Source organism: Mastacembelus armatus, chromosome 11 (genome assembly GCF_900324485.2).
Source record: "Mastacembelus armatus chromosome 11, fMasArm1.2, whole genome shotgun sequence".
NCBI lineage: Eukaryota > Metazoa > Chordata > Actinopteri > Synbranchiformes > Mastacembelidae > Mastacembelus > Mastacembelus armatus.
The window spans coordinates 22,507,560-22,643,585 of NC_046643.1; the positions used below are offsets into that span (position 1 = coordinate 22,507,560).

A 136,026-nucleotide genomic window follows, 5' to 3' on the forward strand; every position below is an offset into this window, starting at 1 on the left:
AACCACGTTGCTACACCTGAGGCTGACGTCACTACTTTTGCAGGTATTTCTTGGTCATAAACGTTCGACCCGAAAGTGGCGCTGGAGGAAACTTGAGCAGCGTTTTTGAGGCTGCGTTGCTGAATGTGTGTGTTCAGTTGCAGGTTCTGTGTCACGTGGAAATTTAAATTGGCCTGATGGTCCATAATCTGCAGGTGTGAGTCACCACAGGTGAGAGCTGACAGAGGACACACTGTGCTCCAGGTGTGTGCGCTGAACCAACGTCCTGGGGGGGGGGGGGGAGTCACACCTGTGCAGGTGATTGACAGCAGCAGCAGGTGAGTGAGAACCGGTCCAACGTCTCTCCCACTGTTTAACATTTAGGTTTTCCAGGAGTCTGCAGTGAAACTGAATATGTGGAAACTAGTTGGACTGAGTCAGCTGGAACATGAAGCTCATCCTGAGACTCCGCGCTGTTTTCTGTGAGTAAAGGTTTTTCTGTTCTAGCACCTTTATGGACCGGTCTGGTTCCACGTCTTAGTCTGCTCTTAGCAATGTGTCCACAGCAGCTGTGTGTGTGTGTGTGTGTGTGTGTGTGTGTGTGTGGGAAAAGTGTTTCCACATGATTTTTGCTTCATTAACTCTCTGTTGGTGCATCAGTGCAGTCAGGTTGACTGAGACAAACCCAGTGGGAAATTTAAAGTCGGCTCCTATGTGACGCTTTATTCTGAAACATCAGGTCAGAAACCTGCTGTTGATAAAAGTCTTTGCATCTCTTTGTTTCTTTATTTACTTTATTTACTGTCACTCATTGTTCGAAACCCAGACAATAAGCAGCAGTGATCAATACTGAAAATAATCAGTCGGTTTGCTGGAACGTGATAATAAGATGAATGAAACAAGAGGAAATAGCATCAGTTCTGTTTGTGCACAAACAGGATTAAATCAGTTTCCGTTTCCAATGAGCTCAGTTATTAAACCGTCATGTGTTTCTTCACAGTGAGAATCATTAGAAAATCTATTTTCTGTCTGTTCTGCATTTTTGTATTTGTCTTTGGTTTAACACTGAGGAGGCTGGATGGATTTGAGGAAACTATGGGGCTGTGGTTTACAGGATAACTACAGGATAGTTTTTAAAGGCTTTAACGAAATGTTTCCTCTGCTTCCCCCTTTGTTTTGTCTTAACGTCTGACGGACTCAAAGCTCCACATGTCCTGCTGGATGTAAAACACTTGTTGTTTGTGTTTTTCAGTGTTAACATGTTTCTGCTGCAGCCTGAACACCAGAGCAGGTAAACGTGCACACAGAGGTTTGAAACTTCACCCTGTGCCCTCAGCTCCTCATCTGCTCTGCTGTGTTTTTCAGAGGTGACGCTGACCTGTGACCTGGACAACTACAAACACGCCCTGAACTGCGGTAGGACGCCTCCCGGCCTCCGCCATGTTTGACCACAGGGAATCACCACGTTTCTTAGTGTGTTTGCAAAAGCTGTGAACTCCTCACCCCCACAGAACAGACCTCTCAGCCCCGTGGGTCAGGACCCGAGGGTCAGGACCCGAGGGTCAGGACCTGTGGGTCAGTACCCGTGAGTCAGGGGATGGTTTTCGGTCTCTGTGCAGGTTTTGTGGTCTCTTTGAGTCTCTTTGTTCAAACTGTTTCTGTCCTCAGAGGTGGAAGTAAAACGTCAGATGCATTTTTAGACACGTTGTCTACAAAGACTCATGTCTGCTGTGTTTGCAGATGTCGGTGTGATCGTTGTGCACAATGTGACAGTGAGCCACAGGGAGTCAGAGGCTTGTGTCCACGGAGTCCCTCCAGACCACCTGAACCCTCCTGTCTGCTCCTCCACCCCCGTCCTCAATAGCATCAGGAACAGGTGACCAGCAGGGTGCAGAGCTGGGCTGTCTGACCCTGAACTGTCAGGGGTTAGTACTAGACCTAGACCAGCAGGTCCAGGGCACAGACGGGGTTTTATGGCTACAAGGCTCCAGGGAATAATGGGAGACGAGCTGGCCCTGAAGAAAACAAATAGGAGAGTAATAATGGACCAGGTCAAGCTGCTGGAGTTGAGGGACAGACCAGGGGGACAGGAAATGGCTTCAAAATAAGGGTCTAAAAGACGGTTCACAAACCAGTCAAATCAGTCTAAATAAACAAGTGCTGCCTCACCTCAGAACAGAATTAACAACATTTACTGCAAAGTCCAAAGTAGAACCTGTTAGTGACACCAGAGCTTTATTTTGAAATTGGAGACATGACTGTGTTTCCTTTATCTCCTGCTTCAAACCTGAGCTGCTGCAGTTTTTCAGTGTGAGTCACAGTCACAGTGTCAGAGAAACAAAACTAACGAGACTGGAGATTTAGACTTTAACAAGAAACAGGAGGTTTGTGTTGACGGACACGCTGACCTGCAGCTACGACATTAAATATGTTTCCTAACAAAACAGTTGATTTCATCATGGTATGTGTAAGTGTGACGGACTAATAATAGAGAAATCACCTGATGACTCTCAGTCGGGGTCTGAAGCGCCTCAGGTCCTTTTAAATACGCGTCAGTGTCGTTTATTGACTGAAGGAGCAAACCTGATAAAATAAAAGTGTCGTTATGTGTCAGGTGCAACGGTCAGCACACGTGTGAGCTGAGGATGGATGTGTGTCATACAGCCTCTCCCTGTTTGACCAGGTGTGTTTGGATGAAGACCACGTACACCTGTGCAGTCGGCAGTAGGTATCTGTGTGTGTGTGTGTGTGTGTGTGTGTGTGTTATTGACAGCAGATTGAGAGAGATGAGAGAAAATATTGAAGGAAGTAGTGAACCTTGTTTTCTTTCAGAGATCTATCATGTGTGTCAGAAAGACAAAGCTCTGCTTTACTGTGGTGAGTGTTTCCTTTTCCTACAGGCTCAGTTCATTTGGCTCCATGTGTTTCCTGTTCGGACTGTAAATACAAACCAGTGATACAAACAAACCAGATAAAACAGATGGACAATGACGAATTAATGCGTCGATATGTCATGAGGTGCAACAAGCGTGTGTGTGTGTGTGTGTGTGTGTGTGTGTGTGTGTGTTCAGGATCTCAGGTGATCAAGGTGCTCATGGCGAACTACGGTCGGGGCAGCATGGAGGTGTGTAAGTACACCCCCCCCTACAAACACCCGGCCAGCACCAGCTGTTCCCAGCCCACCGCTCTGCCTCTGATGGCCAACAGGTGAGTCCATCCCACCTGTGGACACGCCCATAGCTGTGACATCACAGTTTCACTTGAACCTTGTTTCTCCTCCACTTTAACCCTTTCAGTCCTGATGTGAGAAATACTGAATAAAAAAAATATTTTTTTTAATGTTTTAATAGAAAACAAAAATCTAATGAAATTTTAAAATGCACAGAAAAATCTCAACCATATTTACGTTTGTTAGATAATATAATATATAATTTAAAATACCTTGATATAGACATGCATATCATCAGTAGATTGACAATATTTCTAATAATTTATTTTGTGTGTTTATGTCTCTGTCTCCCACTTTGCTCAGAAATAACTTCATAGTTAAAATGTTTAGTTTCCACAAGTATCATCGTCTTATTTTATGATCAAACTGCTCGTTTCTCTCCAGATGTGATGGAAAACACAAATGTTCCATCGTGGCCTCTAACCTGATCTTCTCCAACCCTTGTCCTGGGACGCAGAAATACCTGGAGTACTCCTACACCTGTGTACCTCCTGGTACCTGAACCTGAAACTAACAGGAAGCAGAAGATGAAAAACTCATCAGCATAATAAACACTGAGTAAACCTGTGCCAGCTGTGTTTCATCAGGTCGTCACACTGCAGGAAAACCAACAAGTACTTATTAAGTAAATAAAGTACTTTATGTACTTAATAAGGATTAAGTACATAAAGTACTTTACTCCTCACTCCTTCACTAAAGTATTTTCTTTTGCTTTTCTCACTGTTTTGCACAAACCGGTTGAGGAAAGAATCAATAATCATGAGGTGCAGCCTTATCGTGTCTCCTCGGGACCAGGAGCTACGGGTTAGTTATCAGGTGCCAGGGCTCCGTCGTCATGGTAACAAACCATATGTAGGAGGTGCATGGTGTTTGATGACGGACTGAGTACTATTACTTTACTTCTTGCCATTTCGCGATTAGTGCCTGAGGGGTGTAGTCAGAGGCAGAGTTGACCCGGTTTCTCTGGTCCACATCTCAAAGTGTCCCTGGCTGAACCCGGTGGTCATCCAGTCGGTGTGTGTCAGTGTGTGGGTGTGTGTGTGTGTGTGAATGTGTAATGACCATTTACCAAGAGCCAGTGATCAGCAGCTGGGGGACTGAAGCTCGTCCACGTCATTTGTAGCTACATGACGTATTGATCGGTGGCCTCATCAATGAATGATAAAAGAGCTTCAGGGCGTTTGAGTTGCTGAAGACAAAACTCTTCGTCTGATCCTGGACACCGTCAGATCAGGACGTTTGTTTTATGAGTCGTACCAGAAACACAGCAGGAAGTCCGTTTAGGACTGTGGGTCTGCTGTGTTGAGGATTTCAGTTGTGTTGATTATTTTAGTCGCACACACAGAGACAGCAGTCTCACTCCCCCAGTGAGGAGAGCAGAAGTACAAAGCAGCGTAGTACTGATGGAAATACTGCAGTTAAAGTACTTCAAAGTACCTGGAAACACTGTTGAAACATCAGTGTGATATTTGTTTGTGTGATATTTTGTGTGGATGAAAACATCACTCCCCTTTTCCCCTCACAAAGAGGGTCCACAGGTGAGTCAGCTCAGGCCTGGCAGCTGCGGTGGTTTTGGGTCTCTGTGGTGGTTTTGGGACTCAGTGGTGGTTTTGGGACTCTCTGGTGGTTTGGGGACTCTGGTGGTTTTGGTGTCTGTGGTGGTTTTGGGTCTCTTGTCCTTTTGGTCATAAGGTGAAGATGGTAATTTTGAGCTGGTGTTGCAGACCATTCTGGTGTTTGGTGGGTCCGGTTTGGGTCTGGGTCCCTGAGCCGGCTCATGGCAGGATTTGTTAAAGGTCTGGGACATTTCATGTGCAGTTGCCATTTAATTAAAGGATTAAACTCAGTCTAAGTCGTCGTCAGCTCGGCTGCTGCTGCAGTTTGAGGCTGTTGTTAACGTTCCCATTAAAGCCTAATGTTTCCTCCACGGCGATAATCATCAGAATAAAACCACCAACAACCGTCCTGTGAAACACTTTCCCTCCGCTGTATTTTCATCCCATTTTTACTGGGAGATTATTTTCTTATCCTGTATGATGCTTTTATTTCCTGCACTGCTGAGGATTTAAAGCTTTCACAGTGAATTGGTTTAATTAGGATTTGGCAGAGACGGGACCGAACAGGAAAATTAGACGAAGAAACTGAGAGAAAGGAGAAAGGAGGGTTTTATTTTCCTGTTGCTGCAGGTTTGGATGTTGTAATAACCATAAACCAACAGAATTAGTTTTGTCTGCATTACGACTGTCGATTATCAGACGTCTCATAAAGCTGCCAGGACACAAAATACAGGAAAACTACAAATCATTAGTCAGAATATTATTATTACAGGTTAAAGGTCAAACGTTGGCTCACGTCTGAAATAAAACTTCAATTCAGTCTATTAACATGTAAATGATTTGAATGCTGAATGTGGATGTTTCAGTTTTGCAGATGCTGATGGTTTTTTGGTGTGTGGACCCTCCACAGCTGCACAGATGCAAAAATAAATGTGTGTTATCATGAAAACCTGGAGCTCTAGTCTGTTAAAGCTGAAACACGTTGGACACTCTTTGTCTCCACAGCAGCTTCATGTCTAAACTCGACTGTGGTGTGTTGCTGCCCTCTGCTGGTTGGAGTTTGTAGCTCCATCTCATATTTTCTGGTAAAATCTTAAGAGTAACTGCAGCTTCAAAGAAACTTAATGCAGTAAAATCTGTACAACTGAAACACTAAAGTGCAGGTTCCTCAAACCTGAAGTTGAGGTACTTCAACAGTTGTTGAGCTAACGTACTTAGCAGAATTAAAAGTACTGGTATTTGTAAAATGTACCATCTTACACTGAGAGAAAACAAATCTGTGTGTCAGAGGAAGGAAAACCTTGTGACCGTCTGGAGTTTCAGACGTTTCTGCTGCTTCAGGAGCTTCACCAAGAATTTTCCAAAGATTTAGGCTACAGGATGTGATGGCAGGAGAATCAGTGTTGTTATATTCTGACATGAGGTTTAGATTTCCTGCAGCAACAGAATTACAGATCTATGAAGATCTCGTCCTCATGTTTCAGAAACCACAGCACTTCTTCTTCAAAGTGCTCCAGTGAAATCAAAGACCAATCATTAAATGGGTCAATGAGTGATGCACAAAGCTAACAGTGTTGTTATGAAATCCTGCAAACACAGCAAAGTCTGACATCCAGTCTGAACCAGTAGGAATATACTGGCTTTCCTAATTCTGGACAAAAAGTGGAAAGTCAGGCAAACAGGACCTTTTATGTAAATAATGGAAAAACCCAGCAGGTCACTCCTCTGCCCAGAGCAGCTCCTATAAAAGCTGCACGACTCTGTGGGACTTTCAGAGAAGCCGACATCATGAATCGGTGGTTCGTCAGTCAGGTCCTGGTCACGGTGCTGTTTCTGGGCTGCTCGGCTCTGACTCCTGAAGAATGCAAACCTTTGGTCACACCTGTGTCTCTGGTCAACATGGTAAAGTCCACTCTGACTCCTGTCCTCCTGTCTTTGTTTGTGAGGGTTAGGACTGATGCATTAACTCAGTTTGGGCTTCTCATGCATTAATATAAACACGTGTGTGTGTGTGTGTGTGTGTGTGTGTGTGTGTCTGTGTGTGTGTTTGCAGATGCACGGTAAGATGAACTTCATCATGGGTTACACCAATAACGAAATATACAACAGCATGATGAAATGGACCGACAGCAGCTGGTTGAAGATCACCCCGTCACCGTCCAACCCCAATCATCTGGTGATGCATGAGGAGAACAGGATGTGAGTGGATGACACACAACGTTACCTGTACAAACACACAACATTACCAATACAAATACACACAACGTTACCTGTACAAATACACGACGTTACCTGTACAAACACACGATGTTACCTGTACAAATACACAACATTACCAATACAAATACACACAACGTTACCTGTACAAATACACGACGTTACCTGTACAAACACACGACGTTACCTGTACAAATACACAACATTACCAATACAAATACACACAACGTTACCTGTACAAATACACGACGTTACCCGTACAAACAGATCCATCCATGGTTTCATAAGGGGCCAGACTTATGACCCGAGCACACTATCAACTCTGTCTGTTTCCAGAAATGGAACATGCTTTGCTTCGGCGTTCAACGGCACTATTGAAGGCGACACTACAACAGCAGCACGTAAGTTGTCAATACAAAAGCTGCAGGCTGACTTTAATTAATCAGACATTTAATTCATGTGTAGAAAACTGACTTTGTTTCTGTCCTCAGTTGGTAACATGAGCTCATCGCTGCATCTGCTGCCGAGCTGCGACGGCTGTTTGGTCCTCAGCAGCAACATCACCGTCAGAAACCTCAACAAACTCCTTCAAGTGATGAACATGACCGGCACTGTCGAAGAGGGGGAGGTCACCTCTCATGGCTTTTACCTGATGAGTAGGAAGGCACCAGTCAGTCAGACAAAATAACCCACTTTAGGGCCAACACTCTCATTCACTTTTGTTTTCTGGCTTCCAGGCAGAGAGCCGACCGTGAAGGACTCAGACCTCAAACACTTCCAGCAGCAGGCGAGCTGCTTCGGCTACTCCGGAGAGCCACCGTTTCACTACGACGGAAAGAGCGGTGCTTCACTTTTACAGCTTTCTGTTAAAACAGTGAAATCCAGATGTGCCATATCAGACGGCTGATTTCTGTGTCTGTTATTCTGTCCACAGAGTTCTGTAAGGAGGGCGAAGGACACATGTTTCCATTAATCTGAGGCCAAACCACCAACGGCAGATTTTTCTAACTGACGTGAGGAAGAAAATAAAAAGAAAGATTTAAAAATCAAACGTTTAGTTTGTGCTTTTTATTCTGGATTGTCCATCTCTTGAAAAGGTGCAATGGAGGTTTTCAGTTTGAAGTGGCAGGAGAGACGTGTTCATGTTTCATTCAGGATCACAGTGATCCAGTGAGACTTCACACTGCAAAATGCTATGAACTATTTCAGATCTTTTCATGGGGACACTCAGTGAATTCATCATGAAACTACATCTAAATAATGTTAGTGACAGTTTTTGTCCACAGAGTGAAGCAAAACGAGCACAAGGACTCTGCCTTTACAAACAACAGCAAAGTTTACACAAGGCTCAGTGGTAAAAACCTAAAAAACCTTTATCAGTGTTTACTAGCAGGACACTTTTCATATTGCCATATGCACAGTGAAAACGATTTAGACCTTTGCACGTCTCCCTTACGAAAGAATAAAAATAAGTAAAGATAATAATAAAACACAGCATATGCAGATTTTAACCCTGTGTCTGAGCAGCAGGCATCATGGGAAACAGCCAGATTCTGATTTATTAATTCCAGGGGACACTCGGCATTAAAAGAGAGAGAGAGGTTGTATCATAATAATAACTTCCAACTTCAGGATAAGGATCCAAACATATTACAAAGTTAGTTAGTCTAGTGAAGAACTCAAGACAGAAGAAAAGCAAAGTAGCAGCCAGTTATTTTCTGTTTCCATCAGTAGCTTCCTGTTTACTGGTTTTGACTTGACGTATTGTGACTTTTAATTTTTCCATCCTCTTCTTTTAATTTTCTTACCTAGAAATAAAGCAAAGCTGAAAATAAACACTGGCAGAGTTGAATCCCAGTTTCAGTCAGTTCAGTGACACACTGGGCACACACACTTTGGACCAGGGGAGTGGCTGTTTGAAATCCACCCCTTCCCTGCTCTCAGTCTGCTGACGGACCACAGAGCAAGTGTGTTGGGTTTTTGTCTCAGAGCAGGATGTGTTGGGCTGTGAAGCGAGCGGTGCTGCTCCTGCTGGTGGCGGGGGCAATGGGCTCCAACACAGCGCCGGACGGTGAAGAATGTGACCATGTGAAGACCAGACTGCCAACCAAAGACCTGCACAAGGTGAGTCTGATCCTGCTGTTGGGCCTTAAATCAGACCCCTTCTAGAAGCTCTTCAGATTTTTCATTCAGGCACACGAGTACTCAGTTTGCCAACTTTATTGTTGTCTGTTTTCAAATGTCTGACTCACCTCTGTACCTCCTCCTATAGATTTTCGGAGACTGGGTTCTGGTCTGGTCCGTCTGTGACTACCAGCAAGGCTGGGACCTGTTGCCAAACGTCTCCAGTTCCCACGTCGAGCTCCGACTCCTCCCTGACAACAAAACCATTATGTTAAATGAGAGGAACTTGTACCTGTGAGTGCTTCTATTACTGGTTATTTAAACTGGTTTTCATGTAAACGCACATTATTTAGTTATCTGGATTCATCTTCTAACAGGACATACCAAATATTAAACAAAAAGTATATTGATGATATATTGATAAGCATATTGATGATATTGAACCCGTAAAGCAGGCAGATGCTGTTGGGTCCTCAGTGTGCGTTAACAAAAAGAGCCCAGTCATCACAGTCAAGCTCAAACATCAGATCAAAGCAGTTGTGTGTCTGTGCTGTGTTGTCTAACCGGTTTGTGTCGTGTCACTGTCAGCGATAAGTCATGTTCTAACTACATCCTCAACATGTCGATGCCCTCTGACCCCTCCGACACTCAGCACCCCCCACTGCAGAGCCACGCCGCCAGTGAGTCGCAGTAACACTTCTACACAAACACAGACACAAACACAGACACACACTGCAGAGCCATGTATGTATAGTATCAGTAAAATATAACGTACTAAAAGTAAAATATTTTGCCAGTGACTAACCTAGTGTGCACCATGAAGTAGATGTACACAATATTGTAGTAAAGTCTAGAATATCAAAATATCAGTATCATGTTTTTCTGACTGATGCTGCAGTTTTATTCTTTCTGGTATTGTTTTGGTGTTGTAGCACAGGCAACACTGATGTGTGTGTTTGTCTGGTGTGTGTGTTTTCTGTACGCTATGTGTGTGTGTGTGTGTTAGCTGTGGAGAGAGACGGAGTTGTTCAGCCGTTCAATTACTCCTCTGAGATGGATTTCTATGAGACCTGCTCCGACTGTCTGCTGCTGATCTACAGGAGCAGCCTGGGCCGCTTCCTGCTGAGCTACAGTAAACACACAACTTCACACACACGTTCAGATATCAGAATCAGCTCTGTAGGGCTTTGACTCTGGTACAGCAGCTCTCGGTGTCCTTCAGAGTCAACCAGAGCTTAAATAAGAATAAGAGAGCTTAAGTTGTGCAATCTCAGCGTTGTGTGTGTTTTTTATCAGGGAGAGAAGGGCACCATTCCGACGCTGAGCAGCTGAGAGCAGCCCATGATGCCCACAGGAAACAGGCCGAGTGTCTGGGACTCCCTCACGACAAGCCGTTCAGCTACGACGGAGCTGCAGGTCAGTGACGTCTCGAACTTTGTGACACAAATTTGTAAAAAATCCTCATGGATGTATTTCCTCCATGGCAACAAAACTCACTATTTCTCCATGTGCTTTTGTCTCCCAACAGATTTTTGTCATAAGAAATCTTCCCCATGAGCGAAGCCGAAAGTCCTGAGTGAAACACACGTCACAAAAAAATAAACACTAAAACCTGAATATGTGTGTGGGGTTTTTATCAATTATCAAACCAGATTTGGTACTTTTTCACTTAATGATTTACAAATTACAAATAACCAACAACGGGCAGCACAGTGGATTAGTGGTCAGCACTGTTGCCTCACAGCAAGAAGGTTCCTGGTTTGAAACCCATCAGGGGCCTTTCTGTGTGGAGTCTGCATGTTCTCCCTGTGCTTGTGTGGGTTTTCTCCAGGTCCTCTGGTTTCCTCCCACAGTCCAAAAACATGTATGTCAGGTTGATTGGTGACTCTAAATTGCCCATAGCAGTGAGTGTGAGTGTGTGAGGTTGTTTGTCTCTATGTGGCCCTGTGATGGACTGGGGACCTGTCCAGGGTGGACCCCTGCCTTCCACCCAGAGAGAGCTGGGATAGGCTCCAGCAGATCCCTGGGATCCTGGTTAGGACTAAGGGGGTCTAGATGATGGATGGATGGATGGATGGATGGATGGATGGATGGATGGATGGATGGATGGATAACCAACAACAGGGGTAAATGGTGCTAATACGTTATTACCAGTAGTCACAGGGGCTGTTTCTCTGCGTTATCAGTACTTAGTATTGTGCTGAGGAATAATATGGGTTTACTCATATTTTGAAGGCAGCACTGTTACTGTTTTGTGTTGGCACATCAGTATATTGACTTGAGTGAATGTTCTGAATGCATGAAATTGAAAAGTGGAAATAAATAAGATAACACAAACTGACTATCAATACTGAGTGAAGCTAACTATCATAAGTAACATGCTGTAAATGATCTCTGTGTTCAGGAGCCTTGAAGTGTTGAAAGTCATGGCACTAGCAGGAGACGGTTTGTGTCTCTGTCCAAAGAATTTCATATATTCCATGTCGGCGTCATCATCTCTCTAAAGAACTACACCTGGGTCGTTGTCAGCTTCAACGCTTACATGTTAAAATTGCAGAAAAATATTCCATAAACAAAAAACTAAACTAAAATATCTTCATTAACTTCATTTTGACTAAAACCAGCAACAAACCATCCATCCATCCATCCATCTTCTATACCCGCTTTTCCTGTTCAGGGTCACGGGGATCCGCTGGAGCCTATCCCAGCTCTCTCTCGGGTGGAAGGCAGGGGTACACCCTAGACAGGTCACCAGTCTGTCGCAGGGCCACATATAGACACACAAAGACAGACAGCAACAAACCAATCAAAAAAAATCAAATGTCCAAAATTAAATAATTAAATAATTAAATCAGGAGCTAAAGTTAACACAAGCGGGATGGTGTCTGGGAATGAGCCACTGTCTTTTGTGTGTAGGTCCCAGCAGGTAAAGTCAGAGACACGAGCTCTACACTGAAGGACGCTGAGCCACTTGACTGCTCAGGTGTGTTCAGGTGTCATTAGCAGACCGACAGGACTGGACTGATCCCGTTTGCTTTGACATTTCAACACCATCTTGCAGAGTCAGCTGGCAGAGTGTTTCTGCACAGATGCAGCTCTGGTAAGTTTGGTCTATGTTCAAGCTGCACAGCCCTCCCATGCACTGTACTCTATATAAATATGTATTTAAATTATAGCTTGTATCAAATTTTATTAAGGTACGTAATTTTTTAAAATTATTTTAAGACGCAACAAGAGCAATAATTACTAAGAGTAAAAATCCAGCTTTTTTAGACAAGATAAACTTTATTCATCCCCAAAGGAAGTTCAGGTAGTGTTGATAATCAGTCCAGGTGTCCTGTCCTATAAATGCAGATATTGATTACCGTTCATTCTTTCTCATCAATGCATCAGGACACACCGTCCAATGTTGTGGCTGAGGTGACGTAACGCTGCGATGGACTGCGGCGGCGCATGCGCCGTAAACGTAAGAAGACGCTGTGTCGTCACTTCCTCCATATCTTTCCAACATGGAGTCGTGCGGGCTGAAGCTGAACTTCTGGGAGAACGGACCAAAGCCGGGACAGTTTTATTCTCTCCCAGGCGGCAGCGGCAGCAGCACCGGGACGGGCCCAGCATGCGGGCCGGTTAGACACACACTGTGAGTGACCCGCTCCGGCACAACCGGAGCCGTTTACCGTTAGTTTAACACGAAGCCCCGGTCTGGGTTTCGGTTCGCAGTGCTGTATCATCATGGAGCTAATGCTGCTAAGCTAACATCGGTGAAACGCTCACACAGCGCAGTGCAGATAGTTTTCAATAATCACTGATAATCGATTATCTGTATCGGTCGATGTACAGATGTAAACGTCGTTTTGTTCTGCGCTTTGCTGACTGGCTGTTAGCTGTGTTAGCTAGCTACCCGTTCCCGCTGTTTAAACAATACTGTGCTATTTCCTTTATAACAATTAACTCTGTTAAATAAGACTTTTAACTCCCGAGTCACTCACCGAGTTATTTCCTGTAGAAACGCTGTTTTGAGGTGATGACTCCTGTAGATCTGTTTGTGTTTACGCTTCTATACTTTAAACCGCTGAACTGTGTTTATGCTAATGTTGACCGTTTTAAAGCCAGAACATGGTCTCTAGTATTTTATGTCATCTCAGTATTGATCTGTGATCAGTCTTCAGTGGTTTAGAGTCTCACTTGAAGGAAAGAGTGCAGCTATAACGTATTTATGAAATACAACAAGGATTGGTTCATTAATTCATTTGCTTCACTACGTCACTTCTCAGGTATTTTAATGTTACTTTGGTATTTTCATAGTCACTAACTAACTAATATAAAAGTTTCAAACATCTGCTGCTTCCAGATTCTTTAACGTGATGAATTCTTTGTCATATTTGGCAGATGTGTATTTTTATTCATATAGCACAGGTACAACAGCTGTGGCTGCTCAAGGTGCTTTAGGTGCTTGTGTGGTGTTGGGATGCTGGTCAGTAGCATAAGCATTTGAAATACTTCACCTTTTGCTGTGACAGTTTTTAGAAAAAATTGTGAACTAAGAATAAAATCAGAAGACTGATGATGGAAGTAGCTGTCAGCTGCAGCCCTGAAATATAAAATTAGGTTTCTAAAGATTCATCTAAATTATAATTAGTGATTTCTGCCACATTACAGTGTGTTTATCAGAGACGCCCTGCCAATGAGGGAAATAACCCCCTATCCCTCCCTACAGTAACCCAATGGTAACTGGGACATCAGTCCTGGGTGTGAAGTTCACTGGCGGCGTCATCATCGCGGCGGACATGTTGGGCTCGTATGGTTCTCTGGCTCGATTCAGAAACATCTCCCGCCTCATGAAGGTGACTGTCACCGCCAACATCAGCTGATCGTAGCTGAACGTAAACCTGTAGCGCTGTCGGATTTATATCATGGGACCTAAGATGGTAAACATATGCTTCTGTTTCAGGTGAATGACACCACCATCCTTGGAGCTTCAGGAGACTATGCGGACTATCAGTATCTCAAACAGGTCATCGAACAGATGGTGTAAGCTGCTGATCTGACACAGACATAATACAACACCTGAATAGCTTCACAGAAATTTAGTTTTTCTCTGGTTTGATTTCAGCTGCTTAAAAACAAGGCCCCAAAAAGACAATAAATTTAATTTACAGAGGTCTTGAATCTCTGTCTTGCTCGTTATAGACAGTAATATTAGTTATAACCCTTCGCTATCAAAAGACTGCTCCTCTTCTTATTTTTTTACTTCCCTCATTCTTTGACAACACTGTCAAATAGGTATTAAAATTTATTTTCTCTGGTATTAAAAACATGATTTGAATAGAATTTGTTGAACCCTTGTCTTGCCTCACATCAAGAAGGTTCCTGGTTCTAAACCCATCAGGGGCCTTTCTGTGTGGAGTCTGCATGTTCTCCCTGTGCTTGTGTGGGTTTTCTCCAGGTACTCTGGTTTCCTCCCACAGTCCAAAAACATGTATGTCAGGTTGATTGGTGACTCTAAATTGCCCATAGGAGTGAGTGTGAGTGTGTGAGGTTGTTTGTCTCTATGTGGCCCTGTGATGGACTGGGGACCTGTCCAGGGTGGACCCCTGCCTTTCACCCAAAGAGAGCTGGGATAGGCTCCAGCAGGTCCCTGGGACCCTGGTTAGGAATAAGCTGGTATAGATGATGGATGGAATCCTTGTTTTATGTGTGTGTCAGTATCGACGAGGAGCTGCTGGGTGACGGTCACAGCTACAGTCCCAAGGCTGTCCACTCCTGGTTGACCAGAGTGATGTACAACCGTCGCAGCAGGATGAATCCTCTGTGGAACACTGTGGTCATTGGTGGTTTCTACAATGGAGAGAGGTGAGCATCAGGGATGGTTATGCTTTATTTGTCTACTGTCTTTGCTGACTAGTCTAGTTAATAGGGTGTCTCAGACTAGTACTGGGTGAGCTGTGATTACCTACCATCTTGCTCCTATCTTTTAGTTTCCTCGGTTACGTGGACAAGCTGGGGGTGGCCTATGAGGCTCCCACAGTGGCTACTGGCTTTGGAGCGTACCTGGCTCAGGTGAGTGTTTGTTTTTGTAGACTAAAGCTGGATCCACACTGTGGTGAACTCTTCATTGCACTGACACAAAACACCGGGCTCCATCAACCTCGTAATACAGAGACCAATGATTTCATTTTTGAAGAATATAGGCTGGAGTATGAGTGCAGTATTATACACCATATAATACTATAATCATGATTGGATTAAAAGAGCTCTGTGTCTCTCTAGCCACTGATGAGGGAGGTGCTGGAGAACAAGGTAGAAATCACCAAGCAGGAGGCACGGGACCTGGTGGAGCGCTGCCTCAAAGTGCTGTACTACAGAGATGCTCGTTCCTACAACAGGGTGAGTCCAATTTAGCTCTCCGTCCTGAGTCTGCAGTCTCCGGTGCTTTAATTCGCCTTGCTGCACTGTTGTAACGGTGTTTCCAATGACTTCATATTGATCAGGACAGCTGATGTGACCTGATAGTTTATTTGCATGTGATGAATGTGTTTTTATTTTAGCATGAGATCGCCATAGTAACAGAAGAAGGTGTAGAGATCATTGGTCCTTTGTCTTCTGAAACCAACTGGGACATCGCTCACATGGTCAGGTAGGGTCAAAGGTCATGAGAGCAATAATATAATGAAATAGTTACCATATTTATATGTATTACATTCTCTGTTGATACAAAGCATGTCAGGATGTGTTGTTAGACTTAAAAATTTGTAATTCTGCTTTTCAGACAGTACAGGTTCATTTGAATCAGTCTGAACAGTACAGGTTTGATTTTTCTGGTATGACTGTTCGCTTTGTTTCTCTGCAGTGGGTTTGAATGAAGACGAGATGCAACTGATGAAGCGACTTCTCTGCTGCAGCAAACGCTACAGCAGCTCACGTGCAACTTATCTATCCCAGTTTAGTAGTTATTTTTCTCCTCATGTCTGTTGTCACTTTTGTATAATGAAAAAGTAAATGTGATAAAGAAAAAAACTCTTGCTTTTCTAGTTTTATTTGTGTTTTCTAAAATATGGTCACCATTTCCAGCTGGAAATTGCTGCATTTGTTTTCACTTTCTTGAAAGAAATATTTAAATTAGTGCTCAGTAAACATGTTGCACTAAATGTGACCCACAGTTTAACAATAAATATTCAGTGTTTTGCTTGTTTCAAGTATAGACATGTTCATAACAATACAAATATTGCTTTTACAAGTTTTTATAATACGTTGCAGTCAGGTTCTTTGTCACAACCTATTTGGTCAAATCAGAGCAACGAAATCCAGTATGAATATTTTATTTTTGACAGAATGCCGTCCAAGAGATTGACCTCTTCTACTGAATTCAGTCTTTTATGATTGTGTAACTTTTAAAGACTTGACATTGTCTCTAAAATGCACAATATTAATTCTTTATACGTTTATTGATTTTGAAATTATTTTCAGTTTCTCTATCTAAAAAGGCGGGCGTTGCTGGGCAGATTTCGCAAAATAAATTCATCTGTTTTGTAACTGGGCAGACCAGGAAAACTTCGCCAATCAGAATATTAACTCTCTGAAAAATATTTCTGCTCGACGAATGGAATTTCACCCAATTCTGGTATCCGGGTAGATTTGTGACAGCACACCAATCGGAATAGACGTTGGCATTGTAGTCAGGCAGACATAACGAAGTCGGCCAATCACAAAAAAATCTGAAAGGGGATTTTTGCTGTATCTTGGCTCAGGTACTTTCTTTTTCTTTTTTAAAATAATTACTCTAATGGGACTCTCCGAACAGATCATACATTAATTACAGAATAATTTAACTCTTGTTGGGAATTTATTTTGTAATTAAAAGTATCGTGTAAAATAATGTTTAAGGGGTGTTTCAGTGCTTGGAAGCTAATGGTATCCGATAGCAACTAGCTAGGCTAGTTAGCTAGCATGTTGCGGTTAGCAGCGAGTCCAGTTAGCCGAGTCGGAGCGCGGCAAATATCCGCGTCGGTCCAACTAACGTCCTTTCGTCCGGGAGAAGCGGGGTTCTGTTTCTGACACGTGTGTCCGGGCTGCTTGTAATAAATCCAGCTAACGTGTCGCAGGGGCGCCGCGTCAGTCGGCTAACGCAGAGGGCGTCCGCTAGCCTGCTAGCTCGGTGGTAACATGTTGAGCTAAAGGCAGCACATGACCAGCGGAGCTACGCCCGCTGTCGGCGCCGCAGTCGGACATGACACCGGGGGCACGGCTGTCACGTTTCGGCGGATGGCACATCTGCAGCTCCAGCTAACGGTAGCCGCTGTGAGAAGCGAGTATGGCCGGCGGTGGGCTGGGCTGTGCTCCAGCTGCAGCAGTAACGTTGATCAGCACCGGGGCAGCCGGCGGGCCTTTTATATCGGCTGTCGGCGCGGAACCGGGTTGACATCTGAGCCGAACCGTGTCGTGTGATGTTAACAATCGGTAGGTGTGCAGGTGCTGTGTGCCAGCGGTCACCTGACGAGTCTTAAGCATTAAATTCAACAAAAGGCCTTAGGTTTTTAAAAAGTCTTGTTAGAGGAAAAGTAGTTAGGCTGTTGGTCACAGGCTCATCGCCTCATAATGTCTCAGCTTTAGCAAAAACACACGTTAACAAATTATTTATTCATTTTTTAATTAATCGATCCATCGATTTTCTGCAGGTTATATAAGTCCGTCGTTTTTCATCAGTGATGGTGAAGCAGGTATTGAACTGCACTTTGTATTATAAGAGAACTGTATGCATGTGTTTACAGATATTCTCGAATAACTGGTCAGTTTGCATCAAAGTTCTGCAACTGCGGAATAATTTAAACTTTATGTTAGTTCTTTGATAAGTCCTCAAAATATAAGAATATAATAAAAACGAGCTTCGCCTTCTCTAAGTCTCAAAGATATTCAGACTATTGACAGAAGAGTCAGTCCCTCCTGGTTTCCAGCCACGTCTCAGTGAAGGTGTTTGCTCAGTCATCGCTGTGTTATCATGATTACGTGTCCAAAGTAAAGCAAGTATTTTTATTTACAGATGGTGGTGCTCAGCACTGGTTAGTTGGTCCAGATGTCGGAGGACCAGCGGCACCGGCGGGGGGAGGGGGGTCTGGAGGCTGGAGAGGGCGACACTGAGCCCAGCATGCTGCTGCAGAAGCTCAAGAGCAACATCTCGTGAGTTGACTCCACCGTGACACAGTCATGGGTCTATAAAGGTCTTGAAACACTGATTAGTGTTTAAGTTCCTGATCCTCCTGACGCTCTGACTTTTGATGCGGAGTTCTTGTCAGCTCCTGTTACACTGATCATGCCTGAATGACCAGGTTTCCAGGTGGTTTCTGATTGGTGTGTTCTCTGTTTTGCAGAAAGAGTGTTCAGACCAAAGTGGATCAGATCCTGGTAAGATCCATGCTCCGAGTCTTCATGTGCGGTGGGGTCTGTTGGGTCTGAAGATTGTCTGTATGAATTTCACCTCAATGTTCAGGTGTGATTGGTTCTTTTCTGCTTTAACAGCAAGACGTTCAGCGCTTCTCCGACAATGACAAGCTGTACCTGTACCTCCAGCTGCCCTCTGGACCCAGCTCTGGAGACAAGAGGTCGGACTTGTTGATGTCAAACACATGTTGTAGATGGTATGGATTTTAACAGAAAAAACAAAGGCGTGTTCTTTGCTGACTTTTGTTGTGTGTGTAGTGGTGGTGACTCGGGTTCATTCAACACAGCCGACCAGCTTCACACCTGTAACTGGATCCGCAGTCACCTGGAGGAGCACTCAGATACCTGCCTACCCAAACAGGACGTCTATGAGACATACAAGTCAGGAAACACACACGAAAATTGCTGCAGTAGCTGTATATATAGTACTTGTGGTCTCTGACTGTCCCCGTCCTTGTTCTCCAGGAGATATTGTGAGAACCTGCAGCATCGTCCTCTGAGCGCAGCCAACTTTGGGAAGATCATCAGAGACATTTTCCCCAACATCAAGGCACGGCGGTTGGGGGGCAGAGGACAGTCCAAATATCCTTTCGCCTGCTGGACAGGCACTGTTTTCCCACACAGATCTGATTTTTATGTACGTGTGTAGCTGAGTCAGTGTGTGTCTGCATGTTGCTGTGATCTGGTGCTGACATGCTGTGTGGTTCTGTGAGTGTTGAGTTCCCTAACCTGCTCGACCGATACGTACTGTTACAGCGGCATCAGGAGGAAGACGGTTCTCAACATGCCTCTGCTGCCTAACCTAGACCTGAAGAATGACCCGGTACACACACTACTGCTTTCACCACTACTTGACTAGTGATTGGAGTAGTTGACTGCTAAGATTTAGTAAACGTCACCAGGTTTACACTAGTTAATGTGTAAAACAATACTTGTATTAAAGCCATAGAGTGGGATGTTTTGTACAGTTTGCTTCAGCCAAATGTCTGAACCATGTTCCCTTTGGATAATCCAAATAAACTGTTTCTGTCAGGATTATTGCAGGTCTGGAAAAGTCTTAAAGCATTCAAAGTCTCATATATCTACTTCCAAATGTCTTGACGTTCTGTAAATAACAGAATTTAAAATGCTTTGTCAGCTTTGCAAATGTTTTTTTAGCAGAACATGTTAAAGCTTAAGCATGTACATGCTGTTTTGAGTGACACTGCCTTCTCGTTGTTCTCAGGCGGAGCTGACCGAACTGGTCCAGACCTACAAACAGGAAGTGACGGAGGCGGCGTGTGAGCTGATCTGTGATTGGGCACAGAAGATCCTGAAGCGTTCGTTTGACACGGTGGTGGAGATTGCTCGCTACCTGATCCAGGAGCACATCGTCAACCCCCGCTGCAGCCAGGCCGAGCTGGTCACCTCCGCCGCACTCGCAGGTCTGAGCCTGTTTCAGCATGTCTTCAGTTATGTTTCATCATATTCAGTTCACTCTTCAGTAATGAGCTCATCTAGTCATTTGTTATTTTCTGCTTTCACCATATATAGATATGTTGCTGTGATCATATATATATATAGATACTGATCGATCGATATAGACAGTAAAATCTTTATGTCATTGTTTAGAGCAGGGACTTTCTCAGGAGCCGTAAAGTTGCATTCATGGTGCTCTGCAGTGTTTTTCACATCACATGACTTAATATAAACTAAACTCTATTTGTTCGTCTGTGTGTGTGCGTGTGTGTGTGTGTGTGTGCGTGCGTGCGTGTGCGTGTGCACTCGCAGGAGGTCCAGCCAAACCCCACAAGGTCATCAAGAAAACTCCGGTCATCTCTAAAGCTGAGAGTGACGGAGCTGCAGATCTGAAGGTGCTGACACGTTTCTCAGTACAGTCTCAGCCGTCTGTCACTGCTGCTCACCACTTCCTGTCTGTCCACAGAAGGATCTTGGGGACTCTTCGTCCTCATCTTCGCTGAAGCCGCCATCTGGAGACAAAGCAGCAACTGCCAAACCTTCCTCCCTGGACGCTCCTCCTCCTTCCTCCTCTGCTTCCTCCTCTCTGCGTCCTGCGGTAGGTCGACGCCTGCAGGTGTCTGTACCAGTGTTCACCTCTTTGTTATGAGTCATTCTGTGTCTTGTTTTTCTTCTTGGTGCTGAAGTTACTTTTGGACCAGTCAGTTAGTTTGTCCTGTTTTTTTTTACTTTTTTACTTGTGATGTGATGTGATGAAGGTGGAGGCGTTCATGAAGCAGTTACCCAGAATCCTCCCTCGGAGCTCAATCCCTGATAAGACCCAGCTCTCCGTCCGGTCTTCTCCGCCCTCACTGGCTCCCAAGGACGCCACAGGTATTGGCGGGGCGTCAGGACCTGGAGGTCCGACTGCTGCTGCCGCTGCCAGCGGGGGTGGGGTGAAGGTCATCGCCATGGCGACACTTCCCCAGCAGCAGGGTGGCCCCGTCCCGGTGATGATCCTGCCACAGGGCTGTCTGTCCTACGATAGGGAGGTTGCCCCGCCTCCGCCACCACCTCCTCCTCCACCGCAGCAGCTCCATGCCCCGGCAGCCCCTACTTCTGTGGTCCAGAAGGTACGGGGGAACGCAAACAAGCGCCCCCTAGAGGTGGTGACATCAGGCAGCAGTGCAGCAGGTGTGTCCAGTGGCTCTGCCACCAACGCTCCTCCAGTGAAACGGAAACGTGGACGACCGAGAAAACCTCGACCTGAAGACAGCCTGCCCGCCCCTCCCGCTGCTCTTCCTCCTCAGCCTGCACCTCCTGCCTCGTCCACCCACCCTCCCATCATCACTTCCCTGACTGGTGGCGTCATCCAGAAAGCTTCTTCCTCCTCCTCCTCCTCCTCCTCCTCACAGCAGGTGCTGGTGATCCCTGACCAGCCGGGGCTGGTTCTGGGTCAGCTTCCAACAGTGTCGGACCCAGCTCACCAACTGGTGGAGCACCATAAAGTGGTGGTGCAATGTCAGGCGGGTGGGACAGCGGAGCCGGACCACCACAGCCGGCCACTGCTGCTGCTTCAGAGTCCAGGGAACTCCAGCTGGGAGCTGGCGGCGTCAGGACGGACCCCGATGGTGGAGGTGATCCAGAAAGCTCCGAGACCAAGCAATAACAACAGCAGCACCAACCCTCCACCTGCAGCGCACCTACATCCTCTTCCCCTCCCCATGCTGAACGAGGAGCAGGGAGAGGTGGAGATCACGCTAACACCAGTGGAGCTGCACGTTAACCCGCCACTTCCTCCCTCAACCTCCACCTCTTCTTTAGCTGCTCCCGCCCCCTCTCCCTCCGTCTCCTCCATCACAGTGGCCAGCAGTGAGGAGGAGGGCGGAGGAGAGAGCAGCAGCACCTCCTCAAAGAGAGAGGGACTCTAGTTCTCATCGCTCTGCTTTCTCCTTTCTGTCACCCTCCTCCATCACTCAGCCTTTACCTCTCCTCTTTCCTACTGGTGGAAATCCCAGACTGGCAGCAGCTGAGAGCCAGTCAGTGAGGATAAATGAAGCCAACACCTGACACGCTGTCCTTCCGTTGGTTCCCTTTGCACTTGTAAACAGACTGAACACTGTTCAAAACCTGTGATTCTTTAACTGCATGTGTGTCTGTCTGTGTGTCACCTGTGGCTGAACGGCTCCTCAGCTGGCCGAGCCTGAAATTTTCTTCCTCTCTTCCCTGCTTCCTTCCTTACTTGCCTCCTTGTGTCCTTGCTCTCTAAACTTCCCTTTTTCTGTGCTGGGATGTGGTCGTCTGCTGCGTGGCTTCCACTGCTTCATTTATACAAACAGGACAAATAGAAGAAAAGACTGATGTAACTAAAGAGTGAGGAAGCAAAAGGGACGAGCAGGATGAGCAGGGCACATGTTTTTAGTATTGAGTCAGGCCTCAGCTGGAGTTCAGCCTGAAGATGGTAGATACAGTGGGTACTACGGGTCAGAGCCTTTTGAAGGTTCTTTGTGCTAAAAATGAAAAAATGACCTCTGTAACAGAGCTCGGCCTCGATTCGCCTTCAGTCCACGTAGAACTAAACAGGTCTGAGGACGGGGCGCTGGAAGAGGTTCCCTCAGCTGCAGGAAGAGAAGTTGTTTTCAGGCTAGAAAAGTTTAGTAGGTGGAAAAGTTGTGTGGAGGTGAGGACAACGTGCAGCAGCAGAGAAAAAATGAACGTGAATGGAAGCTGAGCTTTGTTGTCTGTTTTAAACAGCTTTGGTGAGTTGTGTTTTTACCTGTGTTGCTTTAGTAGATGTTTCTGAGTGTTTTGTGTGTGTGAAACAGAAGATTTGAAGGCACTCATTGTTACCCATCACCCAAAAATACTGTGTCAAACAAGGTATTTTAAAATATTTATTATCTAGATCATTTATCAGAAACACCAGCGGACCAACAACGATGAAGTTGCATCATTTGGTCTTGGGCTCATTTTATTTACGGAAATGATTAGTAGGGCTGGGTGGCTCCTGATTCATTGCAGCTTATCAGTTGACTTCAAGACAGTTAATCGCCAACTATTTTCATTATCGATGGATAGTTTAAGCAAATTTTATGCAAAAAAATCAAAGAAAAGCAGCAAATTCTAACATTTAAAATGCCAAAACAAGCTCATTTTTTGAATTTTCTTGGTATCACACTTGTTGCGATGTTTATACTGTGTTTCTTGTCATACCGCCCTCCCCTAAAGAAGTGAAATGGCTTTTAAGGGATAAAACGGGTGAAATAATCAACTATAAATCAGAAACTGATGTAGGGAATGAATAAATCAAAATAAATCCAGTGTCAGTCAGTCCTGAGCTGTGAAACCCAGCCCTAATGATCACAGCAAGGGCCAGTGTGTTTATAAGACTTTAGGTTTTTATGCTCCCCCTGCTTCGGTCAGCCCAGCAGAACTCGCTGCGTTAAAGAAAAGTAAAGTCGTTTATCGTGGTGTGCTTGGTGTGATTTCGCTGCCTCTGAGAGGAACACAAGTAAAAGTTTGTGAAAAAGGCGTCAGCTCAGGCACAAAGAGCAAAGCACAAAGTTACCTGTCACGTAGGACAAAAAAAGAGTACACAATGCAGTAAAATGGTGTGTTGGTGATGGATATTTGCGTAAGATTTGCCTCAGTAGCCCTGAAGTGTCAGTTTACATGATTAGCCTCCTAGCCAGCTTAGCAGTTTTTTGCCATGCACCCTTTGCACTAACTCCTGATCACCACTGAAGCACTGTCTGGATCCGCAATGTGACATAACCACATCTGAAGAGATGTTGTCTTTTGTCATCGACGAAAACAAAACAACTTTTGTTCCAAACTGATCTGCAAAGTAAAATGCAGTGACGTCTTATTTAGTTTGACCTGAAGAAATTCACTTTAATGTCACATACGATAAAAAAACATCGTCAATTATAAGAATTGTTGCCTTTGAATTTGGGTCAATCTATTAATTGATTGAAGTAACTAATTATTTCAGCTGTGAAAATACACATTAAGTTCTGTTTCTAGCATCAACCAGGAATATTTTAAAAGCTGGAGAGTTTGATGTAAACTCAGCCAACAGTCTAAATGATTTGTTCTTTGCATGAGTTGGTTATTTCACATTGCTGACATTTGTTTTCCACCTCTGCCAAACTGCCTCTCGCCCGTGTCAGGGCGTCTTCTTCATCGCTGGTGCTACAAACGGCGGGACCGGCGTCGCCGTCGGCCCTCAGCCGTCGCTGTTTTCCACCCGGGAGTCACAGATTTGTGCAAAACAACAAATCGTTTTGTCGACGTTGGCATATTGAGGAGTGAGTACAGGTGTGTTTGTGTCTGTGTGTGTGTGTGTGTGTGTCTGTGTGTGTCCGTGTGTGTCCGTGTTTTCCCTCCATCCTGTGACAACGAGTGCTTCAGGTCAGTTAAAGGGACGCCGACAGATTCTGACTGTTAAATTGTGTGTTGGAAAAGTGTGTCCTTTGCCATAAAGCAGAGCTCAGCCCGTCCTCTCGATGCTCCGCCGCTACGTCTAATTTATGGTTAGATGAGCACTAATGACGACAGTGTCATTTGTAAAGTGAAGTGCCAATGTATAAAATTCTGTCCATCTAATGGACACACGCCTTGACTAAATGATCTCGGCCTCCCTTTAACCGCCGGGCCTCAGCCCTTTCAGACACAACTGAAAAATGAGAAATTGCACTGTTACAAACAAGAGAAAGTCCTTGTATGTTTATTGTTGATATGAGGAAATGCCTCAAGTATTTACGAGCGATGTAACGTTCTGCTTTATGCTTGCACTCAGCTAGAGATTGACGTCAACGTCATTTTTTAATGGAAGAGTTGGATCAGAATAATAATAATCCTATTTAAAGAGATCACTAGAGAGTTTAGTACGGACTAAGGAAATACCGTCTCTTATAATAAGGACAGACAGGACAGACTTGGTTTAAAGCAACATTTCACTTGAATTAGGGGCCACTTGTCGCTTCAAATGAACAAAGTCCAGAATCAGACCCGACTTTAGACTCGAGAAAACCTGGAACGACGACTTTGCTGACACATGAATTCACATGATTTGAATGTAGATCTGTTTGGTTTACAGTGAATATAATTTGACTCAGTCCAAATGCAGCCTCCATCAGTCTTCACTTAGAACATGAGTCAGGACCTGACGGTCTTTGCCCAGGACGAATTGATCTTTTCTTGAGATTTGTTGGTCTTGACTTAGGACTTTGAAAGGGACTTGTTCCTGATATGGGATTTTTTCGAATTCCTACTTTGGTGGTTTTGGGTGCTGTTGGATGGTACAACAGCCAGTGCGAGCTTGACTCAGGACTTGGAACTGTTTTTGACTAAGGTTCCACTCAGGATTTGGTTTTAGACTTGATGGTCTTGACCTGGGATTAGGTGTGAGATTTGGACTTGGCCCCTTATCAAGTGAAATGTTGCTTTTCGCGTCTTGTTGGGATCTGCTGTCAATGTAAAAGGTTCAGAGTGAAGGTGACACACCAGCTGTGTTCCCTCTGCAGGACCTGCTGGGCTAAACTGGGCAAACTGGAAATATGAAATAAGATTGGACAGGAAGAGTTGTGACATGGATGGAAAAGGTTCAGCTGGTGATGGATGAAACTTCAGTTAGGATCACTAACTTGGCCAACTGGAAATAAAACATGTCCTGTGGTTTGAAAGTTTGGAAATTGACTTCAAGTGGGGTTTGGCGAACAGAACTGGCCTGACTGGGCTAACTGAACATGAGGCTTTCCATGCAGAACCTACATGAATGTTTGGGAAAAACCTTGAAGTCCATCTGGGGAAATGATTAGGAGAAAGTCCATGAGAGCAATAAGCCCCAGTTTGGATCTTTAACTGGATGTACTGGGCCTGTGGGACATGTAGAGCTTCCCCTGGAATCTGTGCAAGTATTTATGAGCAGCCTGGAAGATTCTCAGGACTCTTGAGAGTCAAGATCTGAACAGACTCTTGGAAATGGACCATAGGAAGTCAGAGACAGCAGGACCACATCCTAGGCTGATGTGGAGCTCCTTTCTGGATCTGGGTGAAACATTTAGGAAAAGTCTGAATGTTAAGCAGCACTGTGGGGATCTGGATTGAATATAGTTTGGAACAAGCGAGAGGAGGCAGCAAGTGTCCAGTTTGGCCCAGATCGGCCCTGCACTGGGAACCCGGGTTGGCAGTGGGGGTGGTTGTTGGACTCTTTCACTGTGGAGCCCTGTTGCTCAAAAAAACTAAACCAGAAACGGGTCAGATAATCAAAGATACAAGGATCGGGATTCGGGTAGCAGCATGTTGACCAGGCAGGGTCTGACTTGGTGACTCGGTGTCTCTGATGTCATTTCCTGTACTGCATCTGGTTTTCTCCTCCCCTGTCGAGTTGCAGGGGAACTAAACCCGTAACACTGGAAGATATCTATCTTCAGTATTCGGTTTGAGAGTCACCTGAGAAACTGAATCTGCCCTTGAATGTGTCCTGACGTCACGTGAAAGTCCAGTTAATCAGGTTCCCCATACAAACCAGTTCACAGCTTGATGCAGGAACTATCATGTGACCAGTCATGTGACCCCAATGACCTGAAGCCTACAAAGTGCAGTAAACTCAGTTTTAATTTATTGTCACACATGAACTGGATTAGTGATGCAGAAGAAGTGTGACGAGTGGACTGAAGGTGACGAGACGTTTGTGTGACCGAGTCAGATCCTGGTCAGAGGCTGCAGTTAATGTGATGATGATGATGATGATGATGGTGATGGTGATGGTGATGGTTATGCCCAGTGTAAACTAAAAGTAGCTCTGTTTTTCAGAAACCCACGCAGAGTTTTTGCAGCTGAATTCAGCGAAATATTTTTTCTTTTTCAGCTGAGGAACTCTGGGTAGTGTAGTCCTCAGCAACCTCCAGATCAGTTTGGAGTTCTGGTCCAGTTTGATGTGCAGAGCAACATCAGAGCTTCATGCTGCCATTTCTTTTCCAATCGGTTTATTTTGCCATAAATATTTTTACTAAATCCAGTTTTTCTTATATTAATTTATCTTCTTGGTTTTGTCTGTTTTGGTATTTCATACAGTTGTACAGCTTGTTGATGTGCAGATTGTATTATTATTATTATTATTATTATTATTATTGCTGTGAAAATCTTTAAAAAGTTGCTTTGTGGAAGACGCTTCCTGCATGTTTTTCCTGTGTCTGTTTTTGTATGTTACTAACTTTAAAAGTTTAGAGAAAACGTTTGTTTTTCCTTTCCTGGAGGCCGATGGCATTTGAGGATTTGTTTTATTTTGCACTTTACCCCTGGAGGTCATAATTAAAGGAGGGAGGTCGACATCGATCTAATCGTGGAAAAAGAACCTTCCCTCGTTTTCCTTTTGGTTTAGAAACCACAAAAAATTAGTGAAATGCGTTTTTATTTTACCTGTGAGTTTTAGCTCCAGCCCCTGTTTGTGTTTTGTTTGTTTGTTGTGAAGAGAACCAGAAAGTGATGGAGGACAGACTCAGAACATTAATGTGAATCTATTTTCCTACACTGACTGGAATAAAAGACGAGACGATCACTGGCAGAAAACAGTCCGCTCTTTCATTTCTTCCTGTTTTTCCCTTTTGTGTCTTTTTCTTTGCTTCTGTCCATATGTTCCTTTTGCTTCCTCTCCTTTCTCTGACCTTTTGTTCCTTTTCCATTTCTTCCTCTTTTCCAGTTTTTTGTTCCTTGTTACTAATTTCTCTTTTCTGTTTTCCCATTTTGTTTTCTTTTTGCTTTATTTCCATTTCCTTTTTTATTTCTTCCATTCACGATTCTTTTTCTTCTTTCTTCTCTTTTCTGTTTCTGTTTTCTTCTTCTTTAGGCTCCTGTTGGTTTTTCTCTTGGTGCCCAGGAGGCGCTGTCCTCCCCAACTTCATGTTGCGACTGAAGTTTCTGATCTACTGATTTTCAGATTTCCATCGGTTTGTCAGACAAATAACAGATACTTTCATGGTTAATTGATCCTAAATCAATCAATAAATCAAATGATTTATAAAACAGCAAATGAGACTGAACAGTTTGAAATCTAGAATAATAAAATATGTTTAATAGCAGTCGCTCATTAGATCTTTGAGGTGTTTAAATCAGTCCTGAAAGCAACAGGTGGCTCTGCTGAATTTAATATTTGTAATAAATATGTACAGCTAGGACCGATAAAATATGAAAAGATGAAAATATCTACAAAATATAATAAAGACAAGAATTAAAAGAACTTGTGATGTAGTGTAACAAAATAAAGTGCTAATAAAATATTAAAATAACTAAAATAAAAATAATATTTAATCTGGGTCATAAAAATAATAAACCAGCTGAATAAAGTGACAGAATGTTAAAGTCAATCAGTTGAAGGAATCTGGGGGTGGACAGACGATGTTTTGGTCTAAACGGAAACAACCTCCAACCGGAACTCAGGTGACCCGGTTTTTACAATAAAAGCTTTGCTATGCACTCTGGGGAAATGTAGTTGTAAATGTTAAATTCATTCTGATAAAGAAAATGAGATTTTATTGTGTTCATTTGTCAAGTTATGTAATATTTTACTTCATTTCCAAATATTTTCTGTATGTCCACAGTTTCAGATGTGGGAATGCAAATAATGATAATTTTTATTATCAATAATTCACAATTTTATGATTCTTTATTTTTTAAACATAAAAATTAATTAATGACCATCGCAATTTTAAATATCTAGAAATGCCCAAAATTAGTAGAATACAACAAACAAAACAGAAAGAAGCTCCCATGTGACAAACTGGAGTCTCTGCATTATTTGTACTTAAAAACAAATCAACCAATAAATTGACTCGACTCACTTCTTATGATAATTGTTGCTAATTAACTTAAAAAATCTAATTTAAAAACAAAGAAAACGTCCGTTACGCAAAAAACCACCCGTGCTTTTATTGTGCAAACAGCACCGGAAGTGTGGGCCGCGTGTAAATGTTGCCGCTTGACGGAAGTTGCGTCACTGCTCCGTTTTAAAGCAGAGTCGATCCGACCCGAGCCAGGCCACAAAATCCGGGAGCAGATGGAGCACTTTAGAGCCTGAAAACCAGGACTAAGACCGGGACAAAAACCTGGACTGCGTAGCTGGATTCACCACGGAAATTCCCGGGACCAAATCCGGATCAGCCCCGAGTTCCGGAGCGTAGAAAGCGGAGCGAAGCTGCTTCATAACCGGGTACGGTTCCTCTGTTTGCTTCTGCTTTTCTGGTGTTCGTGGCTGTTTGACCCGCTTCAGTTCGCCTTCAGTCGCGTTTGCTGGTCCGGGGTTCCGGCGGTGGCTCCCGGGGCTGCGGGCCTGCTGCAGCCCGGGTCTCCTCCTCCTGCTCCGGTTTGTTTTCATCAGAGGGAGCCGCCGCCCCTGGTGCCCCCACGGTGTCTCCGTAACATCTCTAACGTTTCCGGTATCTCCAATATCTCTAATATCTCTGCACACCTCCGCGGCGTCTCTCACACGCACGTGATGCTCGTGCTCGTGCCGGTCCGCTTTGTTTTTAGCTCTTTTCGTGTCCACGGACGGGTCCTGAGAAAACGGAGCCCTGGGCACAAAGAGTCCGGGCCCCCACGACCCCCCAACACACAGACCAAAGTTTAATGTGAGCAAACTTCCGTTAAGCTTCATGAATAATTAGACAATGTTGTAGTTTTATCATCTGGTACGTTTGAAGCATAGAGGAGCTTCACTGTGTGTGTGTGTGTGTGTGTGTGTGTGTGTGTGTGTGTGTGTGTGTGTGTCTGTGTGTGATAAATTTTACACTTTGCCCTGAACTGCCCACGTCACACTCCTCCATCGGTCCGTGCTGATGATGCGTTCACTGTTTTTGTGCAAACTAAATATTTTCTGACTTGACAAAAACGCTGCTGTCATTTTTGAGAGGGAACTGAGAATCTGAGGTTTCTGACTGTCGGATAAAACGGTGAACAATAAAATAATTAGTGGATTAACTGGTGAAAATAACTGCTCCATAATTATTAACCAAGTTTATACCTGCAGTCACGATATTCAGAGGCTTTTATTTTGTGTTGTCTGCTGTTTTCTCTGATAAGCTATAGTTTCTACAAACTGTTTCTGCTCAGAGATTAATTAACGTCTGGAAGCAGAATGAAAACAGGAGAAAGTGGATTCAGCTGACAAGCGGCTGAGATCAGGTTTTGTCAGACGCTCTGGTGTTTCCGTCGGAGCCGAGGCCAGGATGAGAGACCTGAAGCAGGTCGACCCTTCAGCTGAGAGTTTATTCAATAACTGGCTGAATAACCGTGACAGGGAGATGCTGTTGCTGACCCTGATCCCGATCACTAACCCATAACTGTTGTCAAACGAGACAGAGCTCAGGCTGCCTCCTTTAACAGTAAACAGAACTCAGAGTGTGTGTGTGTGTGTGTGTGTGTGTGTGTGTGTGTGTTTGAAGCCACCCACGCCTGGACGATCCAGAGACCTCACATCTGGAAACCATCACACACTCTCTGCTGTGATTACATCATCATTCCCTGCTTCTTTTCATGTCTGTCAGATGATGCGCTGGTGATGTCACCAGGAGCCAGGAGTCATGTGACAGGAGCTTCAAATGAAGTTTAAGTTCAGAAACACTTCTGGACTCGATCTGTTGCTGATAAACTGCAGCAACGAACTTCCTGTTGACAAACACCTGGACGCACCTGTGCCGTCACATGGGTCTTTGTTGTAGCTTCTTCCCAGTTCGAGCAGTGAAATAATCAAACTGTCATCTGCAGAACGTGAGATCAAAAAGGTTTTTAGGAAAACCCCAGTAAGGGAACAGGAAGTGCCGAGGGCGCCCTGTGGTTGGAGCTTTCAGCGTGATGACAGGTGGCGTGCAGGCGGGAGGACGTTACATAACAGACTGAGGCGTGTGGGGGAGCAGCTCTGATGCTGCAGCCTGTGCAACATTTACTGTTTCCTCAGCGGCTGAGGATGAAACTGTCGGACACAACAACGTGTGTGTGAACGGGGTGTAAAGCCGCCATCACACTGCTGATACGTCAGTGAAGTTATTCTTTGTCTCAGCTGGAGGAACCTTTGACCCTGAGAAAGTCCCAGAGCTTTAGGTAGAAAAGCCCCTTTTATTCTCTGAGTTCTCTCATGTTTTCTGTTCTTCTGTTTTGTAAGGTTCCACGTTTTGTTTTTTATGTTTGGTTCCATCTGGAAACTCAAAGGTCCTGATTTATGAGTTTGCAGCAGGATGAGTCCGCACCTGAGTCCGAACCTGAGGTCTGTGCTGGAAGTCTAGGCCCGGCACGCTGGTGAGGGCGAGTGGGAATCTCAGGGTCTTGTTGAGGAGAATAAAATGCAGCATGAGGTGTAAAGGCAAATTGGTGCGGGATCCGTGGCGGTGCCAGGTCGACCCAGAATACGCCGGAGAGACGAGATATGTCGTGTCACGCGCTGTGGCCCCTCATAAGTGGACGGGAGATTTAAGGTTTTCTGTTTTTGTTTTTTTCAGGTCTGCTCTTCCAGAATGGCCGACACCAAGGTCTCTGCCTCTCCGGCTGTTGGGCCACTCCACCATAGCCCCTCCCACTCTGTCCCGCCACCTCCACCATCGTCCTCCCCCACCACTTTCTCCTGCCCCTCCTCCCCCTCCAGTGCTTCCTCTTCCTCCTGCTCTGACAGCTCCTCAGACTGCCCCAACCACCACCACCACCACCACTACCACCCCCGCCCCCAGCTGCACCTGCCCCCACCCCCCCACAGCGAGCAGCCCTCCTCCCCCAGCGCCAGTCCACGTAGTTCCAGCCCCAGCGGGAGCATTGGAAGCACCGGCAGCCTCGGAAGCAGCAGCGCTAGTGAGGGCATCGGCAGCAGCGGCATGTCGAGCGGTGGTGACCCTCGAGGACCGAGCCCCCCGTTGGACGTCATCTCAGAGGACGCCATGGAGATGGACCTGGGAGTAGACCAAGGTAACTGGGACAGGGTCACTGTAACAAGACAAACTGGTCTTTATAGGTTTCCAGGTTGCCTGGAAAGTAACTGTCAGTTCTGATAGCAAACTGAACATTTCAGGGTTCTGGACTGTTGTTCAGACAAAACCGTGCATTAGCGGACCACCTGTGCTCTGAAAATTCCTTTTGCTCACATCTCACTGGAACTAATTACGTCATGACTTTTAGCAGTTACAGTCCGTAAGTATCACTGCAGTTTTTTGCACAGGGTTTTCCAAAGTCCACGTAGGCTTCGGTCCAGGGTTGGTGCTGTGTGTAGAGGTGACCCCAACTGTATCTGGTTGGTAAAAGACCATCTCTGAAATTTCGGCCCTTCCACTCAAGCTCAGTCCCTAAAACTAGATTTGCAGTCCAGGCCAAAAGCCTGCACCATTTACAAACCTGCTCTACAGGTTTTACTGTCCATGTGGCCTATGCTCTCCCACACTGCCCCATGTTACCGGGGGGGCTGGACCAGCTCGGTCTTCAGCTTCAATAATGTACAAGTTATAGTGAAGCGAGAACAGGAACTTGATTTCAGACAACATAACGTGAAATTGTTGCTTTAGGCTGACAGCCGTCCACGGGTCAAAGTGAACCCTAATCTCCAAAATGTGCCAGAGCCACAAAGGACACAAGTGTAATTTGACTATACCTTTAATGTGGCCTTGCAGTTCTGGTCTTGGAGGCCCTACAGCAGCACAGCCCCTGTGGTCACGGACATGAAAACCATCCACCATCACACGGTGGTGAATCTCTGAGGGTCATTTTTAAAACCTGCTACAAATTTTGGCAGCATATTTACAAAACCAGTAGGCTGACAGTTACTGTAGTGGTCTGACCCTAGAAATATGAAGCAGCATTTGCCATGAATGACATTTTTGGCTCCAGCACTGGTAGGGTTAAAGAAAACCAGGTCAGATTGTGCTGTTTATAATGATGAAGGGGGCAGAACCCGATAGTGGTTGCCGTCAGTCTAACCTCACAGTTTTCTGCTTCCAGTGATTGACCCGGAGGTAGCTCTGAAGGCCTGCCAGGAAGTTCTCCTTAAGGTGAAGCTGCAGAACAGAGATGTGCCTGATCAGCAACTTGACAACAAACAACAGAACAATCAACAAGAACAAAACCAGGACACAGATTTCACAGAGTGCTCCAGTCCACGGCGGCACATCAGCCCAGACACTGGCTCCATCAAAGAGGAAGATGAGGAGGAGGAGGAACAGGGGAATTCTGGGGAAATGGGGCAAAAACAAGGTGGTACTTCTCAGCAAGGCCCTCCTCCTTCATCCTGTCCTGAGTCGTCGTCATCACATAAACAGTCATGGCTGCTGCGTCTCTTTGAGTCCAAGTTGTTTGACGTCTCCATGGCGATCTCCTACCTGTACAAGTCGAAGGAGCCGGGGGTGCAGGCGTACATCGGTAACCGCCTCTTCAGCTTCCCCGACAGTGAGGTGGACTTCTACCTGCCGCAGCTGCTCAACATGTATGTGCACATGGACACGGAGGTGGGAGACGCCATCAGACCTTACCTGGTGAGTCCTCAGACACCTGGGCTGGTTCTGATGCTTTGATGCTCATGTGACGCTTGTTAGCCAGCCACTTTAGTGCTCACCCAGATATTTACTTTTCTCATTTGGGGCTGAGGTCAGCAGGAACACACACTGTTAAAAATCATTGTTAGTGTTGGTCCTGTTTACCTGAACAGGTACCGACAGCCCATAGCTCCATGGGAAACGTGGCTGCTTGCAGCTTGTCAGGTGTGGTATCTGAGAATTGATCAGACATACAAAGCTTTTCATGTGAAACTGAGGAACTAGTCGGCTGATTACTGAAGTTGAAGTCCATGTTCTGCTTGGTGAAGCATCAAGCAGTGACGGTGCATAACTCAGGGGACTCCTCCGTACTCCTTCGGTCTGATAATGGCTGCACAACAATTCCTACAAATGTTGTTTTATTGTATTTTGCAGGAAAATATGTGAATTCTTTCCAAAAAGCTCCAGATTTAGTTTGCGTCTGTATGATCCTGTGTGAAACGTGTGATCTGTCCTCCTGTCTCTCAGATCCACCGCTGCGGGGGCAGCATAACCTTCTCTCTGCTGTCGGCCTGGCTGTTGGGCGCCTACTCCTCCGACATGCATATCTCCACTCAGCGCCACTCCAGAGGCACCAAACTCCGAAAACTCATCCTGTCTGATGAACTCAAACCTTCGGCTTCTGCGTCCGACGCTCCCCGAGCAGCTTCGGCTTCTGTTTCCGAAAGTCCGGTGTCATCGCCGTCCCACCGCCGCTGTCACCGCAGGCACAACAGCAGCAACCTGGAAGCCTCCACCTCCCCGTCCCGCCCGTCCATTGGCTCCTCCCCGGACAGCCCTCGACCCGGGGAGGTGTTTGTGTCCCCCTCCAGGAGGACCCACCAGAGGTCCAAGTCTGACGCCACTGTGGTGAACGGCGGGGCCTGCGCCGGTCTTCGACGCACAGGGAGTAATCCGAAGGTGGAGGCGGTTCACGAGGAGGTGAGGAGCGGTTTCTCTTTATTGATGAAGGGGGAGGTGTGTGATTATTCCAGTTAGAAGCTGGTCCATTTTTATTTATACACAAACTAATAACCAGCAGTTGGTTTGTTTCACTCAAATGAAGCAGACAAGAAATAACCATTTTTCACACTCATTAAAATCAGTTGCTGCCAGTGAAACATTCATTCGTGATCATTAATCAGCTCCCTTTTGTTCACTGATCTTATCCCATCATGCTTTGTTTCTCCTGGTCTTCATACATCGGGTCTCTGTCACAGATTTAGTTTCATGTGAGGGACATGAAATGACATGCTGCTCAGGTCCTGTGTCACATGGAACCAGTTCATGTGCTTCGTTTAGAAGGAAATTATTGGCCAGCGTGACCCCGGACGCTAAGGTCTGTCGGTCGATCCAGCACTTTGTCCGGACCGAAGCAGCAGCAGCTGTTGGTTGGATTGTGGTGAATGAGAATAACTGCTGGTCCTGTGCTTTGGTTTATACGAAGCCTGTCTGGCGACATTCAGGAGAAAAACATATTCTGTGCCTGTTATTTCTTTTCTTCTTCACTCCTGCATCACCGCCAGACTTACAAGCCCATCACACGTGGAACACGAATTATGCGTTTCCTGCTGAATGTCACCAAACATCTGCAGAACCTGTGAGCGTCACTGCCACGGTCGTGTGGTGTATTAGCAGCAGAGGCACTAATGGCAGGTGGTTGTCTGCTCGGCTACGTCTGGTGTCCACGTACAGAGAGTTCGACAGATTCAGAAAGTGAGTGAGGTGAAAGCAGCAGGTGACGGGTGGTGGCTGATGATCTAACAGAATCAAATCCTCAGCTCTGCCCGTCACATTGGACTGCTGCTGTCGCTAGTTGTTCTGGTTTGTTGTGATTCAGCAGCTGTGACATGAGGACTGGCTGGTTCTGAGTTTGTGAGTCTGGGGAGGATTGTTTTTATGAAAAGAAACAAGGAGCGATCTCATCAGACAGCCAGAGTTTACTTTAGGTCTGAGTCTCCGCTGGCCAGGATCCAGACCCTTTTTTCGTTTCATCATCCGAAAAACAGACAATAAAAAAGTGAGAGAGGGACAGAGGGTGGAGGAGCGAGACCAGATCAAACCTGCTCTCTTCCTGTTTGGACTCTGCTGATGTTTGGTCATAGTTTCCACTTACTTTTATATTTTAAAGGAGAGGACCACCCAGTGGAAAAACTAAAGCACCACAGTAAATCTGCAGCAGAAATCTGATGAACTTCTGACCCCTGGTAAAGAAAATGTGTGTAAGCTGAAAAAGAAAAGCTGCAGTTTTCCTTTTGACCCAGCAGAACTTTAGAGAAACATGATAAATGGATAAGATCAGTTTTCTGCAGGTTTCACCCAAAATCTTTGAAGGCCACAAAGACGTTTCTGGTTTGACACCAATAAATTTAAAACCTCCCAGATCACAGTCTACAGTCTGAACCGAGTCCTCCAGGTATCAAAGAACCGTGGGGACAGAAGCTCTCAGAAGTGAACCACAGCGTACAAGTCCAGAACCACATTGAAGTAGGATAGTGGTTTTGGTCTGGTAGGGCCTGGTGCTGGTAGTTTTGAGACTGGTGGTTCAGGGTCTGAACAGTGAAGAGAAGTTTAAAGATGGTGAAACAAAAACCTGCTGTGGACAGAAAACAGAGACAATATCTGAGTCCTCCTCGTCATGGAGGAGGAGGGTTTCTATGGTGACAGGAGGAGGCGGAGGGTGGTTGCCATGGAGAGAGGAGATGGGGAGGAGGGAGGATGTGTTTGTTTACAGCCAAATAGAGCAGACAGCTGATTCCTGGAATATCTAAAAGACAAAGTCTGAACTAAAACCAGAAGTAGCAGGTACAGATCAGTTTGTGATTGATTTGAAATAGTTGATAAATTATATGTGGATGGATTTTGAATTCAAAGGGCTGGAGAAAACACCAATTGTGGAAATTGTGTTGCCTTGTAAATGTTTTGGAAAAGGGGGTTAAAAGCCATTAAATGTGTTTCAGGAGCTGGTTTTATCTCGGCAGCAGTCCGGTCTTAGGGCATTTGTTTTCTGTCTCATCTTTAATCAGGCAATAACATCTGCAGCTGAAACAAAGTTTGGAGTGAGTGTGGACAACCCGAGAGAGGAGGAGGAGATGCTGCTTCATCTCCTTCTTCCTGTGTAAAGCTCTAGTCAGTCGGCTCCTGGGGTTTTCAGTTCCTGCCTGTTAGTCTCTGATGGGTTGATTCTAAATTTAAAACTGCAGCTTTCAGGAAAGACTCGTGTTTATAAAAGTCATTTGTCCTTTAGCTTGTGAACCCGTCGGACTCCGAGCTGGCTGTAGACTCTGGTTTCGTTTTAGGGAATTCGTCCTGTAGAATCTGGGTCGTGTAAACATCTGTAACCGTCTCTCCTGAAACGTTTCCATGTGTCGGCCGGCAGAGCTGACCTCAGACCTGCTTCTGGTGGGGGAAGAGAAACAGGATTAAACCACATGACGCTGAAACAGCAGCTCAGTCATGTGATGACAAGAATTCAGGAGAGAAACACGTTTTTCATGAGTTGCTGCAGAAAATGTGTTGAGTCTGACCAGGTCTGAAGTGTCAGGGATTTAAAAACAGTCCGATATTTCTTTCCTCTGAACCTGAACACAGTGAAGACCAGCTCAGAAACAAAGATCACGAGTCCTCAAGGTTTTGGATGATGTTGGTTAGTGTCACATCTGGTCTGCAGTTACCAAGCTTTCTAGGCCATATATAAGTATATTCAAGTATTTATCAAAAGACCAGAGAATGAAAAATAATCTCTCCAGAATCATTTTGTGGTTTTGAGCCTAAAAGTCTTTATTGTGTTGGGGAATAGATGCAGCAGATCAGAACTGGCTCTGAATGCGTTTCCTGTAAAAACAAAATAAAAATCAGACATTTGAGCAGCTAAAAGATTTTCACTGACATGATGAATTTATTTCTAAAGTAGAGGCCAAATTAATTTTCCTCCAGTCAAAAGGAAAACCACGTAAGCAGCTTCAGGTCAAACTTTATAATCTGCCATTAAGTTCTGTGGTTTGGCTCTCTGGTAGGTCTACTTCTTTGTTGGTGCTTCAATATTGTTTTCAACTCAATCACACGTGTAAACGGTGCCATCTAGTGGCCGCACTCGAGAGCTGGACTTTAAGCTGCAGGACTGGTCAGATAACTGTACTTAGTCCAGTATTTTCTACTAGTATCAGTGTTGAGGAAATGGATGAAATGTCAGGTGTGTTTGTGAATGTGTTTCCAGCCCGAGAGGCTCCGTCCTCAGCGCGAGTTTGTGAAGTCTCTGTTCTGCATCGGGAAGCGTTTGGCCACACTGCCCACCAAAGAGCAGAAGACCCAGCGGCTGATCTCAGAGCTGTCACTGCTCAACCACAAGCTGCCGGCCCGAGTGTGGCTGCCCACGGCCGAACACCAGCACCACGTCTGCAGGATCCCTCACACCCAGGCCGTGGTCCTCAACTCCAAAGACAAGGTCAGTCCTGACTCGCTAAACACACTGAAATCCTTGTGCCTTAAAGGAGCAGTGACACTTTTAGTGAAGTCCTGGTTCTTCAGGTTGTCCAGCTCATAGGTAGATCCAGGAAGTGCCAGCCTAGCTTAGCACAGAGGCTGAAGATGGGGGAAGTGTCAGCCTAGCTTAGCAGAGGCTGAAGATGGGGGGAAGTGTCAGCCTAGCTTAGCACAGAGGCTGAAGGTGGGGGAACTGTCAGCCTAGCTTAGCACAGAGGCTGAAGGTGGGGGAAGTGTCAGCCTAGCTTAGCACAGAGGCTGAAGGTGGGGGAAGTGTCAGCCTAGCTTAGCACAGAGGCTGAAGGTGGGGGAAGTGTCAGCCTAGCTTAGCACAGAGGCTGAAGATGGGGGGGAAGTGTCAGCCTAGCTTAGCACAGAGGCTGAAGGTGGGGGAAGTGTCAGCCTAGCTTAGCACAGAGGCTGAAGGTGGGGGAAGTGTCAGCCTAGCTTAGCACAGAGGCTGAAGGTGGGGGAAGTGTCAGCCTAGCTTAGCACAGAGGCTGAAGGTGGGGGAATTGTCAGCCTAGCTTAGCACAGAGGCTGAAGGTGGGGGAAGTGTCAGCCTAGCTTAGCACAGAGGCTGAAGGTGGGGGAATTGTCAGCCTAGCTTAGCACAGAGGCTGAAGACAGGGGGAATTGTCAGCCTAGCTTAGCACAGAGGCTGAAGGTGGGGGAAGTGTCAGCCTAGCTTAGCACAGAGGCTGAAGGTGGGGGAATTGTCAGCCTAGCTTAGCACAGAGGCTGAAGGTGGGGAAGTGTCAGCCTAGCTTAGCACAGAGGCTGAAGGTGGGGGAAGTGTCAGCCTAGCTTAGCACAGAGGCTGAAGGTGGGGGAAGTGTCAGCCTAGCTTAGCACAGAGGCTGAAGGTGGGGGAAGTGTCAGCCTAGCTTAGCACAGAGGCTGAAGGTGGGGGAAGTGTCAGCCTAGCTTAGCACAGAGGCTGAAGACAGGGGGAATTGTCAGCCTAGCTTAGCACAGAGACTGAAGACGGGGGGAAGTGTCAGCCTAGCTTAGCACAGAGGCTGAAGGTGGGGGAAGTGTCAGCCTAGCTTAGCACAGAGGCTGAAGGTGGGGGAAGTGTCAGCCTAGCTTAGCACAGAGGCTGAAGACGGGGGGAATTGTCAGCCTAGCTTAGCACAGAGACTGAAGACGGGGGGAAGTGTCAGCCTAGCTTAGCACAGAGGCTGAAGCGGGGGGGAAGTGGTAGCCTAGCTTAGCACAGAGGCTGAAGATGGGGGAAGTGTCAGCCTAGCTTAGCACAGAGACTGAAGACGGGGGGAAGTGTTAGCCTAGCTTAGCACAGAGGCTGAAGCGGGGGGGAAGTGGTAGCCTAGCTTAGCACAGAGGCTGAAGACGGGGGGAAGTGTCAGCCTAGCTTAGCACAGAGGCTGAAGACGGGGGGAAGTGTCAGCCTAGCTTAGCACAGAGGCTGAAGACGGGGGGAAGTGTTAGCCTAGCAGCATCAAAACAGTAAAAATCCACAGGATAAAGTCTTTACTGTCACTGAATTTATTAGTAAATATATTCTCAGAACACATCTCGGCAGGTACACCAACCGACTCTTCTTCCTCCTCAGGCTCCGTACATCATCTACGTGGAGGTTCTGGACTGTGAGAGCTTCGAGACATCTCCCGTTCCAGTTCGGATCCCGGAGACCAGGATCCGTTCAGCTCGCTCTGCAGAGAACCTGGACTGTGGCGTCGCTAACGCTAACGGGATGACATCAGAACACAGAGCAGGAAGCTTCTCCACCGTCCCGAACTACGACAACGACGACGAGGCGTGGGCCACTGATGATATCGGACAGCTGCAGGTGGAGGTGAGGACAATCTACGGGTCACATGGTCTTCAGTAAAATCTAATGAATGCAGCTGCAATACTGATTGATTGATTGATTGATCAGAACAGAGGCAGCTCCATGTTAATAACAGTCTTAACTGAGGCAAATTTACGTTTCTAAATATCAGTTTAGTGTCTAACAGCCTAAATATAACTCATCTTAAAAAAGGTAATAAAATCTTATGCTGTTCATTTGGTGGGAACTGGATCCAGTTGATGAAATTCTTTTCCAGTGAGTCGTTTTATTTTGTCGAGGTGTGTGTGCATTTTTAAAACGGTGTGTTACGTTCTCAGGTCAGTGCTGTCATTCATGTGATCACTCTTGTCTGTGCGAGTTGCAGACGGAGGCTCAGACCAGCAGCAGCGATAACATCAGTCAGTTTTCAGTCGACAGCATCACGAGTCTGGAGAGCAAAGAGCCGGTGTTCATCGCCGCCGGAGACATCAGGTACACACACACACACACACACACACCACAATCATTAATGAGCATTTACTTCAGGACTGTTGGATCAGACTGGTCAGTCTGACACAGGGGTTCCTAATAAACTGACCACTGTGTATGTGCAACATGATATGAGACTTGACAGTTTTTCCTTTTTAACAGAATTTTTATTTATCATCAGAATAGGTCCCAACCTAGTGCAGCCCCTGAAAACAATCCTGTGTTCAGATTTTAAAAACCTCCTCTGTGCTGCCTCTGGTTTTCAAAAATCTTCCTGTGCGACGTGAGTCGTGTGTCCGACTGTTGAGAGCTGACACGTCCTGTGTTTGCTTTCAGGCGCCGTCTGTCGGAGAACCTCGCTCACACTCCGACCACATTCAGGAGGGACCCGGAGGACCCGTCGGCCGTGGCCCTCAAAGAACCCTGGGAGGAGAAAGTCAGGTCAGCGCCGAAGCCACAGAAGGGTGTTTGTCGGCGGCCGCTTCCTCCTGCTGTAGTAACTTTGACTTTGTGTGTCCAGGCGGATCAGGGAGGGCTCTCCTTACGGCCACCTGCCCAACTGGAGGTTACTGTCGGTCATCGTGAAGTGTGGGGACGACCTGAGACAGGAGCTGCTGGCCTATCAGGTCCTGCGACAGCTGCAGGTACAGATGTGTTGGCCTGGTGAGACTTTTCTAACTATCCCTCCCCTTCCAGCTTCTGATTGGCTGAACACACCTGATCCAGGTAATCAGCAGTGGGCGGGGCAGTGGCTCTGGAGGAACCTGTCTAATGAGAAACACATAAGATGAAGTGCACTCACACCAGATTAAAGAAACCCTGCTGCTGAGGTGTCTGATATAATAATACTGTGACACCTTTGTCCACATTTCACCTGGAACCCAAGTCTTCAATCCCATCAGCAGTTTTTCATTTAATTAAAGACATTTGACAGTTTGTGTCCGAACCGCACTGAGGCCTGTGTCACTGTGGCGTTTGGGACGACCCTGTTTTTCCTTTGACTCGTTCTCTTGTCGTGACTCTGATCTCCGTCCCCAGTCGATCTGGCAGCAGGAGAGAGTTCCTCTGTGGATCAAACCGTACAAAATCCTGGTGATGTCTTCAGACAGCGGGATGATCGAGCCGGTCCTCAACGCCGTCTCTCTGCACCAGGTAAGCAAGGCATGATGGGACATACAGTACAATAAGCTTCAGTAAATGAGGATGTTGATCTGGAATCACCTCAGGTGTCTGCAACAGAATTCCCACCAGGAAAAACTCAAAAACTCTCAAGTCCAAGATCCAGTTGCTGCTAAACATCATTTTAATTTCAGATATCCAAAATGAAAAACCTGTTCCTGTAATTTTCAACAATACATCTCACTTTTGCTGTAAGTGTGAGATTCTAGTAAACAAGTGCCTTTTTTAATATTTTGTTAAGAAACAAATACACTGAACTAAAAAACACACTGACCTTTTCGTCCAGATGTCGGATCGTTTCCCAGGTTGCACAGGGACGGTTCACTGATGTTGTTTTGTGTCTTCCAGGTGCGTAAACAGAGTCAGCTGTCTCTGCTCGACTACTTCCTGCAGGAGCACGGCAGCTTCACCACCGAGGCCTTCCTCACCGCGCAGAGGAACTTTGTCCAGAGCTGCGCTGGGTACAGCCTCATCTGTTACCTGCTGCAGGTCAAAGACAGGTGAGACACGTTTGGACAGTCCAGCTAAACGTCCAGAAAACTACGTGTCTTTGGGATTTAATGCTTTTCATTGTGCAGACTGAAGAATTAACCCACATTAGACTGAAAGCCCGTTTACACCTGTGACACGTCTAATTTTCTTACTTAAGGAAGCTCAGCTAACTCCCCATACCCTCCACCTCCAGCCTTTGAGCTAAGCTAAACCCAAACCGTCCCTCTCTGTCCTCTGCAGACATAATGGGAACATCCTGCTGGACTCTGAAGGTCACATCATCCACATCGACTTTGGTTTCATCCTCTCCAGCTCTCCTCGTAACCTCGGCTTTGAGACGTCCGCCTTCAAGCTCACGTCAGAGTTTGTCGATGTGAGTCAACCATGTATTGGTGTTTCTGGTGAAATAATTTGGTTTGAATGAACTGCCAGTGTCCAAAGGACAAAACAGGTGCTGGGTCTAGGCATCTGGGACCAGGTCCACCTCACTCCAGCTGATGAGTTCATTCAAAATGTCTGCAATTGAATGTTTTCAACATGTGGTTCAAACAAAGTAAAAATCCGTTGTGTTCTGAAAGGATCTGTCTGGTCTTTCAGGTGATGGGGGGTCTGGACGGGGACATGTTCATCTACTATAAAATGCTGATGCTTCAGGGTTTGATCGCTGCCAGGAAACACATGGAGAAGGTGCTGCAGATAGTGGAGATCATGCAACAAGGTAACACTCACCGATCTTCATGGCGTCCTCCTCCTCATGGGTCCGTTAACCAAGCGTCATTCAGAAACCAGGTTTGAGTTAATGTCATTCAGTTGCTGATTATCCCTGGATTTTCTTTCTGTCCTCCAGGTTCCCACCTTCCCTGTTTCCACGGCTCCAGCACCATCCGCGGCCTGAAGGAGCGTTTCCACATGTCTCTGACTGAGGAGCAGCTGCAGCTGTTGGTGGAGCAGCTGGTGGACGGATCCATGCGCTCCATCACCACCAAACTCTACGACTCCTTCCAGTACGTCACCAACGGCATCATGTGACCAGAGACGGCACAGGAAACCAACACGGATGCCTTCAGACGCTGTTTAAATTTTTACCAGCCGACTCCGACTGAATCCTACAGGAACGTCTTCAAAGCGCTCGCTGGAATCAGTGGGAACAGGATTCACTGCTCATCGTCCAGCTCATCTGCTTTTATCGTGTCCATGGCCCGCAGTGATGAATCGATTCTCCTGGACAGATGAGTGGGTCCAAGACAGACTTGTCAGATTTCACTGATGGTCTTGGATCTAGGGACCTTCACCAACCTGGATCAGGGAGGCTCAGAGACTGGACTCCTGGTTTATTGGGTTGCTGCCTGAGGAAATGTCAAAACCCAGACTTGCGCTGAACCAGCACATACTCAGCTTCTATAAGAAGAAGAGAAGAAACATGAAACACTACACATGAAACCGACTGTGGGGTTTCATCGATTCTGGGAATAGTTTTGAAGGTAAACTGCTGCTGAATCGATTTCCTGAAATGAATTTACAATATTTACTAATATTCTTTTGTATTTAAAAACCTCCAGCTTGGTAGACGTACATTAACGCAACATTCCCAGTTTTTCAGCTAATTATGACTTGATTTCATAATTATGAGAGAATTTTATATAGAAAATTGCCAAAACTTATCAGAGAGAAGTGGATGGAAGACTCCGAGTTATCTTGGATTTATATCCCAAATTTTAACAGTTTTTAATAAGAAAATGTAAAAAAAAAAAGATTTACAGATGTTACATGTTACAGATTAAATAATTACAGGATCTTTTTTGTATTTTCCAGTGGAGATTTACTGCATTTTTAAAAAACATTGAACTTACTCATCATATTAACGAGAACATATCTGCCTGCTCATTGAAGAAAATTAAACGGTGCAAAAAAAGATCCTGTAACTATGACGTTTGGTGACACAATAACTCTCATAATTATGATCGTTTCTTAAATCAAGTCATAATTTCAAGATCCCCACTCCTGATTGAAGTAGAACGTGTTGGGTGGACGCAGTGGGCCTCCTGTAGAGAAAAGCTTGTAATGCAAAAAAAAAAAAATAACACAACTGATAGTGACAGTCTCAGTAGTTAGTCCAATATTTTATACTTTTAGGATGTTAAGTCCACAGAATTGTAGACCACTAAATGAATCATCAGCACAGACTCGACTGAAACGGCAGCAGGGCGTCTGCCTGTGGTGTCTCCTGTTCGGTTGTGTAGAGTTTAGCTGTTCTTAAAGAACATAATGAAGAGAAAACACTAACAGACAAAGCACAACGTGGACTTTTCTCTGGATCTGTTGTTTAGAAAGAGGGAAAACTGACTGAAATATCACTTTTACTTTGAAAAGGTGTCTGACACCTGTTTATCTTCTGACATAAGAGTTTTGATTGTTTTCACCAGACACTGATCACAACTGGATTTGACTCTGGGAAAGTGAAACACTTAGGAACAAAGAAATTTGCTTCACGTGTTTTTTCATCGGTTGTTAAATTTCCATTAGTCTGTTGGTTTTTTTATAAACACAGGCTTAACTTTTTCTTTTCTCGTGAAGAGAGTCCATAGAATATTCCTCGTTTAATAATATTTTGCTGCCCTTTTTAAATTATCAGCTATTAAGAACTTTAAAAAGTTTTATGATTATTTTTTACAAACAAAACAACTCGGGAAACTAGAAATTTGACCAGTGTCTGGTGAAAGAAAAGTCATTATGTCGGTTGTCACTGAATAATCGTATTTTCCTGGAGTTAATTTCGGTGCCACTGATTTTCTGTCTAGATATTCACCACATAACACGAAGACAACGCTAATGATAAAACTACAGTGTTGAATTAAAACAGTTTCACAGAAAGATCACGCTAAGATGGTTCCTGCAAGAACCATCCCTGTTCCACTAACTGAACATCTGCTGGACTGACGTTACTTTGTCTGTTAGCGACTAAAGACACATTCCTGTGATTAACCTGGGATGAGAGTGATGTGTTTCTGTGTTTATCAGAAAGTTTAGTTTTCTTTAAGAGGAGATCAATAATGATCAGCTTCCTAAATATGTGAACGTTTTCTGTACCAGTCCACTAAAAGGAACGTGTGTCAGACAGATGTGTTCTCAGTACTGACGAGGCTTTCGTCTGTACTTTAACGATGCTGAAATAATGTGCTAACACTTTGCTATGGCTTTATTCCAGTGTACGAGCATATTGTTTGTACAGCGTATTCACACGTATCAGTGAAACTGTTCCTCTAAACACACCTGCAGACACAAATGTGAGCTAGAAGACCAGAGACTAGTCTGCAAGGCCACGAGCTATTACTAATCCCTGCTTTTGCATCCTGCGTTTATATCCGAGCTGTATTTTGACACAACACAGGAAAACTGAATATAAAAGGCTACTAGTCACATTAACTAGCCTGCTACCTGTCTCACTTCTGTTCTGCTACAAGACTAGAACAAAACCGAAGAGCTAAAAGTAAAATTACACTCAAGTGTGGACAAAAACTAGTCGTAGTTAAGACGAATATACAAACAAAGCATTTGAACAACTGAAGCTGGAACCAGTTTGACATTTTTACTCAGAAAATGACTGAAACTGATCAAATCAGTTACCAGTTATTTGTGCTGTTCAACTAATCAATACATTTGGATGTTTCAGCTGTAAATTAAACACTTCACTAACTTCTTTTTCCTTAAAATTATTAATAGGGCAGGCTTTGTGTTATTGTACCATCAAACATGTATTTAAGGTGTTTGATGGTACAATAACAATCAAAAGTCTGACAGAAGCAGAGCAGCGACTCGTTAGTGACAACAATTAGCACATCCACTATTTCAGTTCTGACTCTTTGCTTTTTTAAGTTTTAACGTTTTACTTTTGGTTTTTGTAAATTTGTTCTTAAGTTTGTCAACAAACATTTTGTTTTTCTGTTTGTAGCCTGGAGAAAATTTTCAGTTTCACTGGAATGAAGCAGATGTTTTGTGTTACGGTCTGTAATTGATATCTCTGGTTGTTTTGAGGTTTTTTTTAAACCACTATTGAAGAAGCACAGATTTGTTATTGTAAAAAGCAACACCATGTTATCTTGTGCTAACGTTAGCCTGTTACTCTGTACGCGGCTGTAATCAAGTTTACCAGCAACTTAAACAGCAAATACTCTGTCTTGGTCTTTGTTTTCTGCATTTGTGAATATGTATGTATGTAACTGAGCTAAGTTTCCTGTAAGACACGCAGAAGGTACAAACTCATCAATGCAACGGGGGACGAAGGCGTCGGGGTCTCGGACCCGAGAAGTGCTTTTACATCGACCGCTTTAGGGGCGAGTTTCAAGACCTAATGTCCTCTCCTCTATCAGTCAGGACAGAGAAAGTATTTATATTTTCAAGTTATTCTAGTCACATTTGATATCTAATGATGTATTTATGACAACTAAATTTAAAAAACGTAAAGTGTTTTCACGTAAATTAATTAAATTAAAAGTGAAACTTGGCTTCAGTATGAAGTAAAACTTCTCCAATTGTTGATTTTCTGAGTGAAGTCTGGAGAGGACACCACTGCAGACTGAAGAAACTCGTCCCTGCTACTAAAAACCTTTCATTGCCTTCTTTCCATCAGCTCTAAACAGTCAAGAATTTCAATGTGAAAAACTCTTTAAGTGCATTTATCCTGAATTAAAAAGTTTTCTGTCATTTGTAAAGGATTCTCATTTTATTTGGCACTAAACATTTAACCTTCGTTTTTAGTTTCATACCTTTTATTAACAGCGTCATCAGGTGATATTGATTCAGTTTATATTAAATTTATCATCTATAAATCACGAAATGCATATTTATAAAATATAATGCAAAAACCATCTGAGCAGCCAGTCAGTCTCATAATTCACATATATTTTACTAATATTATGAATAATTAAATATTTTTCTGTGATAATAAATAAAACTCCAGCTACAAATGTCAATTTAGTTTCTCTTCTTGTGAGAGAATCTTACAGATCTCAAATATTAGATGGTTTTCATAACTGAAATGTAAATCACGTAATTTAAAGGACTTTAATTATTAGATAAATGTCAGAGCTTAATGTCATAATCACAAAATCTAAAAGTCATAAATTACATTTTATTAAAAAAGTAATGGTCCTCTGCAAATCTCCATTGTTCTATGAACTTTTACTACATTTGTGTCTCTTAACTACAAGAACAATTTGATTAGTTGGGAGATTTTTGTCTGACAAACATCTTTAATTTGACAATAATTAAAAAGTAAAAGGTTCCTTTGCTACATACTGTTTGTTAAGTTTGTGTATTTTTTCTCTCCAATTATTTCTGAATTAGAGCTGATATCATCCTCTTCAGGTCGGACGTTTTAAGGTTCAGCCTCCTCAGAGAGTAAATCTGTGACCATCGGGTTTTTGGGGTTGGAGCTGGAAAAGTTTTGAAATGTTTAAGGACTTTTAAAGTTACGCTTTAATGTGACGCTTAGTAAATGAATCAATTAACTGATTTAGAGGAAATTGATCAAGTATTTTTAATTGATGCCAAACATTCACTGGTTTTAGCTGCTACTCCTGTCCTTTGCTAGAAACCTGCTGCAACCTGCTTTTGATTTTCACTGTTGTCATTTTTGTTGTATATAATCATCAAAGAGCGTAAAACCATCTAATTTTGTCTTAAAAATGTTGTGTTCTGACAGATTTACCTGAAAAAGTTGGTTTCACAGTCCCTGATCTGGTCCAGGTGAGTGCCCCCCTTTCATCAGGTGTGAAAACAGTTTCCAGCCTGAAAAGATGGAAATCAGACGTAAATCTGATGCCAGAATGAAGAAAATATGTCAGATTGTGTATCTTTACCTTTGGTAGAAGTCTCCACTCAGCACTCACAGGTGCGGTGGCTCAGACCGACTGGATCCTGCCCCAGTGACTTAATAAATCCTCACGTCAGCACATATGAGACAGACACTGTGTGTTTGGACGTTAAGCCAAGAGAAAATATTTGTGACCAAAAATCACAAATAATCGAGTCGACACCAGAGAGTTTGATTAAGATTGTGTTTTACTGACAGTTGGACATCAGGACAAATTAAACACAGAGCTTCAACAGAGAGCACAGCAGCTGTCAAAGCAAAACCAAAGATAAATAACGGACAACAACAGAAAATACTGGCAACACCCGACGCCCCGAAAGGCATGATGGGAAAGTGCTGGCAGCGCCATGATTAAAGAACATGTTCATGACTCAGATTAAAACGTTTACTCTTTAATCAAAGTGGCTTAAATAAGCCCAGAAGGGACCAGAAACTGGTCCTGGTTTCTGTTGGTCAGGAACAATCAATCAGCAGCAGGAATATTACGGATTTAGCCTAAAGATTAATTTCAGTTTAGCTTTAAAATCCAAACAGGACCAGAAGGACAGTGTGAACCGAGCCAGAACGTTTATCTCCTCAGGTTTGTTCCTACAGCAGATTTAAAACCTACAGACGCCTGTTAACACCAGGAAAAACAAAAACAGGAATGACATGAGAAGCCATCAGTCAAAACTACAACACTAACCCAACATTTCAACTTGTTAGATAAAATTACACTGTAATCACACACATGAGGTAATTACTCACTTTTTGAGACAAACGTCTGACAAAGTCAGAAAAATTAGGTAAAAAAAAAAAATCTGACTTAAATCAAGTTCATCAAATTACTTCAAATGTTTTTATTGTTTTCTCTGGCAGGTTCGGGTTTCCGTACAAGTCAAAAAACGAAACAAGATCGGTGCAGACGAAGTCCGAGTCTCAAATGAATCACATGCAGCAGCTTCACAGCTTTCGAGGTTACGCACTAACCAACATTAAAACATTCAGAACTTATTGTCTGCATGAATCAAAGCTCTAAAATCTGTGCTGGACGTTTCATGTGGACTTTATCTGCACTGGAGCTGATTATTGATCGGAGTCACGTAACAGTCTAATGTCCATGTCACATTCAGATGGATTAGGGTTCACGACATGTAGGAACATAGCACTTCTGGTCCTGTGGGACTTTTTACAGACTTGGTCTGTGCAATTCAAGTTTCCACATAAGATTAAAAATTATTTTCTAAATGATTTTTTAAATATTTGTAATTATTCAACTTAAAATATTTTAGTAGTACTCAACTGGAGTAATAGTAACATCTTCTGGTGAGTCATCAATGGTTAATAAATCATTTATTAAAGCTTTACAGATCAGTTTTAAGCATAGATCTGATAATGTCTGGGCTGTCAGGCTGTGACCTCTGACCCCCTGCCAAACAGCTGCAGAGCATCTGGAAATCAATCCATGTTGTATAGTCTGGATTCGTAAGTAAAATTGCTTGGATTTAACCGGGGACTAAGCAGGAACTGACTAAAGTGTCATTACGTTGTTAAAAGACAGAAGCTGTCGGTGTTTGTGCAGGAATCCTTCTCCTCTGCAGGGGTTTCTCTCTTTAGCGACAAAGACGCTGCCGATCATTTCTGTCTCCTTCACGCTCCATTATGTTTTGGTGCGGCCGCAGTGTGTTTGCACACACTTTGTTTTACTGTTTAACTGGCACAGCCACTAATTATCTTCACACTGATCATCCGATTAACGATTTGTTTAATTAATTTTACACCTCTACACACAACAACATCATTGATGGTTTGCGACTGATCTGCAAGGCATCAGTAAACAATCTTCTTCATAAATACGAGCCACGTGGATCAGACAGTGGTACCTGCGTTTGCCACCAGACTAGTTCACAACCTTTCCAGATCCTGTCACCTGCTGGACAAAGCACTGGGGTTTGGCGTCGAGCTGACAGAGTTCCCCCCCGCTGCAGACCCAGCCAGCTTGGGGAGTTTGGTGCCGTTACAGATGATATTGATGATGATCAAGAGTCTATAGCAGGACGCAGTCCGAGTCCTTCTCTCTTCTTCTGCCTTGTTGTGACCCCTGACCTCTGACCTGGGAACATCAACGAAACACATCATGAGGCCAAACCCTCTTCTGGTCCAAACCACTGCTACACATTTTAGTCCTATATGTCAGAATGGTTAGATCCCAAGACTCTGGAGTGAACAACAGGCCCCAAACATATTTCACAGTGAGGGGGGGGACAGTCCACTCCCCAGCCTTAGGATCTAACAGAAACCAGTGGCAGAGTGTGCCCTGCAGCTCACCTGTTCAGCCTGTCACTAACGTTCAACATTTAAACATGAGCTCTAAGCAGAAGACACGTAAACAGTCACACCGTGAGCTCCAGCTGTGTGGAAGCATGAAGGGAACATTTCCATCATCACATGGAAAAGCTACTTAGAAATCATCATCAGAAACGTTTGATTAAAACTAACGTACGTTTCTGCTACAGAGCATCAAAAATACACGACCAATTAATTCGTCAAACTACTGGACGACATCACCCGCCGCTCGCTCCACACACACCCAGCTGACACAGGTGTGTTACCTGTTGTCCTGTCTGCTGTGACGCCTGTTGCTGCAGTTGCTGCTGTTGCTGATATTCCTCCTGTTGCAGCTGTCGGGCCAACTCCAAGTCGCTGAGGGGCCCCGGGGTGCCGCCCTGCTGCTGCTGCAGGGACACCGCCACCAGGTAGTCCTGAGAGACAACAGGACCAATCAGGGACATGGTCAGTCGATGGTCTCTGCTGCGTGTCTCACCTGGTCTGTCCCACTGTCTTACCTGGTCAATCTGCCTCTGCTGCTCCTGGGTGGAGGTGGGCAGGGTGGAGGTGGGTGGAGCTCTCTGAGGAGGATGACAGAGTCTGAAGTCAGAGTCACAGAAGTTTCCATCGCCCTCCACGTTATGAAGAGACTCCCAGACCAAACCCTCCTCCTGCAGGAAGCCCTGATCTGTCACCAGCAGGTACAGGTGACCCTGTGGGACGAGGGAAAACTTTATTACCAACAGGTACATCGACAGTGAGGGGGAGGAGACAACTTGTGAGGACATGGTGTCCAGTCTTCACAGAGCTGGTTTAGGTTCAGGTTGATGTGTTATGTCTCCACCTTGTGTTTGATCATGGTACTGAAGTGGTTGTTTCTGAAGAACACAGATATCTCTCCCTCCTTGGCCGTCGTGTTCAGTTCACACAGACCATGATACGACAACTGGGTCGCTGTCGACTCCAGGAACTGTTCCGCCACCAGACCTGCACAGGTAAACACAACTGACGCAGGAGCATTTCCAGATACGTACACACACGGACACGTTGAAGAGCATCTTCTGATGAATTTAATCATGTAGTCAAACTAATAGATTTTCTATTAGGTCTTAATTACTCCACTGATCTGTACTTCACATTATCGTTTAGTTGGTTGAAAAATCTTAAACATTTTGTCACAGAGCTTGTTTTTTAAAATCATATTTACTTTTCTTGAGCCTTGTTTTTGTTGTTGACATGAAAACTGACATAGATGAGACATTCAGGATGATTCAGCAAATGTCTGAACAGTCATTGTCCTGCAGCTATCTACAGACTGTGTGTGGGTGTTGGCATGTTTGTCAGGAGTGAGGACAGTTTGTACAGTCTGTCCGAGGGTTAAGACACAGAATAAATGAAAATGTTCAAAGCAGCAGTTTGCAGTCAGCCCATGGATGTACAGACAAGATCACTGTGATACTGAAGGAAACTTAAAAACAGCAGGATTCTGAATGAAGTTCTGCAGCCTCTGTTTCCTCTGAGTGGATTTATGGAGGTTTATTGTGAAAGGACAGAGATAACGAGGTCCTCAGAAAGTGGAATCACATCAACGTGTGTTTATGTTCACAATTCACACTCATTTCTGAATCAGGACCTTAGGACCTTAATCCTCTGCGTGAGCTGCTGCAGCTGAACATCCTCACCTGCCTCACTCGTCTCACTGCACACCCCCAACCTGGTGAGGCACCTCACAGGTTCAAAACCTCTGAATCAGAGCTGGGGTCAGCGTTACACGTTACCTTCACTGACTCGGCTGCTGTCAGCAGAGTGTTTGTAGTCAATGATTTTCTCCACCAGCTGGTTGTAACTCAGTTTCCCCACAGCAGCCACCATCTCTGGACTCTGAACACACCAAGGTGAAAACAAAGTAAACAAAGAACCTGACTGGTGCTTTTATTGCTAGTCCTGCTGTGAACACTGGTTTCTACCAGACATGTTTTTACTGACAGAGTTAAACGTTTTCAGTTAAAGTAGGTCCGTATTTGTGTTTATAGTGACTTCACTGAAAATGAAAGTCATTTAAACATCATTAACACATTATCATCTTTATAGACTAACACGTCCTGTGTGTCTCAGCCTGACTCTTCCTCTGCACATGAGATGAAGATGACAGAATAATTCTGGTTTCACTCAAACACACATATTTCCACATCTGCTTCGACTCGTCACTGTTGGTCTCAGAGGAACCGCCCCAATAACGCAGCTACATACACAAAACGTGGGTTTACCTGTGGGTCGACCAGCCAGCCGTGGTACAGCGGGATGTCCAGCAAGTCGAACACGATACATTCTGGTGTGTATTCAAAGTCTGTGACTCCGGTGAAACGGACGTTCACGTCCAGGCCAGTGGACAGCTTAGGGAGCACGGCCATGGCATCGCTCATGTTCTGCAAACACACATGAGACAGAATGAGTTCACATCAACCTGGACTGCAGGTGAATTCACTGTGCCTGCACCTTATTTTGAAAGGCCCCTGTGTGTTTGTACCTGCTGGAAGTTCAGCTCCATCCCATCAGTTTTCTCTCTGGGTGTGACTGACAACACACACTCACCTACACAACAGACACACACACACAATCAGGATCATCGCTCCTTTGTTTTGAACGTTGTTTCTAGTGTGGGACTAAAATGACAGTGATGTTTTTGTTGTTTGCATTTGTAGAGGAAAATTAATCTTCAGTCCAAACTTTCATTATCAGAAAAGGTTTAGCTGAATATCTGAAAAACGTGACCCTAACTTTCACCTCAGCGCCACATCCTGGAGCCCACAGCAGCTGATTGGCTAAAAAAGTAATCTTACCCAGGTGAGCCATCAGGTCCTCTGTGGTGACAACTTCAGTCTGGGCAGGAAGTTTAGCCTGTAAGGGGGGAGGGGGGTACAGAGACAGACTCACAGTATCAATAATACAGTAATCAATGACAATCAGAAGTGTCTGCACCACCAAATACTCATTTAAACCAACAGTTTTTATACCTGCTGTTTTTCTGTGCCATCGTCAGATTTTAAAACAAAAAAAAAACAAAAGTTCTGTCTGATCCGCTAAAGTCGACATTATTCAACACTGTTCTCACATCAGTTTGTTTTTCTTATTTCAAATCCAGTAAAACCAACATCCTAACTGTTTATCTCCAGTGTGTGTATGTGTGTGTGTGTGTGTGTGTGTGTGTGTGTGTGTGTGTGTGTGTGTGTGTGTGTGTGTCGCACCTTCCAGCGCAGAAACAGTGTGTTCATGATGGCCAGCAGGGGGCAGGGTCCATTCTCGCTCTGGGTGATGATGGGAGTCTTCTTCTCCTTCCAGGTGATCCACTTCACCAGGTAATACGCTGGCATGGACGGACCAGGCTCCGGAGCAGCAGCAGCAGCAGAGGAGGTGGAGGCAGCAAGGGGAACAGCGCCCCCTGTGGACATGACGACAGCTACAGTCACACACAAACACTGGGAGCTCAGCTTCACAGTTCGCGGCTCCAAATCACTTTTTACAGTCTGAAGGAAGAGTCGACTGGTCTCTGCTCTGGTTCCACTTCTCTCTGCTCACAGCAGCGTCTGGAGCTGGTTTTTGGAAACAGAGGGGCCTCCCATTGTTGGTGAGGAAGAACCATGTGAGCCAGGTCAGCGGTGTGACTCCCTGCTGGGTTTTTAATAGTTTCTGGACAACAATGGAGGTCTACAGCTCAGAGCCATAAGCTGAACCAGTTTCTGGATTCACACACATTAGGCTGAGGACATGTCAAACATTAATATTGTAGAAACTCTAGTTATTGTGAGATATTAGTGGGAGGAAGACAAATAAAATCCAGTATCTGAGTTCAGCTCCACCCTGCACCCAGTGAGTAATGCTGCTGGTAATACGATGTCATTACTGAGTGTGTGTTACAGCTCTGACACACTGTCAGCACTTTTCTCTTCATGACTCTTCAGTCACATCATCACTTCCTCCTGGACAAACAGACACCTGTTTTTTTTTCTTTTTTTGGTGATTTGATTTAAAATATACACACACACAAAAAAATGTTTCATGTTATGTCCAGATCTCAGTATAACTGTCATGATTCAGTGACATAATGCTTTTAAACAGACAAAATAATAAAGTTCTGATTGGGAATGACTGCAGGTTAAATCAGTGTCTGACAAGAGGAAGAGCCAATTATGTAAAACTGCCAGCTGCTTGGAAACAGAGAGCACAGCTGAAACACACTGTGTTTACAGAAAAGGTAAAAAGAAGCTTCACGTCCTCTAACTTTCTCTGTTTCAAACATTTGGTCACAGGAACTTTTGGGGACTTTCATGAAAAAACCCAGATGCCTTCAGCCGTTTTTCCCTTTAACTGTGAGGAGACTGTTCTGTTTTTCTGCTGCTCAGGTGTTTGGCTGTGGACACAGGTCTGTACCAGACAGCTCACATGAGACCAGATAAACTGAAGGTTTGTCATTTGTGCAGTTCAGGTACAGTCTGAGGAGAAATGATTTCAACATTCACACAGCTGAGGACAACAGAGGGACTAAAACCTGGCACAGCATCTCACCTGCAGTTTCCAGCCTCTTGCTGTCCTTCAGACCGGGGACCTCGGTGGACGGGGATCCGGCCTCCACACCCAGAGCAGAGTAGGAGGAGGACAGGCCGTCCTCCACGTCCAGAGAGCTTCCTGCGGCCGTGATCCCGTCAGACAGCTCCAGACTGGGGATGGAGAAAGATGCCGAGTCTGTGGACTCCCGCTGATCCTCGGACCCACTGGCAGTCGCTACAGATGAGCTTTCCTCCAGGTCCAGGTCCATACCTGCAGCAGAGATACCGGGACAACTCAGAGACCAGGGTTCTCTGACGTCCTGGACAAACTAAAGGACAGTCACACTCGTTCTTGAAGGAAGAAAATGCTGCCAGTGACCACATCGGTACACGTTGACCGTCAGTTTCTGTTTGTGGTCTCACTGCAGCCAATCACATCCCACAACAGTGATTGAAGGCGTCTCCTGACTGGCTGAACACCAAGCTGCAGTTTCTCCACTTCCTGAACATTAAATCAGCAAAACTGCAAAGGAGCTAAACTCTAACGTGGTTTGGAGTTAGTAAACTACACATACGGTCACTTCATTACACGTTTAACCTCGTCTCAGTGGGGTGGACAAAATAACAGCAACTGCAGCCTCCAAAACGATCATTCAGTGAATTGAATGGCCCTGATACAGTCTAAATGCAAACAGGGGATCCTAATAAACCGACTGGGTCTGACACAGGGGTTCCTAATAAACCGACTGGGTCTGACACAGGAGTTCCTAATAAACCGACTGGGTCTGACACAGGGGTTCCTAATAAACCGACTGGGTCCCCCTGATGGTTTTCTAGACCTGGTTTGTACTCCTACCTGGGTCTCCATCCTGTCCCCCTTCAGTCTTGATGAGTTTGAGCTGAGCTGACACAGATTCTTCTTCTGTGGTGATGGCGGTTACTGTTCCGTCTTCAGATGACGACGACGATGCCTCGGGTGGCATTGGCTCCTCCTCCTCTGCTTCCTTCAGAACTGCGGCAGGAAGACAAGCCTCCCCGTTGCTGCTTGGGACCTCGGCTCTGACATCGGGCCCCAGTGTCTGGCCTGGCCCCCCCGTTGTCACGGTTATGGCCGGTTCTTTGGCAACGGTTTCTGTGCCGAGAGTCGGTTCGATCAGCGGGTCTGATGCTGCTGCCGACTTGGTGCTGAATTCGGCCATCACCAGCTGATTGACGCTGAAGAAACAACAAGCGGTAACTCCTTTTCTCCACAAGCAACAAGGGCAGAAAAAAAAAAAAAAAAAAATCAAGAAACCGAGGCCTTCATCAGAGACCAGTTTGCTGAGGTCACAAGTTCAAAAAGTTTAAAAACAGCTGCTGAAGCTCCAACATGACCCTGATGAAATGGCCTTTAAGGACAGACCAGTTCCTGTCAGCAAGCTCACCACCCGCTCAGGTTATACAAAACAAACGCACCTATCTCTCAGACAAAACATGAGGTCCAGTTTCCAGTGTAGGTCAAATCCCTTGTTTGAAATCAAGCAAATACAAAAACGTAGTTTAGAGACTGAAAGTATCAAGAGAAACACAAACTCCTCTGTCTGAAAACAGAAAAAGTCTTTGTTGTCCAACAGGGATGGAGGATTATTTTGGTTTGTTGTCTAAACAGTCAGCAGACGCCCTGTCACACCCAAGGACAAGGAAACTGATGGAAAAGGAGAGAAGACATTAAAAATACTGTGACAATAAAACAACAGAGAACCAGGTATGAACAGGTACAACATAATCAGGTTAGTGTGAGACAACAAAGCAAAGCACAGTCAAAGCTGAGATGTCGCTTTTAAACACAGAGAGGCTCTGAACAGGAGCCAAGGAGGTCCTGGGCCCCTGGGCCTGGTGCTGAGGTCCTGTGTATATATGAGGACGGACTGCTGTCAGGTGACCTGGCCACCCCTAACCCCTAACCTACCTGACACTTTATCTGCTGACAAGAGCAACAGCAAAGGAAAGTGGGAGCATGAGTCGGACCGTCGGGGTGAAGACGAACAGAAACTCACAGGACCTTCATAGGACCCTGACCCTCATAGAAACTCTCAGGACCCTGACAGGAACCCGACACGAACCCTGAAGAACCTCTCACAAACACACAGGACCTACATAGTACCCTGACAGAAACCCTCAGGACCCTGACAGAAACCATCAGGACCCCCTCAGGACCCTGACAGAAACCCTAACCCGCCGACGGCTCCGCCTTAAGCAGCTTCTGTTCCGGTGCTAGCAGACCTAGCCCTCCGAGCTAACCAGCCAAGTTAGCTGCTGCCCCACAAAGTCACCCGGTCCGCCGACACACGGCAGTGACGTCCGCCCCCACAGCGATACAAGCAGTCGGTCTCATAAGATGCCGCTCACCGGGTAAAGTGTGTGATCCGCGGAAACGGCGGCGGACCGGCCATGCTAGCTGTTTACTCTACGCTCACAGGCCCCGCCCACAGACACGCCACATCCGGGCAACTTTCCACGCCTGCGTTAACTGTTAGCCACCTAGCTGCCTCCGAACTTCACAAATTTCACGAACAACGCTTTGCTAATAAAACAAAGCCACTTTCTACGCCTCCAGTAAACGTCACTCATGTAGTTGGACAGAAACAAAACAAGTTGACGTTCACTGTTCGGCCCTGCATCGGCTACAAAGTTAGCTAGCTAACCGCACCTTGTGCGATAACAGCCACCGAAAACCTAATTTACAAACATGACAATTTAAGACAAATTTACTCACAACCACAGTCACACACAACAAGCAGCCGTACTCTTTATATTGTCGACTCCGTTAGGACACACCCATGAATTCGGCACACGTAGTTACAATACCCAAGTAGTCTGTATTTAAAATAATTATGAACTTATAGCGTTTAGGTCAGTTCAGCTAATTTAGAAATTAGCCCGATAGCGGTAATGTTAAAGAACAAGCACATTACAACAATAACAACACGCAACATAACAGTAATTAGTTGGTTTGTACCAAACACAAGGCCAAGGAGCGACACACCGAGAACAGTCTTAATATTCCAGTGTTGTTTTATTTCACCTTCTTCCAACCTGCTTCTTCCGGTTAGTTCGTAACTTTAAAAGACGCAATTAGACAAAAAGCAAAAACACAGTGAGACAAACTTTTACCTTTCCCGTCTGCACCTTCGGCACATTGTGGTGTGTTCGCTTTGTTGCACAGGGTCACTTTTGACGGGCGGTGCCGCCAGTTTTCACATTCAAATCAAGAGGTTAAATGCTCAAAGTACTACAATAACAACAAAAATGTGTTTATTGTAGCTGCATCTTGACGTTGTCAGTAAGTTGACTTTACTTTTCGACTAGTAAATTATTTCTTCCTCCACCTGAGGTCGGACTGTATTCCTGTGCACTGATCCCTGATGACACAGCTTCTGGAGTGATTTTAAGATTTTAATTATTTTATTAAGTGTTAAAGCTTCATGTGGTCCAAACCACTAATCCCTAACAACTGTATGAAATGTTCTGATTCAAAAGTACAAAGGACATTTAAAGATCATTTCCCAGATCATAGATCAATAAGAGTCTTGTTCAGGAGGTGCACCTGGATGTTTGGTGTCTGTGAGGCTTGAATATAAAATATGCACAGCTGGTGTTGGAACACCGACAGATGTGGGTGTGAGTCCTTCCAGAGACACAGTCAGTCCAAACATGGTAAAAATGTGTTGGGAGGTCAAAGCTCCACAACAGGAGTCTTTGAGTTGCTGTTTCTAACGTGACAGTACAGGATACCTCCGTAATCAGGTGCACATGTCACAGTTGAAAAAAGACAGACTTTAATTAGAAGACCTTTCTTGACCTCAGGTTTTTGAACAGATGTTGAATCTCGAGTGACAGATTCCTCTGTAGCTGCTTGTACCATCTGGGTACCAGAGACGGTTCTGGGTGTGGAGAACACCCTGTTGTCAGACTGGAAAACATGAAGAAAATGCAACAGGACAAAACCAAGACAAACAGGATCAACACCTCAGTAGTGCTGATGTGTCTAAGTATGTTTTTCTCGTGTGGGAGCTTCAGAATCAGACTGAGGGTGCGGTTCCTCCTCTAGTCCGGATGGTCCGAGCCATTCTGATACACCTGGACTGTTGTGACCTTCCCAGCAGTTTCCTGGCTGTCAGCTACTCACAAAAATATTAAAGCAATTTGCCAAAACACAACTTTACAACAAACGAAAAACAGATAAAACTGGTCCAGACAAATGATCAATTCAATTATTCCATGTTCATTTCCAATCTTTATGTGATTTGACGCTGGCTGCAGATGTTAGGAGCTTATTAATGTAGTGTCAGTGAGATTTTTCTAAAACAATCCAACATGTTTGTTTGTTTAACCTGATGAGTCCAAAATGAAATCAGTGTAAAACATCAGTGAAGTGCAGCTTTTAACCTTCGTCAGAACTCACAGCAACAAAAGTCACAACTATCACCTGAACTATCTGCTCTGCAGGTATGAACATGCACGCTCCAGTTTCCACCCTGCACCTCTGCTTGTACAGTCATGGTCACCGAGGCAACAGGGCCAGGCCCTCGCCACGGCAACACACCACACCTATCCCATGAAAGTACACAGAGAGAGAGAGAGAGAGAGAGAGAGAGGTGAGGTGTCAGAGAGAGAGAGAGAGACAGGTGAGGTGTCAGAGAAAGAGAGAGAGAGAGAGAGACAGGTGAGGTGTCAGAGAGAGAGAGAGAGAGAGACAGGTGAGGTGTGAAAGAGAGAGAGAGACAGGTGAGGTGTCAAAGAGAGAGAGAGACAGGTGAGGTGAGAGTCCTCTCATAAATCCATAAACAGTGCATGTGGTGTCATCAGGTGAGTCTCCAGGTGTGGAGCAGCTTTCTCAACTGTTTATGAGGAACTCGTCTTACCTGTCTCACCTCATCCGGCTGTTACAGAGCGTGAGTGAGTTTCCTGTCGACTCCCAGAAAGACACCACCTCAGTACCTGCCGTAAGTCTTTACTTTTCCTGGTTTAACTCGGTCTGTATTTGTTTTAAAGTGTTTCGTAGTTCAACCTTCCACTCTCCGGCTCCATGGGCTGTTTGTTTGAGATAAGAGCTGCAGGCTGGGAGCTACTGCTGCAGCTCCAGCTCTGCCTCAGACCCTGTTCATCAGGAAGGTCCTGAAGCAGGAACCCAGCAGACAGCCCCTTACCTGCACTGGTACACAGAATGAGAGAGAACAGGAAAAGAAATCTTTTGAAGAAAAACCATACAGTGTGACAGTACCCGTCAAGATGGATCAGTCGCTGGACTGAGACTGATTATTCGTGTGGCTGTGACTCTGGCAGGAGACTCATGTTAGCTTGTCCTGGTTTTGACAATTAAAGAAACAGATTCTTTGAACAATGCAGAGCTGTGGAAATAGTCCAAGCAGCCGCTAAGTTTGTTCATCGTTGGTGTCACTGGGCTCTTTGGGAGTCTTTTTGTAGGTGATTGTGGTCTGTATAGCAGGTCTTTGCTATTGCTGACTATCCATAGTTATTCTGAGTGCCTTTGGTGTGGTTTTGTACTTTTAACTGAAGCCTGTGACTTTAAAATAAGAAATATTATCTTTCTGCAGAGACTGTTTGCAAATCTGTCCACTGTCTGAACTCCCAGATAAATCACCTGACGACAGGATGGACCAGTGACAAGATCCAACACAAACCTGTGGGTCTGATCACGTCATTTACCTTCACTAGCAGCAGAAACAACATGGAGTCCAGAGAGGATGAAGAGGACGACTGTCCCAGGTCAGGCTTCATTCACAAGCTTTAGGTTTGGCCACTTTTATTGGGATTAGTAAAACGTCTGCATGAGGCAGAGTAAGAATCAGAGAACAATCAATTACTAATCAATTACTGTGTGCAGGTCACTTCTGGAAGATGAAACCAGTGAGAACATCACCGCCCACAGTATAACTACTTGTACTACCAGTACTAGTACTAAAACTACTAGTACAAGTCCAGGTGCTACCACGACTTCAGCTACACCATCTAATGACCAAAAAGGTGAACACAGGATTTATCTATTAAAATATACATGTTAAACAGATTCATGAATTTAATTTATTGGAGTTATTATTTTAAAAAAAATAATGATTCATCGGTGGTTTGATTTGATGAGAAACTCTTCAAAATAACTCAGTCAAATCAAGTTATTTTTACTGTGAATCAATGTTGATCAATCCTCTAGGAAATCCCAAAGAAATGTTCCTCATACCTGCAGAACCTGCCTGATTTTAGGTTTCCTTCAGTATCATGGTAATAGACACAAAGCAAAAAATACTACTGCGTGACAAAGTCCACTGAAATTATTATTCCAGCATGTTTTCTTATAAACGTCATGTTGACCTTAGAGGTTTTCACTGTGTTTAGAAGTTAAATCTACATATTTCTCATCTTGCACAGAGGAAGAGGAAGCAGGGAAACTACTGACAGAAAACTTTGTTGCCATGGCAGCAACAGGTATGGGCTCAGCAGGTAAGAGGAATAGAAAGTTGTCTCAGGCTCAGGTGAGTCTCTGTGGCGTCTGTTCACTCAGATCTATTTGTTCTGAAGGTGAGAAGGAGACAGAGGAAGAAACAACGGCTGCAGAAGAGCCAGGTGAGGAAAATCAGTCCGTCGTCATGTCTTCAGGTCTAATTCTGTTGTGATCATGTTCTCGGCTTGTCTCCCAACAGGTGAGGAGCTGCTTGGATTCCAGCCAGGTAAATGCTCCCCCAACACCTTCTTCTTCTTCTTCTTCTTCTCATTTTTTGTGACTTCCTGTCTTGCTGTCACCAGGAACAGCTGAAGTCCAGTCAGAGCAGAAGTTGACGCCGACCACAGACGGTCCAGGTACACACCTGCTCAAAGGTGTGGGGTGGGGTTTGTCCTAGGTTGAAAAAGTATAAAATAATGGAATATATCCATCCATTCTCTTCTGCTTATCTGAACCAGACCCCTCTGACCCCTGAATTTCTGTCCATAAAAATAATGGACAGAATCGGAGACAAAGGGCAGAATCTGTACAAATTATAAAAATCTACTTAAAATAAGAAAAATAAGGAGACGTTCTTTGACAACAGGAACTGCTTTATTGTTGTTTTCTCCAGTTGTAAATGTGAAATAAAAACTGGCTCTCTGTGTATCTGCAGCGCCTCCAGCCAGTCTGGCCTTGTCAGGACCACGACCACCGAAGAAGAAAGTCCTGGTGGCTCCAGCTCTCAGTCTGTCTTTAGGTACGAACACTGGACGTGTGTCTGAGCACTAATCACTGACTGCAGAGTTTTAATAAATGTGCAGATTAAAAACACAGTCACTGTCTGAACCATGTGTGGCAAATAATTTAATGTTCTTTACCTTTGACCAAACAGCTGTAGCTTCAGACAGGAAATGACGCAGGGGAGGGAAAAGTGGATCTAAAAGTCCAAGCCGTGATTTTTCTGTATTTTCAGGTCGCAGTGAATCCACGGTCTCCGAAGACTTTCCCTCAGGCTTCCTCTCCCCCTCACCTGTAGATGACGATGACGTGGGCCTCGACCTAGACCTGGACGCACTGGAAACACCCTCAGACACCGAATCACTGCCCTTCCCCATCTACGACCTGGAAGGTAAGAGGGCAGAGGTCAAACAGTGCAGGGATTCTGTTGTGTTTTTGAGATACATCCTAGACTTGTTCCTCTTCCAGATGACCTGCAGCGTCTCGGCATAGCGTCCCGTCACCGCAGACTTTTAGGTCCCAGGACTGGGTCTGACTCTCAGACCAGTTCAGTAGTGGGGGCGGACCAAATTGGACTGGAAGCTCTGGAGAGGGAGGACATGGTGGACAGCCAGGGCACCAGGTGGCGCTGTTTCTCCACGGGTGACCCACCACAGGAAAGCCGGGTCAACATGAGCGTCCTGGAGCCATTTCTCCAAGTGCTGTCACACGGGGGTACGACCTGTGGGCTGGTTTACCTGGTCCTGTGGCCCCTCCCTCTGGCTTAACACCTGAGTTACGCCCACTGTCTCTGTCTCTCAGGTTACTATGGAGACGGTATGAATGACATCATTGTGTTTTCCTCCTGTTACCTGCCAGAGAACAGTCTGGAGTATTATCAGTATGTGATGGATCACCTGTTCAGGTAAAACACACGCTTGTCTTTCTATACTTGTGAGGACTCTCAGTGACAAACAGGCCGAAATGTCCTCACAAAGATACACAAACACTCATTCACAAACATTTGTTTTCACACCTATGAGCAAAAATAGTTTTATCTCTCAAGCAAATTTTCCAAAGTTAAGAAGTTTAGGAAAAACTGCACTTCACATTATGAACAGCTCCTGTGAACAAACTAAAACAGCCATGCTAACACTTCCTGTCTGCAGGTACGTGGTCGGGACTCTGGATCTGATGGTTGCAGAGAACTACGTGATCGTGTATCTTTGTGCAGGAGGCCAGAAAGACAAAGTACCAGGGATCAGTTGGCTCAGAGAGTGTTACACCACCATCGACCGCAGGTGAGACAACACACTCCCTGTTTCATGTGAGCTCATCTTGCTCTGATGTTAGGAAAGAGTCTTCTGAGTCCAGAAACTAGAACAAGTCTGGTATAATAATAATCGTCAAAACACTCTGGATTTATATATTAACAAATACATTTATGACCAGTTTATTCTTTAATGGCGCTCCCAGCGAAAGATCCTCCGTTTGATTTGTGGATAAAACTCAAAAGAAATGTTAAAGTGAGGTGATTCTGAGTCTACAGAGAACTTACATGAAAACACATCAAAAAGTAGAATAATAATCATTAATAATCAGCTTTCTACATGTCAGTAAGACTTGTTTTGAAATTCACATTGATCGATTGATTTTTTGATCCCAAGACAGAAACTGGTTTATTACAAGAGGAAGAAGCAGGGAGTTTGATTTTAGGCTGAAATTTCTAACGAACTATTATAAAATAAAAAGTATAAAATATAGAATAGAAATGAAGAGTAGACAGAAAATATAACGCAATAATAAACTAAGACTAATAGACACAAGTTAAAATACCAGGAATAATTAGTGTTGGTTCAGTGATTGTCCACCAGGTGGCACCACAGTCACTGTTCAGACTGCAGGTGTGTTATTACCTGTGTGTGTGTGTGTGTGTGTGTGTGTGTGTGTGTGTGTGTGCAGACTGAGGAAGAACTTGAAGGGTTTCTATGTGGTTCATCCCACCTGGTACATCAAAGCCCTCATCACCATCATCAAACCCTTCATCAGGTCTGTCCGCTCCTCCTCATCACCCTGTGTCTGCCGACCTGAGCCCACGCTCACGTTTCCTTTGACTCTTTATCCATGTCCTCCTCTTCCTCCTCTTCCTCTTCCTCCTCCTCCTCAGTTCAAAGTTCAGCAGGAAGCTCCAGTTCGTCAGCAGCCTCCAGGAGCTCTCACGCTTCGTCCCCACTGAGCATGTGCAGATCCCAGACTGTGTCAGACAGTGAGTTTTATTTTGAAACGCTGCACCTGCACATCACAGCCCGTCCAGGCTTTAATTTTCTATATTTTGTTAATTTTGTCAATAAGCCCACACACCTGTGTTGTTACTTTAAGCTCATCGCAGTGATAAAAACATGTGCTCACAATTGGTTTGGAGTCTGACACATGCAGCAAAGAAAATGATTAATGGTAACAAAACTGTCCACGTTCTCAAGGTGAATCCAAAATGTTCACAAGTTAAAAGTACAAAACCACAGAATAACTACAGCTCTGTGAATTAGACACACACTGAGTTTATGTGACGATGTCTCTGCAGGTACGACCAGAGGCTGACCAGGTGATTTTTCATGTGACACACCTGTAGCTGCCTGCTCTGCCCCACATGCCGCAGGTGGACTCTGTGGTTCGGGACTGGGCTGCATCAGGGAGCAGAGGAACAGAAACCCACTGGGTCGTCACCTGCAGCTCGGAGCTGCATCCACGTCTTGTGATCAGTGTTGATGGTGAAATTAGTCTCAGGCTTCAGGTTTCACACATAGAACTGATTCCACCTCCTGCTATTCACTAAACACAGAGGGAATACATCCAGTATCATGTAAATTAGCAGAGGCTGCCTTTCACATGTTCATTCATGCAACCACACTTTCACTGATTTCTATCATTTCTTTAGCATGTGATCATAAACAACATTTCAGACAGTTTCATGTGAAAATCATTTCATAGCAGAAAATCGAAGCAGCAGTAAATTTCACTTTAAACTAATTCTGTCTCCCATGACAGAGTAAATACTGTATGAGGCAGAGAAAACACCATTAATCCACATCTTTTTAAGTGTGCAAATTATCATTTTGTTTAGAAGAAATCAGATATTGTTTGCAAAATTTACCTTGTCTGGGCAGGTTATTATAGTACAAGCAGGTTTTCATGTTAGGTCAATGTAGAACTAAAATCCTGTGATATTTCAACTTCTGTCGGTGAGATTAAAAAACGTCTTTCTGGATTTTGGAGGCTCAGAAATTCTGTGTGTGTGTGTGTGTGTGTGTGTGTGTGTGAGGCAGCGGCTGTGCAGGAAGTGGAAGCTGACAGGAAGGAAATGAGGTCACTGCTGAGGAACCTTGATAAACAGGACACAGTGTTGGTCTGGTGAAGCTGCACTAACGTCCTCGTTACAAAGGGACACTGGAAGAGACTGAGAGACTGATGATGGAATAAATTTAAATCTGTTATCTTCTGCTTATTCCTGCTGTCCAGGGTGCGAGGGGGGGCAGCATGCAGTGGGTGTGAGGCAGGTCCCCCCTTGGACAGATCAGCAGCCAATCACAGGCCTGACACACAGAGACAGACACATAGAGGCTAGCAGTTTCCCTCTGCTGCCAGTGTTTGTGCTAAGCTAGGCTAACCACGTCCTGATGTCTGCCTGAACCAGAGGGTTCATTAAAACATCACAGCGGTCCTTTAGCTCCACCGCCTCAGGCAGCAGGCGGAAACCGAAGGCCGCTGTACAACACATCACATGCAATTATCATGTGATGCTTGGCTGATCTCATCTCTACAAACAAAACTTTATTTTAATGCGTGCGGGACCTGAACTTGATTCTGTGTCATGGCAGAGGAATTCTGGGAGTCGGCCCAGTGCAGTCGACCTGTTAGCATATTAGCTGTGACATTAGCATGTTGCTGTGTGAGGAAACTGAGTCCGTCAGCTGGTGACTCAGAGGAAACCGCAGTTTTACCCCATGAACTGATTTTCCAGGCTCACGTTACCCGGAGACAAACACACATCTGTGTTTCCTCATGCTCAGCTTTCATAGCAGCACATGCATTTAAACCTCTATGTTTGTGAGGACCCTCACCGAGAGAACACGTTCACCAACCCGAACACTGACCTGAACTCAAAACCAGGTCTGAATCCTCTGAAGCTGTGAGGACCAGACGACACGTCCTCACAGTGATGGTATAACACTCAAGCCGGTCCTCACCAACACAGCCATACACACTCATGATTATTCCAGCTGTGGTGTGTGCAGCTGCTTGTAATCACAGTGTGGGAGGGAAACAGCCTGGACACGTGACCAGGATCATACGTGTTCGCAGGAGAAGGGCTTTCCATTGGTTTTGTCACGTGACAGTTTCAGGGGTCAGCTGATTGTGCACGAGGGCCGTGTGCCACTTTACCTGAGCCTCAACACTCTTGGGTACACCTGTGATTCTTCCTCTTCTTTGACAACTCACAGTTATCTGCGACGTCCTGACTCAGCGACTGCAGGACACCACAAATATCTGCACAGGTGTGTTAACATTCAGTGCAGGTTCAGGTGCAATGAGCTGCAGGTGGGCGGGGCAATGAGGTGACAGGTGATGGGTGTACAGGTGTAACTGCAGGATGAGTTGGGGGGCAGGCTTTGAAAACAAAAGGCAAAAAGACAAGATTATTCTTTTACCACTGCACCAGAATGTCAGAAGGAAATGACAGAAAACATTCGACACTTTGAGTCAGATCGAAGTGAAAACAGACACAACTGGAGAGAAAACAGCAGATTTATTCAGTCGTCATGTGTTACATAAGGAGGAATAAAGTCAGTCTGTAGCTCTGTGTCTGCACAGGAGGAGGTTACATAACAAAACCGAAAAAGGCAAATACTAGAAAACACAGGAAACAGAAACACACATTCATTTCACTTTAATACAAAATATCGCAGTCGCAGTTTGTTGTGTGGGGACTGCTGGTATTTAACATTAGAGATGTCAATAATACACAGTTTAGTCCTGAAAGATCAACAATTCAATTATCTTCCTCACACAATTTCATATCTGACTGTAGTTAGTCGCCCCATTATGTTATTAGCATGTTTTCTTAATAAGCTCATATCATACAAATGATGTTTGACCAGATTCTTATTTTCTATGGTCATTCTCTCCCTTGGAGTTATCTCAGTTGTTGTTTCCAAAAAGTTTAATTTCATTTGATATTTTTTGTGTTTCTAGATAATTCAAATTATCTTGTTTTGCACAATTAATTATCTTTTCCACACAAAATATTCTCATGTACAAAGCATCTAATTAAAAGCATCTAATTAGCAAAATGACTAAGATGTGGTGTTTCTCAAACCCGGCCTGTTGGCAGATCGTCATTGAAACATGATGTTAATTATTAATTATCACTTTATGTCTGTTTCCATGCAAATGTCCACAAACACGTTTAACGGTCATTTCTTCTTAACAAAGGAACCGTTTATATCGAAAGAAGAGAAATTATAGGCTGTGAGCTGAACCTGTGTAAAAACTAAAAACTAAAGCTTTAAGGTTCATTAGGATGCTAGCGAGCACGTAAAAACAAATATCAACTGGAAAGAAAAAACAAGTTCTGGGTTTTCAACACGTGCAGGTTTGCACATCAGGCCCCACAGAGCTTCAGAAAAATGTTTTGTGAGCTTTATAGATGCACTGATTCTAACCACACAACACATGACCAGATAAAGATAATAATACAGACAAAATTCAATAAAATAACAAAACAGGATAAAATAATCTGGCAATAAAAAAAGCTTGACTTTATCAGGACAGATAAAAGGTTTCAGACTCAGGTCTAAATCTCTGAATCTATTGTTATTTCTTCCTGAAGGTGAGATTCGGGGGAAAGTGCTCTCCAGTGTTGATGGACTGTAAACTGGGAGGAGGGGATTCCCATGTGGAGGCGACGAAGAGGAAGAGGAGGAAAGGAACTATGGCGGTGATAAACAGACCGAGCCAGACTGATCCTGAGAACAGATCTGAGTTTCCAAGAACCGGATGAGAAACGCAGAAAACTGAACAAAGACGCCGATAACAACAATGCTGCCCCTGAGAGACTGTGCTGACGCCGGGTTCAGGTGTTCACATAAACACTAGTATCCTGGTTACCATCAGGGGTTTGCAGTATCTCAGGTTCTGATTTAAAAAAACCTGGGTACACTGCCCAGAAAAACTAGCACAGTGTGACATGTTAACACCCGAAGGAGGTTTCTAAACATGTTCTGTTGGAGCAGAAATCTAGAATCTGGTATGATCAAGTAAACAGGGATGTGAATAACCAGGTTTCTCATGTTCCAGATGAAACCAGGACACCAACATGCACATAAACACAAACTATAGCTGCAAAGTCCAGGACACACTCCCAGAGAGACAAGCACAGTGTGACCCCCTTTACACCTGTATGTTTTTCAGATAACTGGCTTTGACTGAAGACACAACAGACACGGTGGCATGTCACAGCAGAGAAAGCACAGGTGTGAGTTCTAACACTCCGGTTCGGGGAGCTGCTTTAGATACCTGTTATGGTTTGTAACAGGGTCGGCAGATGGAACTGAGCTAATTTGTTCAATCTGTGATTTTTGCTGCAGCGTTTTATAAGATACGTGTTGTTCTGGTCCAAACAGCCGATGTACTGACACTGGCCTATAAATGCACACCGAGTAGATAGTTTCTGCTCCTGGCTCCATGTTACGAGGCGTTTATCAACAGCTGTTGTTGTTTACAGCTGACCAGGGTGTCTGACACATGACGTAGGTTCAGTTGGTGTAATTACAAAAAGAGCAAACGGCTCCCACTCAATTCATGGGTGTGGACTGTGCTGCAGGGAGACGACGATGCCCCATGCTCAGAGGAGTCCAGTGAACGCTCCACCGGCTCAGACTTTCCTTAAACAGAGGTTTTGGGAGGAAGTGGCCGGTTGCCATGGTGAGGGGAAACAGCATGACTCATAGGTTTCTATGGCAACCACTCAGGGAGGTTCAGACAACAGCTGAGCATTGTTGATGCATAATCATGAAAGACTCGAGGTCTATCAGAATCTGCAGTGCAGAGAAACCTGAAATGTTCAGAACATAACAGTAAAATATATAAATAAAGTCTCAAATTTTTTTAAATTTTATTTTTTTTGGCCAAATGGAGCCAACATCAAAAGAAACTACAGTAAAAGGCGTCTAAGAATTTCTAAGCTCACGTTTATTTTTCCTTTTTTTGCAGCAAATTTAGTTTGTTTTTGTCAATAATATATTAAACACATTTAATCTGGGCAACATAAATGCCAGCCTGAACATGAACCATGTCCCGGATGTTGAGAAACGCTGTTTATGAACAGTAGAGAGCTGCCTGACAGCTTCACCATTTTGCATCCCGGCTTCAGGGGGTCAGAAAGATAGAAGACAACAGAAAACAGGAAATCAGCAAACAATATCTGCTTAAAATTGTTAAATACTGAAAATATCGAGCAGTCAAACACTTGATACCCTAATATCCCGACCAGACACAGCATGACGTGTTTTAAAGTTCTAACAGCGTCTCAGTGTAGAACCCAACATGAAAACTCCTTTTTCTTTGCGACTCAAAATGTGTCATTTGAACAGGCCTTTGGCGTCCAAACCCACAGTCTGAGCAGTCACATGATCACAGGCAGATCTGCAGGACCTTAAAAAAACTGTTGTTTTCCAATGGAAGTTTGGAAATGTGTCCTGCCCCCTCAGAGTTCAGTGAAGTCAACTTTTATATTTAAACTGGTGGACTGTAAAGACCATAAGACGTGCGCACACACACACACACACGCATACACGCTCACACACACACACACACACACACACACTCACACACATACACACACAATCTGGTCCAGTGTAGCAGGGGTTTGTGGGACTTTCCCATCTCCTAAAATAAGAGTCTTTAATCAGTGAGGCTGGGCAGAGTGAAGTATCCTGGGAATTGAAGTTCAGTGATGTCATCACTGAGGCCATGTGACCAATGAAACGAAAAATTTCTCCACCAACATGTGGGCTGAAATGAGGGATTGTGGGGGATGTAGTAATCATCAGAGCTTCCTGGATGATTAGATGTAGTAAAAACATCCTTATGAATGCTGGGAAATATAGTATTTTTTAAAACTTTGGAGCCAGTTTTTTTCTCTTAAATACAGACATTCTGTCATTTAGCAGATATCCTGAATAGAAAGGGATTGTGGGAAATAGAGTCCAGTGATGTCATCTGTTGGTGTAATTTAATACTGGTGGGGGAAAAGACTTCATGTCCGCTCTTTAGTGGTGAGCACAGGGATAACATGAGGACTATTTGTGCAATCCAAACTGTTTATATTCCATCTTAATTCATGTTTCTATAACATATTTCAACCAGTAAAATTAAAAATTTTAAAAGGTATGCTGGGAGATGTAGTCCTTGCCATCAGGGTCAAATGCAGAGCTGTTGGTTTAGTAGACCTGAGATGTGGAACAAGACCCAAACCAGCTCCATCAGGTCGACAAGAACCGCATTCTTCAGTTTTTGGAGTTTTTTTTTTTTTAACGGGAGCTACTAAATGTCAGTCGATGAGTAAAAACATCTTTCATTTCTTTTGCTAAATGAACAGGAAAGGAGACAAAAGAGCAGCCACGTCCTCTGCTCATCTACAGGAGGGGATAATCCTGCAGGAAGGGGGCGTCTTGCCTGTTGGGTCAGCACACCCAGCCGGCAGAGTGGCAGCACTTTGACCCAAGGACACTTCAGCAGGAAGTGGAGTCGAGGCCTCGGGCTGGCGCTTGGATGCAGGATGAGAGGTTCAGAGGAGTGTGGAGGATAATGTGGAGGAGAGCAGGGGTCTGTCAGCTGGTCAGGGTCAGTTTTATCCACTGCTGAAAAAAAAAAAACATAAAGCACTGAAAGAAACTGAAGTGGGGGTCTATAAAGTGTGTGTGTGTGTGTGTGTGTGTGTGTGTGTGTGTGTTTACCAGCTATAACAAACTGTTCCTGCCGTTCATGTTCGGCCCCTTAGACCGCATCTGCTCCTGCACCGAGCCCGACTGTGAACACACACATAGATCACAGCACTCAGAACCAACAGCCTCCACATTTCATTTGTTTACAGCACCACAGGATTTTCACTCATACTGACCCACGACCTTCTCTCTACTGTGGAATAACAACATTCCTTTGGGATTGTAGTTTTTCTTTTTTGTTGCATTTTTTATATCTATGATTTTTTAAAACTGGTGTTTTATTTTAGATTGTAGTGTGTGTGGGGGGGCTGAGCTCAGTAGATTCAGGCTCTGACTGATCAGATGTGAAGTAGTGAAGCTAAAATAGAAACAGGAAGGATGCAGCAGTGCGTGTCACTTCCTGACACACATAAACACACACACACACACACAGACACACAGCTAGTTTCTGACTTCCTGTTGATAAAGTGGTGTGGCTGTTAAAACCTGATCTGCTGTTTGGAAAACAAAAACAAAACAAGTGTTTCTAATGAAAACTCTAAAACTGATCCTGGTTCAGTCCAGTCAGAAACCTGTGACACTGGGCCCCAAACATTTGATGTCACCTGTTCACTATCAGCAGGTACATACAAGCAGCAGAACAGGTGAACAGGTACACAAACAGATGGACACACAGGTGAAGAGACACACAGGTGAAGAGACACACAGGTGAAGAGACACACAGGTGAACAGAGACACAGGTGAACACACAGGTGAACACACAGGTGAACACACAGGTGAACACACAGGTGAACACACAGGTGAACACACAGGTGAACAGGTGTGGATTCTCACCGGCTGCAGTCCTTCAGCCATCTCTCCAGAGCCGATGTGTGTGAGATGGATGAAGTTTGTCGGCTCTCCGATCATACTGCGATCGATCTTCCTCCTCTTCTTCTTCTACACACACACACACACACAGAGAGACACAGGTGAGTATGTCGACAGGTGAAACAGAAAAGACAGCAGAGAGAATAAGGCCAAAGAGATTCTTGAGAGGTGTGTTGCTGCGTTTCAGGTGTGTCTCTACACGTCCACATACTCTCACGTTCACATCATCGACCGTTTCCAACACGTTCGTCTGACGCAACGTCAACATAACGAGAACAACCAGAAACTTGAAGGCAGCACAGCGACGACCACGTCGACCCCCGACATCATTTACAGCGATTTATTCCACGGCCCAAAGTTAAATGTTGAAAAGAATCAAGATCAAAAGGAAAAATGGAAAGTTAAGTGAGAACGTACCAAAAGGATGAAGGATGATTACTGCTTTTATACTTCAGGTCAGAACATCCAGAAACATGACGGATTTGATGAAGTTATGAATCATTTTCATCCACAGTGACGTCTTCTGCTGTCTGTGATGCATTCAGGGACTCGCTGAGCTCTGGCAGACAGTCAGTGAATGCCTCACTAAACCTCATTCTGCTCCCAGAGTTCAGTTCATGTGTAGAAATGTGTCCTGATCCAGAACACTTCTCAGCCAGTCCCAGCCACAACCATCTACATCTGATTTAAAGAGGATTATGTTCCTCGGGATTATTCGGCGCTCTTATGTAAGAACTTCAGGGGTGGACGAGCAGTTTGCTCTGTTATATCACAAGAAATCCAGCGTGCAATAAAAAGATCTTATACTACTAGAATGAGTTTACTGCTCTAGTCTGAGGCTGCCACAACAAAACCAGACGGGTTAACTTCTTCATCTCTTCTCTCTACAATAACCCACAGGCCCAGCTGTCTAATCAGAACATGTACCTTTTCTCTATGTTTAGTAAAGTCTAGTAAAGTCCATGACCTCAGACTTTTCCTCCTGACTGATTTGTCCCGGTTGGAAATTCAGCACCGGTTTGAAAACTCCCTGATATTCCAGGATTTCCAGGAATGAACTGGACTTCACCACCAGCAGTCGGCTCTGTAACTGATCCCAGAGCAGTTTCATTACGTAACGCTGTAAGACCGTCTGCTGCTCATTTACTGAACAAACACGACTCCAGGCAACCGCTGTATTGAGCTGGTAAACATCTTCATCATCATGTAGTGAGTCACCAGCGTCAAGAGCAGGGGAACAGGCTGGAATTTCAAAATAAGAGGCTGGTCATCACCACACACACAAATGTGTCACACACAGATGTTAGAAACCTGAACACACCTGAGCAGTCACATGGCTCCTTTCAGCGCAGAGCTCCTGCCTCTAACTTTACCTGCTGGGACCTACATGTGAACAGCCCATCAGAGAAACACCATCAACACACAGTTCTGCTTTAGGGGCTAACGCCTCGATTCAGCAGCACAAAAGTCTGGTGTTTGCTTCTATTTAATCTTTGACAGAACAGCCACACTCCCCCATTCAGGCAACGTGGAGGTGTCTACACATCTACGTTCATATATCTTTACATTTAATTTTCCATATCTAAGTGTTTAGTAACTACAGTGATTGACGGGTAAAGTGCTAACTCAGCTAACTCGGTTAATGAGCCAAGACAAAAACAATGTGATCCCTGGGCTTCATAAGACTTTATAAGGTGCTGAGGGAACTGAAATGGTTTGAAGACCTTTAGCTTGAAGAGCTGAGACTCTTTCTGTGTAGACTGAGGACACAGGGCTGAGTGCAGACCTCCAACATGGAGGACAGAGAAAGAGGAGGCGGGCTGGGGTGACATCACCCTTATGGCATCTACAGCGAATGTATGGAGAGTGTTTTAAACTGGGACTGGAGGCTGGACCTGCTGAGTTTTACAGTCGAGCCTGACAAAGGAAGCTCAGTCATGGCTGGCATCGGCACGTTTATCACCAGAGTATTGTTGCAGCGCCACAATGGAACAAACAGAAAACTCTAAAAATACAGGCAGAGGAAGGAGGGAGGCAGTCTGTGGGGAGCAGAGCAGGACTTCCTCTCATCAGCGTGAACGCTGCAGGTCTAAAGTGTACTGCAGTAACATCATCAGCCTCCACATGTTGAACTGCACACACCCTCTGTGGGTTTGCCAGTCAGACTCTGTATCACATGATCCAGAAACACAATGAGGCCAATTAAAACATGTTACCCTGGACGACAAAGACTCAGCACACCCGCCATTACAACAACTCCAGGTTAACCCAGCTAGCTTACAGGCTATCGGCAGCATGGCTCATCTGGGAGTTTCAGATTCTTCGTGACACTGGACCTGCTCGACCCGCCGCCGTTTCATCAAGCAGGGTTTCTGGTAACCCCTGAATCCACAACATCTGGTCTCAGTCCCGTCACCAGCACAGTGTGTTGTGTTTTTTGGGTGTCACACACCTGAAGCTGGGTTACGTTAAAGGATCACTGAGGGTTGGAAAAACCCGAATGTTCCTCTTAATAATCTCTGAAAGACTTTATGCTCCTGAGTCACTATTCATCAGTCTGAGTCAAGTCTGGAGTCGATGTGGGACCAGTTGTGAGTCTAGTCAGAATCTTTTTTTGTGGTAACTGAGCACAAGTCACGAACTTCAGAACCCCATTATTTTCTTACACGTGTCTATATTTTGTGTTTGTGTGTGTGATTGAAATGTTCGTGTGTATTTGCTGCCATTAGGTCTTTAACCCAAAACCAGGATCTGTCTCCAGATCTGTTAGTCCAAACCTTAGCATCCATGTTGCATCACAAACAGATTTACTCTGCAGCAGCTGTGAGAACAGATCATGTTGTTCACATCAGAGAACTCAGGGTGTGGACAAACTACAGTTCCTATGATGAAGGGAAGGGTTGTTTGTGTAATGAAGTGTAAAAAAAGGAAGACAGAGAAGCCAGAAAAGGAAGAGGGTGTAGGCCTGCAGGAGGTCAGAGTTCACAGTGAAACAGGAAGTTCTGACACCTGTTTACTCCTGTGAAATGTTGAAATGCCCCTGTATCTGGTATTACTGGGGGCTGGGGGACATAAATCTGTTTACACATCATGGGGACTCGAAGTCCTGTCGGGGACCGAAAACAATTCCCGTAATGTAAATCAGTATTATTTGGTTACCTCGTTACCATATTTGGTTTAAGGTTAGTCCCCAGGAAATAAGGCGCCTGAAACCAGACTGTGAGCCTGTCGAGGTTAAACAGGAAAACATGGGGCTGTCGTCTCACTAAACCACCAAGAAACTACCGTCCCTGAATGAGAAACGAGAGTCTGTGGGTGTAGTCTCACCGGCGGGGGCTTAGCCACCACACAGCAGCCCATCTTGTGCCAGAAGTCACTCATGCCCACGCGCCGTCTGTCCAGCTGCTGGCCGCCGCTCTCTGCCGCCGCCCTGCAGGCCGGATGAGAAACTGCAGCTTGCGGGTAATCCTGGGGCATCCAGACAAAAACTGCACCACCAGTCAGAAGACCAAGACCTCGAAATATACCCCGACTCAGACTGAACACTGCAGTGAATGTGCAGGAGGGTTCAGGCCAGAAAATAGATCAAGTAAAAACCAAAAATAGGAAAAGATGAAAAAATAAATAAAGTGGATTCTCTGACTTACAGGGCAAGATGGGAAAAAGTGTTAATTCCCCTAAAAATGACAGAATCCAAACTCTGATCAGGTTTCTGCAGCCAGATAAAAAATAATAAGACAAAAATCCCAAATCTGTGTTTAATATCCAAATTATGACGACAGCAGAACTGCAGCTTCAGTCTTGATCTGTGGAGACACAAAAGGGACACGTTACAGTTTTACATTTCTCCACCTGACTTCCTTTGGTTCATTTAATTTTACACTTTATTTCAACTGTATACACCCTCGTTTTTAATTTAACTTAATTTCACAGGAAGTTGTTTTCTAGTCTTTTGTTCAGATTTCAACAGAAGGAACATCCAGTCACTTCAGGCAGTAATCTGTCTGCAGTTAGTTCCTCTAAATGAAGGAGGTCCAGAGCCCATTTCTGTTCTTGAGAAACCTGCAGCAGGTTGTGTAAGTTCATCTTGTGCAATAAGTCTGGCTGCTGGTTTTGATTAACTTTCTCTCACAAATGAAACTTTTAGTCTCAGAAAAGAAGATTATTTCATTCAATTTGTCAGTAAAATATTCTCAGTCCGTAGAAAAAGTCCTGGAGCTCAGACAGAAGCCCAGGGCAGCCTGCTCTCACCGAGCAGCATGGGAACGCCAACAGCGTGAACACATTAGGTTGTGACTAAACACCGGGTGTGGTCCCCACACACACACACACCGACACACACACTGAGGCTGTAACATGTAAATTAAAGTGTTTCTGGGTGTTTGGTCCTGGTTGTTTCCACATGAAACAAACTTTAAACACAAACTGGCACAAAAACACAAAATGTGCCTGAAAACACCAACAAACCTTTTTGTATTGAACACACACCTGATCTTTGGCCTCAGGTGAGACAGTTCAGCTTTTCTTTGGTTTCTCTGCTCCAGTTATTGATCATGAGAATCCTGAATCATTCAAACTTTCACTTGCAGCTTAATTATCGACCTTATATTGTGTTAAGAGTCCGGAGGAGTCGGCTGTTCATGTGTTTTTAAACTGTCTGATGTTAGAAACAGTATTTAACTTTACGTACGTCACCTCACTCTGTTCTTCTTTCCCGTGTTTCTATTTTCAGTCTGTTCTGGAGTCTGTCCAGCACATTTCAGCAGATGATAAAGGAAGAATGCGAGAGGCCGGCGACACCAGAACATGTAGCTTCATGCTCATAGAGTTAGGAATTCTCCTCTACACATTCATTCCTCAGCTAAGGGCGGACAGGCCTGTGCGCCTGATCTGCACTTCGGGTCTACATGTTTGATCCTGAACGAGCTGCAGAGAAACTGTCAGACTGTTCATTGACGAGCGCTTGTGTTCAACGTGGTCCCCCGTTTTTCCACGCTCTGAATACACAACAATAAAAACAAGCGTTTTAAGGTGTGGCCAAAAACTCTCTGTCAGACTAAACTCCATAATGTAATTTAATGTTCGTTGGCAGCACCAGACTGAACCTGCAGCGACACGAGCACTGACGAACACGCAGCGCTGACTCTGTTCTCCCCGAAACTACGTCTGTCAGAACAACTAATGTGCGGCAGCAAATATGGAGGAAACAAAACTGTGAACACAATAAAATGTTCATCCTCGTAACTGACAAGTCACAGACATGTTGATGCTCCAAGTGTCAGTGAAATGAAACTTTGTTGAAGTCCAGCCAGTCCAGACCCAACAGCACTGGTTCTGTGCAGACTCTCACAGCTGCTGCTTTGGTTCATACACAGACATTTAACCAGAACCTCCATCTTTCCTGAAGCTGAACCACAGATGGGGGTCAGGATGTGGACTCTGTGGTATCACAGTCCTGGTTTCTGTACACCCCCCTCTGACCAGCTCTGTGACTCTGCTGCAGGTCTTCACTCATTCAGAAAATGAGACAGAACCTAGGCTGGGTTAGTAAGTTCAAATATCTGGAGCACTGGGATGAACTGGGCTCATACGGCCTGAAACCTGCTTCAACAGCCAAAATACCTCCAGAGGTCTGGAGGTCTGACTCGGTTTAAAGCTCCTGACTCAGTGTGTTCAGCAGAATATCTGTCCCATGACGTCAGTGTGACGAACAGTCGATCACATGTTTGTGCGTCTATCTTTGACATGACAGAGTGAAAGACACAAAGACTTGAGAGGTTCGTCTGGAACTTCAGAGATTTCAGAAAAAAGGAAATCAGAAAGAAACTCAGAATAAAGATGTGGCAGAAGCAGCAGAGGGGGATGATGTTCATCCTCCTGATCCTGGATCAGCTGAGACTTCATCAGAACCGAAAACAACAACTCGCCTGTTTTTGACAGCGAACACACCACAGACGGACGGTGGCCTGGACGTCACAAACAGAGTCACATGATTTACTTTAATCAGCCGAGAGATCGAGAAAACTTTATTTAAGCTCATCACGATGAACAAACCCTCAGTTTTCCTGCAGCGACTCCAGGATCTTCCATTTATCAAAACAGCTTTTTGTTTTTCACTTTTTCTTTGCTTTAATTTGAACATTTGACACTGAAACAACAAAGAAGCCACTGTTGTTGTTTACCAACAGCTGTTTGGTTTTCTCTTTGTTTCCATTTCAGACTGTTTATTATTATTTATGGACTAAAACTATATATTAGACCTTTAATGGCACAGAACTGCTACTGGAGAACTGCTAAACCTCCAGACTCAGCTGGATCTTTCTGATAAAGCCGACAGTGGAGGGAAAAGTGATAAAAACAGTTTGATAAAAACTGAAGAGTGAAGTTCCTCTGAGACAACAGACTGAGCTGTTCTGGTTTTTCTGTTCTCTGGACTGGTTCACTTCCTCTTTGTAAACCCAGACACTGACATCCTGTTGAGCACAGTCTGAGATAAGAACAAAACTGAGGCCAGTTGTCCTCAGGCACTGGCCCGTCGTGGCTTCAGTAACGAACATGTGGATCGATCACAGCTCGGTCAGCGAAAGTTAAAACAACTCGGAAACGATTCGTTAACGCGACTTCTCACCGTACCAGCTGCTCGGTTTGTTTGTTTCAAGTAGGCGTCTGCACCGTTCAGATCTTCACATGCAGAAGGCCCAATAACATCCCTAACCAGCCAGAACCATCGAGTCAGACCGTTGGCTGATCAGGTGATCAATCAGGTGATTGACCAGATACGAGACAGACCTGAGAACAGAGTTAACACTGAGCTGTACGTTTTCCTCCTGTCTGCTTTAAAGTTCAGTGATGAAGCCTCTGACAATCAGCAGATTGTGTCCTTAGGTTTTATTAATTCAACTGTATTCACTGGATTACTAACAGACCAGGCTGTGTTTCCAATAGATTGTATTGATCCATGAATATGGGTCAAGAGTCAGAGACTATTACTATTAGAGAAGGACAGAGCAGCTCCACAATGAACTCCTTTCATTCAGATGTTTGCAGGAAAAACTGGTCGACTTCACGCTCACTCCTGATTCAACACAACGGCCACTTTCACATGTTCACATGGAAAATCCACATCACGCGAACACACCTTCAACTGGACTGAAGCACTTTTCCAACTGAGGACCGCAGAGATCGGATCAGTCTGGTGGATCAGCTCAGACAACATGAGACAATCAGCTATTGATTAAACCAAGTGACAAACATTTCAGCTCCTCCTCCAGAAAAGAGCTTTTATGCAGTGAAACTGGGTTTTTATTTAACTGTGTCTGAGCACAAGCTTCACCTTCATACAACCAACACCTCCGCAGCTCTGTGGGTAGTAACATCTGGTTTGTTTAATGTGAAACACCGAAATGGAAAAACTACAGTTTGAGGTTTGTAGCAGCTGAAACTGAGGAAGAATTTCCAACATGTAACGTCAGTGAGTTCCTGAGAGAAACATCTTAAACTGACACATTAACCAGCTCATACGAGAAGAGTTTGCTCGCATTTGAGGGCATTTGTGTGTAAGCGCAGCTGATAACACTTCCCTGCGTGTGTGTGTGTGTGTGTAAAGGCTGAAGGTTAAACCCACAATAACAAACAGTGGGGTCAGAGTCCAGCAGTCGACCTGCTGCTGAATCACTTCCTGTTCCTCTGAAGAAAAAACTCAACGTTTCATTTTGAGCAAACTGGAGGGAACTCTGAAAGTCACCGTGACGGGTTGAATTCAAATAAGAAACAGGTGAACGGGTCGAAGACGACAGTCCCAACAGTGTTTCGTCCCAAAGGGGGGAGGGAGGCAACAGAAGCCACCAGTTGTGACCAGGTTGGACTGTAACATTATTCAGCGGTTTGGAGACAAAGGGGGGAAAAAAAAAAGATTTCAGGAAAGGAAACTTAAACCTATTATCAATCCCATAATAAAATAAAATAAAACGGGGTCGTGCTGCTTGACACAAGTAGAAAGAAAAGAAGTCCTTTCCAAAATCTCGGCTCCATCAGACAGCAACTACTCAGCCTGGACGCCGGCGGAGATGACAAGTGAAGAGCAGGTGTCAGGACTGTCAGGGACGGGGTCTGACCCGACCAGTGAGGAGAGCCTGAGCCGTCAAACCCTGCAGGGCGGCACCAGGGCCTAATTTACATCGACACCAATTAGACACAGGGTTACACACAAAGAGATTGTGAAACACATGGGTCCAGTCCAAAAACCCAGAGTCAGACAGAAAGTCCCAAAAGCCTCTGCGGTGATGTGACTGACAGAGGAGGTTTTGTGTGAAGGATGAGCTCAGCAGCAGTGGGTCAGGGAAACCAGAATAGTGTCAGGGTTTTCGAGTCCCTTAAAAAGGGTCCTGGCTGTGGCCCCAGCTCACAGAAGAAACGCTAACATCAGTCCAGATACGTGAAGACTTTCTGACAGCTTTCGGCCCGTCCATTGTTTATGTGACACCAACACGGTGCAGCTGTAAACAACAGTGCGAGGAGGCCCGAGTCACAACGGGGTCATTCATCAGTCTGGAAGCAGCCACAGTCACATACCCAACGCTTCACAGCTCCGTGAACCCACTGCAGCTTCACACTTCATCATCACAGCCATGACCTACTCATGACACGACAAACGGACGTCAAATGGGAAAACCAAGCAGCGAGGGGGACCAGGGTATTTACCTGGACTTTGTCACCTCTGACCTTTAACCTCCGCACTACAGGTTGGCTCTGACTTTCTCGATCAAAGACACTTTGAGCCCAGTACTCAGAGCTTGACAACAAAACTGGGCCCTTTTACTGCTGCGCTGTGAGAAACATGACAACAGGCACAGTGAAGAGAAACGACACGTGAACCCGACTGGAAGGTGACGGAGCTGACAGGCGCCCCCTTCCTGCTCGGCTGAGTGAGTCTGGACTACAACAGACAAAATGTTATCAGACTCTTCTAGAGCGAGCACTAACGTGCCAGCTAGACAACTCTTTAGTTCATTAGCAACCAGAGCCTGTGGGGTTTGGACTAAGTAAACAGGACGTAGAAAATATTTAGCATGAGATCTAAGATAATAAAAAAACGATAATATCTGCTGCTTCTCTTCGCTTTTCTCTGTTTCAGCTTTCACAGTAATAATAATAAAGAACATTCTTGAGTTCTGGACCATTGGTCAGACAGAGCAGCTCTTTTTTATTTTTCACATTTAAAGACAAGACAATCACCTACATTAACAGATAATCAAGTAATTGTTGTATATATACACAGTACTTGTTAACTACATGAAGAACTTTTTCAAAACACTCACTTTGCTATTATTCTACATGAACTGTCATACATCTGAAAGACAATCCTGTCACTGGATCCACCCAGAGCTCCTAACTTCAGTTGACGTGAACATGAAACATTTTCAGACCTTGAAGGTGAATTCAGTCAACCCTGGGATGTTAATGTGAAGTGTGAGCAGATTTAAGAGAAAGAGCAGCAGCAGACTCACCAGTGTGGATCCGACAGCAGCGAACACAGACTGAAACCAGTTACCAGCTGTGGTCTGGAAATGTCCCCGAGGTGTGGCTCCAACCAGGAAATCCATCCTCCTTTTTCTCTGAAGGACTTCATTCTCTGTTCCCTCCTCTTCTGGCTCATATAAATGCAGCGCCCCCTGCAGACTGAATCCCCTCATGACACCAGTTGCACGAAACCACAGCAGGGATGTACAGGTTTGTGTAATGTTTCTCTGTAGTGCACATCCGTTGCTGCAGTATCACACTGCAAACATGCTCCGTTACAAATAAAACTTGTGTAGAGAAAATACTAAACAGAATAATGAGGCTATCACCAAAAACATGCACCTGAAGTATTAAAATGTAATAAAAAAGTGATATATCCTTGTTATTGTTCTTTCGTTCACATTTGTCTGCTGGGATTAGAGCTGGGTGGACAATGGGCAGGTGCGAGGATGCTGGTGTTACAGCTGCTACACATCAACACTAAGAATAATTTGGATGAAGTAAAACGAAGCAATGGATGAAACCAGGCTGCTGCTGGCTGGAGGCGACCAAGGTGCCATCAGTTACCTGTTCATACACCTTTCTAAAGTGACCTTCTCCACATGGGTTCTCACACTAAACAGCCCAGAACCAGAACTTCCTAACCCCTAAACGTCCAATACTAGAATTGATAAAAAAAAATAGACCATATTAAAAGCTCCAGCACCGTAAACTACAGAACAGAGTGGCTCCTAGGAGAGGGAAAGGAAAACAGCAAACACAAAGTCTGGTCACACAGGTTTATCCAGACTCACAGTGACTCTGCTGCTTCTCTCTGGATGTTTGTCTCAACAAGACTGGACCAAAATAAAAGTCCTTATAAACATATTTCATCATTTCCACAAATTAATTGCCAGTAAGTAAAATATTAAAATTAGTTTAGAATTACAAAAAATACAGATGCTAATGCAGTTTTAACTTTTTATTAAAATATGAAAACTGAAATCCATAAAAACTTTTTTTTACATATTAGCCACAAGTTTTTTGAGCTGATTTTCAAGTACAAGACCAAGACTTGGAAAAAGTAAAATCACCTTCTGTGTTATGTTTCATACACATTTATAAAGAGTGCAGTCAATAATGACATAAGAGGCATGAAGAAGAAATATCTGCTCACGAGACGATGTTTGGATTAATGCGTGACACGTCTGTCTAAATGACGTCTATCCTGTACGTGATGAACCAGGACGTTTTACGTTCATTATCCAGAAGCTGATTCATGGCAACTGGACTTTGTTTTTTTTTTTAGGTGGAATTGTTTCACCACTGATCACACCTGCCCTGAAGAGTGTGAGGTGAAACCAACTCAGGAATGTGGGTCCAGAGACTCTCACCCGATTTACATAGTCCACCTAACGAGTCTATTCAGGCGAGGACTGGAGCTTGTGAGGATAAATATCTAAATAAATATCTTTAGACTGAAGAAGCCACTTGGATTAGTGGTGAAACATTTCTGCCTAAACACTAGTCCAATTGCCCGAACTCAGCTTCTAAAAAACTTCACCTGGTCCTTCCTGTTTTTAGTTCACATTTAAACTGCAGTGAGGAATATATATCTACATGTAAACAAAGTATTACCTACTTAATTTATGACTGTCAGTGTAAAACACAACCAGCTTGATGTCCTGTCATTGCTCTCAGCAACACACGGCTGCAAACCCTGAAAATTCATCGTTTCTTCCTGCTGTTTCAAATCTCTCTGTTCAGCAACTACGTGTTTTATTTCCTGTGTAGATTTTCACATGAGGACGCACCAACACAGCGATGGTACTTGAGCTCAGTATACCAAGCAAATCCCTTTTCACACACATTACAACTGTACTGTTTTTCTAGAGCGTGGATGATCATGTGAGACTGCATACTCGCCTTGTGAGCATATTTTTTACCACAAACTGGACAAGCAAATGGTTTTTCTCCTGTATGAGTTCTCTCATGTATCTTCAGATGGGACTTGTAAAGAAATTTCTGACCACATACGGAACAGAAAAATGATCTGTCCACGTCGTGTCTTTTCATGTGGCTCTTCATATGACGAACGTAGAGAAAACGTTTATCACACCGAGAGCAGCTGTACAATGTCCTGGGAGGATCGGATGTCCTTTTACATTCAGAAACTTCATTCATTTTCAAAGCATTTAAAACACACTGGGGCTTCCCTGTTGCTTTCCAAAAGTCATCACTCTCATGTTCAAGAAAGTCTGAAGTCCTGTGGTCAGAGCTGTTAAATGGGCTCCTGCCAGAATCGGATCCCACATCACTTTCAGACATGTCTTTATTAAAGCTTGACTGACTTCGCCTGGTTTCTTTCCAAAAATCACTGTCATCTGTGTCACACTCAGAAGAGTCCTGAGTCCTGTCATAAGGACCTTGTTGTAAAAGTCTATGTGGACCTGAGTTCCTGGCCGGTTCTGGTCCTTCACAGTCCTCTCCTCCCACAGAGTCTCTGTTCTCCTCAGTTTGGCTCTGATGAAGCTGTGAGGACTGAAGTTTCTCTTCATCATCATCTTCATTCTTCGCAGGGACAGGAGTGAATGGGAACTGGGAGATATCAGCCTCCTCCAGACCTTGAAGCTGCTCTCCTGCCCGACTGGTCCAGACCTCCTCCCGTTCCTCTTTGATGTGTGAGGGCTCTAGTGGATCCTGAACCTCTTTAATATGTGGGGACTCTGGTAAATCCTGGTCCTCTTTAACATGTGGGGACTCTGGGTCCTCCTGCTTCACCTCCCTCAGTAGTCCTGTATGGACTGCCATGTGTTGGCTCAGGCTTTCTGTCTGTGTAAACATGTGACCACATATGGAGCAGCTGAACAGTTTCTCTCCTCTCTGAGCTCGGTCATGAAAACTTTTGTTGCAAAATGTTTCGCTGCATCCAGAGCAGTGTTTCCTACTGGTGTCACTGTCAGAAGATTCATTGTGTTTCAGAGGTTTTAAATTTGAAGGATACCACCTGCTCTCTTTCCAAAAATCACTGTCAACACTGTCGTCACTCTGAGGCTTAAAGGACTCTGAAGCCTTGTTGGTATCGGGTCCCACATCTTCAGTCTTTGAACCTGACTGATGTTTCCTGATTTCTCTCCAAAAATCATCAGATTCAGGTTCAGAAAAGTCTGAAACTGGTTGTAGACGTCTATGTGGACCTGAGTTCCTGGGTGGTCCTGGTCCTCCACAGTCCTCTCCATCATCTGGTGTTTCCCCGTGTTCAGTTGAGCAGCTGGCTCGAGGCTCTGCCTCTCTGTTCTCCTCAGCTCGACTCTGGTGAGACTCCGACCACTTAACACATTTACGGTGATTCGGCTCATGGCGAGTGAATCTTCCGTCACAAACACTGCAGCTATAGTTTTCCTCCTTCGCATGGACTTCCATGTGTCTAGTCAGACATCTTCTCCATGCAAACTCTTTACCACAGATTGAGCAACTGAACTGTGTTTGTCTAGTGTGGATCCTCATGTGCTGAATTAATGACTCCCTGTCACCGAAGCCTGTGTTACAAACCGAACAGCAGATAGAGTTTTGCCCTGTGTGACATGTCATGTGAGAAGGTAAACTTTCATGTTTGGAAAATATTTTACCACACACTGAGCAGCTGCACGTTTTTCCTCTGGTGTGAGTTCTCATGTGCGTCTGCAGCTGGTGCTTACGGCCAAATCCCGAACCACACTGAGAGCAGCTGAACGATCTGCTGGCAGAGATCTGACCCTCAGTCTGGCTTTGACGGGGATGGGAGGAGTCAATGCACTTGTGAGTTTTGAGCTCTGACTCAAAAGCGAAACTTTTCTCACAAATAAAGCAATTGATTAATTTCTCTCCTGTATGGAGCAATATATGTCTCGTCAGATTTCGTCCCGATGCAAATGTTTTCCCACAGAATAAGCAACTGAATGGTTCCTCTCCTGGACAAATTCTCACATGAGTCTGCAGTGTGTGACTCCCTTCAGATCCTTTACGAGGCTCAGAGGAGCTGAGTGGTTTCTTGTAAGTATTACATACTGCATCACTTACAGAGGCGCCTTCATTGTTCAGATCATTGAAACCCGACTGCTGTTCACAAAAATCAGTGTCGACATTTTCGTCACTCTTATCTTCAATCTTGCCATTAAATAAACTAAGAGGTTTCTTACCAGAGCAATGTTGATCTCTCACAGACACTTTTTTCTTCCTCTGATAAGTTAAACCTGATTGATGCTGCCTGATATCTTTCCAAAAATCACTGTCATTGGGTTCATCAGACAGTTTAGTCTTCTTGTAAATATCCTGTTGTAAAAGTGTAACGGGATCTATGTTCCTGACTGGCTCTGATCCTCCACAGTCCTCTCTATCAAAGCCAGTTTTCTTCTGCTTGCCATGACACTTATGTTTTTTAATCTGAAAATGCCAATTGAATCTTCTGCCACAGTCACTGCAGGCAAAAGGTCTCACCCCAGAATGCCGTGCCATGTGTTGCATCGTGATTCCTCTCTGTGTAAATGTTTTCCCACAAATAGAGCAGCTGTACGGCCTCTCTCCTGTATGGCATCGCATGTGTATCTTCATTTGAGAACTAAACTGCCGTTGCACACCACAAATTGTACAAGTAAACAGTTTCTTTCCCTGGTGCATCCTCATGTGAGTCATCAGGAGGGAATTGTTCGGAAATGTTTCATCACATTCAGAACAGCTCAGTGGTTTCTTGTATTTATTATACTGACACTGTGATGACTCACCAACACACTTATGGTTTTTAAACTGTGATGCGGATCTGAATCTTTTATCACAAACACTACAGCTAAATGGTTCCACCCCTGAGTGGGTCAACATGTGGGTTCGTACAGCTCCTTCCTGTCTAAATTTCTTTCCACTAAATGGCTTCTCTCCTGTATGAGTCCTCAAGTGGTAGTTCAGTCCTACTTTCTGACTAAACCTTTTACCGCACCAAGTGCAACTAAAAGGTTTTTCTCCTGTGTGTGTTCTCATGGGTGTGTTTCAAGTTCCCCTCTGTGAAAAACTTCTTCCACACTCGGAACAGTGAAATGACTTTCTGTCAGGATCCTTCCTGGTTCATCAGTGCCATAACTCTCCTGTTCAGACAAGTCATTGAGGTCTAGTTGTGAATTTCTGTCTCAATCCGATCTTTCCTAGTCCTTCTCTGTCAGCACCTGTTTGTCTCTGAAGAAGACCAAGTTTCTCCTGTTCCTCTGTGTGGGGGGCTCTGGGCCCTCCTGGTCCAGACTCTCCACTTCTGCTGCACAACAGGAACTTCTTCTCTACTCACCAGTGGCTGCTTGACATCTGCAGGACACAAAAATACAGAGAGCACATTATGAAAAGCCATGAACTGATGTTTAATACTGGGTTTTATATGATTTTTTGCCATGAAGTACCTTCGTCACTCGTCCTCCAGAACCTACTGTTAGGAGCCTACTGTTGGAGCCAGTCCCAGCATGCATTGGGTGAGGGCTGGGTTCCCCCCTGGACAGATCAGTAGCCAATCACAGGCTGACACACAGAGACAGACACACAACCACATTCACACCTACGAACAATTTAGAGTCACCAACCAACCGAACCTGCATGTGTTTGGACTGTGGGAGGAGAAAACCCACACAGACACAGGGACAACATGCAGACTCCACACAGAAAGGCCCCGGGTCCACCTGGGTTCAGACCCTAATCCTGACCTGCATGTGTTTGGACTGTGGGAGGAGAAAACCCACACAGACACAGGGACAACATGCAGACTCCACACAGAAAGGCCCCGGGTCCACCTGGGTTCAGACCCTAATCTTGACCTGCATGTGTTTGGACTGTGGGAGGAGAAAACCCACACAGACACAGGGACAACATGCAGACTCCACACAGAAAGGCCCCGGGTCCACCTGGGTTCAGACCCTAATCCTGACCTGCATGTGTTTGGACTGTGGGAGGAGAAAACCCACACAGACACAGGGACAACATGCAGACTCCACACAGAAAGGCCCCGGGTCCACCTGGGTTCAGACCCTAATCCTGACCTGCATGTGTTTGGACTGTGGGAGGAGAAAACCCACACAGACACAGGGACAACATGCAGACTCCACACAGAAAGGCCCCGGGTCCACCTGGGTTCAGACCCTAATCCTGACCTGCATGTGTTTGGACTGTGGGAGGAGAAAACCCACACAGACACAGGGACAACATGCAGACTTTCAAAAAATTATTAATTTCACATAAACCTCTGACGCTAAGTTAAGACATAAGTCGTATCAAGTTAAAAACAAGATGAACATTTTATTAAAGTTCTTAATTACCAGTTGATGAGAATATTAATCAGCGATGATCAATCTTTTTATACATTTATATGAGATTAGAGCTAAATGTGGATTGTTGCATGAAGCCCAGTTCGGGTCTCTGGACCACTCTCACTATTCGTGTGTGACTAAACAGTAAATTAGCAAAGTGTCGACATTTCAGTGTAAATGTGACTAAAAACAAATCCTGTGGTTGTTCATAAAGTACATTCAGCTCACACATGATTTTCTTACAGCATTTCCTCTGAGACGTGGGACGGTTGTTCTTCTCACGGGCCCCCACAGGTTGACCTGCAGAAAGGAAACGCACCTGTGTCGCGGTTAGAAACCGGATCCAGCAGTTTTCGTTTGCGCTCGATCTTTTTCGTAGCCGGATGTTGTTCTCTGGAAATGTCCGAGGAGCTGCCGTTAAACGGGTCTTTAAGGTCCAGAAGCCTTACCTAGCCTCTGGTTTTGCAGACCTGCGAACAGACGGTGACCCAAGACCCGGAAACAAAAACACGGCTTCTGCTATACTCCTGTCCTTCACAATAAAAGCACTTTAGAGTTGTTTCTAAAGGAATCACAGCCATAAGCTGAAAACTTCAAGTACATTTATGTAGAAAATTGACTCACTTGTACTCGTCCCACCCTGATTGTGATTAAATATTTGAATACTTGCTAACATCATGGCAATGAGTGAAATACAAATAAACCAGATAAAATATATTTATTTAAACAATAAAATAATAGAATAACAGAGTATCACCTCCCGTTACATCAGTTTAAATATATTAAACGTGGGGCATCACTGTATTTTATATACAGAAATAAACAGATTTTCACTTAAAGAGCTTGTTAATTGTTTATTGTCTATTTTTATGCAATTACCTTCATTCTATTTTCATCTTTTGTAAAACACCTTGGTTTTATATGCGTGCTGTATAAATTAATTTGATTTGATCTGAACCTGTCGACTCCACTGATCCTACTAAAACAAAGATAATTTACTGTGACAGACAATAACACTTACATTATTCTGATATTCCAAAACGTATAGTAACAGTTGTCAAGTACAACAATTACACCTGAAAGTGTCACTTTACTTAGAAATGACTGCTGCATAGCCACACACTCGTAATAATTACAAACTGATGTACACCAATCTGCAGGTTGGACCTGAACATTTTATTTAACTTCATTTTGAGAATATTTAGAGCTGGACAATGTCTGGACATAAGAAAAGCTCATTCAAAATGACTTTTTCCAGAGTTGCGTGGAAAAAAATAAAATAAAATCCAATATCGTGTTTATGTTGCATCCATTAACAAAGACCATATACCATATTTCTCATATCAACGTTCATGGACTAAACACATTTCAACAGACATGTCTGTGGTGAGTTCACTGTCTGTAATAACAGTTGGACAGTTGAGTGCCTGCAGTCTGAAAACTGAAAACGACGTGCACAGCCAGGCAGACTGCATGTGTGCAGGAATCTTGCTCACTGGCTTGTCTTATTTAATTCAGTTCACTCAACATCTTCATAAATATAGATTCGTGAATTCAGTTGTGATGCAGATGTGACAAGTGTCTAAATATTAAACACATGTATGGTTTCTGACAAGTAACTTCTTATTGAATCCTTTACCACAAACGCTGCATTTGTACAGTTTTTCACCTGTGTGAATCGTCATGTGCTCTGTAAGGTGCACGTTTTGTTTAAAACTTTTACCACAAATTGAGCAACTGAAAGGTTTCTCTCCTGTGTGAATTCTCATGTGTGTCTTCAGGTTACCCTTAAGGCTAAATGTTTTACCACACTCAGTGCACCTGAAGGACTCCTTGGGAGGAACCTTTTTCTCAATTTGGCTCTGACGAAGCTGTGAAGACTCACCAACACACTTATGAGTTTTCAGTTGGGTATACCAAGTAAACCTTCTATCACAAACACTGCAGCAGAATCGTTTTTCTTCTGTGTGAACGGACATATGCAGCGTCATTCGTCTTTTATGCGCAAATCTTTTATCACAAAACGGACAACTAAATGGTTTCTCTCCAGTATGAATTCTCATGTGTAACTGCAGGGTTCCTTTCTGGCTGAAACTTTTGCCACAGAACGAGCATTCGAATGGTTTTTCTCCTGTGTGAATTCTCATATGTGCCAAAATGTTGCCACTGCAGCTGAAGCGTTTCTGACAAACTGAACAGCTAAATGGCTTCTCCCCGGTGTGTGTTCTCATGTGGCTCATTAGATGGTCCTTTCGGCAAAATGTTTTCCCACACTCCGAGCAGCTGAATGACTCCTTGTCAGAATTACATCGTGTGTCACTTACAGAGGCACCATCATCTTCCAGAGAGTTTGAATCTGACTGAGATTCTCTGGTTTCCTTCAAATTATCGTCCCCAGCTTCAATCCTATATTCGGGGGATTTATCATCAGTAACTTCTGGCAAATGTTGATCTGGATCTGAGTTCCTGGCTGGTTCTGATCCTGTGTGAGTTTTTCTGGTGATCATGTCATTAACATTGCGGTTGCTTTTTTTCTTTCCGGTGTGGATTCTCATGTGTCTGCTAACGTCTCCACTGTATCTAAATTGTTTTTTACAGATGGAACAGCTGAATGGTTTTTCTCCAGTATGAAGTCTCATGTGACTAATTGAGTTTCCTTTTTGAGAAAATCTTTTACCGCAAAAGGAGCAACTAAATGGTTTCTCTCCTGTATGAATTCTCATATGTGCATTCAGGTGTGGTTTGCGGCCAAATCTTTGACCACACTCTGAGCAGCTGAACAATCTCTCGACAGCATTACAGTTAAAATCAATAACAGGGGCATCGTTATTTTTCAGAGAATTTAAACCTGATTGAGGTTCTCTGGTCTCCTCCCAGTCACCATCGCTGACATCAGTCTCTGAAGAGTCAAGCCTGTCGTCAGTACCTGGTCCAAAAAGTCTATGAGGTCCTTTGTCCCTGGCTGGTTCTGGTCTGCTACAGTCTTCTCCTCCCACAAAGTCTCTGTTCTCATCAGTTTGGTTCTGATGAAGCTGTAAGAACTGAGGTTTCTCTTCATCATCTTCACTCTTCACAGGGACAGGAGTGATTGGGAACCGGATGATACCAGCCTTATCCAGCCCTTGAAGCTGATCTCCCTCCTGATGGGTCCAGACCTCCTCCTGTTCCTTTTTAATGTGAGGAGGTTCTGCTGGATCCTGTTCCTGTTTAATGTGTGGGGGCTCTGTTGGATCCTGGTTCAGACTGGGGCTCCAGTCCTGGTGATCTTCTTCACCAACAATCACCTTTCGGACATCTGAAGGCAGCTCTGGATCACAGACAGATATTAAAGTAAACCCATGAGCTTTTGTTATATTATGATGCTGTAGCTCCAAATTCTAACTTAGCTACCTTTGATTTGTTTTGTTGTGGCTGAATTAGTCTAATTTATTTGTTTTATACAACAAATGGGACTCGTACATTTACTCTGGGGTTAAGTTGTAATTAAAAGTGCCAATATCAAAAACTTCCCATCACAGGAGTAAAATACAAATGGTTCTCTGTCTAAAGCAGGGGTGGCCGACTCATGGTCCTTGAGAGCCACTGCCCTGGTTGTTTTCCTGCTATCCTTGCCCTACACATTGCTGGTTACATGATCTGGTGTGTTCAGTGAGTCCGAAGCAGGAGGATGCCATCTCAGATAAGGATGGAGTGGGGGAAGATAAAATGAATTGGTAATTATTAGCAGTGGGTAGAGCAGTGGACCTCAAGGGTCATGGGTTGGCCACCCCTGGTCCTGATGCTGGTACTACTGGTCATCCACTGAACAGATTCACGTATGATAGAGATCTGGGTAGAACTGGGCAATAAAATTATCTCCATTATTAAAAAATAAACAATGACACAGTGATGAGTAATCTTTAATAAATTCATTATTTCCACCTTTGGGTTAATCTTAATCTGCACGATGATTCTGTCATGGCACAGCATGTTCGACCTAGACGAGGAAAATAAACACACGTGTTGGGAAATGATGAACTGAGTCAGATGTTGCACGGGACGAAGTAAATGCAATAGAGAGGTCACATCACCTCAGCGGCTTGGTATGGATTACTACAGACAGGTATCCGCTGTAAAACATAAGCACAAAAAACCTTTTCCATCATGTCAGAAGGCAGCATTACCAACATTGTCAGAAAACCTGAGCTCCCAGACTCGAACCGGCTCGAACCTGTCCCAAGTCGGCAGCAGTATCTCACCTTTTCCCTCTTTAAATCATGTCATCAGTGCAGCGGAAGCAGCAGCGACGCAGTGACGCATTTATAGGCAAAGACGTTATGGTGGAAAAATGCAGGTATGAAAGCTGACGGACAGAAACATTTTCAGGTTTATGCTGCTTTCAGGGATGTGGAGGAGCAGCTAGTGAGGCGTAGTGCTGTTGCAGCAGACTGATAATCAAACCCAATCAGCTTACTGATTAAAAAGAAAACGACTAGTGGTGCTTTGCTGCTCTTCCATATACAAGATGATGAAAAAAGACTAGAAACGTTTTTCTTGAGTTTGTGGCGAGAAAAACTAAAACAGAAAATTTGTCTTGTCCATGAAAAATGTTTTGGTCATTTCACTCAACTGGATTTGTTGCTGAAGGTGAGTGAGGACAACACGTCCCCCTGAACATCACTAGCTGCTTTAATGTGACAAATCTGCAGTCGCTACCTGTTTTAATGCTCTGACTGAAGCTTATTCTGACTGAAGCTCATTCTGACTGAAGCTTATTCTGTCTGAAGCTTATTCTGACTGAAGCTCATTGTCTGAAGCTCATTCTGACTGAAGCTCCTGTCTGAAGCTTATTCTGACTGAAGCTCATTCCTTCTGAAGCTTATTCCTTCTAAAGCTCATTGTCTGAAGCTTATTCTGTCTGAAATTCTGTCTGAAGCTCATTCCTTCTGAAGCTTATTCTGACTGAAGCTCATTCCTTCTGAAGCTCATTCTGACTGAAGCTCATTCTGTCTGAAGTTCATTCTGACTGAAGCTTATTCTGCATGAAGCTCATTCTGACTGGCTTATTCTGCCTGAAGCTCATCGACTGAAGCTTATTCTGTCTGAAGTTAATTGACTGAAGCTCATTCTGACTGAAGCTTATTCTGTCTGAAGTTCATTGACTGAAGCTTATTCTGTCTGAAGCTCATTGACTGAAGCTCATTCTGACTGAAGCTTATTCTGTCTGAAGCTCATTGACTGAAGCTTATTCTGTCTGAAGCTCATTGACTGAAGCTCATTCTGACTGAAGCTTATTCTGTCTGAAGTTCATTCTGACAAGCTTATTCTGACTGAAGCTCATTCTGACTGAAGCTCATTCTGTCTGAAGCTCATTCTGTCTGAATCTCATTCTGACTGAAGTTCATTGACTGAAGCTCATTCTGTCTGAAGCTCATTCTGACTGAAGCTCATTCTGTATGAAGCTCATTCTGACTGAAGTTCATTCGGACTGAAGCTCATTCTGACTGAAGCTCATTCTGTCTGAAGCTTAGTCAGAATGAGCTTCAGCTCTGACTGAAGCTTCTGCTTCATGTTATGACTGGCTAACGTTAGCTTAGCAACGTTAGCACAGCAGTGAACATGTTTCCAGCAGCACAAACGAAACAAACCTTCTCCTCTCAGCTTCGGTTCCCATTTCAGAACCACATCCTGCAGTTTGAGGGTTGGATCCATCTCGGCTCCGAAGGGAATAAAGGTCGTTATTTGGACCCAGCGAACCGATTTACTGGACTCGCTGTTCGCATCGTGAAGCTTCGTGAAATACGAGCGATCGCTTCCTGGGTACCTTCCAAAATAAAAGCCTCTTTGAGTAATGCCCAAGCACTGATTATGGATTTGTTAAACATCAATTTATTTCATGTTTACATGTTTACACAGGTCCACTTGTTATTATAAGTAAATAATACAAGTCAACCCCTAAAACAAATACAAATCAAATGTTTGCATTTCAAAAGAGACACAAGATTTGAAACGAACCTGTTTATTTAATGAGAAACAAATATTTAGAGGCTTCAAAACCACTTCGATCCATGTAGACAGATAAAGATCAATTATTAATTGCAGATTGTTCAAAATAAAAGAGAAATATTTCATGTTTATTTAAAAAAACATATGAGAACCAGTGTAAAAAGTAAATCTAGACTTTGACTGATAATAGTTTTCTCAATAATGCCTAATCCATCAGGAGATGTTAGATGTTGTGTCGTACAAATTTACTTTCCAGCTCTGCCTCATGTAGAAACGTGACAGAAAGTGACGGGTTCATGTCGTGGTTTATTTGTGGCGTCGCCGTGATCGACGGCGTCTCAGTGAGTGTTGATGGAAGCAGGAGGTGACGCCTCAGGCTGCTGGTTATTTCAGTCCAGGAGGAATCTGCACGACACGCAGCTAAACCCAGCACAGACACCGGGATTAGCTGACTTGATAGTTTTATGTCCCGAATGCAGAGAGCACTCAGACTCATGTGGTGTTAAGGATTAAACTATTACACAGCAGGGAGCCACACCGCTGACCTGGCTCACATGGTTCTTCCTCACTAAAAACCAACTCCAGTCATCGCTATGAGCAGAGAGAAGCTGGAACCGGAGCAGAGACCAGTGGACTCTTGGTTCCTTCAGAGCCTGTAAACAGTGACGGCCGTTCTCAGCGTCTAGAGCTGGTTTTTGGAAGAAGACGGGCCTCCCATTGTTGGTGAGGAAGAACCATGTGAGCCAGGTCAGCGGTGTGGCTCCCTGCTGTGTGTTTAATAGTTTTTGGACAACAATGGAGGTCTACGGCACAGACCCATAAGCTGAACCAGGTTCTGGATTCACACACACACAGACACCTACCTACAGGATGAAAGGTGTGTTTCATGCAGTCTCCTCTCTGATTGTAGGGCGGTGACCTTCAGTGAAGCTCTGCTGTCAGTTGATAACACACAAACACACACACACAACGTCACATAACTGTGTCACACACTGTACTGAAACACACACGGCACAAACGTGACGACAACAGCAGATATTCAGCATGAACCACTTTGTCTCTGCAGCTGTGGTTTAACCTGAAACAGCATAAAAAAATGCATTTTCTTTCTATTCACACATTTTTATTGAAAGGAAAAGGAAACATATTGTTTTTTAGTGCATAAATAATACAACGTGATTAATTGATTGTGTGACCATGCCTCCGATCAGTTACAGTGCTCCATCAGCTGATCATTGGATTCCAAGGTGAGGTAACTGGTTGTGTTTGTGATGCAGTTGTTGGCAGATGTGAATAAACAGCCGCTGGAGATAAATGTGCCATCGACGGCCGAGGCTGCAGACGCCATTTATTCAAAAACGCCACAGAATAAGACGACAGCTCGGCTCGGTGACCTTCAGAAGAAAAATGAGCCTCGAGCAGAAAACAGAGAAACAAAGTACAGCACATAAAAATCATTATATTTCCTTTTGATAGTAGCTGATTTTTCTAGTACATTGACTTTAACATTTAATTCAGATTTGGATGTTTGATGTGAATAAAGGTGAGATGATTTTTATTGTGATTTGGTGCTATACAAATAAAAGTGAACTGAGATAAAATAGACTAATGATTGCAGTAAAAATGATCCACCGGTTTAATATGCATTGTACCAATTTACAAAATATACAAATAGAGTATTCTGATGTTCGAGGTTTATCCGTTTTTCTACCTGTCTGAGGTTTTTGTGGCATTTGAGTCGAGGCTGTGACGACAGATGATGTTTTATGGTTGTTCTGAATGTACAAACGTCTGAGGCTCATGTGTAAACGACCTGCAGAGGACGGGCAGGTTTCTGTTCGTTTGGAGATATGAGGTTTCCAGGGGCCAGGGGAGCATGCAGGGTGACATTTAGCGTTAATGAGCTGAGATGAAAGCAGCAGGGACTGAACAAGTCTCATGGCAGGTCGCTGTGATGCAAATCAGACAAAGAAAAGGGCACAAACACTTGCCTCCTGCGTCATCATTAAATACAGGTCGGAGCTGAGGTCAGCGGGATCAGACTGGCTACCTCCAAGTGAGATGCATGATGGGAATTCATCAACAAAGAGCATTCAACAGAAGCAGCGAATCCCCATAGCTCCTGACCTGAGACCTGTGTTTAATAGACAGGTACAGACTGAGTCAGTCTGAGTGGAAATAACAACTGTCCCATGAGGACCTGCCACAGAAAACATTTGTCAGCATCTGTCAGCTCGACCACCCAGACTGTCACTCAGCTCATTTCATCTGCACTGATTCCCGGCCAAGTGCTACAGACGTAAAATAACGTCAAACAGATGTAAAATAACGTCAAACAGACTTAAATTACCTCAAATAGACATAAAACAACCTCAAACTGACGTAAAACAACCTCAGACAAAACAACCTCAAACAGATGTAAAACAACCTCATACAGACGTAAAACAACCTCAAGCAGACAAAACAACCTCAGACGTAAAACAACCTCAAGCAGACGTAAAACAACCTCAAGCAGACAAAACAACCTCAGACGTAAAACAACCTCAAACAGACATATAACAACCTCAAGCAGACAAAACAACCTCAGACGTAAAACAACCTCAAACAGACAAAACAACCTCAAGCAGACAAAACAACCTCAGACGTAAAATAACCTGACAGACATAAAACAACCTCAAACAGATGTAAAACAACAGGGATGAGTTAACTGTGTTTTTGCTGCTTTTCTGACCTTCAGCTGAGTCACAGCATGACCTTCGACCTCAGGTCTGCAGGCTGCAGCATCGACCTGTTTAATATTAACCACACAGGCGCATCATCAATCACAGGCCAGCACATCCACACGGGGTTTATCTGATATACATGAAAATCTGTCAGCACAGACATCCCACAGCAGGAGGCGCAGAGTCGTATAAATACAGGCGGAGGAGGAACCACAGAGTCCATGTGAGGAGGAGGACGAGGAGCACACCGAGAGAGAAACGATAAGGACCAGGACTCGAGCTCACATTAGACACCAGAGCAGAAGAAAAGAAGCAGCTGAATATTTCCATAACATTCCCGTAGGATCTCTCATTATTTCTGTGGAATTTAATTGTGAGTTTTTATCTGTCTCACAGAACTTCATTCATGTTTATGCTTTTAGCGTCTGTGTTAAATACACAAAACATTTCTGTTCTTATATGTTTAGGATTGTTAAACATTTTTGGTGATGGAGAGCATGCGAGCCCTGGTCTACCTGTCCGTCTGTCTGACTGTGCTGACATCACTCTGTCAGGGTCAAAGGTCGGCCGACAACCAGCTGCCGCCTGCAGCCGACGATGAGCCGATCCTCGGACTCACAACCAGAGAGCTGGTGAGTCATCTGTCTGTTGAAAGTGTCATTACATTTGTAAAGTCCAACTACAGGTAATTTAAAATGAAACTAATTATAATGTTAACGATGGTGGTGAAAATATAATAGTGATATTATGGCGTACAGTGGAAAATGAATGATTAGATGGATAAAGACAGAAACCTAAACTTCTAAGAGTAAATTCCTGTAAAATGAAAAATAATTAAGAGAGTAAAGAAAGTTAAATTCTAAAATCATCACATTAAACTATACTAGTGATGTCCCAATTCAGGTTTCTCCCCATGATCCTGATCCGGATCATTGGATCCTGAGAATCTGCCCACACTTGATAACACAGTTATCACTATTCAAATCTATTTCTGGATAATTTAATGGCTCTGCAATGCATTAAAAAATTACCTGCATCCAAACTGTCCCATAACATTTTGTTATTTATTTTTTAGTAACTGTTATTGTGAACTGGGTTCAGGGGAACCCTGTTGGTTCTGTAGCTGTTTTGTCAAAATGGTGCTCAGACTGCAGCCATTACAACTGCCTACTGCACAGCTTTTACTTTCTATGTGAAAATATTTCCACACATTTGTGCTGCAAACTGCACTCTGCGTTTACAACACCTGAGAGACATAGAACCAAGGATCCGGCTGATACTGATCTCTGAGATCGGACTGACACGTCCCTAAATATTAAACTACAAGCTGAGTGTTACTGTTTCTTCTTTTTCATCTGGTCTGAATTAATGCATTTTGTTTTGTGTGTCTGTGTATGTTTCTGTGTGTGTGTGTGTGTTCAGGCTGAAGCTCTGCAGAGGGCCTTAGATGAAGCCGACTCCACTCTCGGCCTCTCTGTGGAAAAGAAAGCCAGCGTGATCCCACGGGTGAGAATGAGTCCGAGCAGGAAACACTTTTCACACCTGTTTCACACGGCGCTCAGACTGCATTAAAGTAAATACAAGCCTTTTATGATGTGACCGGGCTGTGCAAAGGTTTGGATCTGACTTTCATTAGGGTTTGACCAGCTCAACAGTAAGTGGAGGAGGTGGATATGTGTTAAAGTGTGATAGAGGTCAGAGGTCACAGACTGACACCCCCTCAGTGCAGATATCAGGTTTGTGTTGTGTTCACTGTCTCTGCTGAGGAGCAGCAAAGACTCTCTGTTCTTATCGTGCAAACGCTAATGCTAAACTTTAAGCTTGTATTTTGTCACGTTAAGCTTTTGGTGTCCTGACCTGTGCTGGTTACAGCCAATCACCGTTGACCCCTGTGAGAACTGACAAAGAGCTGATTCACCTCGTGGACAGTGTATCCCAAAGTGTATGATAACGAATCGTATGGAGACAGACTGTTTGCCTGCTGAGTATCAGCAGCAGATCCACACAATAAAAGAGACAGAGTGAGTGACAGAGTAACAAAGTGCTGCCGACGGCCTGCGGCTGCTTTTTCACTGGATCAAAAACCTTCAGGAGCTCCAGTGAAACTGGAGATGACATGATTAAGCTCTTTCCTCAGCATCTGTTCTCTCCTGACTGCTCAGACCACAAAAAGGTTTCTGTAGAACAGAATAACTGATCCATCGGTGTCGAACACCCAGATATTATAGCATGACGCCTCCGTGTTTCTGTGGGCACCAGCTGTAACCCTGGTCAGGTGATCAGGTTCCAAGTGGACACAGTTTTCAGAGTCTCTGTTCTGAAACCTGACAGACTGTTGGTTTGACTGTCTGTCTTTCTGTCTCAGTGTGATGTAGGCGAGCGCTGTGCAATGAAACATGGACCTCGGATTGGTCGGCTGTGCGACTGTCTGAGAGGAACGGCGTGCAACACCTTCTTCCTGCGCTGCTACTGAACACGTTTGTACTTCTGTGTTTGTGAGCACGCGGCCTCTAACCCTGAAGGTGAACCCTAAAGAACCCTAAAACCAGGTCTTTTGAAGAGAGGACCAAACTAAGAGCTGCAAAGCTGGTCCTCATGAACACTGAAGTACCCACACACCTGTTGTCTCTACGTATTTGTTTTCATGTGTCCATTTCTGTTCAGATTCATTTATTTTTGTAAATAAAGTTTCTTCATAAAGCTGCATGCCTCCAGTGACCTCATCATTTATAATCAGGTTTATATTTATAATATATATAAATAAATATAATAGATATTTAATAATAATAATAAATATAGTATATATAGTGGGTTGTGATTTCATGGGTTCAGTGTCCTGCAGTGTGTTTGTAGTTAAAAGCCTCTGTTGCGTTTGAGGACACTCATTTTAACTGTAAAAAGGACACAATCAAACAAACAAACTCACACAGTCCCGTTACTGTTTGTCTTCTGGCCCTGGTTTTCAAAGTGTCTTTGAACACACGTGTTGGTGCAGCAGCAGCTTGTTGTCACCATCAAGCGTCTCAAACTGGTGATCAACCTCTGTCAGCTCAGTGTGGGCCAAGCTGCCACCTGTCAATCAAACCTGCTGAAATCAGGAGGCAAGAAGAAGAAATAAAACTCTCAACAAATATCTGGAAACATCTGCAGCTTTCACCCCTTCAGGTGAAAACCTGAGGGTTTAATGACAAACACCTTTTACTGGAAATCATTTCCTTTGTGCTAATTATCACTGCCATTAAAAAAAAAAAAAAAATCAACCAAAAAACTACAAACCATATTAACTGCACCTGTGTCACCTACAGGCCACAACCACAAAGCCCCAGGTTTTTATTTCTATTCTCAATTTTCACACAAAATAATCTCAGTGGAAACAAACATAAATCAGGGGTGTTTGTGGAGCGATGAGGAGGCTGTGACCTTCCATCAGACTCCTCTTCTTCTTCTGTGGTCGTTTAATGGTAACGGCCGAAGCATCAGCTGCACCAGCTCCATCAGCTCAGACTCCACAGGCAGACACCAGGCTTCACTCACTTTTCATCCTGATCATGAACATTTGATGGAAACCTGACCAGAGTGTGGTGTCGCTACTTCCTGTGCTGCCTGAAGCCTCCAGAGGGTCTGAGGAGACGTTTCTTGTCAAAGTGTTGATCTAAAAATATTTTCAAGAGAACAGAGACACCAGACTTCCCCAATCAGTCATCCCCCAATCAGTCGTATCTGGTTAGACCCCCGGTGGGGCTGATCGGCCCCGAGGCCTCGTCTCTCCACGCAAACGTTTCTAAAAAGACCAGAGAGCAGCAGCTTCTCGTCAGTCTTTATTAAACATCTTGGTTTGCACGACAGATAAACAACAGAACCAGCCTACAGCCTACATCACCTCTGGCCCTGGCGCTGCAGCCGGGGGACTGAACTCTGCTGCTCTGAGTTTATCGGCCTCTTACAAAATGTTGTGGTGGTGCAATACTTCAGTACAGCTTTGTCACAGTGACAAAGATCCAATCAGTATTTCATTTTCAGGGATCTATTTATTTCAGCATTCTACTTCCTGTTATGTGGTAAACATGCTTTGTTTGTTCCAAACTGAAGAAACAAGCAGAATGTTAGTGAATTTTATTCACTGTGAGCCCAGTGATCGTCCAATCAGAGATGAGCTGCGTCTGATCCAGACCCTTTAATTGAGGCATCGATCAGACAGATTATCGACGAGGATCAGGGACAGGATGGCATTTAGTCGCAGCATCCAGCTGACGGAGATAAGGGCGTTCATTAGATCCACACAGGCAGAAACAGACAGAGCAGCCCTGTGCTCTGACAGCCTGCTGTTGATACTGAGGTTCTGGCCTTTCACCAGAGTCAATCTGATGTTGGAACAGGCGGAAACTGCAGAGAATAGTCAACAAAGGGAAGTCACAGAATAAAGAGAAAGAGAAATATGAAATGAAATAAACCCCTGTAGTTAATATTAGCTACCCAGCGGTATATAAAGTACTTCAAATTAGAAGTATATAAGGTAGTTAACGTCAGCTACCCAGCGGTATATAAAGTACTTCAAATTAGAAGTATATAAGGTAGTTAACGTCATCTACCCAGCGGTACATAAAGTACTTCAAATTAGAAGTATATAAGGTAGTTAACGTCAGCTACCCAGCCGTACATAAAGTACTTCAAATTAGAAGTATATAAGGTAGTTAACGTCAGCTACCCAGCCGTATATAAAGTACTTCAAATTAGAAGTATATAAGGTAGTTAACGTCAGCTACCCAGCGGTACATAAAGTACTTCAAATTAGAAGTATATAAGGTAGTTAACGTCAGCTACCCAGCGGTACATAAAGTACTTCAAATTAGAAGTATAAAAGGCTGTTAACATCAGCTTTAAGCTGAAATGAACATTTGGTTGGTTTGTTGTTGTGAGGAAGGAATCAGCTGCAGTCCAAACAGTCCTGAAGAACTGGACTTGTAATAATCACAGTGGATTTTACAGCTAACTCCTGGTCTGTTTCCTGAGGACCACAAATGCAGCTCATCTGGCTTTGTGAAACACATTTTCACAGAATTGCCTTCTCATCTATAATCAAATTCTAAATGTGTGTTTGAATTAGCTTTCATTTAGTTTCTGCTTTTTTTTTACTCCCATCAGACCATACTAAACCCTATAAACCCTGTACTACCTCACTGTAATCCTAATGAATCATGAAACTGTTATTGTGACATTACCATCAAAGTACTTTGAGTAGCAAAAATCTTTACCTTTGACCCTTTGACCTCACCTCGTGAAGTCCCTAAGTGAACATCCTGGTGCCGTGTGTTGACTTTGTGCATAATTTTAAAAACTGTGGTGTTTGTGACACCTGTGCTGCATTGAGTTCTTGTGGGCTAAAGTTCAACTAATCTACACAAAATTCACCTTTGCATGAAAAAAAAAAACCTGTTACCTGAGATGTATCTGTTCTGGTCACACTAAACCGAAGCCAAACCTTCACCATCTGTACATACAGTCATTCAAGAGCCTGATCACTGTATAAGTAACTTATTTTAATAAAAAAGGCCTTTGAAATATATTATACAACAACATATGTACAGTGTGAGAGAAGCCAAAGGGCACTGTTTTGTCTGAAACACTTACTCCACAGCAGCTGTCTGCACCTGCTCTACTAAAACGAGAGAGAAAGAAAAAAAGAAAATTAAAAAGAGTCCAAAAGAAAAAAACTGTTGAACTTTTGTTTTACACAACATTGTAAAATTCTGTATGTCATGGTGTGTCAAAACTTGGATGTGTGGCTGAACTGTCTGGGGCAGGGAGGAAATTCAAAGCTGAAGGTCTTCCGGTTTTGTCAGTGTTTATTTTCAGCTGAACCACCCAGACTTCAGGTGTTGCTGCTGCTCTCTCCGACACACTTGTGGCTTTTGACCTGCGACTGCCAAGTGAATCTTTTGTCACAAACGCCGCAGCTGAACTGTTTCTGCCCTGTATGAACAGAGAAGTGATACGTCAGATTTGCTTTTTGAGAAAAACTTTTAGCGCACACTGGGCAACTGTACGGTTTCTCTCCTGTGTGAACGGTCATGTGTTTTTTCAGCCCTCCCTTTTGTGTAAAGCTTTTTTCGCAGTATAAGCAACTGAAAGGTTTCTCCCCAGTGTGGATTCTCATGTGGTTCACCAAAGCGCTACGCACAGCAAAGCTGGTGTCACAAAACGAGCAGCTGAAAGGCTTTTCTCCTGAGTGACACCTCATGTGACGAATTAGGTTTGGCCTCTGAGAAAAGGTTTTACCACAAACTGAGCAGCTATAGGGTTTCTCTCCTGTGTGGTATCTCATGTGTCTCCGTAGACTGTCCTTCCGACCAAATTTTCTTCCACATTCACAGCAGACAAATGATTTTTTGGCTGCTTTACATTTGAGGTGACTCACAGAGACTTCATTAGTTTTCTCAAAGTTTAAAACTGGCTGAGGATCTCCAGTCTCCTTACAATAATGATCACTATTTTCAGTCTCAGGTTCAGAGGACTGCAAAGTCTTGTCATTCCTGACTGACTGCAGAAGTCTGTGTGGACCTGGGCTCCTGACTGGTTCTGGTCTGCCACAGTAATCCCCTCCCACAAAGTCTCTGTGGTCCTCAGTTTGGCTCTGATGAAGCTGTGAGAACTGAGCTTTCTCTTCATGATCATCTTCAGTCTTCACAGGGACAGGGGTGAGTGGGAACTGGATGATACCAGCCTCCTCCAGACCTTGAAGCTGCTCTCCCTCCTGACTGGTCCAGACTTCCTCCTGTTCCTTTTTAATGTGTGGGGACTCTGCTGGTTCCTGGTCCTCTTTGATGTGAGGTGGCTCTGGTGGATCCTGATCCAGACTCTGGCTCCAGTCCTGCTGTTCAAGGGGAACCTCTTCTTTCCTCATCAGCAGCTGCTGGAGGTCTGCAGAAAACACTGAAATATAAACAGTCAGAGAGAGTGGACATCTATGAGCAAAAAAGAAAGTGTGACACTGCTTGGCAATGATATTCACCAAAGCCAAATACTTCTAGTCCATGAGAAAACCCTTTACCAGATGTAAACAAGGTGTGGGAGGCGGGCAGGCTATGAAAAAAGTCACCAGTGAATGAAGTAAGTTGAAGACTTTGGAAAATGATAAGAGAAAGTTTATCATTCATTAAAATGAGATGACAGATTTTTGATGGGCTGCAGGTTTCATTGTCTGAAGGTCTGTACTCAGAATTCACAGCCTTTCAGGAAATGCTTTGAGCTACGTAGATACACTGACTTAAATTACAAACCCCAAAACATGTTAGTCACAATGACAGCTATAAGGGTGATTCAGACAGTTGTCCTTAATGTCCTCATCAAACTCTGAAGGGGATTTTTCAACTCACTTATGCACCTCCTTGGAAGGTTTCACAGTGTAATAAAAACTGCTGCATCCCAGATATCAGACCTGTGTGGTTCTTCAGCCCTGCTGGTCCCAGTGGACTCAAGTCCCCACATCCCTGACTCAGCAAAGACTGAAATAAGACTGAAAACTTAAATATTAAATTACACCAGAGTCCAATTTGTCCGACTGTCTTCGATGCTACTTTAATGATAATATTATTGTATGTACCTTGGTTGCAGGAAAGCTAACGCTCTTTAGCTGAGCTAGCCGCTAGTGTGCTGCTGGCTCAGCTACTGTTAGCTTAGCTTAGCTTAGCTAAGGTCAAAAACAAACCTGTCTGTCGCCGCTTTGTCTCAGGTGTTAAACCCACATGGAGCAGTTCGCGGTGGCGGAGATCCAGCTCCTCTTCATAGTCGGAGATGGTTTTCTCGAGATGTCCAAAAATCTCCTCGACAGCCGCGTTTAGCCGCTGGCTGACAAACAGCTTCAGACTCTGGAGTCTGGACATCTTCCACACGCGACACGATCGAAACGCCGGAGCTATTTACACCTGTTGATCAAATCCAGGTGCTTGTATGCCTCATTCCGCTAATAGTGTCACATCTGACCGGATACTAGTGATTACTTCCGGGTCTTGTTTCAAAATAAAAGCACTTGTCCCGCCGCTTTGAGACGAAGTAATTTCTGTTTGCTCCACGAAAACTGTTCTTTCTATTAAAGAAATTACAACTGTCTGCTCTGTATGAATGAATGGCAGCATTGTCTTTCGGTATTTAAGTATTTCACTGAAAACACTTTTAAACTGAATTAACTGAGCATTTTAAGAAACAAGTTAAACATAATTACACAGCAGATCGTTAACTTTCCTCAGTCCTGAACTCAAAGCTCAGAGATGAAGCAGTGGAAGCAACAGATTCAGTGGTAAAAATAAATATGTTTTGTCGATGTGTGTCTGTGTTTCAGCAGCAGGACTGAAGCCCCAGTTTGGACCAGGATCCAACAGAGCCCTCACACATTGATGAGGACCAGGAGGAGGTCTGGACCAGTCAGGAGGAGAGCAGCTTCAAGGCCTCGATGAGGCTGGTATCACCCACTTCCCCTTCACCCCTGTCCCTGTGAAGAGTGAAGATGATGATGCAGAGAAGCCTCAGTCCTCACAGCTTCATCAGAGCCAAACTGAGGAGAGAAGCTATTGAATGGCAGGACTGAAGTACGTGACATGACGAACTGAGCTCTGCAGAGGTGAGAGAGGACATCACTACAACGTTATTATCTCAAGTGGTTTGTGTCTCTTTCGTAACCAGATCGTTTATCAATGATGGAAGGCACAAACTCTGATCAGTGATTGTGTCTGTGCTTCCTTTTCTCTCCGACGAAGATGCTGTGCAAACTGACAAATGAAGTGGGTGTTTTGTTCTTTAGCTTTGACTAACTTTGACATTTGTTTTATTACTGTGCATTGTTGAAGGGCACACAGACAAACAAAGCAGTGAAGGAGAATAAAGCTGCAGAGAAACTTTCTAATACCTGGTAAAAATGAAAGACAGGCTAATGACAGCAGATTAGACTGAATACACATTTAACACACAGACAGGTTTATGTTCACATAGAGCAGAGTTTACACAGTCCCACATGAGCAATGATGGCAAATGATTGACACTTCTAGAAAAGAGAGGTATGTATTTAATTTCACTCCATCCTTCACATTAGTGTGACAGTGTTCACTGTTGACGTGTGTGGAAATGTTACTGCTTGGTCTTTTTCACTGCAGGAACTTAAGCAAATGTCATATTGTTCCGATCAGGTTTTATTGTTTAATAAATCCAGTCACTATGATGTCACAGTTCTGTGCTGACACCTGTTCAGGTCATGCACATTAAATACACCACATAGAGTCTCTGAATGGGATTTGTACACAAACACAAGACACAGAATCAAATGCTGTAATTTCCAGACGTCTTTGGTGTTTCTCATCATAAAATATTACAAGTAATGAAAATAATTTCACAGGCACCATTTATTCTTACACAATCAAGCTGTTAATTCCTTTATGTGAGCAGTACTCCAATATTTAATTGTGACAGCTTCATTTACCACTGCTGCTCTCTGCAGAACACGCATGTCTTTTAAACTGCGACTGCCAAGTGAATGTTTTGTCACAGACAAGGCAGCTGAAAGGTTTCTCACCAGTGTGAGCTGCCATGTGTCTTGTCATGTGTCCCTTTCGTGAGAATCTCTTACCACAAATGGAGCAAGGAAAAGGTTTCAGCCCAGTGTGGGTTCTCATGTGCTGAACCAGAGTGTGTCGCTGAGTGAAACTGGTGTCGCAAACTGAGCAGGAAAATGGTTTTTCTCCTGTGTGGATTCTAAAGTGTGCAACTAAATCAGAGCGCTGCCTGAATCTTTTACTGCACAGTGAGCAACAAAAAGGTTTCTCCCCGGTGTGGACTCTCATGTGTTTATCTAGTGACCAACCGTGACTGAACCTTGTATTACAGACTGAACAGCTGAAAGGTTTTTCCCCTGAATGACATCTCATGTGAGCAATCAGGTGTTCTCTCCGAGTGAATCTTTTAGTGCAAAATGAGCAGCTGAATGGTTTCTCACCTGTGTGACATTTCATGTGTCTTTTCAGATTTGTCTTATGGCCAAATGTTTTCCCGCACTCAGAGCAGATAAACTTGTCACTGTGATGCACTTTAGGTTTCACAGAGTTTAAATCAGATTGAGTTTCTCTCATCTCTGTCCAGTCTTCATCAGTGACATCAGTTTCAGAAGAGTCCTGAGTCCTGTCATCAGTACCTGGTTCTGAAAGTCTATGTGAATCCGAGTTCTTGATCGGTTCCGGTACTCCACAGTCCTCTCCTCCCACACAGTCTCTGTTCTCCTTAGTTTGGCTCTGATGAAGCTGTGAAGACTGAGGTTTCTCATCATCATCTTCACTCTTCACATGGACAGGAGTGAGTGGGATCTGGGAGATATCAGCCTCCTCCAGCCCTTGAAGCTGCTCTCCCTCCTGACTGGTCCAGATTTCCTCCTGTTCCTTTTTGATGTGTGGGGGCTCTGCTGGATCCCAGTCCTCTTTAATGTGTGGGGGCTCTGGTGGATCCTGGTCAGGTCTGGAGCTCCAGTTGTGCTGCTGGCCATCTGCAGGACAGAGTGAAACACATATTACACATTATTTTACCATTGAATTTCAACACCCTGAGATTAAAATTAAGTGTTTATGTGTATTTAATCTAAAATGTTACTGTGACCTGGAGCCAAGTGGAGTCATCATGGTGCCTCCATGTATTTACATGCAGTAGATCACCTGGTTTATACCTGTCTGCTTTATTCTTTGCACTTATCAGCCTCAGACGCCTAGTATCTCAGGCCATAATACCAACACTGGAGAAAGAAAACACTAAAAAGAAAATCACAAAATGGCATTATTCCCTTCATTAAGGTCTGGCGGCATCAAAATATTTCAGGAAAAACTCTGGATTCGCTCTTTTATTTTGAATTCTGATTCAAACCGGATGCGCACTGGACATCTGCTCTGATTTAATGTACTAAAGTCATTTAGCGCTAAAGTAGTTAGTCGTTTGTTCACAGCTGTAAGTAATGCGTGTGTGATTTGATAAAACGGATCAATAAGCGACTATATCGCTCAAAACATCATTACCGTAATGTTGAGAAAATGGCCGCGCTCCGGGTAATTCGGCCGCAATCAGCCGCTGCTTCTCCAACGCGCTCAGCATTTGGACTTCAGACACTTTCACACAACCACAGCAGCTGAGCGGCACAAAGTCCGGCCACACACGTTAACCCGGACTCAGGCCGGCTCTGGGTCTCCCCGGGTCTTTGTCTAATGCTTTGAAAAGTGAGGAGGTGACGGCGAAACAAACTGGACGCCATTTTAGGGCAAAGAAAAATCACTTCCGGTTGCCGTCAAAATAAACCTAGGTTAATTTGAACAAACCCGATAAACAGACGCGTTTTACTAAATTATATCTTAGTTTAATACCAATCATTTGATTTAACTAAGTTACATCTTAGTTTAATGCCAATAATTTGATTTAACTTAGTTTAATGCCAGTAGTTTCTGAATCACCTCTGACTGTTCACCTGCTGTAGTTGGCCACTCCAGTCGTCGTTGGTCAGTCCAGCTGCTTCAACATCTGCTCTGCACTCTTCATTGTAAGAAGTGTAAACCTGACTGAGGCAGCGGGGCTGATACCTCTCACCTGTATGATGCCAGGCACCACCATGAAATATTTCTAATCTAAAAAATTAACTTTATGAGGAAAAAGGCATAAAGGCTGTAACAAGTTGAATTTATGACTTCTGAAGACATTTTAAGACCTTTATGACGTCCAGTCTGGCAAAAAATTCAATATGGAGAAAAATCACTTGAGTTCATTTTAAAAAAATAAAACAAATGACTTTGACAGTCATTTTTGGACTCTATTTTCTAGCTCCAGTTTGTAAAGTCTGCAACATCAATGTTTGTAATGTTTTTTTAAGAAAATTGAATTCAACTTTTCCACAATCTTTACAAAACAGAAAATTGAGCTGCATTACATGCATCCTGCTCTACCACAAAATGGCTTCCATCTAACTCTGGTTAGGAAAAAGTTGCAGGGACAAAAATTGCACCAGTTACTGATATTCACTCTATATTTATGCAGAGGGCACAATACTGAAAAATAGGGTTCCCCCATAATCCACTTTGTAATTTAAACCCTGAAAACATTGAATAACAAATAAACACATTTCATTATTCAGCCTCTGTCTTTGTGTTTTTTAATGTATGGCCAAATATTGTTGCCTTTTTATAAACTGTCCACAGGTTTGTATTATTTGATTTTTTATATGTCTATTATTACATCTGGGTTTTCAATATTTATTTTTTCATTAGATGCAATGATTTGTTACTGCATTCGGATACAGAACGTTTCCAGAACACATGCCCAGTTGCTTGACTGTAGGCCCAACCTTACCCAATAAATTCAGGGCATATTTACCTGCCAAAATAAAGCTTTTTACAAAAACCATAAAAGCAGGTCTTCATTTTTACTGTTATTAGTGTTGTTTCATAGGTCAGCAAAAATAACCAGAGAAAAACTAGGACAGATCTCTAGCAGTTACTACTAAAATATGATTTTATACAAGAGTCCAAAAAAAGACAACATGCCAAAGGAGTTCTCGTCAGTGCTCAACAGCTGTTCTTCTGTTTGTCCAGACTCTTCAAACTACAAACTGATGTTTTATCATAACATGATGCTACTAAAAGGCAAAACAACATTTCCTGGTTGAGGCTAATATTAAGTGACATAATAGAGTTAAATGTGAGGCAAACAGCAGCAGTAACTCATCAGGTTTAGGCAGTTTGACACAGCAGATAAGTGTCTTTGGATACAGTCTAACCACAGACCCCACACAGACACAGAGTGTGACTGGCCATTGTCTTCTCTGGTTGCTGCTTTCTGTCTGCAGGGCCTGATGAGCCTCCATCAGCAGCCAGTTGAGTGGGCTGCTCTTCCCCCCTGCACATATTGTTGGTTTTTTTCCTTTGGTCTGTGCAATAAAAACATCAATCCAGCACATTTTCGGCCCTTCACTCTCTTCACTATGAACTTTTACAGGTTCATTGTACATTCTTTTTTTTTGGTTTACACTGCTGTAAATAAATGTAGGCTGTGACAATAGTTTGCATCGCTTGTAATTTCCCCTACAAACATTTAAAATCACCTCATCTTCATGTCTTTGGACTGTGGGACTGAGGAAACACAGGCAGATGTGGAAAAAACAGGTTGTATTTGAACCTGCAGTGGGCCTATGGTACTAACCACTGAGCCACCATGTTACTGTCTGTATTTAACTTATTTCTCTATTAAATAGAGTTCTTCTTTCACCTTTGTATATTGGCGCAGGACTTCATGATGAAAGTTGAGTTGTTGTGGGAAGGAACCACTGCAAAACAACAGTATATTTTGTGGATCTTCTGCCCTATTCTACATTATCAATGAAAGATTTTTTGATCAATAAAAAACTGACTAGTTATGACAGCCAAACAATCAACATGTTGTGATTACAAGACATGAATCAAGGAGGCCTGATGTGGCTATATCCCTGACCACCTCCCCAACTCAAAGTCATCATCTTTTGACTGAAGCACCATCATCATGTGTTCACTGGTTCATCAGGGTCAACTTGATTTTGTCCTTTGGCTGAATCTGTATCTGCACACTCATTCCCCTGACTGTCGGCTGAATGCAGCTTCATGTGTCTCTTCAGATGTCCTGTAACAGTGAAGCGTTTGCTACAGACAGAGCAGCTAAATGGTTTCTCTCCCGTGTGGATTCTCATGTGAATCTTCAGGCTCCCCTTTTGGGCACAGCTCTTACCACAGATGTTGCAGCTGAATGGTTTCTCTCCCGTGTGGACTCTCATGTGTTTGGTCAAGTCTCCTTTCTCTGCGCAGCACTTTCCACAGAATGGACAACTAAACGGTTTCTCACCTGTATGGACTCTCATGTGTTTCTTCAAGTCTGTTTTCTGAGCACAGCCTTTCCCACAGACCGAGCAACTGAAAGGTTTTTCCCCGGTGTGGTACTTCATGTGTCTGTTGAGATGTTCTTTGACATGAAAGCTTTTATTACACAACGAGCAGGTGAATGGCTTCTCTCCTGTGTGGATCCTCATGTGTCTGGTCATATTTCCCCTCCCACTAAAGTTCTTTCCACAGAATAAGCAGCTGTATGGCTGCTCTCCAGTGTGGCACCTCATGTGAGCCGTCAGAGAGCCGCTGTCTTTAAATGATTTATCACAACCTGTGCAAGGAAATGGTCTCTCGCCTGTGTGGTCTCTGATGTGTCTGTTCAGATTTCCCTTCAGGCTAAATCTTTTACCACAATACGAGCAAGGAAAGGGCCGCTCCTTCGCTGAGGACCCAATATCACTCTCTGGGCCTTTGCTGTTCTTAACTATCTCTAAACCTGACTGAGCTTCATTTGTTTGAGTCCAGTCACAATCACTGTCATCAGTTTGGTTGGAGTCCAGAGAATTATCTTCACTAACTGGTTCCAAAAGTCTATGTGGACCTGAGTTCCTGGCAGGTTCTGGTACTCCACAGTCCTCTCCTCCCACAGAGTCTCTGTTCTCCTCAGTTTGGCTCTGATGAAGCTGTGAGGACTGCGCTTTTTCTTCATCATTATCTTCACTCTTCACAGGGACAGGAGTGAATGGGAACTTGTTGATATCAGCCTCCTCCACCCCTTGAAGCTGCTCTCCCTCCTGACTGGTCCAGACCTCCTCCTGTTCCTCTTTGATGTGTGGGAGCTCTGATGGATCCTGGTCCAGACTGGGATTCCAGTCCTGTTGTACTGGGAAACCCTCTTCTTTGCTCACTAGCTGCAGATTGACATCTGCGGGAAAACACAGAAAAAGATTGAGGAAAACATATTCATGACTCAGGTCCTTCAAAGCTTTTTGATTAAGGACTCAATCGTAATAAGATTTTCTGCAGGTCCTCTGAACTAAGGTGTTACAGACTTAATAACTCACAGGTTTCTGATACTTTTACTGCCACACCTGAAGCTTCACGTGTTGAATGAGAGATGCCTGATATTTGCTCATGGTTCTTTGTTTTCTACCAACATCAGGATGTTATGATCCAGATCCTCCTCCAGATGTTCCTAATATCTATTTTCAGTGTGGATGGAAGAAAAAAAAAAAAAATCAACCACAAACTGGATTCTCTGTTCAGACTTTATTGACCACAGACCCAGAGACTGTGAGCAGTCTGGACAAACACCACCCTGACTCACATGTATACCAGGTATTCACACAATGTTTATGTGACATAGGTATTTTCAGCTCCACCAGCAGAGCTATTAAAACACAGAAACTGTCTCCACCTAAATGCTACGCCTGTCTCCATGAGGACCTGGTCTGCTGCTCCTCAGGTCTCCTCTCTGTCCTACTGATAAACAACATCTAATCACAGTATCCTATAAGCTCTAAACAGTGTCACTGTTGTGAGCAGCAAGAAGCTGGTGGAGCAGTGGAACCAGCAGAGAACAGTCAAACATCTGCTGGTTCCAGTTTATCAACAACTGCTTCTCTTCATTACTTCTGATCTAAAGTCGGCACCTTTAGGTTCTGAGATGTTGTGAGAAGTTCTACTTGTCCGGTTTCTTTATTGACAAATGAATCAATGGAAAAATAATAACCAGCAGATTCATCACAAACACTTGTGAACAAATAATTACTCAGTCCATCTTCAGACTGCAGCTCTTAGTTATCAGACATAAAAGAATCTGTTATTGGACATAAAACGTCAGTTTAACAAGAAGAAACAATGATGGTTGGTTTGTATTTAAAACTACAGCTCCCATGAATCTTTGCTGGTGATGCTTGTCGAGTTATTGTTATTGTTTATGCCAAAGAGAAAACTTCAAAAACTGCTTCAGGATCAACCTTCAGCCTTTGGGGGCTGATGCCAACAGTATAGTTTTGCATATGGACGTCAGGGACACGTCGCTACCAACAACTTTGAGGCAGATACATCAAATGTTGAGTTAAACTTCTTCCACAAACCCACTGAAAACAAAACGAATCAATTATTGTCTGCAGGAAACAGCATCAGGCTGCGTTTTAGTTTCGCCTCAGATATGACCCCAAACCTTCAGCTGGAGTTTATTTTGAAAAACTCGAACAAATTGGTTTCTTAAGGTTCTGCGCCCAAAGCTGAACCCTCACTTCAGCATCAGGTGCAGATGCCACAGGCCAGGTGGACCTGCAGGACTCCAGGTGAGAATTAGTTGTAAAACCACATCATTTTATTGCACATGACAAACTCAGAAACCAGGAGCAGCTAAATCTTCATAAACCTGCTGCATCAGTCTGTTTTGTTGCTGTCATACACGCACGCGGGTGGGATGCGTCACTGGCCGTGGTGCTGGGTCTGGGGAGCGGGGACTGACCTGCTCTGTGCAGCCGGACCTCGGGCTTCAGCACGGCATCGAGCAGCCTCCTCTGGCGGCAGACCTCCCGCTCGGACCGCTCCACCCGGCCCTCGTACTCCGCCACGGTCTCCTCCAGCAGAGCGACGATCTCCTCCGCGGCCGCCGTCAGCCGCTCGGTGAGCAGCGCTCTCAGCGCCGGGATCTCCGCCGCCGCTCCTCCTTTCTCCGCCTGCAGCAGGAAGTCTTCGGCGGCCGCGCTGATCCGCTCGTGGACCGACACCCGCAGCAGCCGCACGGCGCACATCGTCCCGCTTTTCTGCGCACTTTCAGCGTCCGGCGAACAAAGGCGGCCGCGGGGAGGTAAACACTGGCCCCGAGTTCCGCGTCGACGACGCTTCGCTGTCAGAGAGCGAAGCGGCGGAGCGAACAGCGACCCCTGCTGGACTGGAGGAGGAACGGGTCCGACAGGCTGACCAGACCGGCTGCTTCAAAATACTGTCCGAAATACAAATTTCAGGCTTTTGTAGTTTTACTGCACTAAATGTATAGAACAAGATGAATTAAAAAAGTACAGTCTATAAGGTAGTTAACGTCTGCTACCCAGCGGTATATAAAGTACTTCAAATTAGAAGTATATAAGGTAGTTAACGTCAGTTACCCAGCGGTATATAAAGTACTTCAAATTAGAAGTATATAAGGTAGTTAACGTCAGCTACCCAGCGGTATATAAAGTACTTCAAATTAGAAGTATATAAGGTAGTTAACGTCAGCTACCCAGCGGTATATAAAGTACTTCAAATTAGAAGTATATAAGGTAGTTAACGTCTGCTACCCAGCGGTATATAAAGTACTTCAAATTAGAAGTATATAAGGTAGTTAACGTCAGCTACCCGGCGGTATATAAAGTACTTCAAATTAGAAGTATATAAGGTAGTCAACGTCAGCTACCCGGCGGTATATAAAGTACTTCAAATTAGAAGTATATAAGGTAGTCAACGTCAGCTACCCGGCGGTATATAAAGTACTTCAAATTAGAAGTATATAAGGTAGTCAACGTCAGCTACCCAGCGGTATATAAAGTACTTCAAATTAGAAGTATATAAGGTAGTTAACGTCAGCTACCCGGCGGTGTATAAAGTACTTCAAATTAGAAGTATATAAGGTAGTTAACGTCAGCTACCCGGCGGTATATAAAGTACTTCAAATTAGAAGTATATAAGGTAGTTAACGTCAGCTACCCGGCGGTATATAAAGTACTTCAAATTAGAAGTATATGAGGTAGTTAACGTCAGCTACCCGGCGGTATATAAAGTACTTCAAATTAGAAGTATATGAGGTAGTTAACGTCTGCTACTCGGCGGTATATAAAGTACTTCAAATTAGAAGTATATGAGGTAGTTAACGTCAGCTACCCGGCGGTATATAAAGTACTTCAAATTAGAAGTATATGAGGTAGTTAACGTCAGCTACCCGGCGGTATATAAAGTACTTCAAATTAGAAGTATATAAGGTAGTTAACGTCAGCTACCCGGCGGTATATAAAGTACTTCAAATTAGAAGTATATAAGGTAGTTAACGTCAGCTACCCGGCGGTATATAAAGTACTTCAAATTAGAAGTATATAAGGTAGTTAACGTCAGCTACCCAGCGGTATATAAAGTACTTCAAATTAGAAGTATATAAGGTAGTTAACGTCAGCTACCCAGCGGTATATAAAGTACTTCAAATTAGAAGTATATAAGGTAGTTAACCTCAGCTACCCAGCGGTATATTTTCTGTTGTGTGTGCAGAGCAGTAAACAGAAGTATACATATTTTTACAGTATATATTTTATTACAAAAGTCAAATATTAAAGTAAAAATCTGTTGGTTCTTCTAAATGTCTCTCAATGGTTTTGTATTTTTGTCTTTTGATAAAACATTTGTGTTTCAATATTTAAAATCTTCAGACATTTTGACAATAAACCTCATTTCATCCGGTTTGACGTTTTACTCCAGTAAAACTTCGCAGAAACCTCAGCAAATAGTTCTCAGGGCTTTTAATTTGATGGGGCCACACACAGAGTTCAGCCCATTAAAAAACAAAGTGAAAAAGCTTTTGTGAATCGAACATTGTCTTTTTACCTTCGTTTGTGTTTGACTGGTCAGAACAACGTGGGCAGTGGAAAAGTGCTGCTGCTGAAAACGTTTTGTAGAAACTAGTGAAGTGAGAAGATTTAATAAAAAACTTAAAGAACAGAAACAACACTCCCGTGAAGTTTAGATAGGTCTCAGAAACTTTGCCTTTTCTCTGATTTTGGATTTATAGTAAAATCATGTCACTGTATTTCACAATGTGAACATTAGGGGGCGCTTTTTTGTCTGATAAAATGTGTGAAACTTCAAGATTCATCAGTGTTTTCATCCAACATAGAATAAATTGCACCGTGAAACTGGAACCTCAACCAAACGGTTCTCACACTGTACTTTTTATTTCAATCTCTGCAGATCTGTGGGCTTTTTCATCCAGGTCATCGTTTACCTGCACAGCTACAGGTGGAAAGTGGACGTCTGACCAGGTATTATCTGCTGTGAAGTTACATGTCAGGTGTTGGAGACACAGTCCAGGGCTGTGTCCATAATCACTACCGGGTCACTCATTCAGCGGTCCCCTTCTGTGGAATAAAACCTTGAAGACCCGCCCCCCATACCTGAAGGTCCAGATGGGTGGAAGACAGGTGGTCTCACAGACCCCCTTGCCCTGTTTATGTCTGTGAAGGGCTGAATGGTGAGTCCTGTGAAGGCAGCAGGTCCACACTTGGACCACACACTGATTTCTGACAGAGGGAAGAGAACCAGCTACCTCAAACTAGTATCACCATCACTTCACAGAAGGGGGGTCTATGGGACCACCTATCAGCCACTGATGTGAGGTAGTTTAATAACCATCCAGACCTGGGCTCCCCAACCCTGGCAACATGTGACACAGCAGATAAACACCTGGGACTTCACACAAAGCTTCTGGGGTCAGAGGTGAAACCTGAAGAGGGTCCAGTTTCCACCTGTGGATCAGCAGGTGAACTCTCACGCTGCAGGTTAGGCCTGAATACAAGTCCCATCACCCGGAGCTTGTCTGTGTTCTGATCTGTTCAATAAAAGTGATAAACTGATCATTCGATCAATACTGAAGAGTTAGTGCAGTGAACTGATGAGGGGTTGTGATTGGCTGAGCTCCACCTGGTCCTGCGCTGAGGTGTCCTTAAGTCAAAGGTCACAGAGGTGACCTCTCCCACCTCAGATCAGGTAACCATCGCTGGTTTCTGCTTGATCAAACACACCTGCAAAACACAGTGGATACAACTGTTGACTATTGATGATGCAATCAGGCTCCTGATCAATAAAAACTGACAATCTTCAGCAGCTTTGATCAGATTTATTAATTTGTGTCTTCATGTTCTTAATGTTTGGAAGGTCAATAATATGATCAGACAAACATATTTTCAACTTATCTGAAAAGTGGAGCGACATCATGTTGCTGTAGATTATTGATTAACTTACACATGGGGGGGGGTGGGGCATTATCACAAAGACACAAGTAAATGTGTCTGTGTGTGAGACCTGCTCTGTGTGTGTGTGTGTGTGTGAGTGTGTGTGTGTGTGTGTGTGACAGAGAGACCTGCTCTCTGTGTGTGTGTGTGAGAGAGACCTGCTCTCTGTGTGTGTGTGTGTGAGTGTGTGTGTGTGAGAGAGACCTGCTCTCTGTGTGTGTGTGTGTGAGTGTGTGTGTGTGAGAGAGACCTGCTCTCTGTGTGTGTGTGTGAGAGAGACCTGCTCTCTGTGTGTGTGTGCCCTCAGTGCTGTAGCTGCTGCAGGTTCATCAGGATCATCAGAGGCCAGACCAGCATCTGGATTTCCTGTGGACACCAAACACATCAGCTCCTCTAATCACATGACATATGATCACATGATGCTCAGGTTAGATTCAAACACTGACATGTTTAATGTGTGCTGGCTGATTTTACTGGGGGAATCATCATCTTTCTGGAGACTCAGTGTAAGGTTAGCATTAGGCTAATGTTAGCTTAAGGTTAGGTTAATATTAGGCTAAGGTTAGCATAGGTTAGCATAAGTTAGGCTAATGTTAACAAAAAGAAACCTCTGAATGTTTAACTGGGAAACAGCTGCAGCACGTCTGGACCAGAGTCCAGTGAGAAACTGGCTGTTAACATTTCCACTGCAGGCTGGTTCTGGTTCATTATTAAGTGCTGATCTGGATAAAACCTAAATGAACACAGATGCAAGAGCAAATGATGATGTCAGATCTGTTATTGTGACATTTTGATGTTTCTGTTTAATGTTCTGGTAAAACATGTTACTTCTAAATGTTGGTAAAACATTACTACAGTGACCTACAGTAACCCAACAATGATCAGGTTTCTAAATTGGTTTTGGCCCAGATGTGCTGCAGCTCCTCCGCCTTGTCAGCTCTTTCCTGATAACAGCTGAACAACATCAGGAGGCATCCTCTCTGCCTGGATCTGAACTTTGGTAGCGGCACAGTCAGGAATCCCATTACTACACAAAATTGATAGAAACAAAACAAGAGGACGTGCCCCCCCTGTCCACTGGATCCTCATCCAGGGTCTAAATCACAGACTCTGGAGCTTTTTCAGTTCATGAACTTATTTCTTCCTGTGTTTGATTTATTTATTGGACAGGAACCATATGCTGTGTGTGATTCATGGACTAATTTGTTTGAAGTGAAATGTCTTCAGGATCATCAGCAGATCAAGTAGTTTCTTGAGGGTTTTCTCTGGATTTACACATCTGAAGTTGTTGAACTCGTTTTTGCTGCTGCGACCTCTGCATTGTTTGGCTAACTGGTTTATCTGTTTATTATTTGGTTTATCTGGTAGTTAACTGGTTTGTCTGTTTGTTAACTGATTTATTTGCTGGTTAACTGGTTTATCTGTTGGCTAACTCGTTTATTTGCTGGTTAACTGGTTTATCTGTTTGTTAACTGATTTATTTGCTGGTTAACTTGTTTATTTGCTGGTTAACTGGTTTATCTGTGTTAACTTTGGTTTAACTGGGTTGCCTCTGCTTCAATGAATTTGACGTTCTTACCAGAGAAGCAGTAAGTGATGCAGCGTTGCGTCCCCTCTCCGTGACTACGCCTGTAGTTGATGTGGAAACAGTCACTTGCTCTTCCTCTTGGTCGAGGAATCTTTCACTAAATTTTTCAAGGGCCTCGTTGCTGGCGTTACCTGAAAACACCACAGCAAAGGTTGTTGTTCGGTAAACGGCAGCCTGTGGTCTGCCGAGGCAAACACCTGTGTGACTTACTATAGAAGCTGTAATCGAAGGTGGCGTTGTAGTCGATGTCATAGTCTGGAGAAGGGGTGAAGTTGTAATCCTGAGCCTCAGAACCTGGAAACAACACACAGGTGGTTAACACAAAAACACACAAACATTCAGTTCCTGTTTCTCTACACAAGTTTTGTCCCTTTATGGCAGTTTCTGGTTGTTCTGAGTCTTCTAAGATCTACTGGATCAATATGTACAAATGCAGCCGTTTGCCACTAATTGCTGTGCCAAGCCATACAAATATGGCCACAGCTGTGGAAATATCGGGAATAACGACATGGTTAGCATGCTCTCTGGTCCCACAAAGGGGTTTTTCCTGACTGAACTCACAGCAGCTTTAAGATGTGATGGAGCTGTAGAGATAGAATCCATGTGAGAACCAGAGAACAACAGAAACTACAATGCTTCCATTAAGCTGCAGACTCACATTGTGGTATCTTCAGTTTATTTGGGGATTTTCCACCTCTGCATGTATGAAAATGATTTTCCCATCAGCCTTTCATCTTGGCCACCATCTGCCTCCAGGACGAACACTGAGGAGTGTGATGTGGGTGTCTGGGAGTGTTCTGGCCTCACATCAGATTCTTCTCTGCATGTTTTTACTTTATAATTGAACACATGTTATTTGAAGGCAAAGTTAAACCCAGCTGCTCTTTTACAGCAAACAGTACGGCAACATCCTTTTCTTTCCCGTCTAAACTTATTGAAAAACTCAACTAAAACCAGAGCTCAGCAACCGAACTGAACAACATGTGGCCGCAAAGAGTTGACAGGGTCGTAGTGACTGTTACTGTTAGCTCGTTTTTTAAGTAATTACTTCCTCTTTCATGGAGAACACACACACACACACAAACACACATACACACAGACATAGACAGTGTTTAAAGACTCACCAGCAGCCAGCAGCAGGATCAGAGAGACTCCACTCACATAAACAGGCAGAAAACTGACGCAAGACATGATTCAGAAAACTGAGTGAGAGACAAAGGCAGAAAGAGGACAGAGATGTGATAGTGTGATAGTCCTGATCGACTGAGCTCTGAGTGAAGACACAGAGAAGGGGAGGAGGAGAGTAACGAGGGGAGGTCGGGGGAGGAGAGTGTGTGTGTGTGTGTATTGGGGGGGGTCTGGTTTTCCTGCCAAGTTTGTTCCTCCTCTGCCAAAACATGAGCAGAGACACAAATTGTGAGAAACTGGAGCTGAGCACTGACTTTGAACATGAAACCTAAACTCACATCAGGGCGAAAAGGGCCACTGCCCCTGAGGGGCCACATCTGTACTCACCAACCACCACACCTAGTCTGTCAGAGTGATGTCACTGTGGGTTAGGTGCAGAGCCAGTGCAAACCAAAAGCACCAACCTTAAGACATGGAAAAGTGCACATGATTTAGACAGCAGTGCAGAAGGAGCAGGATGCAGCTGGAGGAGGATTTTAAAGCAGCGTGGACGTATGAACTAGTTCATGTGAAGCTTATGGTGGATTAACACCCCGACTTCCGGTGCAGCTCGAGCTCAGCTCCTCACTGCACGTCTACATCATTTCATATTTAGAAAAGCACGATCTGTGACCCACCAGCACGCGATGCAAAGTATGTACACGTAAAGTAAATGTAGTACTGGAGTACCACATTTAACTACAAACGTCAGGTATTTGTGCACGATACAAATTTCCACATTTAGAGGCCAAAACTGAGACAAAAATTCATCTCTCTTAACGTGGACGTATTCTGAATCGCCTCATCATCACCTGCCCCTTCCCCCAGAGTCAGACCCTCCCCATATGTAACAACCCCCCCCCCTTCCTCGCTGTAGCGTCAGAAAGGCAGCTCACTGGGAACTCACAGTTAAATGTAGACCAGCACCAGGGCTGCAGGGGGTCTGATCTTATTTCTTCTGTTCACACTGAGCTCTGAGCTCATGCTGAGGATATAATTCCACCTCGTGACCCAGAGGAAACATCAGTCGCAGAGGTAAAAACCTCCTCTCCCCCTCTGCTGCAGCACAACTTGTCTTCATATTTCAGGTCAACAGAAAAGAGCTGAAACCTGGAGATCAGTGTAGAAACTGTGGGACGGTTTGGAAAAACATCACTATGGAGCTTGAGTTTAAAGGGTTAAAGTAAAACTAAACCAAAAGCCTGCGGACCGCTCCTTTAACGTGTCCTGTGTAACAGAGCTGGATGTGAAACAATAGACTCATGGGTCTGGTTTCTATTTTCAGTCTCTACCGTTCACAGTGGAGTTCACAGAGGAACCACCTGACAGTGACATCAGCGATGACCAAATATGGACATGTCAGCTAACATCAGTCTGAGCAACAGTACTCAAGTACTGTATTTAAATACTTTTTTACAGTATAATATTACTCTTTGAGTATTTTCCATTTTCTGCTACTTTATATGTGGATGTCACTACGTTTCAGAGGCAAATACTGTGACAACATTTATGTGACTGCTGTAGCTCCTTTTCAGACTTTACATGACAAGGGGCGGTGGTTTCGCAGAGTCGTGGGTTTGAGCCCGGTTGCATTTTAAAATGCAGTACAAACCCTGCACAGAAATCCGAGTCTGCTTGACACAGGTTCAGGTTCACATGGTTTAATTTCAGTAAGTGAGGCTGAAGGACGTCAAAACTTCCAGTACTTCACAAAAAGCAAAGATTAAAGTATGAAAGTAGAAACTACTACTACTTTTACTGCACTAAAAGCTGGAGTACTTTTTCACCACTGGTAACAACAGCAGCCTGATGGTTTTAATAAAAGAGGCGCTTCTGTCTCTTCACAGCTGGAGACATCAACCATGAGAGGAACCATTAGCAACCATTAGCATTCCTGTGGCTAGCATTAGCATTGTGAAAGGAATCCCAGCATGCAGACCATCAGGGTCATCAGGGACACGTTAAAGGAAGGAAATCTGGCTTTAGAAAGTCTGAATCAACCAGCAGCTCAATCTCAAGCTGCGAGGTGGTTAATTAATTCAGTTTTGACATTTTTACATCTAGAAAACAACGACCTGCTCCTGCTCTACAGCAGCTTCTGCATTAAGAATAAACATAGTCTGATATTACAGTTTGAGTTTGACTGATAAAACAGGGACAGTCTGCATTAATCTGTAAATCACCGCTGACTAACCTCCAAATCTCTGATAATTACAGCCCTGGCTGAGTCGACTCGCCCTGATCTGAGGCCAGAAACACCCCCACAGCTGATCTGTGATCACATGTAATCACATGTAGGTAGTTTTCACCATTTCATCCTAACAAAAGAAAAAAAGTGGCTGCTGGTTTTGGCTTTAATCTGGTCTAATCCAACTACTGCACCAAACTTCCTGCCAGAACGGAGGCTTGTACTCTCACGTTCGCCCTCCATTTCTTAAAAAAAGCTCTATGTCAGATTACGGATTCAAACAGTCCTGAAACCCAAACACGACGTCCATTTAAGTTGCAGTGACTTTTAGTCTTTAACTAAAAATGTTTATTGGTTTAAGTCACAAAAACTAAACTTCTTGAAGTACTGTATCATGTACTTAAACAGGTCCTTCACTTCTTATTCATTGATCTAAAATATTTCACCACAGTCCTCACTTTCAGGTTTGTCTCAAAATAAATATTGGTCCTAGTTTTCGCTGATGAAATTTTAAGTGTGTGTCAGTCTGCACCTTCCAAAGCAGCAGAGACTGTGCTGCCGTTTGTCCTGAGGAATCTGGTTCTGTGCATGAACAGAAGATTAATGAGGCTGAATGTTTTAAATGTGGAAATGCATCGTGGGAAACATGCTGAAACGCATTCAGCAGATAAATCCTGTGTGACTCACTGAGGATTCAAATGCTTCAGGTTCAGACATGAAGAAACGTGTGAACATCCTGTCTGTGAGAACCAACAACATCTGGAGACTGCAAACAAAGCAACACAGAGGAAGACAGAACACAGGAAGGAGAAAAGAAAATGCAGGAAAATAAATAAATAAAAAACAAAGGAGGTAAAAACATTTTAAAACCATGTTTCACATCAACATTATCAGTCCAATAAGAGAACTGTTATCATTAGAACATCCAATAAATTACTGACAGTCACATTCATGAAAAACCTAAAGTCTGATGTGAACATGTGTTAGCTCACACAGCTAATGTAGCTACTAGCAGCTGTGCTAACCAGCTTCCACTTCTGCTCCGTGTTTATTAGTTAATTTGGCAGCTCAGCTGCTGTTTGCTGCCTAGATAAAGATAAAGGGCTCATCTCAAACTAAATTTATACTTAGGAGGTCAAAGTGTCCGGAAATCTTTCCCATCATGCATCTCCCAGCTGACCAGGCTTGTCCTCGAGGGGTCGCCGCTCTGCTCCACGGCATGCTGGGAAAGTCGTGGGTTTCTCAGGGTTTTTATTTTTACTGTTCGATGTTTGTGCCCGAGCCTGAGAGTGTGACACCTGTTGGATTATAGTTGCTGCTAGCAGCAGGCTAAGTGACAACAGCTGAGCTCTTATTTTGAAATAAACACCATGCAGTTTCTGCAGTTTTATTTTCCAATCACAACCAGGTGCAGGCTGAGTGATGCTGCTGCATGAGGACTTGGACCCTGAAGCTCCTGTGAAAACGAAGCAGCACTAAAAGTTGTAAATTATTATCATTATTATCAGCAAAGTGATATGTTCTGGTTAAATTACTTGTCACTGATGCTCTGTGATCACTAGAAATGCTCAAACCTGGAATATTAGGAATTAGATCACATTTTAATTGATTATTGTCCATCACAAAAACATCAAAAGTGGTTTTGGCTCAAATACTCAACCTGTTTTGTTTCTTTGCTAAAAAAAAACATCTGATATTTGTTACACTTCCTGTTGTGCAGTCAAACTAATTCCTCTGCCTGTGATTTATTGTCTCCAGCAGGTGGATGCACAGATTTATAATATTTTTGTGTTTAAGTTGCTTAGTTTGGTTAACTTGATTAGTTAAGTATTACCCCTGACCTGTTCCTTTACATACCAGTAAAACACATTACACATTTTTCTCAGTGCTCTTTATTCTACAAAATTTCATGATACTTCCTGTTCCTGTGAAAAAAAAAATATAAAAATGTCTATTTACAAAGCACGAAGCAGGTTTGACATTGATTTTTCTTTCACTTGGCACAGAAACTTAAAGAAAAGACTCAGAAAGGTGAAGCAGACCCTGATCCAAGCTGAAGCCGGTTTTCAGAGCCATGGAGCCAGCAGCATAAAGAGTCTCGACATTAACAGAGCTTTTGGTTTAAAACGGCTCTAGACATGATTTTCTTCATTTAAGGTTCCCTGGACAAACTCATGAGTGTGTGGAAACAATCAGCAGCGTTTTGTTTCTGTCTGCAGGAGCCAGCTGTAATCTGATCGTTTCCAAACGTGGTCATGCGTCCACTATGGCCAACTTTGTCAAGACAAACTCCACTTTGAAATGGAGAACATTTGTGGAACAGCACTTTTATACTGGAGCTGTGTGCTGATGTGTGGCGTGTTCATAGGATGTCACAGGTTTGAACCTCAGCAGAAACCGTCCTTCTCTGTATCCTGGAAGCCGTGAAAAGACTCCGGATCGCTGTCACCTTCAAACACCAGGCGTAGAGCTGTGGGACTGTTCACCTCCTCCTGCCCCACCTGCTCCACCTTGGCCTGTCTGCCCTGCTCCATGACCAGCAGCACCTCCAGCTGCTCTGGCCCTGGTGCTGGTGTTTCCACAGGCTGGATGAGAGCCTGAGTCAGAGCTGTAACCCTCCTCGTCGCCTCCTGGCAATCCTCCACCTGCTGCAGGTTACACACCGAGCTGAAGGACCTGGGGAGTTACCATGGCAACACAGACTGTTGTTACACATTGACTGCTGACGACAGGCGATCTGTGCAGAGGAGGGAGACACGCTCCGTTATCCCCCACAGCTTCTTCTGGAAAACAACAACTTCTACAATAGAAATCTGAAAAATTTAACTAATCCATAAAAACAAGTGCTCAGACCTGCAGAGGATGTCTGTCTCCGAGTTCAGAGTGGATGCGACTTCACTGAGCCAACAGGCCAGAGTCAGAGCCAGCTGATCCGGACCCAGACCATCCAGACCCCCCTGAGACACCAGCTGAGTCCACCGAGCCTGCGGACACCAGGACCCACACATTAATACACCATAATCGATCGGTTTGCATTTCATTTGGGCAAAAGCCTTGTGATGACAACATTCCAAAACTGGAGGCCCGTCTTTTTCCAAAAACCAGCTCCAGACGCTGCTGTGAGAAGAGAGAAGCTGGAGGACCAGTGGAACCAGAGACCAGTCGACTCCTTTGTCCTTCAAATCCACTACATGTGTCAATACATCAGACAGATCCAGGTGAGCATACCTGCAGGAAGTCCCTGAGCACTGGTGTCACACAGGCGGCGAGTGGCTGCAGACGACAACTGCATCCTGAAGGGATGAAGATGAGGTCTGTGGAGACTAAGGACAGACTGTTTTTGAATGCTTCTGTCAGGTGACCTCGATGGATGTCCACCAGCAGGAGAGACGACTGTCCAAACACCACACGGGGACGCCACACCTGCATGCAGAGGACAGGGTTAACCAGCAGATCATGTGACCTGACAGGGACAACATTCCAACATGAAGAAATAAAGATATAACATCTAAATGAATCACTAGTGTAAATAATAAAATCGCCTCCTTGTCCTGATTGTATACAGACTTTGTCGATCCAGATCTGCAGCCGCTCCTGGTCAGAGAACCCTTCCTGTTGAGCCTCAAGCAGAACGTTCTTGGGGAACCCTTCAGGAACTGGAGATGGAGCTCCTCTAAAGAACAGCAGGGGGGGCAGGAGGGTCCCGTCAGATAAGGCAGCGAGGGCCACGTCAAACATAGGTCTGTCTTCAGACGAGCCAAACAGCTGGAAGGCCGAAGGGTCCTGGTTGTTGAATCTGTTCAAGTCGATGAAGATGGAGAACTCGTCCATAGAGCCCACGCAATGGGGGGGTAGACTTTTACTCTGGACCTGGGGGGGGGGACGACAGATCATTATCAACAGTTCAGAATCCAGCTCCAGACGTCACTGTGAGCAGAGAGAAGCTGCAGTGGAACCAGAGCCTGTAAACAGTGACAGCTGTTCTCAGTGTCTGGAGCTGGTTTTTGGAAACAGACGGGCCTCCCATTGTTGGTGAGGAAGAACCATGTGAGCCAGGTCAGCGGTGTGGCTCCCTGCTGTGTTTTTAATAGTTTTTGGACAACAATGGAGGTCTACGGCACAGACCCATAAGCTGAACCAGGTCTGGATTCACACAGAATCAGCAGCTACCACTTTTAAAAATAACTAACCTGAGAGCAGAGTGACTGTATGACTGCATGGCTGTTCTCTCGGATTTTCTTCGGCAGATTTCTCCTGATTCTCTCGTTGTTGGTCTGCAGACCAAGCTCGTGTCTCAGCATGAAGTCCACAGTCCAGCTGTAACAGTCCAGCTGCAGACTGTACTCTCCCAGAACTTTCCTGGCTGTCTGCAGTAGTATGTCCTCACTCACCATCAGCTGCTGCTCTCTCTGACTCAACACCCAATGTGCAATCTTCTCTGTCCTCCAGCACCACTTCCTGTCCGACAGCCCGTGCTGCTGCTGCTCGGTCCACGTCCGGATGTCCAGAGGAGATGTGCGGTGCTGGCGAGAGGCCTTAGTGACACCGTGACACAGGGAGGACAGGACCACAGAGAGCTGGGACACCGACAGGGGAGAGGCAGGCGACTGAGGAGGAGAAGAGAAGAACAACATCATCATCATCATCATCATGTGAAATCTTTGTCCTCCCTTTTTCTTCTTCGGCTAACTTTTCTGTGAATAGACGCGAACTGATGTGAGATCTCAGGAAAGACACTACGGTCAACAGAAAGAAGTAGTCCGATCATCACTCTGAGGATTTTAGAGCCCTGCAAAGTTTTCACATGCAGCTTCTTAATCTTCAACACAGCCACGTGTCATGTCACAAACCATCAGCCAGGAATATGTGCCTCCATGTGTCTGAACAGTACCTGGAACAGTTCACACTGTGTCTGACCTATGGACTTAACGTTACATCACCTGTCTCACCTGGTACTGCTGTGGGCGGGGCCCCAGGAACCTGATGGTCATAGCAGGTGGAGAGGAGAGAGGGGAAGGGGACGTGAGGGGTTTGACTGACAGCTGGGCGGAGGCCTGACCAGAGGGGAGGAGGTGAATTGGGATGAAGGCTCCACCCCCAGTGGTACCTGGTGACGGTGCGCTGTGGGGAGGGGCACAAAGAAAGAGCTGATTTGTGATCACAGCTGGTTCCAGCTGAAAAGCTGCAGTCAGATGTGAACAAGCCACAGTGTGTTTCTTTGAGCATCTTAAATGTCCAAATTACTTTGTTCTTCAGGCCTGGGGACGACTCACAACCATTTTATCGTGAGTCTGCAAAATGCAGCAAATCTAAATTAACTGTAAAAGACCTGAGAACAGACTTTCCTGGTCTTTATTAGAGTTTAGTGTTTGAGGTGTGTTTACCTGTCAGATCTGTGTGCTGGCTGTGCTCCGTCTGCACTCCACCCTGAAACAACATGTACTTTGTCACAATCATGACATGCAACGACCCGTCGTACGAAAAGTTTCCGAGAAACTGCGGCATTCATTGTCGTAGTTTTGTCTGAGGTCTGAACTACATACAGGAACGACCCAGACCAATGGCTCTGACCACCGCTCCACAGAACATACACACTGGTCTGACTGAAGAGATATAGTCAAGGTGGCATTTAACTAGAAAGTGAGTATCATGGCTGCCAGTTTACAGAGCTTCCACAGTTGCTGTGCTGTGGTGCCACCTAGTGGTCAGAGCTGTGAACTGTGACTGAGGTACTTCGGCGCCTGCTATTTATTTGTAAACTACAAGAACAAAACCGCACATGACATAGCACAGACATAACAATTATCGCTTAAATACAAATCAGTTTCTTAGATCCCGCCCTGATGGTGGTGACTTGTCTTTCTCTGGAGGCAACACCCAAATGTGTTACCTGTGTGTGTATGTGCGTTACCTGTGTGTGTTAACATGATGCAGCTGTGTTCTGGTCTCTCTGACAGGTGGTTTGCCATCATGTCTCCTCTGTTAGTGGAAAATGTGCAGAACTTGCACTTTAACATCTGTGACAAACTGAAGCGCACACACAAACACACACCAGGTGAGTAATTTCTCATCAACAGGAAATGTACAGATTGATTTGAATACTGGAACACAATAACCATCTCGTCTAAACTTTGTCTACTGCAGTAAAATCATTAGCCAAAACATTAACCAATCTATAATCAATAAAGGTATTTTTCAAGTTTGGGGCTTCTCTCTGTAATTGCTGGTGGACGTGTGAATAATGTGTTTGATCACAAACAATGGCTGTGTGAATTAACGTCAGCTGCAGGTCTGTTCTCTCTGTAAACTCTGCTGTTCTACATGTGTGGACGTCCACAGCCAGTTCCCTGAGATCCACTGTGACAGAATAAAACGACCCATCAGTACCTGGGGCTCGTCTGGAAGATGGTTTGGTACTGAGGAATCTTCCTGCAGGACGCATGATTACTGTGAAAACAACCAGACACACGTCAGTACACACACACACACACACAGGTCATAAAAACAGTCTGCAGTGTGTTCTGCTGTTGGACTGGACTGGTCTTCTACTGACAGAAGCTTTTGTTACTGATACAAATGGGGTGGACAAAATACCAGAAACATATGTCTGGACAGATGAACAGCAGCACAACCTGCAGCCTGACCTGATTAGAGAACAGCATGTGGTAGTAAAGCTCTGTACAGTTGCAGAAACCAGCCTGTTAATATTTCCTACAATGCAACATGGTGTCTTCAGATGTCAAATGCAGATATTTCTGACATTTTAAAGACCAAAGAGCATTAGATGAGTGGATTACTTGATCATGTGGTTGGCGTAGGACGTAGAGCAGCAGGTGAGGAACCTGCAGAGAGAGCAGTGGACCAGAGAGGGGAAGTGAGCCCTAAAGTCCCGAACTGAAGACAGACACTCGATACAGCGCTGAAAGGGTTGAGAGACACCGGGGGCCTCACTGAAACACAGACAGAAAGAGTAGATGGTGGGAGGGAGGTGCATGAGCCCTGAGCAGTTGTTGCAGCCATCCTGATGATAATATAAATCCTTATTCTGCCTTCTGTCATTTGTCACACTCAGACCGACTGTCTTACACTCTGTACCTGACTGCTGACCTCTGTGCAAAGGTAATAAAATGTTCAAAAGAGATTTAAGTCTCAGTCCTATTTATTTCAGATTCTCCAATGAATATTGAAGTTTCTACAACAGCAGTCACCTACAGGTCACACAGGTGTGTTACAGTTACCTCTCCTGGCTCAGGTAGTCCAGCAAGGGTCCCAGACTCTCCACTGGTTTCCTCTTAGGGGCTTCCTGTCTGGGTGGAGGTGGCTCAACATCTACCACCTGAAAGAAGAAGAACACATTGAGGCAGCTCAGGATGTGTTCAGGTATTGGGCGGCACGACTACAGACGTTTCAGAACAGATTAAGCGCTTAGTGAACTCAGACACACCCAGCCTTCACCTGCAGAAGGTTTAATAAGCAAATCAATTTAACGCTAAGTGTGACTGAAGTTGTCAAACTGTGTGGGAGCATTGTGGAATCATGGACTGCTTCATTTTCAGGGATGTTTCCTGCACAGTTGTTATTGTGCCGCGTTTTGTGTGTGGGTGTTTACATACGGACCTTGCATGGAGCAGCAGGTTTCTTCAGTCCTTCTTCATTCTCAGCAGCTCCAACCACAGAGTACGTCCTCACAGTCACCTGCACGCACACGCACACACACACTAAGACTCCAGTCAAATGCTGATACATTATTTACACAGTATTGTGTTTATCACTTTAGGGATGCAGCTGAAAACTGCCCTCACGCCGGAGGTGAGACGTACCTTGGTGCCAGGTTTGAGTCCAGCGAGCTGGGGGGGTCTGATGTGAGTTCTGTGAAGCGACATGTGTTCAACACGTTCTTTAGCAAAGAGGAAGTGGAGACGACACTTGTCACAGCTGAACACATGTTTCTTCTGAAAAAACAGAATCACAGCAGTGTCAGGTGGCAGTGGAGTCCAGCATCATCTCGCCCTCACACTTCACACTACAGCTGTCAGAGCAGTGTTGGTTTCACATACTCACTCCTGCAGTGTACAGAGCGTACACACTGTGTGTACAGTGCATTTACCTGATGTCTAGCGAAGTGCTGCTGGTAGCAGGTGTTACTGCGCAGTACTCTGAGACAGTACTGACACAGCAGGAATTTGGTGTCAGCATGAGCCTCCTGAAAGTGGGACCAGACGTCTGAGTAGAAGGACGACCTGAAATCACACACCTGCAGGATGCAGCACATAGACACAGGGTCAGTATTCTAATACAGAAGCACAGTGCTGACGTGTGTGGGGCTGCTCTGACCTGGCAAACATAGGGCATCTCTCCTGGTTTGTGGGTGCGCTTCATGTGCCAGAGGAAGGCCGGCTCACTGCCAAAGTCCAGCTCACAGATCCTACACGTTGCTGCATGGAGAGCACAAACTTCACTGGTGAGACAACAAGAGGACCCACTGACAACAACCCCACCACAGTGTAATGGAGCAGCAAACCACCATCACAGAAGTATTATTATAACAAAACAAGTGTTCCCTTATTACCACACACTCAATGTTCCATAAGACAAGCTTCCTTTATTCTGATCATTAGTAACTACAAAACAAACTTTTCATCACAAAATGAACACACAGTTCTGATCTCCTTATTTGATTCACAAAGTTCTAAGAATTTATCCTGGATCTCATATTCAACCAGTGAGCAAAAGCGTTATCTCTTTATAAAGTTCACATGTTCATCTTAAAGGTCTCCTGGTCGTAAAACTGTGGAACAAGGACGGATTTTCTTTGGCAAAGGCAAGAAGATTAAAACAGGACATCAAAAACTAGAATGTCTCCCATACAGCTACACATGGACTCGAATCAGAGTGAGTTCAGACAGAAATGATTCATCTCTTCCATTTGTGTCAACATCAGCCTGAGATCAGCAGACAAATGTTAGTTAGCGTTAGCTTCCTGCCTCTGCAGACAGTCCCATGTCTGTGCTTTGTGTCTGTTTCTGTAACCTGCTCAGATTAGTTACTGTGGGGTTGAAAAGGGGTGGATGTCTGAGCTCACTTTAAACCTGCCTCCTGGGGTTTCTGGTAAACAAACCAAATTCAGCTGATTTGTCGTCAGAACTGTTACATCCATATTAACTAGTCTGCAGCAGTTGTCCTCACATGTGCTTCCCCGTGCATAGAAAAAACAGAACGTTCATTTATTTTTAATCCTTTTATTTTACTTTTATTTTTTATTTTCTTTTATTTAAGTATGTTTTAGTGCTACTGATATTTTTGTCAGTTTCTGTCTGCTCTTTAAACTGTTAATGACTTTTGGTTATTTCACATTTGTTCTTATGTTCTTGCTGTTGCTAAGGTGCCTGGAGGTGACTGTTCACTCACTCTCTCTAATTATAAGCCTGTGAGTCTGTAAATAAAGCTGCCGCTGCTCTAATGCTCCACACCTATGACATGCAGGGGACCTGTAAAGTGCAGGTGTGTGTGTGTTAACAGACCTGTGGACTTGTACAGACTGTGAACAGCCTCCAGGTGGCACTGCAGCTTGAACGGAGACATGAAGTGACGGAAGCAGTGTGGACAAGAAGACACAGAGTCCATGTCCCCGTCCTGCTGAGACATGGTCAACACGTGCTGCTGCATGTGACACATAAGCCTGGGGGGACAGACGAGGAGTCAACAACAAGAAGACACAGACAATGCAGCCGGACACTGTGTCTACACAGCAGTGCTGCAGGCAAACCTTTCTTACTGAGATAATGTTTTGACTTTATAATGTCAGATCAACACAATGCATTTAGTTTCTTTCAACCACCCGTCTGTTATAGCAGCACTAACAATCACATGACCTTTAAAAAAAAACACTGCACCTTAAATAAATCTGGTTGTAAAAAGAAAGTGAAGACTGAAAGCCTGAATCCCTGCACACATTGTGTGTGTGTGTCTGTGTGTCTCACTTGATGTTGTTGCACAGCGTCTTGGGGCAGTGGATGCAGCGGTATGGCCCAGTAAACTTTCTGTTCTGTATGCTGGGGTTGATGGATGTGCGCCCGGGGGCCGAGCTGTAGTAAAAATCCTCCACCAGGATCACCAGTTTACTGTTGGGGGCGTCCAGAGGGGCTTCAGACAGGTCTGGCTGGGGGCTGCTGATGTCAGTACAGGGGACTGGGCTGGTGAAGTGGTCTGACATAAAGTCATCAGACAGTCTGTGAGTCCTCTGAAGAGGTGAGATGGGTTTAGACTGATAGGGAGATGAAGAAGAATCAGCTCAGACATCATGTGGTGATCAATACATGTACCATCAATAAATCAGCTGATTTAACCTTCCTGATCACTCAGTATCACTCAGCTGTGCTCTGATCAGCCACATTAACATCAGCAGGAACATAAACAACGTCTGTTCCCTCCACAGAGTTGCTATGCAACTGATCACTATAATTAATTCATTCATTATTGATTAATCCTGCTGATTATTTGTACTGTTTACACAAGGGCAGAAAACAGTGAAAAATGACAGCTCTTCAGAAACATAAGCATGTTTTCATATTTTCCAGGGGACAGCACAGAAAGTCTGTACATGGATTTAAATTACAGGTCATGTGATCTGCAAACAGAGATGCAGGGAACTCACAGCAGAGAGTCCTGGTCGAGTCTTGGGCACTTTATATGAGGTGTGCAGGTCTCTGGAGGTCTTGGAGATCTTCTTCTTGTCTCTGCTCCTCCTTTGATACTTGTTTTTTCTCCTCAGGTTCTTGAGACTCTGAGCAATCGTAGGGCTGCACAGCTGGAGGAGACAGATATCACCAGCAGATAATCACTACGTTTTTTAGCTCTGATCTGAACACATGACAAATCTTTTTCTAAAAATTCCCTTTGAAAAGTGCAGGTAATGTTTTATTTGGCACATTTGGCTTTTGCTCATAGCATTTGGCCATGTACTGAACTAATCTCTGCTGGCAGAACGCTGCATGCACTTCCTGAACACAAGACATTACAAACCGTTACCCAGCAGCTGAACTTACACACAAGAATCCTCGCAGCTCTGTGATCAGTTTGTACTGAGCACCACAGACAAGACAGTCAGGAGGAGAGATGGGTCCCAGCTCACCTGCAGGGAGACAGACAGACACACCTGGTTCATCTCTTCAGGGAAACAGAGATCCCTATGTACAGGTGCTGGACTTTTCACACATGGCCTTTGGTTTTTTAGTGTGTGTTAACATATGGATCAAACCTTTGCGTAGAAGTTTGTCACGAGCTGCAGGTCTGCCTTTGCTGTTAGGGGAGGGTTTAGTTATGGAGGAGGCCCTGGGTGGTGTCTTTTGGCCCATCAGACTGGAACTGGGCTTAAAGTTCATGCTGTGGTCACTCAAAACCTTCTGAGCTGCTTCACCTGAGACAATGCCTGCAGCATAGGAAAACAGGAAACAACAGCTGCAACAATTAGTCAGTTTATCAATCAACAGGATTGTCAATCAATCAGCAACTGTTCTGATAATAAGTTCACAGCTTTAGTCATTCTTTAAGTAAAAATATTTACTGATTCTACTGAGATTTACAGATACTTTTCTTTGTCACACATGATGTTAAACACGTGAACCTAACAGATGATGAACCAAAGACAGAGAGGTGGCACTGAGGTGTAAATAACGATGCTCAGCACGGACACTGTTCCTTGTTTTCAGCCACATCAGCGAAGACAATACAGACGAAGACCCAGGCTGTGTACCTGTGATAATTGGGGTAGGCTCAGCATCAGGTGCAGGTGTGACTGTCAGGGGGGCAGTGGTGTTGATGTGGTGAGTATTTACAGGACTGTGGACTGTCAAAGTGACAGGGATGTGAACTGTGGTGAAACCGCTGGCTGAACCTCCAGGATGAGAGCGCAGCTTCAGCTCTGCACCTCCACCTGCAGGAGCAACATGGAGAAGGGTTAAAGACCACAGGGTCCAGAGCTTTTAACTGCATTACACAGTCTATCTGCAGAGGGGCACAGACACTGACTCACAAAATTAACATCTCTGACAAGTCTCTTGTCAGTGTTTTTTGTAGCTTTATACAAACATGATTTCCCATCATAATGATGATGCTCAGGTCTTTTTCTTCTTCATCATATATTTATCACCAAACACTGTGGTTCAAACTTCATTTGTAAACTCATGCCCAATTTTATGTTTCCAAGGTCAGGTATGATTGAGCAAAAATATTTAAAGAAGAAGAAGCTCCACTGACCTCCAGGCTGCAGGGACACGAGACGACCATTCACCATAAAGCCCAGAAGAGCTCCTGCAGACTGAAGCAACACATGGGAAATTATGAAAAATACTACAGACAAAAACTGATCACAACACCACATGACTGAACTAAACTGCTTCCTGTTACCTTCACTGTGTTGTTGACTATGGGGGGGCTGCAGTTGCTGACCGGTTGCACTGGGATGGGGATAAATCTGACTGGTGGGGGATCTGTTTCCTCCTGCTCCTCCTCCAGTGGACTGGCAGCAGCCTCTAGGCCTGTGCACACAGAGTGCCATCTGAGTCTCCTTTACTTTATCACCACACTTCAATCATTGCACAGATTTTATTCAGCAACACATTAAACACATTTGACTAGTTAAAAACAACAACTGCCCTTCTTAGTTTCTGAAGTGAGAGTTTGGTTATGCAGCTCAGCTAGCTTCTCACTGCACACACTGTTTTTGCTGGCATTTAGATTAAAAGTTTTATAGATACTTTTAACTGCACAATGTAATTTAATATCAGAAGTTAAGTGAATACATGATTCACAGGTCAAAGTGTGACAAGAATATAAATAAAAATCAGCAGGGATAATACGGCCACAAATTATTTACACATTTTCAATCATATTTCTTCATCTTCCCAGCCGCTTATAACAATAACATCTAATCGTCTTATTAATTTGATTCAGTTACTGGAGATATAGCATCTGAAACCTCAATGAATAAAATAACTAACTTATTTAAGGTCCACAAAAGAATTTTACATAACATTTTAGATCTGGAACAATTGTGCAACATTTTCAAATCAAATATAAAACAATTTATAACTAACGTTTTTGTTTACAACAGGCTGTCTTTTTAAAACCCTGCAGATATCCTGCTGTAACTCTTCACCTTCATCGTCCTCCTCATCTTCATCTTTCTCTTTTGACTGAGACCAAACCTCCTGCTCCTCTTCTTCACACTCCATCAGCAAGTCAGCAGCACCATTTGATGCACTCTCCATCTCCATCATCAGCTCCTCACCAGCAGCCAGGATACACCTGTCATAAGGAAATACATTTGTCATTTTTTCATCATGTTGCTGTGTATCAAATATCCAAAACCCTGCAACTATTAACTCTTTTTATTTGATTCATCTGTCCAATATACTTTTTAATTCATCAAGCATATCTGCTTGGAAACTGACTCCCATGAATGTTCAATCACCATAATTGTTGCAAAATTATTTTCTTTTGAGTTATTAATCAACGGTTATAGTTTTCATTGTAAAAAAAAAAGCATATCTGGATTTTTAACAATCCAAGCTTCTTATTTTGTGTTGGCAATGTTGATTGCAGAAGCTGGCTGACTGATTAATGTGCTGATTAAATCATTATTTAAAGAAGTGGCTGAAAATATACACTTCAGTATTAATGAACGGGGACCTTAGAGTTGCAAATAAAGCAGATTATTTTTCAACTGGCTAATGACTGATACTGTAAGCTTTACTAATATGAGAATTTATCATTACTAACATACTTATACAGTGTAAATGTCATTAATGAAGTATTACAGTTTCTAAGCTCTTAATGTTGTTTTTTGGCAAAACAGGATCTCCAGCCAACACTTCTTGGGATTAAAAGTGTGAACATCTGTAAACTGCTGACACACTTATTCTACAGGTTACAGCAGTTTGTTCTATTAATTACCAACACATTCAAACAAAGCATAACACACAACCGCACTTACATTATTACAGAAATAAAGTTAATTGTCATTGTGTGATCTTTTTAGAGATGCTAGCTCAGTTAGCTGTTATTTAGACTGCTCACTTTCGGGTTTCCACTTTTACAATATACCTTTTAAAAACGCCTAATGTCTAATTTAGACCTAAGCTAATAACTAATCTGGTTTTAATCTCTTTACTCCGTTTTTATTTTGACAACGTGGAAGTTAATGTGAAGTAGCATGGCTTCACTGGAATTAGCTCGGTCAGCTAGCAAGCTAAGCTAGCAAGCTAATGTCCCATTCAAAACTAATTAGAAAACTTTATGTGCACAGTGTAGCTACAGGAAATGCCCAAATGCACAGCATCCTTCCACACATAGTTTCTGTCTACTTATCAAACTGGAGATCAAACCAACAAACTGGGAGTGTTGGTTTCTCCCCCACTGCCCCCCCCCCCCCTTCCATACAGTCACTTTAGCATTCTGCTAAAGCTAATGCTAACAAGCTCACATGCTAACTAACTCGGTTACTTTAACACCTCTGCATAATATCCGCTTTAAAAGTGAAGGAGGCATTCGCTTACCGTATCTGGAGCGTTTATATGTTAAATAGATATTTATTCCGCGAAAATGTCACTTTTAAATTATGTCTTTTCAAAAAAAACCTTAAATCAGTTATCTGCACAGACAAGGAGCAGTTAGCACAGCGCAGCGTCAACGCTGCAACTGCCATATCCCTCCGCCACGTCGCTGTGAATGGTCACGGTATTGAATGAAGGCGGATGAATATCTGCTCATGGGTGTCCTACGGCCGCATTCACGTGGTTTTAAAAATGTGAGAAAAACTGACCGCAGTTATTCTCTGACATTTAGCTGCAGGTGGAAAATAAACATAGAAGAAATAAACAAACAAACGCTGTTGGCAACGTCCAGCCTAATATCGCACTGAGCCAGGCTAACAGCAAGCTAAGAGCAAGCTAACATCACACACA

The 136,026-nt window shown here is 44.2% G+C and overlaps 15 protein-coding genes and 1 long non-coding RNA gene across 32 annotated transcripts; 8 read left to right on the forward strand and 8 right to left on the reverse strand.

The window, feature by feature from the left end:
• The first annotated feature begins 368 nt into the window (after window positions 1-368).
• LOC113126156 (L-rhamnose-binding lectin CSL2-like) lies at window positions 369-3,726 on the forward strand. The gene is made up of 8 exons (XM_026300029.1): window positions 369-461; window positions 1,232-1,270; window positions 1,345-1,395; window positions 1,720-1,855; window positions 2,594-2,703; window positions 2,812-2,856; window positions 3,051-3,186; window positions 3,593-3,726. The coding sequence occupies exons 1-8, from the start codon at window positions 428-430 to the stop codon at window positions 3,708-3,710; spliced, it is 669 nt and encodes a 222-aa protein (XP_026155814.1). The 5' UTR covers window positions 369-427; the 3' UTR covers window positions 3,711-3,726.
• A 2,806-nt stretch (window positions 3,727-6,532) lies between these two features.
• LOC113126158 (uncharacterized) lies at window positions 6,533-8,011 on the forward strand. The gene is made up of 6 exons (XM_026300031.1): window positions 6,533-6,666; window positions 6,818-6,963; window positions 7,318-7,382; window positions 7,473-7,637; window positions 7,719-7,823; window positions 7,916-8,011. The coding sequence occupies exons 1-6, from the start codon at window positions 6,553-6,555 to the stop codon at window positions 7,957-7,959; spliced, it is 639 nt and encodes a 212-aa protein (XP_026155816.1). The 5' UTR covers window positions 6,533-6,552; the 3' UTR covers window positions 7,960-8,011.
• A 477-nt stretch (window positions 8,012-8,488) lies between these two features.
• On the forward strand, window positions 8,489-10,722 carry LOC113126157 (saxitoxin and tetrodotoxin-binding protein 1-like). The gene is made up of 6 exons (XM_026300030.1): window positions 8,489-9,105; window positions 9,254-9,399; window positions 9,694-9,785; window positions 10,112-10,237; window positions 10,402-10,521; window positions 10,634-10,722. The coding sequence occupies exons 1-6, from the start codon at window positions 8,977-8,979 to the stop codon at window positions 10,660-10,662; spliced, it is 642 nt and encodes a 213-aa protein (XP_026155815.1). The 5' UTR covers window positions 8,489-8,976; the 3' UTR covers window positions 10,663-10,722.
• A 1,865-nt stretch (window positions 10,723-12,587) lies between these two features.
• On the forward strand, window positions 12,588-16,130 carry psmb4 (proteasome 20S subunit beta 4). The gene is made up of 8 exons (XM_026300038.1): window positions 12,588-12,745; window positions 13,823-13,949; window positions 14,057-14,136; window positions 14,812-14,958; window positions 15,084-15,165; window positions 15,376-15,492; window positions 15,654-15,742; window positions 15,956-16,130. The coding sequence occupies exons 1-8, from the start codon at window positions 12,615-12,617 to the stop codon at window positions 15,966-15,968; spliced, it is 786 nt and encodes a 261-aa protein (XP_026155823.1). The 5' UTR covers window positions 12,588-12,614; the 3' UTR covers window positions 15,969-16,130.
• A 678-nt stretch (window positions 16,131-16,808) lies between these two features.
• Window positions 16,809-27,552, forward strand: rfx5 (regulatory factor X, 5). 2 transcript variants are annotated; one of them, XM_026299998.1, is made up of 11 exons: window positions 16,809-16,853; window positions 18,143-18,279; window positions 18,471-18,504; window positions 18,619-18,701; window positions 18,799-18,921; window positions 19,006-19,122; window positions 19,285-19,363; window positions 19,766-19,964; window positions 20,311-20,393; window positions 20,465-20,596; window positions 20,757-27,552. In XM_026299998.1, exons 2-11 carry the CDS (start codon window positions 18,176-18,178, stop codon window positions 21,906-21,908), a joined length of 2,106 nt encoding a protein of 701 aa, XP_026155783.1. In that variant the 5' UTR covers window positions 16,809-16,853; window positions 18,143-18,175; the 3' UTR covers window positions 21,909-27,552. The 2 variants fall into 2 exon arrangements, with proteins under 2 accessions (XP_026155783.1, XP_026155784.1); XM_026299999.1 differs by lacking the exon at window positions 16,809-16,853 and adding an exon at window positions 16,890-17,562.
• LOC113126136 (phosphatidylinositol 4-kinase beta) lies at window positions 24,158-46,656 on the forward strand. Of its 3 annotated transcripts, none has more exons than XM_026299990.1 (14): window positions 24,158-24,287; window positions 31,470-31,926; window positions 32,950-33,479; window positions 34,008-34,460; window positions 37,735-37,962; window positions 39,577-39,819; window positions 40,181-40,287; window positions 40,621-40,725; window positions 40,805-40,928; window positions 41,323-41,436; window positions 41,812-41,963; window positions 42,196-42,328; window positions 42,553-42,673; window positions 42,803-46,656. In XM_026299990.1, the coding sequence occupies exons 2-14, from the start codon at window positions 31,485-31,487 to the stop codon at window positions 42,982-42,984; spliced, it is 2,934 nt and encodes a 977-aa protein (XP_026155775.1). In that variant the 5' UTR covers window positions 24,158-24,287; window positions 31,470-31,484; the 3' UTR covers window positions 42,985-46,656. The 3 variants fall into 3 exon arrangements, with proteins under 3 accessions (XP_026155775.1, XP_026155773.1, XP_033181312.1); XM_026299988.2 differs by lacking the exon at window positions 24,158-24,287 and adding an exon at window positions 28,717-29,188; XM_033325421.1 differs by lacking the exon at window positions 24,158-24,287 and adding an exon at window positions 31,229-31,325.
• On the reverse strand, window positions 41,375-42,823 carry LOC113126166 (uncharacterized). The gene is made up of 3 exons (XR_003295279.1): window positions 42,685-42,823; window positions 41,738-41,946; window positions 41,375-41,514 (listed from the first exon to the last, which is right to left on the reverse strand). It is a non-coding gene; the product is annotated as an uncharacterized LOC113126166 (long non-coding RNA).
• Window positions 46,657-47,997: 1,341 nt separating the features above from the next.
• mindy1 (MINDY lysine 48 deubiquitinase 1) lies at window positions 47,998-57,883 on the reverse strand. 5 transcript variants are annotated; one of them, XM_026300004.1, is made up of 12 exons: window positions 57,832-57,883; window positions 55,535-56,362; window positions 54,698-54,949; window positions 53,380-53,591; window positions 52,975-53,032; window positions 52,662-52,726; window positions 52,402-52,560; window positions 51,913-52,015; window positions 50,979-51,121; window positions 50,653-50,847; window positions 50,419-50,568; window positions 47,998-49,919 (listed from the first exon to the last, which is right to left on the reverse strand). In XM_026300004.1, exons 2-12 carry the CDS (start codon window positions 55,875-55,877, stop codon window positions 49,854-49,856), a joined length of 1,746 nt encoding a protein of 581 aa, XP_026155789.1. In that variant the 5' UTR covers window positions 55,878-56,362; window positions 57,832-57,883; the 3' UTR covers window positions 47,998-49,853. The 5 variants fall into 5 exon arrangements, with proteins under 5 accessions (XP_026155789.1, XP_026155792.1, XP_026155790.1 ...); XM_026300007.1 differs by lacking the exon at window positions 57,832-57,883 and adding an exon at window positions 57,743-57,831; XM_026300005.1 differs by lacking the exon at window positions 57,832-57,883 and adding an exon at window positions 57,677-57,792.
• Window positions 57,884-59,405: 1,522 nt separating this feature from the next.
• Window positions 59,406-65,141, forward strand: LOC113126148 (bcl-2/adenovirus E1B 19 kDa-interacting protein 2-like protein). 6 transcript variants are annotated; one of them, XM_026300016.1, is made up of 16 exons: window positions 59,406-59,526; window positions 59,610-59,663; window positions 60,314-60,447; window positions 60,566-60,705; window positions 61,105-61,176; window positions 61,255-61,299; window positions 61,377-61,403; window positions 61,480-61,551; window positions 61,833-61,916; window positions 62,133-62,288; window positions 62,366-62,611; window positions 62,699-62,801; window positions 63,046-63,177; window positions 63,839-63,925; window positions 64,044-64,142; window positions 64,458-65,141. In XM_026300016.1, exons 1-16 carry the CDS (start codon window positions 59,512-59,514, stop codon window positions 64,480-64,482), a joined length of 1,491 nt encoding a protein of 496 aa, XP_026155801.1. In that variant the 5' UTR covers window positions 59,406-59,511; the 3' UTR covers window positions 64,483-65,141. The 6 variants fall into 6 exon arrangements, with proteins under 6 accessions (XP_026155801.1, XP_026155799.1, XP_026155798.1 ...); XM_026300014.2 differs by having other exon boundaries at window positions 59,406-59,663; window positions 61,105-61,161; XM_026300013.2 differs by having other exon boundaries at window positions 59,407-59,663.
• A 1,520-nt stretch (window positions 65,142-66,661) lies between these two features.
• Window positions 66,662-81,400, reverse strand: cdc42se1 (CDC42 small effector 1). Of its 2 annotated transcripts, none has more exons than XM_026300036.1 (5): window positions 81,255-81,400; window positions 75,076-75,554; window positions 71,713-71,817; window positions 70,891-70,962; window positions 66,662-70,791 (listed from the first exon to the last, which is right to left on the reverse strand). In XM_026300036.1, the coding sequence occupies exons 2-4, from the start codon at window positions 75,223-75,225 to the stop codon at window positions 70,894-70,896; spliced, it is 324 nt and encodes a 107-aa protein (XP_026155821.1). In that variant the 5' UTR covers window positions 75,226-75,554; window positions 81,255-81,400; the 3' UTR covers window positions 66,662-70,791; window positions 70,891-70,893. The 2 variants fall into 2 exon arrangements, with proteins under 2 accessions (XP_026155821.1, XP_026155820.1); XM_026300035.1 differs by having other exon boundaries at window positions 66,662-70,794.
• Window positions 81,401-82,558: 1,158 nt separating this feature from the next.
• On the reverse strand, window positions 82,559-88,042 carry LOC113126135 (zinc finger protein 420-like). 3 transcript variants are annotated; one of them, XM_026299986.1, is made up of 4 exons: window positions 87,804-88,042; window positions 87,405-87,419; window positions 86,664-86,751; window positions 82,559-86,571 (listed from the first exon to the last, which is right to left on the reverse strand). In XM_026299986.1, exon 4 carries the CDS (start codon window positions 86,254-86,256, stop codon window positions 83,026-83,028), a length of 3,231 nt encoding a protein of 1,076 aa, XP_026155771.1. In that variant the 5' UTR covers window positions 86,257-86,571; window positions 86,664-86,751; window positions 87,405-87,419; window positions 87,804-88,042; the 3' UTR covers window positions 82,559-83,025. The 3 variants fall into 3 exon arrangements, with proteins under 3 accessions (XP_026155771.1, XP_026155770.1, XP_026155772.1); XM_026299985.1 differs by lacking the exon at window positions 87,405-87,419 and having other exon boundaries at window positions 86,664-86,778; XM_026299987.1 differs by lacking the exons at window positions 86,664-86,751; window positions 87,405-87,419 and having other exon boundaries at window positions 87,880-88,042.
• A 359-nt stretch (window positions 88,043-88,401) lies between these two features.
• Window positions 88,402-93,339, reverse strand: LOC113126144 (gastrula zinc finger protein XlCGF57.1-like). Its single transcript, XM_026300002.1, has 2 exons — window positions 93,188-93,339; window positions 88,402-90,867 (listed from the first exon to the last, which is right to left on the reverse strand). The coding sequence occupies exons 1-2, from the start codon at window positions 93,249-93,251 to the stop codon at window positions 89,150-89,152; spliced, it is 1,782 nt and encodes a 593-aa protein (XP_026155787.1). The 5' UTR covers window positions 93,252-93,339; the 3' UTR covers window positions 88,402-89,149.
• Window positions 93,340-96,500: 3,161 nt separating this feature from the next.
• On the forward strand, window positions 96,501-98,879 carry cart4 (cocaine- and amphetamine-regulated transcript 4). The gene is made up of 4 exons (XM_026300034.1): window positions 96,501-96,641; window positions 96,736-96,900; window positions 97,691-97,774; window positions 98,634-98,879. Exons 2-4 carry the CDS (start codon window positions 96,757-96,759, stop codon window positions 98,739-98,741), a joined length of 336 nt encoding a protein of 111 aa, XP_026155819.1. The 5' UTR covers window positions 96,501-96,641; window positions 96,736-96,756; the 3' UTR covers window positions 98,742-98,879.
• A 2,905-nt stretch (window positions 98,880-101,784) lies between these two features.
• On the reverse strand, window positions 101,785-104,243 carry LOC113126354 (zinc finger protein 32-like). Of its 2 annotated transcripts, XM_033325437.1 has the most exons (3): window positions 103,974-104,243; window positions 102,545-103,198; window positions 101,785-102,238 (listed from the first exon to the last, which is right to left on the reverse strand). In XM_033325437.1, exons 1-3 carry the CDS (start codon window positions 104,146-104,148, stop codon window positions 102,138-102,140), a joined length of 930 nt encoding a protein of 309 aa, XP_033181328.1. In that variant the 5' UTR covers window positions 104,149-104,243; the 3' UTR covers window positions 101,785-102,137. The 2 variants fall into 2 exon arrangements, with proteins under 2 accessions (XP_033181328.1, XP_033181327.1); XM_033325436.1 differs by having other exon boundaries at window positions 101,785-103,198.
• A 1,186-nt stretch (window positions 104,244-105,429) lies between these two features.
• Window positions 105,430-107,539, reverse strand: LOC117152702 (oocyte zinc finger protein XlCOF6.1-like). The gene is made up of 2 exons (XM_033325438.1): window positions 107,308-107,539; window positions 105,430-106,787 (listed from the first exon to the last, which is right to left on the reverse strand). Exons 1-2 carry the CDS (start codon window positions 107,381-107,383, stop codon window positions 105,727-105,729), a joined length of 1,137 nt encoding a protein of 378 aa, XP_033181329.1. The 5' UTR covers window positions 107,384-107,539; the 3' UTR covers window positions 105,430-105,726.
• An 872-nt stretch (window positions 107,540-108,411) lies between these two features.
• LOC117152701 (zinc finger protein 37 homolog) lies at window positions 108,412-113,082 on the reverse strand. Its single transcript, XM_033325435.1, has 2 exons — window positions 112,613-113,082; window positions 108,412-111,052 (listed from the first exon to the last, which is right to left on the reverse strand). Exons 1-2 carry the CDS (start codon window positions 112,896-112,898, stop codon window positions 109,809-109,811), a joined length of 1,530 nt encoding a protein of 509 aa, XP_033181326.1. The 5' UTR covers window positions 112,899-113,082; the 3' UTR covers window positions 108,412-109,808.
• Window positions 113,083-136,026: the final 22,944 nt, after the last annotated feature.

Excerpts from the sequence above, each read along its gene's own strand:
- LOC113126156 (XM_026300029.1), top strand. The coding sequence starts at position 428 with ATGAAGCTCATCCTGAGACTCCGCGCTGTTTTCT. Across the intron at positions 2,857-3,050 it reads CAAAGCTCTGCTTTACTGTG|GATCTCAGGTGATCAAGGTG; the intron begins GTGAGTGTTTCC and ends GTGTGTGTTCAG. Across the intron at positions 3,187-3,592 it reads CTGCCTCTGATGGCCAACAG|ATGTGATGGAAAACACAAAT; the intron begins GTGAGTCCATCC and ends GTTTCTCTCCAG.
- LOC113126158 (XM_026300031.1), top strand. The coding sequence starts at position 6,553 with ATGAATCGGTGGTTCGTCAGTCAGGTCCTGGTCACGGTGCTGTTTCTG. Across the intron at positions 7,383-7,472 it reads CGACACTACAACAGCAGCAC|TTGGTAACATGAGCTCATCG; the intron begins GTAAGTTGTCAA and ends TTCTGTCCTCAG. Across the intron at positions 7,638-7,718 it reads TCATGGCTTTTACCTGATGA|GCAGAGAGCCGACCGTGAAG; the intron begins GTAGGAAGGCAC and ends TCTGGCTTCCAG.
- LOC113126157 (XM_026300030.1), top strand. The coding sequence starts at position 8,977 with ATGTGTTGGGCTGTGAAGCGAGCGGTGCTGCTCCTGCTGGTGGCGGGG. Across the intron at positions 9,786-10,111 it reads ACTGCAGAGCCACGCCGCCA|CTGTGGAGAGAGACGGAGTT; the intron begins GTGAGTCGCAGT and ends TGTGTGTGTTAG. Across the intron at positions 10,238-10,401 it reads CCGCTTCCTGCTGAGCTACA|GGAGAGAAGGGCACCATTCC; the intron begins GTAAACACACAA and ends GTTTTTTATCAG.
- psmb4 (XM_026300038.1), top strand. The coding sequence starts at position 12,615 with ATGGAGTCGTGCGGGCTGAAGCTGAACTTCTGGGAGAACGGACCAAAG. Across the intron at positions 12,746-13,822 it reads GGGCCGGTTAGACACACACT|TAACCCAATGGTAACTGGGA; the intron begins GTGAGTGACCCG and ends CCCTCCCTACAG. Across the intron at positions 15,166-15,375 it reads TTGGAGCGTACCTGGCTCAG|CCACTGATGAGGGAGGTGCT; the intron begins GTGAGTGTTTGT and ends GTGTCTCTCTAG.
- rfx5 (XM_026299998.1), top strand. The coding sequence starts at position 18,176 with ATGTCGGAGGACCAGCGGCACCGGCGGGGGGAGGGGGGTCTGGAGGCT. Across the intron at positions 18,922-19,005 it reads GACGTCTATGAGACATACAA|GAGATATTGTGAGAACCTGC; the intron begins GTCAGGAAACAC and ends CTTGTTCTCCAG. Across the intron at positions 19,123-19,284 it reads GGGGGCAGAGGACAGTCCAA|GTACTGTTACAGCGGCATCA; the intron begins ATATCCTTTCGC and ends CTCGACCGATAC.
- LOC113126136 (XM_033325421.1), top strand. Across the intron at positions 40,929-41,322 it reads AGGTCCTGCGACAGCTGCAG|TCGATCTGGCAGCAGGAGAG; the intron begins GTACAGATGTGT and ends CTCCGTCCCCAG. Across the intron at positions 41,437-41,811 it reads ACGCCGTCTCTCTGCACCAG|GTGCGTAAACAGAGTCAGCT; the intron begins GTAAGCAAGGCA and ends TGTGTCTTCCAG.
- mindy1 (XM_026300004.1), bottom strand. The coding sequence starts at position 55,877 with ATGGCCGAATTCAGCACCAAGTCGGCAGCAGCATCAGACCCGCTGATC. Across the intron at positions 51,122-51,912 it reads CAGCAGCCGAGTCAGTGAAG|GTCTGGTGGCGGAACAGTTC; the intron begins GTAACGTGTAAC and ends TTACCTGTGCAG. Across the intron at positions 50,848-50,978 it reads GTACCATGATCAAACACAAG|GGTCACCTGTACCTGCTGGT; the intron begins GTGGAGACATAA and ends CTCGTCCCACAG.
- LOC113126148 (XM_026300013.2), top strand. The coding sequence starts at position 59,565 with ATGAGGAACTCGTCTTACCTGTCTCACCTCATCCGGCTGTTACAGAGC. Across the intron at positions 61,404-61,479 it reads GCTGCTTGGATTCCAGCCAG|GAACAGCTGAAGTCCAGTCA; the intron begins GTAAATGCTCCC and ends TGCTGTCACCAG. Across the intron at positions 61,917-62,132 it reads AGCTCTCAGTCTGTCTTTAG|GTCGCAGTGAATCCACGGTC; the intron begins GTACGAACACTG and ends CTGTATTTTCAG.
- cdc42se1 (XM_026300036.1), bottom strand. The coding sequence starts at position 75,225 with ATGCCCCAGGATTACCCGCAAGCTGCAGTTTCTCATCCGGCCTGCAGG. Across the intron at positions 71,818-75,075 it reads TGGTGGCTAAGCCCCCGCCG|AAGAAGAAGAGGAGGAAGAT; the intron begins GTGAGACTACAC and ends GTGTGTGTGTAG. Across the intron at positions 70,963-71,712 it reads TGGCTGAAGGACTGCAGCCG|TCGGGCTCGGTGCAGGAGCA; the intron begins GTGAGAATCCAC and ends GTGTGTTCACAG.
- LOC113126135 (XM_026299987.1), bottom strand. The coding sequence starts at position 86,256 with ATGAGAACACACACAGGAGAAAAACCTTTTAGTTGCACTTGGTGCGGT.
- LOC113126144 (XM_026300002.1), bottom strand. The coding sequence starts at position 93,251 with ATGGATCCAACCCTCAAACTGCAGGATGTGGTTCTGAAATGGGAACCG. Across the intron at positions 90,868-93,187 it reads ACCGAAGCTGAGAGGAGAAG|AGCTGCCTTCAGATGTCCGA; the intron begins GTTTGTTTCGTT and ends TCTGTGATCCAG.
- cart4 (XM_026300034.1), top strand. The coding sequence starts at position 96,757 with ATGGAGAGCATGCGAGCCCTGGTCTACCTGTCCGTCTGTCTGACTGTG. Across the intron at positions 96,901-97,690 it reads GACTCACAACCAGAGAGCTG|GCTGAAGCTCTGCAGAGGGC; the intron begins GTGAGTCATCTG and ends GTGTGTGTTCAG. Across the intron at positions 97,775-98,633 it reads AAGCCAGCGTGATCCCACGG|TGTGATGTAGGCGAGCGCTG; the intron begins GTGAGAATGAGT and ends TTTCTGTCTCAG.
- LOC113126354 (XM_033325436.1), bottom strand. The coding sequence starts at position 104,148 with ATGTCCAGACTCCAGAGTCTGAAGCTGTTTGTCAGCCAGCGGCTAAAC. Across the intron at positions 103,199-103,973 it reads GACAAAGCGGCGACAGACAG|TGTTTTCTGCAGACCTCCAG; the intron begins GTTTGTTTTTGA and ends TTTATATTTCAG.
- LOC117152702 (XM_033325438.1), bottom strand. The coding sequence starts at position 107,383 with ATGCTGAGCGCGTTGGAGAAGCAGCGGCTGATTGCGGCCGAATTACCC. Across the intron at positions 106,788-107,307 it reads GCCATTTTCTCAACATTACG|ATGGCCAGCAGCACAACTGG; the intron begins GTAATGATGTTT and ends TCTGTCCTGCAG.
- LOC117152701 (XM_033325435.1), bottom strand. The coding sequence starts at position 112,898 with ATGTGCGCCGTGCGGCTGCTGCGGGTGTCGGTCCACGAGCGGATCAGC. Across the intron at positions 111,053-112,612 it reads GGTCCGGCTGCACAGAGCAG|ATGTCAATCTGCAGCTAGTG; the intron begins GTCAGTCCCCGC and ends GTTTTCCCGCAG.